Source organism: Ammospiza caudacuta, chromosome 3 (genome assembly GCF_027887145.1).
Source record: "Ammospiza caudacuta isolate bAmmCau1 chromosome 3, bAmmCau1.pri, whole genome shotgun sequence".
Taxonomy (NCBI): domain Eukaryota; kingdom Metazoa; phylum Chordata; class Aves; order Passeriformes; family Passerellidae; genus Ammospiza; species Ammospiza caudacuta.
The window spans coordinates 69626327-69770505 of record NC_080595.1 but is presented as its reverse complement, the minus strand read 5'-3'; positions in this window follow the sequence as shown (position 1 = coordinate 69770505).

Here is a 144179-nt window from a genome sequence, read left to right as displayed (position 1 = left end):
GGGTAACTGTGAATGGAGTGAGTAGGAAGAGACTGCAGAAGGAAACCCAGAGCATCTGAGGTAAAAACAGTGTTTTTGACAATACACAGAAGTTGAAGTATAGTTATTATACTCTTAATAGTTTTAAAACTCATTTTAAACCTAGGTTACACGTACTTACATACAGAGGTAAACATACCCATTTCTGGCCCTTGTGCAGGAAACTGGTGTAATAACCTTGCAATTAATTAGTCAATGGCAAAAGCTCTGAATATTTTAAGACAGGTAATGGTTCATAGGGATATTAGCAATTTTGTAAGTTTTGTTTATCCACCTCTGTAAAAAATTTTAAAAATACAAAAATCCGTTTCTGTCCCTTCTATTTCTTCTCTCTAATGCATTCAAGTTACAGTACATGAGGATTTTAAATACTAAAAACTAAGAATTTAAATGTTAAGAAGAGTTACTTTTCACTGCTTCATCATGAAACAGGATCTTGTGGAAAATCTCAGGCACAAACTGGGTATTTGGTCTTTTTAAATCACTTTGATACTACTTTGCTGTACTGAACTCCATTTAACAAAAGATATTTTCCAATATGAGGTTGCAAATTCCCCAAATTTATTTTAAATTTTGGTTCATTTTGATTTCCCCCGGCACAATCTCTGCCTTGTGTGGGCTCATTTTCTTCAGTCAGGCACAAGTCTTCATCCAGTAGCTGCTCTTGGCCAATGTTTGGCCCCATCTTGCTCTTTCTGGTGAAGATACACATGATGAGAGCTGTGTTGCTGCACTAAACTCACTATAATTCTACCATTCTTCAGATCCATTTGTGGATGTTGAATAGGTCCAAAAAAAGAAATTACAGTTGTGAAATTACAGTTTGTCAGGAGACAAACTTGACATTTCCTGTCACCTTCTTAAAGCTGCGTTTACCCAGAGACATTAGACCACTTTGATATATTCATTATGCAGCCTTGCCATTTCCTTCAGTAATCTTTCATGGTCACTGTCAACATCAAATGTTGCATAGAGGTCAACAAAGATGAGAAATTATATTAATCCATCACTGCTATTAGTATCTTGAGATCTGGGTTCTGGTTTGCATCCAGATTGTGTTGAGGCTTGGACACTTGCTACAGCCTGGTTGTTTCTTCCCCCAATAGTCTGTCATTGCTATAAGAACATCACAGAAAACATCAGTAAAGTTCTGCCCCTTGTGCTGGGACTGCTGTCGCCAAGACTCGAGGATCAATAGAAGTGACCATGGCTGGCTTCTGGTTTCTTTCTATTCATTAGCTTCAGCTTGAGAGGCATGGCAGAACTGTCTGTGAAAAGAGAGGAGGGACTTCAGTGAGAAGCAGAAAATAGGAACCTGCATCAGAAAATGGCCAGTCATAAAGCTCTACTTCATGACATCTCAAGGATGTAGTAAAATGAAAATCTGTCCACTGGGCAGCAGGTCAATACACAAAAAATATGGCTTTGATTTGTGAGCTGTGTCATTAGCTGTAGATATAGCACCACATAGAATCCAGCTTCCATGTTCTAATAAAAGCTCTGTGAGAAGAGCATTTCTAATAAAGGTCTTCACTTCAGGGTATCAAAGAAATGATGGCCAGGAAAAAGATTATGCCAAAATTTTGGACACAACAACTAGTAGTATTAGGACTAAATTAGCTATTCTATTGCTTAAAAAACCTGAAGATACTTGGAAATTTTATAGCTGAGTTTAAAATTCTTTCTGGAATTTTACTCAGGAAATTGTACTCAATGCAAAGAAATAAGATTTTCTTTTTCTTTAGAAAAAAATATGAGGACAGAGGAGAAGATATATAAAGGTATCAGCTGAAAAATATGCTTAATGAAGCATGTTAATGTAAAATATAAGAAAAAATTTTAAGTTTTTAAAATGTAGCTGTTAGTCATATGTGTAAAGGTAAAGGCAGTTTAGGAAAATGCTCTGTAACTGTTGAAGTTCATTTTGTTACCTTGAAAAAGCAGGAATGTAAATTTATAACACTCCCTTCTTGTTTGCATGGTTTATTAACTCTTGATCAATATGGGGCCATGATGCCCCCATGTTAAAGAAAAGTCTTCATAATCCTTCAAGAAAAATATCTTCTAGCTAAGAAATATTTCAAAATATAGAAATCTTTTACCTTCCAGCAGCATCGTAAATATTTTTCCATCTAAGACTCAGGGACCTATTAGGACAATGCATCACATACTTCATGAATTTTAAGACACACAGCTTTTAGATGGAAATGTAGAAATACATCTGGACTTCCAAGTTCACTTTAAAGTTCAGAGGGCCAGCCAGGTGTCAGGAAATATGATTCACAGCTATGGCCATGTTGAGACAGACAGCAGAGAGTACAGAAGTTTTGGGGACAGCCAACATAGCCACACAGGGATCTCATGCAGAACACCTTTATGAAGATTGTTACTGTTTAGATACTTGAAGACTGTGGCTGATAAATATTTAATCCAAAGAACACTTCAAGTCATATCATTTTCTCCCATATGAAGCTTTACCCTAATTTTACTTAAGTCTGAGACTGTAATGAAATTTAGTCAGGGACTGACTTCCTAGATGTCCTGCACAGAAACCATGTGTGTTTGTCCAGAAGCAACTTGAGTAATTAGGTTATTATTCAGATTACTTTAACTCCCCATCTGAGACAAGATTCTGAGATGGCTGTTTCCCCCCTCTACAATTTTATTGACCTTTTTTAAAGAGGAAGGGAGGTTATTCTTTAAAGAATCATATTTCTTTAAAGCTGTGATCCAAACTGATAAAAGATGACTGCCAAATCATGTCACAGATATAAAGGAGATTATTTTTTTGCCATAACGTGAAAATAGTAGGCAAAAGTAGGAATAGAAACACTTAAATTATATATATTAATATAATCCATTAGAAAGCAAAGTGGACACTCAGAAATTTCCACTATGTGAACTGCTGAATATAAGGGCTTTTTTCGCTATCTAGGGAATTATTTTTCCTGTATTCAACTTCAAATGAAGTGTTTGAAAGTATAAAAGGACAGACGAAACACATGATCCCCAGGATTAAGCAATTTTAGACCCGTCTTCTACAATATTACCCCACAAAATTATAATGACTAGTGAAAGTAGCACTAGACACATGTCATAGGCAGATTTACATCACCTATCTAGAGGTTAGCCTCTCATCATGAGCCCCAATATAAAATTTCCTTATCAGTGAAGGAGGTTTAACCTCATAGCTGGCACAGCTAATGTACATGTGTGAATATTCATGGCATCTCTCCTGGCAGTCAGGAACTTATGCTTTAGTTGTGTTTAAGAGCATAGACATGATTTCATTTAAAAATGAAAAAAAATATGCACAGACATATTTTACTTCAAACCACAGGATTTCATCATTTAGCTCCAAACAGCAAATAGCAGAAAAGTGACTTTTCAAAGATCTTTTCAACTGGCAAAGTTTTCCAATACTCCGTTTTTAACTAATGTATGTTTCTTGTTTTCTGCTATATTTTTAATTTGCAGGATTTTATTTCCAGGGTAAAAAAAATTTGGATGTTAAAATAAGGATTAAGCACACTGATGTGAAAATTGAAGCTTAAAAGTACATCTAAATCTTTTTCTGTTTTTCCATTTTACTGGGAAACTTTATGAGAATGCTTAATACAAAGTAGGGAAATTTTCATTTCAAATGTATGGATTGAAGATATTTAAATAACAATACTGCCATTTAGACATTGTCTGAGTGAAAAGAATTTTCAGGCCTTTGAGGTTCATCTTTCACTAGTCAAAATGTAGCTTCTGGCAGTTTGCACGCTGCGTTGCCAGATTAAATGATAATGTTCCTTCAGGTAAGTGCTACACAGGAGAGAAAAATTAAAGCCTTGGAAAGACATTCCTGCTCCTCCTAAGGTCTTTTTATGGTAGGTTAATGACCAATAAATGTGCTAGAAAAAAGTCTCCAAATCATGGAGATGCAGGAAATGAATCTTTTGAAGACTTTTCCACAAGCTCTTACTCAGCAGCCCTGGAGATAGGTGGATATATCAGGAGTGGGTCACAGCTTCTCTAAATTCATGTCTCATTTGGGATGGGCACCACATAGCTATTGCAGTGGGCTATATTGCAGCAGCCAAAGGCATAAGCCTGCATGCCTGCAAATTGTTTGTTCTACTCTCACATCTGCTTTTCATGGGTCTGGTCATGGGGGATAGCTGATTACAAAGATGTCCACTGCTAGGAGTCACTGCTAGAACTTCTAAGCTTCAAAACCAGTCTTTTAAAAATTTCTTTCTTTTCAAGCTGAATCAGTGACTTTAGTCTTTTGCCATCCATTCAGCCAGCAAGTATGCTAGTGAAGAGATCCAGATACAGCTGGATACATGAACAGAGCTCAGGTCTCTTGGAGCACATGACACATCTGTATCCTGATGTGTTTCAATATCCTACAAGACCAAGCTCTTCTTGACAATTTCAAATACCCCACAAGAGCAGACTCTTCTTGGCAAGTCTGAATGCTGTCTGCAACCTAGCCATGGTACAAATAACTGTTTCTGGCACAAAACCCAGTCTGAAAACAGGGAAAAGACTCCACTTCTATCTCCAACTCTTGCATCTTGGCATTGACTTTTTTTTCTTTTACAGCAGAGGTACTAGGGACATGCATTCCAGGAGTGCAGGGAACAGGGGAAAAACTAGTGAAGAAAAATATGGAACAAGGCAAAACAGTTCCAAAACTTCACTGAAAGTCTATTCCTGAATTCTCTTATGGAAAAATCTAAGAATTTTTCATTACATAATGTGAGTTTTAACAGTGTTTTAACAGTCACTTTTCATCTCATGGCAGCAGTTCCTGGTGATAATATTGTCAGTGAGGAATATCACTCAGAGTACTAAAAATGTGACACCTTCACCTATGAAAACTGTACCTAAAATGTATGTAACAAATACATACAGGACATTCAACAGATTTGAACATATACAAACTTCAGGATGAACTTTTGTAGGATGAAGTTCAAAAATAAGGAAGCAAAGTGGCGAGATTAAGCATGGAACATTCAAAACCTTTTTCATTCTCCTGTAACATTTATATCACATTTAAATGTGAAGACAAAGTCTATTTTCAGGAGTCACACAGAGTTATGCCTGTCTCAGCTTGCATAGAGATGAAAGGGAAAGCAGAATTTTCCTTTCCTGAGAATGCCTGAGGGCATCAAAAAAATTCTGGATTACAAAGTTCTAAACTCTCTGCACTGGATCAATGGTATACTACTATCTTAATTTATCTAACATATATTAAGTAGTCAACTTGACAAGCTGTGCTTGCTCCAGCTAGTATAGATGGGTTGTATCTCATAACATATTTTAAATTATTAACTACAGAAAACCAGAGACATTATATAAGAGTTTAAAATCAAGAAAACAAAAACATAAAACCACCATTATTTTGCATACATTTCTAAAATAATGTTCAACACCTGCCAGTATGAAAACTTCTGATGAATTTAAATATACGTGCATATTTCCTGATTTAAAATATATTGTATAAACATTCAAACCAGGCCAGACCAGAAGTATGCTAAAATGCGTTATTTATCACTTTCCAGTTTAATCTGGTGAGACTATCATGCTTTAAAGCTTAATATGTGATGTACACTTGCTATAGGAGAAAGAACATTGAGAAGGATGACAAAAAATGCTGTTACAATTTTATATATGAACTATACTTAATGTTTGAAAGAAAGAAAAAGCCATTACTTTTGTGAATACTGGGACACTACCACGATTGGTTTTCCATTGAAATAAGAAACAGAGTTTTTCTAATGTGAAGCAAAGAAACTGCATGCTGCAATGCATAAAATGAAAGTACCTATTAAGCCAAATTAAATTGCCTGCCTGAATGGGTTGGTGCTGCTCTTTTTATACAGGACTGAAAGATATATTAGAAATCTCCCAGACAGAAAATACATGAGATTTGAATTTTTTCTTTTCAAAAGAGTGGATATTTCCTTCTACTATAAATTCATTTCTAAGGCTTTGAATTTGTTCTCAAAGACAGGTGTACAAATGTGTTTGTGGTATGCCTACCAAAAATTCTAGAAGTTAGATGCTTTATTAAATATTATCCAGTGACTTAAAATAACATGATGATGTTCTACAAGACAATATATGGTGCATGACAATCAGTTCAAAAAGTCTGGGGCTAGACACAAGCATCCATCTTTATGCTTGATGTAGGAAATGAAATGGTTTTTCTAACTGCCTCTGTATTTGTTGATCTAATAAAAAGCTTTTGATCCGATAAACCCTTGAGATGGTGAACATGAATTCAAATATTTCCTATTATTTTAATAATTTTTTACATAAGTGTTCACAGTTGGTGGCAAAACAGGTTATTATGAGTTATTGCTTACAGAAATGGGCACAGCCAGCATAGAATTTGAGCTTATTTAGCTTGTCTGAGCAGATAGAAGCATTTCAGTTTACATTCCTAGTCATTGACAATAATAACTTTGTATTAGAACCTGTTTTTCTTACCTTGATATTCTCTGTAACTGCTTAAGCAGATCTTTTGAAGCTAGTACTCCATGTTTTCACCACTTTTCTCTAATAGACTTTGGAAACCCTGCTCCTTTTATTTCTAATCAGATTTCCATACAGTTAGTCATCTAAATAAACACATATTGCTATTCATTTGACATCAAAATTTATATTTTTAAATTCTACATCATGAATTGCTATGATCACTTATATTTAGCAGTAACATGCTTCTAAATGAAGCATGTCCCATGTCCACTTATTCTTTGGTTGACCTGAAGTTTGCAGAAAAGATAATTTCTGCTTATCTCTTTTAAGGTCTTGTGTGGCCATAGCAGCTGAAATGAACAGTGCTATTTCCACAATAGATCTCCTTCATGCTAACTGGCAGTCCAAAATGTCTAGATGCTGGAGATTGAACAATAAAATTTGTTCTTAATACATACCCTTGCTGCCTGGAACTCAAAACATACAGGCATTTAAAGAGCTTCAGGATAATGGAAAGTGTTTGTGATTGATTTATGGTACATATCATAATGCATGAAATTTTTGTACTTGTGGTAGAAATGTGTTACACTTTAAATGTATTTTTCTATAGAATTATCATTGTGTTTTATAGTACCATTGATAAACATTAACTGCTCCTAGAAGCTATTTATATAGCAATTCTGAGATAGCTTTCCTGCTTGCCATACATTATTTTAGTATTTGTTTTTTTTCAGAACTGTTTGCACATGGCAATTTTATTACAAATAAAACTGCATTCATATTTCGTTGGGAATTTTTTGTTGAGCTAGTTTGGGTTTTGCATTTGTTTGGGTTTCTTTCTTTTGGGGTTATGCAGGTCCATTTTGCATTGTGTTTAATTTCCTCTTTAAAACTCTTGTTCTGTTTGCTTTTAAAAAGCTGGAAAGATGAGACAAAAACTCCCCTTCTTTTGATTTATGCAAAAATAATGTTATTATTTTTCCCTAAGTAAATTTTATTAAATATGCTGTTTTCAAAACAAACAACAAACTACAGCATTTAATAGGCTTTTTTAGATTTAGCCTGCACCTGTATGATTCTGAAATGTGTCAAAGTTTAATGGGCTGATAGTGCATAGAGGAATTTGTGTCTGTGTCTGTGTGTTTACAGCTTGAATTTGATATAATGAAGACCTCTTTTCTTTGTTAGAAACTGGATATAACCAGTCACATCTCAGAGGTCTTTTTCAGCCTAATTGATTCTGGGATTCTGGGATTCTATGGGTAAAAATGCCACCACTATCTGCAATTTTTTATGAACTAATAGTGAATTCAATTATCAATAAATTAAACAAGATCATTTAACTAAATTTTCTACCTGAAAGCAGTGCTGAGCACCTAAACTCCTTTTGAGAATACTTCTTATGGAGTTATTTTCCCAGTAATAGCCTAAAAGTTCAAACCAATCACTGGTCATCTATATTTGGTGCATGTGTATCATTTATATAAATTATTATGTTGACTGTTAATATATATGTGCATAAGTAAAGTGGTGTATTCTATATGTACACACATACAAGAACACACACAGTATAGAGACGAATCATGTTTCTTACATTTGCAAATAAATGAGGTATATCTGAAATTTAAAAGTAAGAAACATTTTCCATTGTTACAAGCCTTCATTTGCCATTACAACAAATGCTTTCTACCTTTCTCTGCATAAATATAGAGGAACTCCATTGAAACAACATAAACAAAGAGTTGAGCTTTGTGATATGTCTTTAGAAATAATCTGAAATCCAGTTGAGGTATAACTACTGTATTGCTCCTAAATTTTTTCTGTACTTCTCATACTATATTTTTATTCCTTCCAGACAGATGCTATCACCTTCTGCAGACAGACTGCTTGCTCTTTGTTTAATGCAGTGCATCCATACTCACTATTACCTCTGTAGCATCAGTGAAGGAAATACCTTGGATGGCTCCAAGTGATGTACTAGGAATAATAGCTGCAGCTCATCCCCAGAACAAAGACTGCAGTTGTTATTTTATGGGGATGTTGCTCTGGATCAAAGGTACTGAACATAATCAGGTGGTTATTGACTACATCATGCACTGTAGATCATCCTGCCTCCTAAGCCAACGTATCTGTTCTGTTTCCTGATTCAAGTTGGAACCCCACGGCCCCCTACTCTGCATGGTTTAGACTTGGTTCACATGGGGCTTTGTGGAAAAAGTATTTCCTTTCAAGATGATATGAAAGTATATGATAAACTGTTGGTACTTGGGTATAGTTTCCCGGACTTCAAAAGGACCCACAGGCATTACCTTGTCCAAAAATCTGTCGTCCCTTAGTCCTGTTACCTTTAAGAACACACCTGGCTTGAAAAGAAAAGAGAGTCCCGCAATCTTTATCAGAACCAGGAAAATAAATCACAAAGAAGGCAGTGAGACTCTAGTTCAACCAGCACTCAGTGAATGTTCCCAGTCTTTAGTCTTTGGTTCCAGCTACTCATTCCTAGTTGTGTCAGTAAATGCAAAACTTGGCTGTAGGCTTTGAAAGATTTGTTGATCAGCTGTTTTTCATTTTAATGGACTGGTTTCAGGAAGTGGTAAATAGACTGACCCAAACAAGCTCTGAATTTCAGATTTCAAGTAAATACTTCTTTCACTCAACGCAGAACTTGCAAGTAGCTCATTAAGCAAGGTTCCACTCATTGGTAAAATCACAAGCTTTACAACTGCTCTTCATTTGACACAAGCAGCCTTAAATTATCTAGCCATGTTTTCCTTTTGAAAGCTGAGTATGAAAAATAGAAGGATTTATACGTGCATTCTGTTGCTATTTCTTTGTCTCATCATTAAAAAATGAAGTTGTAAATCAAATTCTGCATGGATTTCCCTTTGGGCACATTTATCCCCTACGGGTCATTACGATGTGTAGGCAGAGAGTGTTGTTGTACTTCAAAGCTATTGTTCCTGGTAGTGAAATTACAATTTTATGTCTGAATAGACCCATATTTGACTAAACATTTATCATTTATTATTTTTTTTCCACCATAAAAATATAAATGAGTTGACAGTGAAAAATATCTGTTCTTTTAAGTTAAGAATGATAAGGGTTCTTTTGGTACAGTTTCTCAAGAAAAATACACAGTGAACCCTGCACTAATATTAACATGGTGCTATTTTTATTTAAGCCTTGGTTGATTTGATCCATAAATTTCTCAAAATGTAAGAAACACCACAAATAGTCTTTAAAAATTAAGAAACACAAACTCCTGGCAGTTACTGTATGAAAACAGATCACTGAACTATATGGTTGCTTAAGGAAAAAAGACAAAACAGTGTGATACATATGACAAAGTTAGAAATACCACTCATCGAGAAAGACAGTGAAATTAATAAATTCCTGTTTCCCTCTATGGTGGTTGTCTTATTCTCTAAAGCATGACATTTGATTTCCCTCCTCTTTACATGGATAACTATGAATGCCATTATTAGTTATAAAATTATCCAGCCATTCTGAAAAATTCATCTGTAGTATTTGCCTTTCCAATTTCATTGTGACCATGCATATCAAAGGTTGAAGACACACAGGGCAAAGGGAGAAACCCTTGCTTCTGCATATTTTCCATGCCCATTTCCTCTGATGTTTCTCTGGTCTTAAGAAAAGCATGAGAAAAATAGATTCTTTCTGGACAGAATTCAATCCATCATCAGTATATATATATATATATATATCCCCTCCTTGTCTTCTTATGTCACAAAACTATGTCCAGTCTGCATGCTTTGGATGATGCAGGGGTTCTAAAATTGCTCTGGCAAATGTGTGCCTAAACAATTGAGTTCTACATTTGGTTGCCTGAAAATTGCAACATCCAAAAATTATTATGTATAAAAAGGAAATATGGATTTTTATCCAGTATATCCAGTCTATATTCAGGAAGTTTCACTTATTATAGAGAATTTGCACTGAATTATATGGTACCTACATCCTGTATTTGTCTTATTATGAGTTTTTACCCTCTTGTCATCACACCAGAAAAAAAAATGTGTAACAAGGAGCATTTGAAAGGTACTGTGGGAAGGTCATCTGTCCATGGAGGAGCAGTGCCAGATGGGGGGCATGCAATGGCAGCAGCCACTGTCACAGTTTCACCAATTCCTAACAATACGAGTATCAATAACGTTTCTGCAAGAGAAAGGACAAGGGCAGAACAGGTTGCAGAGGTTTGACTTGGTCACGTAGCACTGATGCATCCCCTGGAAAAATAATAGTATGCCACTTACCCAAAGTGATGTTACTTCAGCTGAAGGTAATTCTCCCCAGGAACCACCTATCCTACTTCAGATACTCCTTTTATATTAAAAAAAATTTCTGTGTCTCCATACTTGTTCCTCTATTTATTATATGTAAACAAAAAATCAGCAAACTGAGGGGAAATATTTTGGTGTGTAAATTAAAAGTGGTATGATAACAGTGCAGAGTTTGATTTGCTACTCAATCTGCAATATATAAATCTATATATTGGCCCTCCATGTCTCTTCTGGTGTTGGGAAATTCAGGTTCCTGAAATACATGGTTTTTAATGCATCCATTTTAATAGACCAATACTTTAAATAAATGTAGAATACCTGAAGGGAAAATCATAAATAAGCTTGAGATGAAAAATGTCAGAAGTATAGCCAACTTTTATTTTTGTTAAACTACAAATGTCTGACCTTGATGAAGTAATAATATTTGCCAAAAAATTCCAATAATGCTTCAGTTGTTCCTTGAAAACAGCTGATACTTAATCTTCAGTTGCTTAAGATATCTTGTTTTGCCTTTGACGAGAATGATTTTTCTATATATTCAACAAGTAAGGAAGAAGCAAGTTTCTGACAGCCTATTAAAAACTGCTATTCAAAAACTGTTCAATATTTTGACCTGTTTTAAAACACAAAACTAAGCTTTATGAAAGTACTTTTCCAACATCTAAAAAAAGATGAAAAATTCATCCTTACTTACCATAGCAGTAAAAAGAGTACTTGCAGTGAAGTATTTGCTTCAGTTCACTGAAATAAACAAAAACTACTTTCCAAAAAATTCAGTAAAAGAATCTCTTTTTCTCATGCTTTTCTTAAGACCAGAGAAACATCAGAGGAAATGGGCATGGAAGTATTAAGAAAACTGATGGCTTTTCATTGTTTGATAAGTTTAATCAAGGAAAAGACACATGAAGCTCTGTGTTATTTTAATGGAATAGAGTGCATATGTCAAAGTGTAATGAAAAACAAATGACATGACAGAGCTTGCTAATGTGCCATGGCATTCCAGCAGAGCAGTATTTGAGGCTGTTCAGCCAGCCCTTGCTCAGACACACAACTCCTTGAACAGATGACAACCAGTGTCCACCTGACCTTGTTTGTAGGTAGTTTAGGCAGTTTGAAACAGCACCAACGTGAGCAGCAAAAAGTAGCTTTAAAAGGTATGTTGATCAGCAAGGGTTCCTCTTGTATTTCTCTCATGTTTTAGAAAGAATTCCCAGTCACAGATGCTGCTTGGGAATAGCTCATTAAACTGATGAAAGAGATGAACTACATTAGCTCATCATACTTCAATGCTTAATTTAAGGCATTGTAATCACCAGAGAGAAAATAACACATGATATGTACTTGAATATGACCTGTATTCAATAGCGTGTGTTTAACACAACCTTCAGAAGTCTCAGAAACCTTTAGGAGAATCTTGCAACTGTCAGTTCTGCCTCTGCAATGCCTATCACAAGTTTCTGCAGACAGTTCTGTTCTTTTTTTTAAAGTGTAAGCTCTTAGTACTGTTATGGGATGAATCTCTGACAGATGGGTGTAATCCATTCATTAGATTATGGATCCCAGTTCTCCCAGGGCAGTTTCAAATTCACATGCTGCTCTTAATATTCTTTCATCTGGATGTGGACCCATGATTTACTTGACTATATGAGCCAGGGAGGTTCATGGGTGTTGTTTATTTCACCAGCATAAAAAATAATTTACATTCTAAAAAATATGTTCCTCATTCACTCATTGGAGATCATGAAGTATGAGTAACAGTAATGTTTAGGAATTCTTCTTTATACCAATTTTACCACAGGAGAAAGAATCTGATCTCCAAGGAGAGACAGTGATTTGCTTGGAAACAGCAGTCTCAGCAAGCACTTTCTCTTTTGGACTCACAAGGTGAAGAGCTCTCCAATCAACCAACTACCCATGACCTGCTCAACTGTAAGGACACAAATAATAGCACATATTTAGGAGTAAGAGAGGAGATGAGGCCAACCTATTAAAAAAAATTCAAATAAATTCCTTCTTATTTTGATGTCTTTGGTTTTTTTCCACAGATATGACAATTACTGATTGGAAATTTATGGATGAGGAAAAAAAACTAATGTAATCATTCTTTCTTAATATTGTTCAACCTGTTAAAGGAAAAGTCAGGATTCTCAAAGAAAGCAGGGTTAAAAAAAAGTGTTAAGGTCTGTAAGGGTGCATGTTTTCATTCTTCACAAAAATGCTGAGATCTGATAAATCTCAGATTGCACGCTGCTGGAGATACTATCAGTAAAACTGCATTTAGCATTTGTTGTAGTCCAGAGGCAGAAGCAGAAATTAAAACATGTCATCAAGGACAGTTAAATTTGCATGAACTAAACATTAAAGAAAAGAATGCATTCAAAGGGATTTATTTTTATGTGCCTTTCAGAAGCATGCCAGTGCACAGCAGTTTTTTTTATTAAATTGCCAAAGCCATTCTGAGGTTATTTTGCAACAGTTAAATCATAAAATTAAGACTTTAAGACTTAGTTGTTTAAGTTGTGCTAGGAAAAAAGACTCAGGAATTTTATATTAGAAAAGTATTTTTGCTTCAGAAATTGGATTGCATCAAAACCTGAATAAGCATCTGTGTTTGTATGACCAAATTCACTGGTATTTTTGGAAACTGCAGATGCGTAATAAAAAAGGTGGTAAAGCTACTTTGTAAGAAAATTAATCTCTAAATAAGTTTTGAGCCTATTTTTCCAGTAAATACTTTTAGGACTTTTTATCTATACTAGTACTATTTGATCTGATAGCACAATCAACAGGAAACCATGTGACAATATCTGTGAAAGAGATAATTTTCCATATTCACTTCTGAAAGCATTCCAAAGCCTTCTTTTGCATTAGCTAAATATTATTAATTAAATCTTTTTTTTTAATATGTCTGATTAGAGAAACTAATCACAAAATGCATATTGCATACACCTTGAGATCTAGTTTTCAGTACTGAGCCTACAAAACATTTTGTTTGAATGTTTATAGCTTCAGTTCCCAGAGAACTGCTCTCCCTAAACTGATTTCAGCAAACCAAAACACACAGGTGAACTTATTGTTTATTTAATCATAACACAACAGAGTAACTGATTTTGAAAACTGTTCCAGAATTCTCAAGGTCATTCACAAAAGCACCACACTTTATTCTCTCGTTTGGTACTAAGAAGCATATGAACAAGGTAGATTGTATCACAGTAGAAAGAGAATTTGGCAGTGAGTTATTGGAGGTGCATTTTGATTTGAATTTACTGCATTAAAATATTGGTAGATACCATAAAAGTCGTTTGTATTACTTACAAACTTACTTACTTGTATTACTTACCTGATGTCCAAGGTACTTTCCATCTGGTCTCTTCTTCCCCAGCAGATCAAGGTTCAGCCAACCCTTGTGACATCTGAGTGGGAGCAGGAGGGCTTTCATCTCCAAATTCACTTCAAGTTGCATTGAAAACTTCAGCACACAGGAGCAGTTGTTGAAAAAAACACCAGATGGGTATGAACCTTTCCTTACAGAAGGAAAAAGTAGGTAGACCTAAATCCCCAGTTTTAATGTAAGTTTTTCAACTTTTTTTCTCTTCTGACTTTCGCTCCATCTCAGAAAGTCTCAAGAGTTGATTCTGTTGACCCTGAAAATGTCATTTGACTCAGGGGTAAGAGAGACTTAGAAAATGTGATAATTTACTACAATTTGCACAGCTTGTGCACCTGGCCTGACTCTGGAAAATTTGGTAAGTTTATATATTCTCTGATGCAGATCTTCTATCATTGAGGCTTTCAGGAATGCATAAAAACACAGGGGCTATTCATGGAATTTCCTGCAGTTATTTCTTTCTGAGTTTGTAAAATCAAATACATACCTGCAGACACACAAGGAAAAATATCACCATTTCTCATGCTCTGTGTCTATTGGGAGAAGGCATCTAATAATTAAATACTAATAATTAAAGCACACATCAATTGCCTGGCTGATCAACAGTAGCATACAAGTTCTCTTGGGCAGTGTCCTGTGAACCACAGTATGAACTTCTGCTATTAGAGACAGTCAACAGCACCTTTTAGTAAAGGCACTATTTGACAACTCTAAATAAACTTTTATTTATTAAATAAAATTAGTCAATATTGAGGCTCAATAATTTATTAATGGATTAATGAATTTCAAAGGTGAAGAAAATGTTTTATATTTTAAGAAATGTAATATTTAATGTAACTTTTATTTCTAAAATATTAAAAATATTTTACTCCTAAAATATTTAATTACTTCAAATTAAAATGTAAAATTGTACAATAAATTATTTTACAACATTTTTATTTTGTAAGAATTGGGTTTTCCTTTTCTACCAGTGGATTATTTGAAGGAGTCCAATGTTATTCACTGGTGGCATGGTGAAAGCATAACCAGGCATGTAACTTTATTAATGTAGGAAAGATGATGAAATGAGAGATTCTGCACTTCATTTGTCTTCAACATATGATGAAACACTGAGTGCAGTTTTCATCATCTTCCAGGGACATCCTCAAAGAAGCTGTCAATAGTTACACTACTGTTGATCAAATTAGGCTAACAACTTTTGACAGCACTTGAAAAATAATAACATTTAATTTAAAAATTGCTTGAAATTTACCTGTGAAATGAGGTGTTTTGAATTACATTCTGGGCTTTTTGTCTTCTCAAATTAATTTGGTAAAAATGAAAGGAAAAAAATAGAAGAATGGCATTTCAAATGTTTACATGTGTGCATAAGATTTATGTACTCATGGAAATGTATGGAAAATTGTTTCTGAAAAGACAAAAGATGAGAAGATATATTGTGGATAGATTTTGGTACTAATTATCTGAGCTATTGTCCTTCACATAGATGTGAGTTACAAAAAAGAAAGTTACTTTTTGTTTTCACCTTGCTGTCAATTGATGGGCAAGGAAGGAATTGGGATGGAAGTTCAGACAGGTGTAGCTTGAAACAGAAGTTTCCTGAAAAATCAAAGGACAGTGTAGAAAGAAAACAGGGAGACAAAGCAGTAAATATATAACAGATAAAAAGAGATATAAAAGGCCAGGCCTGAGAGACAAAAAGAGAGAAATTTTTGCTAGGAACACATAAGCGATGGCCTGGGGTTTATTGCATCATGGAATTGCTGGAATAAGAACAACTCTGACAGACAAGAAACAGCAGTCAGGGAGAAGTGGAAGACAGTTGTTTCATTATTTTTCTTTCATTCACTCTCTATTTCCTCCAAATTATTGACTATCTAGCTCTTTTCACTTAAAACTTTCTTGTGACTTTCATATGCAGTTTTTAGAAACAGACACAGCTGAAGGCTCTGGAAGGCCTGTGGCCTCAGAAATACATTAGCAGTGTCCACAAGTTTCATGCTAGAATCATATAAATGTGCAGAACTGTGTATGTCTTGGAACATAAGCACACCCATATTCATGGAAGATGTAGCAATCAAAATGTATGGAAGAAGATACCTGTCTTTGAATGCAAAATATTTGTGGGTTTTGTTATGGTTGGTTTGTTTGTTTATTTTTTAAATTTGTATTGTTTTTTTCATTCTATCTTTTGAAAAGAGATATTTTTTTAATTAAGAGTATGGTCATAGTGTAATTCAAAAGATATGTTTATGGATCCAAGAATAAATGGTCCATATCCAATTTCTACCTCACTCATATGTGATTGAGAAGTCTCATGCTGTACTAATCCACTAATCTTTGAACAGGTTTTAGGACTCTCATGGTTTTACCCCAGCCAGCAGCATCACCCCATGGCTCCTTGTTTACTCCCTGTCCCAGCAGGATTAGATGAAGAGAATTGAAATGATAGGAGTCATGAGTTTGAGAATTTAAATACAATAAAATAATCATCACCAAGAACAACAATAACAAATTGGAAAGAAAATCAAAATAAGAGTGAAAGAAATACAACCCAAGAAACGCAACCAATGCAAATGAACATTTTCTCAGCAACTGATTCTTATCCAGATAGTCTCTGAGAAGTGGACTCACCCACAACACCCCCCTTCATTTTACGGCTAAACATGACCTCCTATTGTATGAAATATCTTGATGTTGAGATGGGGGCAGCCGTCCTGGCTATGTCCCCTCTCATTTCTTGTGTAGACCCAAACTACTCACTGGTGGAGTGATGTGAGGAGTGCAAAAGGCTCTGTGTAAGCACTGCTCAGCAATGACAAAAATATTCCCTGAACTATCAGAACTTTGTCCACCACAAACTCAAAAACATAGCCCCATGCTACCCACTATAAAGAAAATTTATTCTACCTCAGCCCAAACTAGCACAATTGCTATTTTTTCCCCCTAGAACTGAGTGCAGACTCAGTTTACTTGGGTAGTTTATGGCCCAGATTTTATTTCCTTTTCTCCCTTTTTAAGAGCAGAAGTCGCCAAGAGGCCAGATAAAACTGCTTGACCATCCTACTACTCAATTTATTCTATGACCAAAAAAACCGGAGAAACTTTTGGGTTCCATTTTCTTTATTTTTAGTTTTTATTTTATGGCAGCAGCAACATCTTGTGGTTTCATTCCCTAAGGAAATAAAACTCCAGGCCTTGCACTACCAGTATATCCTGCTGCCTTGCTGCCTGTGTGTATCTGGTTTTAAGACTGTTGGCAGATTTGACAGAGAAATATCAATTGAAACATTGCCTTCTGAAGATTACTTGAGCACTGCTGTCTGGGTAGAGCAGTGGATCTGCATCTTCCAGTGAGAGACAGGAGTGTGAGGGACCCAGCCACCTGGAACATCAGATGGAGAACACGAGAGTGAGGGAAGGGCTCTGTCCGTGGTGCTGATTGAACTCCTCTTGGAGCACCTTGCTCTGAAGGCGGTGGTGAAAGAGGAAAACGAAACAGACCTGCCATTTGGACACAATAACATAAGCAGATTTAAAAAAAAATTTAATGACAGACATGAGAGAGAAAGATAGTCAATTAACCAGAAGTGTTTACAGGAGACACATTTTTTCTTTATTGACATATTTCTCCATTTCCATCTGTGTATAAACAAAAGCAGAGCTATGAGAGAGGTTTTTTTCTTTTATGTATACTCACTTATTCTGAATGCACCAAATTCTTCTCAAGAAGAATTCAGAAGAGCATAAACTACCTTTTTTAAGACTGTTTCCAGAATTAACTGGAATCATTTCAAAAATTGGATGGCCCAAAAGTAGACAAGCTCAAATTTTATTTGATCATAAGAAGCACAGGAGAAGGGAAGCTGCAATATCTAGGAGCAAAGAAAAAAAAAAACCCAGCACAACAAAACCTTACAACAACAAAGAAAAACAAAACCCAAACAAACAAAAAAAGCATCACTACCAACAAAAACTTAAGGTATATTTTTTCAGACCCTTCCATATACTAAACCAATATCTTTTGAAGAGATCTTTTGGCTTCTCAGGGAATTTCAGAAGGGTTTTGAATTTCCTTAGACATAAAGAACTTGTCATAAATTTCATTGAAAGGCTGTGGAGTCTGAAAACAAGTACTCATGGTGAATTCATAAAAGCTCAGCCATTCTGTTATTTCTCAGACCTACTTTAAACTCAACACTTAGAAACTGTACTGAAATATAGAATCTTTATTTTTACATGTTTTTTTACTATTCTTCCTTGCTTTCTTACTTTCTTTTTTCTTTCTTTCTTGGATTTAATTTCCTTTCTCTTTTTTTCAAAAGAAAGGATAAAACTGACTTTTCTGTAGTTTCCATATGAACAAATTATGCAAAATGTGTCTTTAGAAAAAAGACTCTTTTTTTGAGACATATGTTAATAGATTTTAAAATTTAGCCAGATACTATGCAGTTAGAAATATACCTCCTGATATTTAGTAACTTTAATTAACTTAGAACCAATTATAGAAATGAAGACAAAATCAAAGCCATTTATTAATATCTGAAGATGCTTTGACAAGCAATGAAGCAAACAACCACATAATTTTGAGGCATAGAAATTAGGTCTTGAAGAAAGATTAGACACTGAAGGAAAATGAATGATGGCTTTGTATCTGGTGAAGGTTTTTGGATGGGTTTTTTGTTGGATTGTTTTTGTTTTGGTTTTTTTCTCCTGTATTGTTTTGTAGATCAGTCCCCTGAGAGGTCCACTAAGTAGTGCAGAATTCCACACAGCCAAGTTCAGTAACTTCAGCCTTTTTCATTTTTAGATTTCTAAATATTTAGTTGGTTCTCCATTGATACAAACATGAGCTTGCTGATATTGGACTCATTTCTCTGAGTTATTCACCTCTCATGTTAACTTGGTGGTACTCTGAAATGCCACCTACAGAAGGCTGAAGACGTATTTAGGAAAAATGCATGTTTCTTTTCTGAGGAACAACTGCCCTTATGCAGTTGTTATCTGCTACAGTGTCATTTCCTCTGACTCACTGCCACATTATTGATCACATTTTGACATAGGAAGGCCATAGCTTGAAATACAGAGACACATTTACTCTTTAATTCCAGGTTGCATAACCAAATTTTATAGTAAAAGTGAATCTTTTACATGCGGAAGCTAAGTTTGCACAAACAAAATGTGGTGAATGGCAAATCAAAAAGCTGGGTTATGTAATATATAGGTGTGAGCCCAAGAGATAAATAATGACATTAGTTAGGGGTGACATCCTTAACCAGGGGAGAAAAGGCAGAGTAATTTATCTCTGTCTGTTTTCCCTTTGTTGCCATTCTTGTAGGGCTTGTAGCTGTCTTTTATACTTCTTGTTAACTCCTTTGTGTTTTCATGACATAAAGGAAGATTTTTTATATGTGGAATAAATTTTCTTTTTATTCTTTTTTTTGCTCTAAAGCCAATTCTAGCCTGTACACCTTGCATTCCTTCAGCAACCAATAATGATCCTTTTCTGATTTGTGTATATAACCCTGGTGCTAATATAGCCCTAATATGCCTGTTTTTTCAAGGTGTAGGTTGTCACAGTATAATACAAAGTGCATAATAAACAGCTGGGGTGTTTGGAAGGTATGGGGTGTGAACAGGTACCCAGACCAAGGGTTTTCAACCATGTTTTCATTTCTGCTTTTGCTACCTTTGAAGTCCATTGATTCTTACTTTCTTAGCTGCACCATGACCTCAAGAACCTCCATAAGAGAATAACTACAGCAAGATTCTTGATCTGCAAATCATGGATCATCTGCTTCTTCAGGCTTTGAAGAGGATAGAAAATACCCTGTTGTCTCATATGGATAAGTTATTTTCAGACACACAAAAGTTGGGCATTGCCTTCTCACAGAATTTTTGAGAAAAACAAATGCCATTGCTGCACTTCATATGATGCAGAAAGAAGACAACAAGGCGCATTTCCAAAATGAGTAATACAAGCCCATTAGAAATGTAATAGCTTTCAAAATACAGGAAAACAGTCTTCCATTAATATCCTGAAAAATCTTCACCTGAAATGTCAACTTAGGAGGAAATAGAATTTTTTTTAAGGTTTAAATAATGGGATGTGAAAATAATATCCTTTTATGTCACCGACTAAATTTGGAATGCTAAAATCATGTTTGGAGGGCTCTTTTTTTCTTCTTTTTTCCCTAAATGACAGCTATAAATTGGAATAATATACCAAACTTACAAATTTAAAATAGGGAATTTAATAACAAGGATGAACATCTATCGACAGGGTTCATTAAGCTTGCTACTAGCAGAAAATAATGACTCACTTGCATATTACACAATGATTCAGGTTCTGAAGCTAAAATTTAATCTTTTAAACATTGGTTAATATTATCAGCCACAAGTCTTCTGGGACTTTTAATTGTCTGATTTAAATTAAATGCTTTTTTCCCAGCTTTTGTTATCACCCAATTAATTTTCAAAACCAATTAAGATAAAAATCACCCATAATAGTATCGTACTTATTATTAAATGTATAGTTTTGTCAATCTCATTTGCCATTTTTGACCTACCCTTAATGGCTCCTGATTAGAAGGGGCATAGACTCCAGGAGTTGTGCCTGTGAGCTATTCAAGCATTTAGGGAAGCATGTTCTCTTGAATTGGGTATTGGTTTTACTAACTGAAGAGGTAAATGAGTAGTTTACAATGAATAATTCATTTGACATGTGTAACCCATTTTTAGGCCAACATGATATCTGCAAGTAGATCCCATTTTCCTAGCAATAGTGATTGAATATGTGCAAGGAAACTCCTTTTGTGTTTTCAGATCTCTTGGAGGAAATGCACAGAGGTAAATGTAAAGATATTTACTGTTAGTTAGTTGTTTTTTTCTCTTTATTGACTGAAAGATTGTGCAAGGATATTTGGTGTCAATATTTGAAATCCCACTGTTGCAAAGGTTTTTATGTGAGTATATAATGCTCTAATGTCAAGTCCTAGTGGAGACAATGTAATTCATATTTATTTTCTGGAAATCTGCTTTTTGTAAACTCTTGTAAGACTTCATAGAATTTTAGAATGGTTTGGGTTGGAAGAGACATCAAAGATCATCAATTTCCGACACCCCTGCCATGAGCAGCATATCATGCACTAGGTCAGGTTGCTCAGAACTCCATCCAACCTACCCTTGAACATATCCAGGACTGTCTATCCACAGCTTTATTGTACAACCTGTTTCAATGCTACACCACTCTCAATGTACAGAATTTGTTCCTAATATCTAATCTAAGCCTACCCTCCTTCATTTTAAAGCCATTCCCCCTTGTCCTATCATGCCCTTGTAAAAATTCCCTCTCCAGCTCTCTTGCAGGTCCATTTTAGATACTGAAGGGTGTCTATGTCTCCCTTGAACTTTCTCTTCTCCAGGGTGAACTAACCTAACTCTCAGTCTCTCCTCATGGGAGAGGTGCTTCCACTCTCTGATCATCTTAGTGACCCTCCTCTGGACTCAGTCCAGCAGGTCCACACCCTTCTTATTTTAGAGTTGGACACAGTTCTCTGAGTGGGGTCTCATGAGAGCAAAGTAGATGGGCAGAATGTTCTCCCTCACCCTGCTGTCCCCACTGCTTTTGATGTATGCCTGGACACAGCTGGCCTTCTGGGCTGCAAGTGCACATGGCAGGGTCATGTCCAGCATGTCATTCACTAACATTCCTGAATTCTTCTACCCAGGGCTGCTTTCAATGCATTCTCTGCCAAGCAGGTGCTTCTGCTTGGGATTGTCCTGACCCAGGTGCAGGACCTTGCTCTTAGCCTTGCTGAACTAAAGGTTTGCACTGTCCCTAAAACCTGCCAAGGTCCCTCTGGATGATATCCTCTCCTCCAGCCTGTTGACTGCATCACACAGCCTGGTGTTGTGGATAAACTTGCTGAGACTTCACTCAAGCCCACTGTCCATGTCACTGACAAAGATGTTAAACAGTGCTGATCCCAAAACCGAGCCCTGAGGATAGCTGCTTGTAACTGGTCTGCAGCTGGCTATTGAGCCATTTACCCCAACCCTGTGAGTGAAACCATCCAGTCAATTCCTTATTGATCAAGTGGTCCCTCTATCAAATCCATGTCTCTGCAGTTTATAGAGAAAGATGTCATGTGGAATAGCGTCAAATGCTTTGCACAAGTCCAAACAGATGACACTAGTTACTCTTCCATCACCCACCACTACTGTAACCCCATCACATATATGTCAGACACAGTTAACCCTTAGTGAAGCCATGTTGGCTGTCACCCAATCACTTCCTTATTTTCCATGTATCTCAGTATAATTTCCTGGAGTATCTTCTTCATGATCTTGCCAGGCACAAGGTGGGACTGACTGGCCTCTATTTACCCAGGTCTTTCTGGTTCTCCTTTTTTAAAAATGGCAGTTATATTTCCCATTTCTAAGTCAGTTGGAACTTCACTGGACTGCCACAACTTCTCAAATATAACGGATAGTGGCTTAGCCACTTCCTCCACCAGTTCCCTCATGACCTACAGATGCATTTAATTGGTCCCATAGACTTGTGCACCTTCAGGATCCTTAGACAGTTTCACACCTGATCTTCTACAGCAGGTGGGAGTCCCTGCTTTTGCATCCTGTAATTTGGTCACTGTGGCCGAAGCACTTGCTGGTGAAGACCAAAACAAAAAAGTAATTGAATTTTTCAGCCTTCTCTATATCCCAGGTAACCAGGTTTCCCATTTTTCTTCCAGAGAAGGCCCATTTTTCCCTTGTCTACCTTTCATCATTAATGTACCTAGAGAAGGCTTTTTTCTTGCCCTTGAAATTCCTCATAGATTTAATTCTACCAGGGCTTTAGCCTTCCTAATATCATCCCTGAATGCTCAGACGAGCTCTCAATGTTTCTCCTTTTGAATGCTTGTAACCAGTGAACCAAAGTGAGGCTGCACATGTGGATAAAATGGAACAATTTAAAATGTGAACTAATACTGCGTAGAAATAGTCCATATTCTTTCTCCAAGCCTAATTAGCTCAATAGTTTTCGTGTATTCTAAGAGCTCTTTTCTGAATGCTCTTTCACTGCTTTTCTTTACTTAGATGGTCACATTTGTGTAGGATACAACATGACATTAAAATCAGAGTAAATAACACTTGCTAGACAACACTTGTTTTCTACATAGTTCATGTAAATACAGTTGATAAGATCTGCATTTCAGAAAATGAAACCTTTTATTTTCAAAATTCTGAAAGTCAGAATGTAGATAATTTATCATGTTTTTCCATAAATTTCTTTTCCTGATAGATGAGGACCAGATAATTTCTTTCCTCTCACTTATGTGTCTTCTTTTTCTGTAGTTGTAGTTATTTACCTCTACCTGAAAATAGAATGTACCTGAATATATGTATTTGAGAAAAGAATTTCTGTAAACCAGCAATCAGTCCTTAAGAGCGATCAGCAGCAAATCTGCATGTCCATTTTATTATATGTACCAATAATATAAATAAGTCTAAGAACTGAATGTAGCATTTATAAAGCTAGTAGTTTTTCAATAGTCAGTCTAGAAAAATGTATAGAGAACCTTATTGTTGCTGCAAACATTTGCCATGATAAATGGATATATTTTTCAAAAATGTTTGTTGTTGACCAAACCACTGACATTCAATAAGGATTTTTATTTGGATAAATGCAAAAAAAAAAAAAAAAAGCAAGTGGTAAAGCATGAATAAATATTAAACTTGAAGGATGTTGAAAGAAAATAGGAGACATAGAAACAACTGAACCATTGCAAGAACCATTTGACTGTTTATTTCATATTGTTTTCTCCACATAGAATATTTATTTTCTTCCTCTAAAATTGCCCTCTCTGAATCACAGGGTTTTCACCTTATGGCATCAGATGAAAAAAGTTAGCAACTTCCTAACTGGATCTATCTTGACTATGATCCATTTCTTCATTAAACTTAAAAATCTGCAGCCAGGGAGAATTAAACCTTAAGAACTACAGAGGGCTCATCATTCAAGTAAATGAATGTTCTGCATGAGTGTTGGAAGGAGTAAGAGTGAAAAGAGTGAGCCATCTGTTTTAGAACTGACACAGGATTTAGAAGTCTATTTCGCAGGTAGAAATCATAAGTCAGACCTGGCACTTACATTTTTCTGTGAATATTACAGGGCCTTTCTGAAATTAAACTGAGCCAAAGGCTGTGCAATCCATGCTGCCCAGAGATTAAATTAGATTAGTTAGGGAATGGGGTGAAATATCCTGGTTTATTTCCAGGAAAGCTCAGTTAATCTATTATTCAAGCAGAATATAATGTAAATTAATCATCAAGGCTAGTCCATATCCTCTATCACACCAGCTGCTTATATGCAGGGAAAGAGAGAGAGATAAAGGAAAATTGATAAAATTCTTCTAGTCTAGAGAATGAGGAAGGAAATCTTACATATCATGATTCTGGAAAGGAGACACAGAAATGTACATGGTAGTAAGATTGTATGGACCTATCCTGTGATAACTTCAGCCAAAGTTTAGGAACATTAAAAAAACCAAATCCTCAATTTACTTGCTTGAGTGTTCAGTTGCCACTGCTTTTAGATGTTTTGTTCCAGATAGAAATAAAATACCAATATACTTCAGTGGCAAAAAAGGAACATAATATTTTAAACCCTGTTGATCCATATTGTATCCATGTCTCATCTTTCACTATGAAGAATTTGTAGAGTTAGATCATTTATAGAAAGGGGTACAGTAACAGGTTGTACCCAAAATGAAAGTTTGGTCCAGCAGTTTTTCCTAAGAAGCTCAATGACTGGACTAAGCTAATATCAATAGAAGTTACTATTTATTTCATAGAAGTATGTATTATACTTCAAAGTATTAACTTCTAATATTAATCTTCTCTACAAGGAAGCTAATATATACTTCTTGAGTTCTTACAACTTATTTACTATCAGTGTAAACTGTAGGCACATCAGCCACCTTAACAAAATATTTCCAGTAGAATACACAAAATTCCTTTCCACTGAAATGAGCTCAAAGTCTCTAACTTTATCTTTTCCATAGATGGTCTGTACCACAAGCCAGACCACTGGAAATTAAACTAAAAAGGCATTAGACCAAGGTGTAAGATAAACTGTAACTTTATCTTTTCCATAGATGGTCAGTATCACAAGCCAGACCACTGGAAATTAGACTAAAAAGGCATTACACCAAGGTGTAAGAGAACCTCTAAGGCATGCTCAGGAACTAAACTGTTCAGTAAAGACAGGTGGGAGTCATATGCAGTTCATACCATTAACATTGGTAAAAATTAAAATTTATATGCAAAATATTATGCCGTGTGCTGAAAAATGTGCTGCCTGACAGCAAAAACATCTACAATGTGGCAGGAAATCTATATGCCTCATTGCCTTCAGCTTCAGAGCTGAAAGTTTTCTGTTCCTCTTTTCTTTGCCATCACACCTACTTTCACTGTATGTGGGGTATTTTCCACAATATCAAACTGGTCTCTCAGATTGTACTCCTGGTGTATTTACTGCTATTAAAGTGTATTTTTTTCACATCATAAGATAAAGATAGTTTACCTTCTCAGCTAATATGACCTTTTTGTGCAAGATATTTCATCAAGTGTCAGAACAATATTCTGCCAAAATGCTGAAAGTTCAATCTGACTCTCAGATTTCTTATTTCAGTCCCACAGCAGTCTCCACCTGGAGAATTAACGTATGTAAATTAGGACCTCTGGCCATTTTTTACTTCATGCATTAGCCTATTCCTTTTCAGAAAGACAAGATACAGAGTGGTGTAGGTGTTATCAGAATATGTTAGAACAATGCTTTGCATTTATATCTAAAAATACATTGCATTTTCATTTGTATATATGCAAACATTCAGTAAATTAGGGGAAATGCAACCAATAGAAAACAAATGCATAAGTATTTGGTGAAAGAGCTGGTGTTTAATTTAAAAGTTTTTATTAACCAAGTAATAATGGTTATAGAGTTATAATAATAACTCTATATACCTTCATTCATTGACTCCTTATTTTAAACATTGCATGATTAAAAAAATCCCAACATATTTTGCTATAGCTCATAACTCTTTATTTTTAAAACTAGACATTTTTTAATAATAAAAAGATGGGCTTTTTTTAACTTTTGTGTACAAAATTGGACTTGTTCCTGGTAGTTCTATGCTGATCCCTTCTATTTATAAAAAAAGTCAGTGAATCCACATGAATAAAAAGGAGAAAATATGCAAAAGGTTTGCAAAATTAGACCTTCTATTATTAAATTTGTGAAATTAAATAGAAAATCCTTAACTGTTAGATTTCCACAGAGGTTACTGTGTCTGCAGTGTGTAAGAGGTTTCAATCTTTTCCATTAAAATTTTTGTCCCTTTTTCTCTGTGTGAAAGTCTGAAGCAAATTTCATAGGATATTCAGCAGGGAAGACTGTATTCTTTTTCTAAACAGTGAGATAGAGTAAAAGGAGTAAAAGGAATTACTTTTCTAACACTGTAAACTCTTCCCAAAAACAAAGTCATAGTTCGATATTAAGAAATGTAGACACTATGAGAAATTCAGGTACTATTCTTCAGATAAAGGTTATTGCAAATATAAAACTAATTGTCTAAATTACTGGGCCAGAAAGGACAAGCATATGTCAGTCAAATGAAAGTGAGTTAAAGAAGTCAATCAAATTAAAAGCAGAACAGGAATTTTATAACATGAGTAACCAAAATCTTGAATCACTGCCAATATTTCTACTGATAGACTGGTATCAGACTGCTTCATCTGATTTAACCCTTGTATGTAAATGTGCCTCCAGCAGACAGGGCATGAAATCCCAAAGTCACAAGCTGCAGAACCAATTATGTGTTCTTCTGCTTCTTCATTGTATACTCTGACAGGATGAAAATTTAGTGTGAAAGAGCAATAAGTGTACTTGGACATCTTTGACCTGGTAAACAGGTACAGTCTACATGTTTTTCAATTATGAGATGGGATCTTAGCCTTATTGTCATACTTAAACATAAAGGGTCCCTTGCTGTGTATTTCTCTTTTCATTATTTGTGAATGTGTTTTTCAATGTCTATACAATTGTGAGTGGACAGAAAAAAGCCAGTGTTATCAAAACTGTCTTAGCTTTATTTTTATTCCTTTTTTTTTTTTGACATCTTTCATAGCCTATAAATCCAATACTCCTGAAAGCTTTTTTTCTATTTTTTTTCCATTCTCATACAAAAATTGATCATGATTTTCTGTGTTCAGCCTGTCATGGAGGCTTTAAGAAAAACTAATGAAGAGTTCTTGGTGCAAACAGTAAGCAGTGGCTTACGTCACTAGTTCAGATATTTTCACAGGAAATTGTCAGAATTTGTGATTCTTCTACCCGTGGATGGCAAAGGCTTTCTTCCAGCTACACTTTCTTGTTAGTTGTGTGAGGCACTCACACCCTTCTGTTTCAGTGTACTTTAATTACTACCATTCCCAAAACACACTTTCAATATTATGCAGAGCTTGTGTTAAGAAAAACAGTGAACAGATTTTATCCCAGTTCCATGTCCTGAGCTCTGAGCTGTTTTGGAAAAAGGACCCACAAGATATAAGTATTCTGTTCTGGAAGGTCTTAAACTAGAAGTGAAAGTAAACAAACTGAAATTAAACATTACTGAGATAAGGTATTGACAGTATTTTCTCCAGAAATACTAGAATTGGAGGTTTTTAGAAATTAGAACAAAAGAAGTCATGACATTGTGGACTTTACACTATAAATGTAGAGCAATTACTTGGAGATATTACCAATAAAAGGCAAGGAATTCTTCTCAAGACCTTACCCAAACAAAAAAAAAAAAATTGACCCAAACTCACCCCTGAACTCTGGTTCATTGATAATAAAGCTCATCATACAATTTACACATACATGAATTATTTGAATCCTGGCAATATTTCTGGGAAGAGGGAAATTGATTTTGTTTAATGTAATAATGACGCCATGTTTACACAGGGATTTCAAACCCTGCATATTTTACAAGCTGATAGTTTCAAGACATTAAGGCTTGAATTTGAATTCACTGACCAACATCTTCCCATTACCTTCTTATTGTGCTGCATATGGTGCATTTTGAGATGAATTACAAAATATCACAATAAGAAAGAGCACTGTACGCGACTGTTTATATGAGGAGCACAAAAACAAACCCCTCAGGTACTCTTATTAAAGTGGGGGAAGGGCATTGATATAGACAGAATGGAGCTCCATGAACTGGAATTTGACCAAGCTAAAAGGATTAGCAGTCTTCCTTGACCAGAAAGGTACCAAGGGAACTTTAACGAGGAGACGCATCTGGCAAACAGGCAGCTTGGAGGCTAAATAATACCATCCTTCATCAGCTCTTAAAATTCTACAGACCTGAAGAGTGTGGCTAGAAGAGTTTCTAGGAGTGATATTTCACTGTGCAGCAATAGAATGACTGGAGTTATGAGGCCAGGGATAAATCACATTGATGGTCTTGTTGAAACAGCCGTGCCTGGAAGGGAGGTGTAATCCCTTCCCCAGACACAAAGAAAGCAAGCTGATGCAAGAAGCAAAAACACTTGTGCTCTGGGGACACTTAAACCTGCCTGTGAATGATTATTCTTCTCATGATGGGAACATGTTTTAATTAGAAAAAAAGGGGTTTTGGGGCAGTTGATATGGAACAAATTTCTTTTAGTATTTGTATTTGTCTGCATGGACATGTGTCTTCAGTCAAGATAATCTCAGTGTTAAATTTGCATTTATAAAAATTATCTTAAATACAGTGAAATGATAATTTTCATAATTTTTTCCCAAGTCCAAGAAAATCAAACAGTTTTTTGCTCTAAATGTCAGTTACTTTTTGTTTCATCTCTCCCATTGAATTATGGTTTACTTTTACAAAAAAAAAGGAGGAAAAAAGGAAAATAAATAAAGGGTCAGGATTTAATAAACAAGAGGAAAGGAGCTTAAGCCTCATGCAAATTTTAGGTTTAAATTCACTACAGGCTTCTTTTTATTTTTCTTTTTTTTTTTTGTTTGAATATGTCTTAGATTTCTGTGAAAGGTTGCCATATGGAGATAAAAGGGCAGATGAAATAAAAAGAAATAAGAAAAAACAATAAAACTGTCATTGTTTTCTTGACCTTTCTCAAATGCATACATCATTGGGTATATGGTAAATTTAGTTAGAGCTTCGAAACTACTTTTTGTTCTGAGTGGAATGATCTCCAGCATCCACTTACCAATAGCCCTCTCTGGCAAGGTCAGGTAATAAGAGACCTCTCTCTGAACTGAAACTCTAAAGTAACCAGTGAGTCAAGACAGGGTTTGTTTACTCTTTATTTTTCACCTTCTGGCAGAGGTAACAGAGGCTAAGCCAATTTCTCTGCTATTGTTAGCTTTGTATGAAGTTCACATGATAACATGCAGAAAGAAGCCACATTGCATTTCTCAGCTGGGTGGCAGAAGAGTCAGAGGAAAGAGCAGAAAGCAAGAAAGAATCTTCCTTTCTGAACAAGGTACCCTTTCATTACCTTCATAAATATAGCAGAAGAGTACACAATTTCTGTGTGTTACAAGATGATATATATAATTAAACTAAACATGTGCCCAAGTCTTTGTGATGCTCACTGCAGTTTCTAAACTGAAATATATGCCTCTCTATCTTTTAGGAAAGAGCTACAACAGGAAGAATATGTTCTTTTCCTGTTGTTTTCCCAGAGCTGACTAATCCCAGTAATCCTTCTTTGATCAAATATTAATTTTATTCTCAGATAAAATTCTGATATTCTCAGAATTCTCAGATATTCTCTATATTCTCAGATAATCTTTCTTCCAACATTGATTTTATTAGCATTTCTGCTTCATGTAGCTTGTCTTCAAACAGAAAACATATTTACTTGCTATTGTGTATATAAGCTGCATATTTTAGTGTGTCAAATCTGATGCTAGGTGTGAATTCAGAATAATTAAATTATTGCAACATACAGAGGAGCTTTTGAGGGAAATTAGGTGAAAGAGGTGTTATTTTATTTGCAGAGCTTCAAAACCATGTTTAAGACATCTGATAGCAATATCCTTAATTGCAAATGAAATAGCACAAAACCCATGTAGCCATCATCTTTTTTATTATTTTCTGACAAATTCTAGCTACCTACCAGCCTGGTTGGGCAGAAGTCCTTGTCTTTTAATGTTTTGAATGGCTTAATTTCATAGTGTTTCTTTTTTTCCCATGAGAAAATTATTCTAAAATATGAACATTTCAAGGAGGTACATTTTGATATGCAGCTCCTACCTCTGATCTATGCTGAACATTTTCAAGTTTGGAAGTGAAATCTAGAAATTTGCCAGGGATTGCAGGAAAAAGAAGGCTGTTGGTAAGAGCATTTTTGCGCTCTGGAATTTTTTCCAAAATTCTGTTCTTAGTCTAACTCACATAATTCTTGTTGTGCTTCATTCATTGGCACTTATGAAGTCACTAAAGCACTTCAAACTTTCACACATTGACAAGGACTCTTAAGAATATGCCCATAAATTCAAATTACACTCACATACTCCATGCCTGTTGCAATATTTAGTAAGGTAGAAATTCCAAATTTTTCACTCATAATCCCTTTTGCTATTCATAGAGATTTTTCTTATTAGCACTGTCTTGCCTACTTTCTAACTGAGCCTTCCAATAGGACTAAGCGCTTCAGGGTCTGGCAGTTGCAGGAGATTGCTGTCTGGCCTTCATTTATCCTTAACATAGACAATTACATTTAATAGAAGAGCTTGAGGAAACAAATTCTTTGGCTCTGTCTGCTGCTGCTCATGTTTTTAAAGCATTGAAAAGGAGGTATAAATACCCAAGAGACAGAGCACTGAATTGAGATTTAGCGCACATTCTGTCCTGCAACAGCACCCAGCTGGCTCCTCACCTATGAGCAAGCTCTGTCTGACCATGGGTCTGTGTGCTTCCCATGGCAAAGGGGAGCTGAAGCTGGAGAGAACCAAGGTGTTTTCTCCCTGCATAGATAATTTGTAACAATAAAGTAATGGTGGCTGACCTTTCTGATTTTAGGATCACAAGTGCCTCTTGGTTGGCAATCATTAGAAGAAACCTTTAGCATGTTATATCCACCTCTCTCTGAATACAAATTCATAGCTGCCCCAAAAAAAATCAATGCAGGTGCTTTGATTGTAACATTCTCCACATTTATTTTACCCTTTTATGGAGAGAAAAGAAACACTAGGGATAAATAATGCTTCATAAATTAACTATGGATCAGAGTGTTCTGACAGGTAATTAAATAAATTACAGGTTTTTACTTTTGTAGTGCAAAGAGTCTGTGATGTGATTTCAGCTAAGGAAACCCTACCTGCATCTTTCATTATTTCCTGTATTTCTAGTTGTCATGCTGGAAGATGAAGGATGGATTGTCCATTCAAGCAAGCTTCTCCCATAGCACTTCCATACAAGTTATGAGAACTTTTTATAAATCTGTCTGCTCCTGCTCTTACACAACTCTATGATAAATTCCCCTTTGCCTTCAGTTGCACAAGGGAAGACTTTATACTTTTAGTATTTTCAGATTCTTTTTATTGCTTGTAGATGTCACAGATGCCTGCACTGCAGAATCACTCTTCTTATCAATAAACAGGTTATTTAAAACAAACTTGTGTGCTTTGGAATAGGACTTGCCACAAAGTTGTGACTTGAAACACATTCATTCTCTCTACTGCTACAAATCACAGAATTCTAGATTAATGAGCTATTTATCTGATTACTATCAAATGGTGAAAAAAAATCCTTTTCCAGGCAATGATTCACTGATTTTTCTGTGATTTCTTTATAAGGCTTAGATATGGAGTATCAAATTGATTCTGGAATATCAAACTGTCCAAATGGTCCCGGTGTAAATGAGCTACAAGTAACTACTTAGTACAAAAAGATCACACATTTTGCTCTTTGGTTGTGTGGTTAGTCCCCATTAATATTTGCAATAATTCATAATAGTAACATATAGAATCATATGACTGAAACAAAAGCCCCTGGAAAACTGTTTTCCCTTCAATTTTTCTGGTCAGTCTTTCCTCTAGTTTATTCTTTCTTAGCTATATCATGTATCAATAACTATATTTGCTATAGTTATTGTATGCTATGCAGCAGGTGGTCATACTTCTTAATTTTGATATTGAGAGTGGGTGGAAGAATTATCACATCTTTCCCCCCCAGCCTTTCCTGAGCTGCAGTGTCTAACAACCTGCTTTATCTTGCTGTAAGAAGTTGAAAACATCTCTTCAGACAGGATATGACTCACTGTAATGACCTTTGCATAAATACATAATGCAGTAGCTAAAACACAGCCTGGCATTTATTTGTTTTCTTACCTTATGTGAGAATTGAATTTGTGACTTTCCAGTTCTTTACCTCCTATATTTCCTTTTAAAAAACCCAGGCTCTTCTCTGCACTTCTGCCAACTACCAATGCACAGCTGCAAAGCCTCCCCCAGAAAATGCACAGCCTCCACTGTGGTCTCTGCTGAAATGTTATTAGTACCACTCAATCCTTTAACTTTAGAAATTAAACCTCATGTTTACAGGTCAGAGGATTGTATAGATAAAAGTATTTACTAGCAGGATATTACTGCCAAAAGGATGGACATTGTGTAAATGGCCTGTGCCAGGGAAAGAATTTGGTCAGTAAGAGTAGCAGAACTGAAATGTTTTTGTCACTGATACAAATAACGATATATTATAAAGAAGCAGGTTTATTATAAAAGCAATTTCATTCACATGTCAGGAGGCAAGATAAAGACCCTGTGATAAGGAGGCATATTCCTCTTATGTTGGAGTATGACTCAGCTGCTCTGAAGAATGAAGTTTCTATGACGTGTTCAGAGGTCAGGTACTTGACTGTAGGGTCTAATAGTCATAGTGTGACAATCGACAAATAATAAAGGTTATGTTTGCAGAACAATGACTCCGGGATTATGTGCACATATTTATTTCATTTGCATTTGAATTGGCAAGAGAAAGCCATGTCAGTCTTTGCAGAGCTGGGGAGATAAAAAAAGGGACAAACATCTATTTCCATGGCAGCCCAAGTAGTTATCCAATGAAATCAGATTCTGGATATATGAACTATCATGCCAGTCAGATCTATCAACCTTATAAGGGATTTAGCAACAAATAAGTAAACTTCAAACTCCTGCAAGACTTATTATAATGGTAGAGAGGAGGTACACAGAGGAAATCAGACTTTTACACAAAGGCTTCTGAGATCACTGTAGAAAAGGATATAGGTATTGTTTTTCAGGTTTAAAGTTCCTTCAGGAGTCATTTTCCTTAGGAGATTAAGTCTGTAAATTCAAAGAGGCAGAGTCAATGGCCAGTTATTGAAGAACCAGATCAAAATGATTAATAACAGTAAAGTCCTTGGCAATATGTGCAGAAAGCTAAAACACAACAATGCATGTGTTCTTCTTCATGTGTTTCAATTTTGACTAGCTTGATGGGTTTTATTTGATTGAGTTACCACAACAACACAGGGAAAAAGTTTTAATAATTTGTTACCTGCAGCCACATGGGTGCTGGCCCTATTTTTCATCTGTACATCTTTTAGTACTTAAGGGACTTATTCTGCACATATAACAGAAAAACCTCATTGTCTGACATTTTGATGTAGTCTCAGAACTAGCATTTTCCAGAGCCTGTATTTTGAGATGTGATATCAAATCACACAATTTTCTATATCCCATGAGTTAGAAGATACAATATCTGGAAGCACCCAGAGGTAACAGATATTTGCCAGCTGCCTCAATGCCACTAGCAAAATCCTAACAAAATCATTCTTTAATTGAAGAAATGGTGAGATTGAGCAGCATCAAACTATTATATGCAAAGACAGTGCATCCCCACCTGAATTCCTTCTTTGGGCTTTGCGACGGGAATGTCCCTCGATTCCCTTAATCCCGGAGTCAGGTCACCCTGCACTATCTCCAGTCAGGCTGCCAAACCTTACACTGCAGACATGGAAAGAGGGAGGTGCTGTGCAACTGACAGCAGATTATGAAGCCTGACTTAATACGAAGTATTTTATCACTGCAATTTCCAGAATGATGAGGGTTTCCTACAAGTGTTAAGCACATAATTACTTTCCAGAAACTAATTCAATCTTGTGTTAAGAAGACACTGACTGGTATTTTTGCTAATGGCTGTGAGTTGTTGCAAAAGAAAAGAAAAAGTGACACACCTAATTGTGCAACATTACTAAAATTTTTCATCTAGTTAACTTCAGGAAAATTCAGATCTTAATTAATAGTAAGAGAAATTACATCATTAAATAACAGAAATTATGCCTTTTTGCAGTGGTGACCAAAAACAGCTAATAAAAGCTGAACCTCACATTTATGTGAATAAAGCAAGCAGAGGCAAACAAGGAATAATATCTTGTTGAGAATCAACAGACCATCTGCAATATGATAATCCACTTACAAATATTCACCCAAGCTGTTAAAACATATATTAGCTTAGCACAGCGGAGAAGCCTTGATTTTTGGATGTCAGCAGTAAGGAAGGTGCTGAACATCACTGCAGTTAACCTTAGCTTTGTTACCTTAACTTATATAGATTCAAACAGGCCACAGCCTGTCAGTCTGCTCTAATTGGGGCCTTATTTCATTGATTTATACAGGCCATGAGTGCTTACTTATTTTGACAACTTTGGCAAGGTGGATATTAAGAAAGTGAACTTTTTATGAAATATTCTTTTTTTTTAGTTAGCTGTTACAAACATGGTAAATTTGGTATAGGTACCTCTGCCTGAATCAAAATCTAAGCAAAAAATGCAGAAAAATAAAGGAGAATGAAACATGAAAAAGAAGGTGAGCTGCTGAGATATTAGTAATTATATATACATGGAATCCTTGGAACACAGAATAATGTGTGTTGAAAAGGGTATTCAACAGTTTTGAGTTCTGAATTTGAGTTTTGAGTTTTTGAATTCTTCCAAGGATGGAGATTCTAGAATCTTTCTTGGTACATTTTCCAGTGTTGGACTTCCGATATGTGATGAGTGTTAGCCTGGGGCTTTTCCCTCCTTACACTGATATGTCTCTCATTGCAGCTTATGACTTTTGTCTCCTTTTCAACTTCTCCTTACTTCTGAGCAGCTGGCTCCAACTTATTCATATCATAGTTATATGAGGCAGCTGAGGAGCAACAAGACCTTTTCTTAGCACACACTTTTTCAGGCTGAACAACCCTGATTCTCAGCCGGCTATTACCTGTCTAGTGCTCTAAACTCAAATCACTTTTTTTGGCCTTCCACAAGACATATTTCAGTATAGTATTTCACACGTGTAAAAACAGGATTTTATGTGTAGCTTATGTGGAATCAAAGTAGTATTGAAACTTAATCACCTAAAGAAACATGTTCAAACTCATTCAGCTTATTTCCAAATAGACACAAATGCAAATACACATATACACATACACATACAGTATTATTATTTACACACAGTATTGCAAAGATATTTTTGTACTGAAGCTCCTCTTCCTGCTGAGTTGCAGCACCAGGTGCAGCTGTTGCTACCAGTCCACCACACTATGCTCTTGGCAATCAAGAATATTTTGTGTAAGGTTCCATCCAAGGAGATATTTAGGTGAATATTTACTTGTCTTTCTATTTACTTGACTTTCTTATGCGCAGTGTCTTGAAAAAAAAAAATTTGCACTTGCATTAGTTTGTTGTAAATCAAAATCCTTGCAGTTGTTGGACAGTTCTGTGTCAGTTGTCACTTCCAAAATATCTGAGTTTGGAGCTGGAACTCAAACTTTTGATTCCAGTCCTTTTTTAAAATTAAGGTTTCATTGTTTATGTAAGTATTCTAGACTCAGTTTCATGGCAAGCAAAAGCAAAAACACATGTTGTCTTAGATTTAGAAACTAAAATATTTTTATTCAGAGATGCCAACATATTTTAGTTTTGGCAAATGTAAATAATATTCTCAAGAGGGTTATTTTTTATTCTGTAGAATGTAGATTCAACATTTGCCTAAAATAGATCAATGTAATATTAGTTATTTAATATTTTAGCTTGTTCAAATAATTTTTTTGAAAACAAATACTAAAATATTAAAACATAACATTTAAATATCTGGAACTGGAATAGGAGAAAATAATCTAATGTTTTCATGAAAGCATAGAAATGCTGTTTAGAAGGAATCACCTAATTGTTTAGTCCAGGCTCTCACTCAAAACAAGACTATCATCAACAACTGTCTGGCTCAGCTTTTGTTTTTGTAGCCCAGGCCAAAAAACCTTCAGGAAAAGGGAGGCAACCAGTTCCAGCACTGCAGCACCCTTCTGGGTATGGTTGAGGCCACAAACAGTGCCTTGATAGCCCTTGTTGGAATTCTCTTTAATTTCTCCTTATCCAACTCATGATCTGGGAAATTCAGGTCTGCACTTGGTGTTCCTTATGCAGCTCAGCAGTGTAGCTGAGTACACTCTACCAACAAGAGACTCCCAGGAGCCATCTGCAGGAGTGGCTCGTGTTCCCCACAGCACCAAGTCCTTTTCAGCATGCCTGATAATTAAACTCTTGATCTCCCAGTCTCTAATAGAAAAACCAACATCTTCTTTGGAAGTTAACAGTAAATTTTAAGGGTTTTTAAGTCATTGTCTATCTATTAACTTCAGTACATCATTTTACAGGGGGGGTTTTGTTTGTTTGCAGTTTACTTAATAGGATTTTTGTGGTGGTTCTTTGGGGGTTTTTTTTATGCCACTGAATACCTTATTGGTATAAGAAACCATATAGAGTTTTCTCCCTTTCTTTTTTTACATTTCATTGGAAGTCATATTTGAATAGCTTTTAACATGCTTAATCTAGCCATGGTGACTACCATGAGTGAAGCATATTTCAGTGGTCTGTGGCTGCCAGGAACTGACTTCTTACACCATCAGAAGTGAGAAAAGTCATAACACCTAAACTGAGCAGCACAGCTGAACAGAACAGATTTTAGATATCAAAATAATTTTCTCCATTGCAGTCCTGTGTAGTCGAGCCTTGATCTTTAGCATTATTAGTTTTGTGACTGATAAGTTAGATGCTCACACGTTTCAGTCAAAAATGGATCATGAGTGCTTATGAATGAGAGTTGCTTATTTACAGATATGGATAATGAATCCCAAATTTATCCCACCTTGGTAAAGATCTCACTAGTGAGGAACAGAAAAGTGAAATTCAAACTGTATTCATTTCCAGTTTTTGCTCATTGTGCTTATAATGATCATGTGCACTGGAGAAGCTGCCTGTGAGATTTTTTTTGTGAAGAATTAGTGCAGAGAGTATTTTCCTGGGAATTTTCCTGCAGCAAATTCCATTTAAGAGTCTTTTGAATTGGTTCATTTTCTTCATTTTTCCAACTTTTAAAAATCAAGAATATATGAAATGATAAAATGTGGAAACTATTATTTCTTCAAAATAAAAATAATTCCAATTTAGAAGCTATAGAAATCTCTTTTTAGATCCTGATTTTTGGCTTTAAAATACATAAAATGAAAGAAGACATGCAGTAAAACATTGCATTTTCTTTTCAGTTTGGGCAAGAAATGCATGATGACGTTGATCTCAGTGAAGGACCTGAATTCAGTTCAGGATTATCCCTTAAATTTAAGTGCCTAAATGGAAGTGGAAATGAGCAATGAGTGTGTAAGGTCCCTGCATGATCTACAGAGATCTAGTCAGACCTGTTCATGGAGCTTGTTCATCTAATAACAGTAAAGATACCTGGGCCAGATTTCACTTGCACAAGCACTGGTTTCTACTACAGTGTAAGTTACTTAAAATTTCTATGACTGCTATTCAGGGCCGGTAGTCATAGCACAGATCCTGTGTAAAATCTTTACACTTTGGGAGAGGACGCTGGAAACCAAGATGTTCCCATGGCGTCTAAGGCACAGAAAAGCTTAGATACTTATTTTAACAACAGTATTGATCCTTACTCATGTGTTCCTTCCAACTTGGGGCATTCCATGATGCATTTGGTTAGTTAAATTCCACTCACGTCATTGACAATGGGTGTAAGTCAAGGTTCTCTGATGTTTAATGCTGTTTCAATTATGAGTACCCAGGAAGCTGTAGAAATCCCATAGTGTCTTCTCTTATCTGCCACTTGCATCTCCAAATATCTCAAACAAAAATGGTTAACTCCGTAGAAGAAATGTCAATTTCAAGCTCTCTCTTGCTCTGTAGAAACCTATAACTATATGTATATTTCTTGGTAAAGAGTTGAATATATTTCTTTTAAATATTTATGCTTTAATCCATCATTCATCTTCAGGGTTTGCATTAAACCAGCGGGGACAGAGTATGTAGACAGTATTTTATCTAGGTGAATTGCTACATGAAAACATTAGTTAGCATGAAAAATTAGTGAAGAAGTACAATTTAAATCATACTAATACTTTTTGTTTAATTACCCACTTGCTCCTCCTAGTAGATACTACACTTTAAAAAAACCCTAAATTAATTTGCTAATTAAAATCACATATTTTAAGCAAGTCAAATTCTTAAAAGTTTAATGACTTCATTTTTCTCACATTGCACATTGTGAGAATCAGACAGAGGGAGAGTTTAGGAGGGAGCCAACTTATGTGCAGCATTTTCCAAAAGAGACATTGAATTTTCTTCTGATACTACTTTTTATATTTTGCTAATTGCTTTGGAATGGCTTTTTGTTCAAGGTAAACAACCAATGAGAACTTCTTTTAATCTAAAGCAGTTTTCTTCCTCCTGAAAATGAATTTAAACAGCAAAGTTGTAAAGGATGCAGGGTGGCAGGTTTTAATGTTTTTGAGTACCTTCACTTCTCCACATAATAGCGTGCCTAACAATTCTGTGCTTCATTCTTTAATAATAAGTGGAAAAGGGTGGGCCTTAGGAGTTCTGTGATTGCAGATGAAATCTAAAAAAAGCAGACAAAACAGAAAAGTAGACACCTATGGAAGCCTATTAAATTTTAATGTGACAATGATCAAACAGAATTTCAATTATCTCTAACCAGACACTTTTGGTTTGCAAGACCACATGTAGAGGCAAAAAAAATCTGAATATGTTTACAGTGGGGTAAAAGGAGGTAGAACTAAATTATTTGGATTGTAGTTCTGCTACAAGATGAATAGGTCATCTGGAGGTTGACTATCAAAAACAAACACAGGTTGGTAATATGAGCATTCAATATTATTGGACAATAGTTAAATTAGCTGAACTTTGCACCTAGATATTCTAGGCTTGTGTGATAATAGGAATGAAAAATCTGGACCTTGTATTTTAATATTGGTCCCAGCTCTACCACACAGACTCCAGCTTTGCAAGCTACAGCTAGCATAGACAGCTAAATAATTTATTATAATTCCAGCTTCCTAGCTTAGTTTTTCATTAGAAGCTGAGACCAGTAATATTTTTTAAGTTTTTTGTTTTCTAATGTATTGTGCAAAGCTGGAAGTGAGTTTAGCATACACAGCACATATTAATGCAACTTAAGATAGATAACTAATATAAATTACTTTATTTTCAAGAAAGTAACATCCTAAAGACTGTGCAAACAAAAGTGTTTATGAAGTTAAAGAGCATCATAGCATGTCATATAGCATCTGCAATAACTTTCTCTGATTTTTTGTGGTGGGGGCTGGAACTTGAATATTTGAGCCTTTGTTAAGGAGTTTTATATGGGACAAAATAAAAAGGACTTTTCAAGACTAAAAAATCTCTCTTCTCTGGGTGTAATGACCACTTCTAACCTGCCCAGTGACTCTAAGCCTCTCTATTTATGCAATAATAGTAATTTTACACCTTTCTATGTCACATAATTAAAGCTTCAGAACATAATGGTAAATAGGATAAAGTTAAGAGTCCTGCTTTAAACCCCTCAAAGGGATAGATGTCACAGCGTATTGCACTGTGATGATTGACTGGTGTGGCAAGCTTTTGGTACTGAAGGACTGAAGGACTGCAGAGGTGACTTCTGTGAGAAGAGGCTGAGCCCTTTCCCATGGCCCCACAGCCAGTTCCACTCAGCTCTAAAGATGAGAACATCCTGGAGGCCTCTCTGATGTAACATACTTAAGAAAAGGTGTAAGATGCTGTGCAAAAGCAAGAGGAGTGATGAAAAATTGATAGAAACAGCCTTTTGTGGATACCAAGGTCAGCAAAGAAGGAGATGGAGGAGGTGCCAGAGCAGAGATTCCCCTGCAGCCCATGCTGAAGGCCGTGGTGAAATGGATTGCTGCGCTGCAGCCCATGGAACATTGCAGGGCAGCAGATATCCACCTGCAGTCCCCGGCGGCCTCCATGCCAGAGCAGGTGGACATGCCCTCAAAGAAGCTGCAGCCCACAGACAGCCCTTGCAGGAGCAAAGTATTCTTTTGATTTTTCTTCCTTGTTTTACACCTTGTAATAATACCTAAGCTACCTCAAAAGCTATAAAAGCACCAGTAAAACACCTTTATCTTGTTTTTCAACTTCAGGTGTACTTTCCACTATCTTACTCTATTTTGTATTATTAAACTGGTCTGTCAGGAATTAAGGACCCTTCTTTCAAACAGCTAAATTCTTTTTTCATCACCTTGGTGATGATGTTTTGCACATATAATCTTTCATGTCTTGTCCTTTATATCACACTCTACTGGAGCCATATAATCTGTGAGTCTGGATTTTTTACTAACTTCAGTAGGAGCTGAATATACTCCTCATATTCAACACAGAAATGTACAATAAGGAATAGTAACAGTAAATTTAAAACAGAGAAAATAGTAACAGTAAATTTTTGAAATTTGATCATCACAAAATAAAAACTGAATTTTCAGGCATTACTTAAAGAGTTATATTTTTGTATTGTTATCGTCCTATTCTTTATATATCATTCAGATATTGAACAAAATGTCATGTTATTTTTAACAGAAAACAAAAATTGAATGCCCAGGTAATGAGATTCACAGCATATCTCTGTTTTTGCACATTCAAAAGAATTTTGCTGTCACAGAAAAGTGATGAACATGTGTATCAATACCCTTATATGTGTGTGTATTAACAGATGCATGGTATAAATTTTTTTAATATTTTCTTTTAAATAGATAACAAGTGAAATGACATTTTTATGTATTACATTAGTAAAACAATAGTCAAGGTCAGATAATTTCTCTGGATCATTCTTAAAAGAACAATCACTGCCTATTATTAACTTGAATCTGGCTTACCATGAATTTTCTATAGCTCCATCTTTGTAGAATTTTTTTGCAATTCTTAATGTTAAGATCAATGTTAGTGATAGTAGGATCTGTACTTTTTGGTGCAAAAGCTGTGCAAAGAGCAGATTCCTATTCATAAACATCACTGAGTTCTTCTAATAGTCTTTTCTATTTATGTTTTCATAGTAGGCATTTTCTTTCTTCATTTGAATTGTAGTAGCAGAGTACCTTGTTCTTACTCCTTAGAAGCAAATACAGATATATGTCTAATTGGTATCTACAATGTGCTCTTACCTAAATTAAGCAGGTTATTATGAAATTACCTGTGTTCCCACTGCACTATAATATCATTTACAGACTTGCTGACTTCTCAAGACACAGAGAGCTCATCCAGAAATGATGAAGGAGGCTTATGGTATGATTTCCCATTAGTAATCAAAATTATTGATGTTTACTGTATTATAGCATGACACACATAATAAATATAATCAGTCCAAGAAACATTTTTGCCATGAAAATATTACTTTATGATAGAATCTTTGTTTCAAATGCAAATGTTCAGATGCTAATCAGTATTTTTCTCCATAAACTATGTTAAACACTAATTTTTGCATAGAATGTAATTTTTAAAATATGCATATTTGAGAGCATAAAAGCCCTTCTGTGTTTGAGTAATCCAACAGATGAAAAGTGAGTTTCACACTGGCCCTTGTTATCAGAGCAATGATTTACAGAATTGGAACAGCTCATGATATCCCAAATACTTGATGGAGTTTATGTAGAAGGAGTAAAAATGCTTCATATCCTGTCGTATACTTACTGGTTTCAGCTTGAGTCACCCAAAGTCTGTATTAAAATGACATGCTTTGCCAAGAAAATGTCTGATTAAAACATTGCAAAGATTTGAAACAGCAATACTATAAGTTGTTTACTTCCATAAACACAGACTAATGTGATTTCTAGTTTAACTCAGAAGACACTAAGCAACCAGATAAATAGCAGTCTATAATGATAATCTTGCATAGAGTAATTTTAAAATGTAATGATGTACAGGTAGTCAGGATCTTGCTTTTCCTTTTCATTTAAAGAAGCAACATTAGAAAAACCTCTTAGTCAAGTATTTCAGTGATTAGAAATTAAATTGTAAATAAGTGAATGTAATTGCAAAATGTATCTTTCATTGCAAAAATGTTGGGGTTCTTGTTGCAGTGCAAAGCTGAAAGAGCTTCAGAGGTACTCAAAGAAATTTGCACCTGCTAAAATGAGCTCTTCTGAAGTAACAGGTGCTCCACAGGTTGTTCCAGGGATGCTGTATTTCAACAGAACCATCTTAAAATGATGGAAGTGTGATGGGATCACCCCGATGTCAGCCACTAGGGATAAACATCATCTGGTGAAAAGCACCATATTTCATGAACTCTGCGTTTTCCTTGAATGACTTTACTTCAAATAATCATGAAATATCACTCTTGGTCTATAGTAGCATATGAGGTCAAGGTGGTTTTCAAGCAAGGACTACATGTCCAAGAATCTAATAGATACATTAACTTTCACCTTTCCAGTTGTTTTATTTGTTGATTCTGCACAGGTTGACTCTGATCTATCTCTGGGTCAACTTGAGTTGTTTTAATCTGTTGACACTGCTGTCCAGTACAATTAGAACTGGTGGACAAGTCCATTCTAAAACCGCTTTTGAAAACAATCAAGTAATTCATTGGATAAACATCTATCCCTACACCTCTATGTGTCTATCTCAGTGAACAGCAGTCTTTTAGAAAATTTTATAACATACACAGGTGTCACAGGAGGACATGATACACACTGACACCAAAATTCCTCAGTTTTTCATTATATTTCTTAAGGAAATAAGAACTTACTGCACTTTCATGTAAATTTAGCTCTTGTTCTTTCTCACCCTAATAAGTAATCTTTCCAGTGAATGGAATGAAAAATCTAGAAACCTGCAACACAACAAATAAACAGCTTTTTCTTCTCAAGTACATTGTTCTTAGGAATGACAGACTATGGGAGAAATTATATCCATTGATTTACAGAATGGGGACTCATCAAGTGATCTTAAAACCCTCAATCCTGCAAAGGCATTCACACTGTTTAGTAAATGTATATAATGCCTTTTAAAATGCGAAATTCATCTATTATGCACACTAGAGATAATTGTAAAGCTCCAGAGACTTCAATGAAATAGAAGTAAATTCCTCTGTGAAACTTTTACACAGGTATGTACATCTTTGCAGATCTTCATCTTCTCCCTTAACATTTTCAACTAAATATTTAAGTGCTTTGTTTTTGTACAAATAAGTATTTCTAGCTGAATTTATATTTTGGGGTTTAGTAGAACATACAGATTATGATAGTCTAATGTGGCAGAAGAGAAAATTTTTATAGTTTGCTTCAGTTGCAATAGTAGCATTTATGTAGGAATTTTTGCTGCAATCATGCTGAAAATATCCCACTGGATATAATTTGAGAACTCGCTGTATATCTATAATCATGATTTTCAGAACATTTTCTATAAAGCATCTTAGAAAATTTTCCCCCCTCTAATCCTGCCATGCTTTACCCCATGGACATTTTCTCATTCTTTTCTTCAGTAGTCCATAAAATTATGACAGTAGCTCTAATTTTTTGCAATTAAATTCTTATTTGGGTCCATTAAAGTTTAATATATTCTAGAAATAAAAAATAAAGGAAAAAAACCCTAATTTGTGTAAAATGTGAAGTGTCATAAAAGAGACTTGTACTGGTAGGGGTTCAGGAATGTATTTTTTACTTCTGCAAACTTAACTCTTATGGTGTGTTAGAAAATACTTTCTCACTTTACCCATAAAGGCAGGCAGAAGCAGTCTTGGAAATGGCAAATCATTCCTTATTTCTAAGAGCTACAGAAGCCATGTCTGCTTTCAGATATGCAGACGCTATGTGTATCTTGTAAAATCAGTGACTGTGCAAGTCAAATATGCAAGTATGACATAGGTTTTGAGTCAGGGCTTGGTTTCATTTTATGCCTTTTTATGTATTGAGTAGACAAAAGGCAATTTATAGAGCAAGAAATTAAATATCAGCAATGCAGTAAGTCGTTGGTTAGAAAAACCACTGAATGAGAACATTATCCCTGCAGTACCAACAGAACTGTGTCCAGCAGAGGATTGCAAATTGGAGTAAAAATGTAAATGCATGTAAAACACACAAGTTCATTTTAACTGAGGTCAGAAATGGGTTCTGAATGGAGTTAAAGAGAAAATGCACTTCAAACACCTAATATCTGAAATAAAAATTAATTGTATTACAGAACCAAGAAAGGCAAACTTATTAAGCCTTACAGGCACAACAAGCCTCTTTTGATTTATTCAGAATTGCAGGACAGTCAGCTTGTTGGTGATAAAGATAAACACTCATTGCTCACAACAGAAGTACCCATCCAAGAGAATATTTTTGAGTACAACTCTTACATTGCCAGGATGGAAATGATGAATGAAAGTAAAATTTAGTTCAAAACACGGTAATTCTCTAGTATTTTGCCTAAAGAAGTTTAGATGAATTCTAAAACTGCCCATGTGACATAAAATTAATGACTAGAAGGATAGAGGTGAAGACTTTTTAGCTTGTTCAAATACCATTTTTTTAAATTAATATGGAAAAAACTATAAAGACACACAGCACAAAAATACTAAGTCCTACAGAATCTGGATCAGATTCTCTTTCTCAGTAGTGTTGTTTGGCAAACACAATTCTGTCTTACAGCTGCCAGGGCTTTGCAATTAAACCAAGTGCTTTACAGAAGGAGAGGCATTCATCTTAGGCTGTCCTCTGCATCCAGTGCAAGGCTTAGAAAGGGCTGGTGCAGCCTCCACAACTCACAGTTTTTATGGCTTTTAGAGTCTTGTCATAAGTTCTTGCAGTGCTTCCACCTCTCTGGCCAAGTTGTTACAAAAGACACAGATAGTACATATGGCCACTGCTGCCACCTCTTGGATATTCACACACTGGGAAGACGAGATCTACAGGCTAGCTTACAATATGTGGAGTATTGGGATCTAGATGGGGTTGGTTTTGACTGGCTTTCAGGTTTGTTTGGTTGGTTGCTTTTGTATTGTTATACAGGCAGTAACTTTGTCGTTTCCTTGGTAGACAAGATGTATGATTTCAACAGTTTGCAGTCAGACTGCTTTCTTCATTCTGGTAGCTTTCAGGTAGCCTTTTTCCACCATTCCTTCACACAAAATTTTTATGGATTCAATTTATAAAATCAAGACTGTTCTTATAAAATATTTCTGAACAGAATGTTGCATTTCCTATCCTGTTCTAGATGTCTTCAAGGTTTTTGATCTTGTCTCCAATTTCATTTCATTCCAGTGACAGCCTGAAACAAAACTGTATGGGGAAGAACCACATGGTTCTTTGCAACTCCTTTGTTCATTTAGACACTCATCACACAGCGTCAAGGTGCAGGATTGTCAGCCTTCTTCTGGTTCTGGGGCTGATATTTCCTGGAAATTCTCCTGGTTCTATCACTGTAAACAGAGCCCTTGTCTAGCAGTAACTTTAATTGACAAGGCAAAGTTGAAGACGAAAATGTCAAAGAAAATGGGTAAAAACTAAAAGTTATTTCTGCCATGGAATTTTTGTACGTTTGCTGCACTCTGATGGCAATTGTAACAGTCAGAATTTTCTTTAACCTATTTTATGTACAATCAGGCCTTAATAAGCTGAAAGAAAGGAGAAAAGTGCTCAATGTCTGACAGAAATTCTTCCATGAAGCACATGAACCAAGATGAACACTATCTAATTATCAGCTCACAAAAAACTGTTGTTTGCTGTCTCATGTAATTAATGAGGCAGTCTATTAAAAAGGGGGAAGAGCAATTTATGTAGCACTCAAAATTTTCAGGACTCTGGACCACTATGTTTGAAAGCAAGGTCTGTAGAAGAGGCATACTGATTTCTTTATGAATAGGTGAACAATGGTATTTATAAATGTTGAGAGGTTTGTTTTGTACATTGCATGTTTTCTCTTTGTGCCAATTGTTACTAGAACAAGTTAAAGCATTAATCCTGAGTCATTTCTATTTATAGTCTTCCCAATAGCATCTTGGTTCAATGTGTTTTTGCTCAGCTGATCTATGCACCTTAACATTGCCAGGATTGACCTCATCTTTGTTCATAGTATATAGGTTGTCAGGCATGTTCACGAGCTGAAACATACTTGAAATAAAGGTGAATCTGTTTTTTACAGCTTTCTTGAATTAGATGCAGCAGCATTGGAAGAATGAATAACCCAGTGCAGGAATGAAACCTGAGAGCACACAAAGTCTCACTGACTTCACTCATGGCAACAAGGAAGGATAAACAGCAGTTAAAAGTTGCCACCCATGGTAAGAGCTTCAGATGTAGAATTGCAGCTGTATGATGGCAGATGTTAATCAGCCAATTCTTCATTAAATTTGCAATGAGATTTTGTGATATTCAGGCATTTTTGGAAGGGAATAAACAGCAGCCATGGACAGAAATGTACTTCTGTGCATTCGTTTTCCTCTAAGTAGAATTTTATGGGGTTTTTTCATGATCCCAAGCACATTACCATCATAGATGCTGCTACTACTTTGGCATTTTTTATTTCTTCCCCACACTGGCTGTACACTGATTCTATTAATAAGTTTAAGAAAACAAATTAACCACCTGTTAAGAGGTGAATGTTGAGGAAGACATGAGACACCACTAAGGTTTGGGAACACATGCAGGGGTAGGGAGGAAACAGTTGCCATGAACTTTTGAAGAAGATAAACTACTGAACTTTTTGGGCAGTAGTGAGTGGCCTCTTGGCAACACTGAATGCTGACTCACCTCAGAATGATAAAATTGGTTATGCTTTTACAGAAACTCATACCTCTGGGTAATATCAGTATCAGGAATTTTGTAGGGAAGAAGCAGAGATTACAGATGTGTGTGAGTAATCTACATATTTGTCATCAGGTGGTAAAGAACAGTCAAGAAACCAAAGTTACAGTTAGTTCTGCTTATGGAGGTAAGCTATCCCTTACTGGCTGTGGACAGAATAATAAAATACTTCTCTACAGATTTTTACTGTGCTTGAGTTTAACTCGGGGGTGAGGTCCCACAGTCACTGGGATCAGTGGCAAAAATTAACAGTCAATTACTTCAGCAGCTGAGTTTTCAGCTGATGTATTAAATAAAATGGAGTGGATTTAAATTCAACAAATCTCTCTTTCTACTCTTGTCTCTTGGGGCAGCACAGTCAGTCCTGGCTAAATTCAGAGAACCATTGATTAGATCAAATCAATGTACATGGGAAAAGGAAGAAAGAAAAGGAGCACAAGTATAATCTGGGGAACTGAGAAGTTGATACTATTTTTAAATCGTATTAAAAAAAATGTAAGGCATATGTAAATTTGAGATAACACACCTCCCTTGTACCAATGCCTCAAAGGAATTTACTTCAGTAATTCATATCTAATTCCATAATTATTAAGCTGGATAATGTATTTTCAATATTTAATACAACAAATGCTTAGGTGTTTTCAAAATAACCTTTAATTTCCACCATCAAAACTAAAAGCCTTGATAAAAATCTCTTTATATGTTTCCTATTCTGTTTAGTGATAACTGAATCAGGTTTTCTTTTTTCCTTTCAGTGTTTCAGTACTTTTGGACACCTGTCAGCCAACCAGAATTAAAAACAGAGGCTGATTAAATGGCTCTCTATGGTGCTGTTCAGGCAGCTTCATTAGTGTTCCAGCTTACGGCCACTGAGTGAGCCCCACTGCTGAAACTCCTGACAGTCCGTGGAAGCCGATTTGAAGGCACAGGATGTGGGGTACGCAATTTCGCACAGTTGCAAAGTTTTGATTGCATGAATTATGCATGAAGTCCATTACAGTCAGTGCTCACTGGTGGTAACAGCACTCCAAAGGTGTAAAACAGCTTTTTCTTTAAAACAAGTAAAACCCAACCAACAAAATACAAGCCACATAAAGGAGGAAAATACAGAACAAGAAAAACAAAAAAATCCCCAAACATTCTTTATTTGTCTATCCAATCACTAAATAGTATGAAAAACAGTTGAGAGCCTTCCAGCTCATTTTGCTGGTGTTCAGGTGTGTTGAGAACTAAGGTGTCAGGAAGAGGAAAGGTGGAGGAGAAATAAAACTTCAAGACTATGGCTGCAGATTATTGCCCACATAAAGAATTTCTCCAGCATGAACACAGCAAGCATCTCTGAAAGCTCTCAATGTCATTTTGCCAAAGATGCTCCTATTTCCACTAGTTGTCTGCTCTGTCAAATGTAATGTTTTATTAAAGCTTTGGGGCTTTTTTTTCCTTCCTTTTCCTTCTTTCTGAGTGCATTTTCAGGAGAGAGGAAAGTAGTTTTAAAAAGCAAAAAGATAAGAGACAGAGCAAAACTAGCTCCAATTTCCAGTATTCTCACTTTACTCAGATGACTTACTACTTCCTTGTTATTTTTTTCATTTTGTACTGAAAGGAAAATCTCCATTTTAGTAAAGATTTGCTGTTGGTTGTTACAAAAACACTCTTCCATGTAGTTGTATATAAATCCTTTAATCCTTCCTCTCCTACCACTTGAACAAAATAATTTATCTATGTCAGAGTGTTCAGTAGTGTAGCAGAAACCATGTACCAACACTTACACAGATGCTCCCATTGACATCAGTGGGAAAATTTTACCCAGGCAAACCAAAGAAGAATAGAACCCATAAGTGCCAATGCAGAAAATAAGCCAAACTGATAAGCTTGCACTGATCAGGCAGTGCAATCTCTTTCAGCTTCACACAGAGAGGATGTGTGTTTCCTCTTCCTCTAACACTGGCCAGAATAAGTAAAGCTGCACATGTCATACCATGGATCGTACTTACACTTGCTTCTACTGTAAGTTAAGGCAACTTCCTCTTTCAAGGATTCTTAGTACTCATTCCACATGCCTAACATGCCCTTTCTGTCTGAGGCTAGATGTAGAGCACTGCTCATGACTATTCATTGCAATGTCTTGGCAAGACATTCACAGCCTTAATGTGTCAAAAAACAAATGTTCATGGGGTAATACTTGTACCTTAAAGTACTTATGTTAAGAAAAAGACCTTGGCAAATTAGTGTAGGGCAAACTGCCTAACCCCTCAAACATTTTTTTCTGGATTCTTGAAAACACAGAGTATTGGCTCTCTCAGTATGTTCGAAACTTCTTTTCATGTGCCATGTGAGACCAAGTTTCACACCATTTCAGTTAAGAGTTCTTCTTTAGTGTAATCCTCGCACATAATTTCAGTTATGGGACTTCTGAATTAATTCAGCTGTGGATTTTTGGGGGGACGGATATTCATCTCTGTTGCAATTGCTTTCCACAGGTGACTCTGAGAAGCCACGTACTTCTCAGACCAATAGCAGACTTTTGCACCATCACATTATCTGACAATATTAAACTGATCTATATCAGATGTAGGCACACAATCACACTTCTTAGCCAGAATACATGACACAGACTACCCATCAGAGTATTTTCTCCCCCTGATTTTGTACATACTTTACATCACACGCACTTGTTAGAAAACCCTCAAATATTCTTTGAAGAAAGCTGAAAAAGAAATACAAGCCTGTGTCACTCTGCAATAGAATGTCTGCAGCATTTCTGAACCCATGCTATGTTGTCATCTTATTATAAAGGTCCCATACCGTCTCAGCAATTTCTCATGGGCACCTCCTCACAGCACGGCCTCTAACTCCTCCACAGTACAACCAAGAAACTCCAATGCCCTCCTCACCCAGCTAACCCACTCTTTTCTAGCACTCATCCTTATCAGACACAGCTGTGGCCTGTTAAGGGCAGGCCTGGTCCTAATCTTTGGTAATTAGTACAGCTGCAACTCTTCAGGGGTGAGATTACCTTCTGCACTATCTTTATTTTCTTACATTCTATCCCCCCACAATGCTAAGAGACCTACATTAATATTTGCCATTTATTGTAATATTGAACCATGGTCTGAGCAGACCCATAAGCAGCAACCTATGTACCAAAATTTGCAAAAGTTGTGCCAAGAAAAGCTTTCTCTCTAGGAAAACCCAACCTTTCTGTATTTTTTCATACTAGGAATGAAATTCCATCATTCTTACCTGTGATGTTTTTCCTGTCTATTCAACAGTAAACCTATCTACATACTTTTGTCCACTTTTATATCAGAGTAAATTTCTGTAAGAAATTAGACACAACCATAAACAAACGGGCTGTGTCTGAAGCAGCAGCTTCTCCTTAACTACAAGGTATAATTTGGAGCAGGTAATGACAGAATTACCAAAGCCAGGCCCTGTTTCTGCAGTGAGTATGCACGTCTGGAGGATAACAGCATAGTTTATGTCATGACACTCCTCCTCCACCTCACCACGCTTCTGTAAAGTAAATCTGCAATTGTCATTCAAAATACAGTAGACTGGACTATCATGAGATAAGTCACAACTAACCTGTTCAATATGACTGCATTTTACAAGCAGGCATATTCCTCCTGGATATCTGACCAGAATCAGCTGTTCACTTCCTGGGGACGATATTGATCTCTCTTTGCTTTCCTACTCTTTCCTCCCCTCTACTCTTTTACTATTTACATGGCCACGTTCTATTTTAAACCCTTCAGGGCAATAATCTCTATCAAAACTTGTCTCTGTTGCAAACACACTTACAGGCAAGCAGAGTGCATGATATCTGATATCTCTGCCTTAGGTTTGCACAGCAAGCTTTTGTAGCAGGAGGGCTACAGGGCAGGGGGGCTTCTGTGAGGAGCTGGAGAAGTTTCCCCCTTGTCCAACAGAACTAATTCTAATCAGCTCCAAGATGGATCCACTGCAGGACAAGACCAAGCCCATCAGTGACAGTGGTAGTGCCTTTGGAATAAAAGATTTCAGAAGTGTATAGGGGAAATGAATCTGGCCTACAGAATCTGCAGCCAGAGAAGAAACGGTACTTGCTGTAAGTTTGGTTTCTAATATATTTGATATATAACCATGAAATCTGCAATTCCTCACCCTCTCTGATAGTAAGGATCTGCCCTCCTCAGAAGACCAGATTGACAAGGGACTTTGACACCCAATGACCTGGAGAACTGAGACATAAATCTTCCCCTATTCCTTAGAGATGCAAGGCATCCATACCTTTACCTGGATCATGCTGACTTGGACCATGCTGTGCCATCTAACAGGTTGCATTGTAAAGTTCTCGGTGTTTGGTTTTTTTTGCAATGTGTAGAAACACTCATAAGAATGAGATCACTGACCTAAGACTGCAGGCAGTTAATATTTTCAGTAAAAAATAGGTGTAAATATAAAGGATGCTGTAAGGATAAGAGAAAGGATAAGACAGTAAAAGGGTATGATTCAGAGAATCAAACCAATGTGTTCAATAAATTAATCTTATGAAACAGAAAATCTGTAATTGTTGCAAGGTAGACCTTAATTCAGGGAAATAGGAACAATTCTGGTGAGCACAAAACAAAGACATGACCATTTCATGGAATTATGAAGAGGCAGATATATTTTTTTCTCCATATCTTGTTTTGAAGTAGGGATGAAAATATATTTTTTTTATTTCAGGGAGGTTTAATGTCCATTTCTAGATGAGAACACTTCTTTTATGTGCTTTCTCTAAGTATTTCTAACTATATAAATTATATAAATGTAATATTAAAGATTTTATTTAATTATTTATATATATTTATATATTATAAAAATATATTTATTTATTTATTTATTTATTTATTTATTTATATAAAGAGTTTATTTTTGTTTAAGTGTGAGGAAATCAATGCTACTTTTCCATTGCCAGGAGTCACAGTCCTAGCAACCTGCTATGACTTTCATGGGACTCTATTTAATCAATGGCACTTCACCAGGACTCCCAAGTCCTTGCCTCAGAGATACTTACCCAGTCAGTCAGTAAGAGTAATTTACCCACACTGTACTCTTTGCTCCATTCCTGGTGGAAGACTGATGAATTTAATAAGGTTCCTGTTAGACCTTGCCTTCAGTCTGTCTATGTTTCTGAACAGCAGACCTGCCTTCAAAAATACAGATTGGTCTTTCAACCTTGGTCTTTTAACTTTACAAAAGAGAGCACTTTTTTACCTCCTCCAGGTCCCTGGTAAAGATGTTAAACAAGACTACCAGGTTCCAGGAAAGAATTCTAGTGAATTATACTTGTAACTTGAAGCCAGGGAGATTTACTACCTACCCCCTGAGTCATGCAATCCAGGACATTTCTACTCATTTTGAAATAATTTATGATATCATGTCCAAACCTGTGACAAGGTTGTTAGAGAACACTGGAAAACCTCACTAAAGTCCCTTTTCCTATCTGTGTCTAAGGGAAAATCAACATTCCCTTTCCTCTCTAGATCCAGTAGTTTTATCCCACAAAGTAACTGTAAGACTCAACCTGCTATATGTCAGTCCACATTAGGTTTTCAAGTCTGTTCCTTCATGTGTTCCAAAATCGCTTCCAAAAAGAGTTGCTCTGTAATTTTCACAGCTACTGAAGTGAGGCTGAAAAACTCATAGTTACTTCAATTTTCCTCAGACTGCTTGAAGATGATTAAAATGTTTGTCTCCTACTGCTGTTCTTCTAGTACACTTGTGTGCAACACACCTAATCCTATGAATTAGTGTGAATCAAACTCTCTTTAAAAAATCCATTACTCCAACTTTCACATTGGTTGGTTGGTTCTCTCCTTCTGCAACCTTGCCTCCAAACAGAGAGGCCCAGGAGACCTTGTTGGTGAAAATCAATGAAGGCATTGAGTACCTCATCCTCATCTGGTATTCAATGTCACTTCATCACTCACCTCCTTCAGCAGTGAGTCAACGTTTTCATTGCTGGTTTATTTGCTGTCAGTGCAGTCATAAAAGCTCTTCTTTTTACCATGGCCATCCCTTGCCAATTTTAAGTCTACTCAAACTTTTACTTTTCCATCAGCATTCCTGCATGACCAGGCAATGTTTCAGTATTCCTCCATTATGCCCTATCCTTGTTTCTGCTTGCTGTTAATACTTTTTTTTTGTTTGGTTTGGATTTTTTTGTTTTGGTTAATCATCAGTATGCCTGTTTGTTCATGGTAAGTCCACTTGTTTTCCAGAACACATCATTCCTGTGCTTGGAGGAGGTTTGTTCTCTTCTCAAAGATCAGAGAGTACTTCTGAGCTTTTCTGCCCTTCAGAGCTGCATCTCACAGGATCTTTTCTACCACTTCTGAGTAAGTCAAAGTCTGTTCCAGGGAAGTTCAGGGTCTGTACTCTTCTTGCCTTCCTCACTTCCCTCAGGATTTTGAACTTCCCTGTGTCATATGTATTATGTTGCCTCAAATAAAGAGCAGAGCACTATATGCAGGACTTGCTGTAAAACACTCAGATGTATCCTTATTTTGCAAAAATGTTAGTCCAAGATTAGTAAAGTAGGTGAAAAATGGAAACCATTAACTTTGGCATAAGGAAATTTTTGTCACTTGGATTCTTTTACCCAGAGTAGCTGAATCAAGTATTCAAGGACCATTGTATAAGACTAAGGTGTTGAAAAGATGACACAATTGTGAAATCACAGCATGTTCCCTTCTTCATAATGTTCTTTTAATCATTGCTCACATCTTGTGGTTAAATGTCATCTTGTCTGTTAATCTAAAATTTATTAAGAATATTCAGGTCCTCCAATCATCTTTTCTTATGAAGATTATTGAACTTAACCTTAGAGGATGTTCTTCCCTGGGAAACATGGATCACAGATACATAATAGCATCAACAAATTATATATGAAAGGTGCATATGAGATCATTGGGAGTGTCAATATTGACTTTTCTCCAGGCTGTAATGGATGAGTCATACCTGAGCTAATGATTTTTCATTGTAATTCTAACCACCACATAAGTAAGAGGTGGAAAAATTAAAATGCTAGACAGATGTAACCTTTACAGATAAAATATATGTATTATTAACTTCATTACATGCAGTTTTCTTCAAAGGTCTTTGAAAGCTGCTAATAATGTTGAAAGAAGTGATGGATAACAACCCATAACATTTTCTCACTGAATTTTCTCAAAAGGATAGAAAAAATCCCATAGGATTAATTCAAACTGCTAACAAGTATTAGTTTTTTTCTGCCTCAGCTGCTTTTCCTTTTCTACAGGAAATATCTGTATCTTCTCAGCAGCATAATTTTTAATTTGTTGGATGCCTTTTATTGATCAATAGCTATTTATTGGGGGGGGGGGGTGTTTGTATTTTTACAGAATGGTTTCTTTCAATCACTATTACTTTTCCCTCACTACAAAGTCATGACATTCCTTGAAATAACATATAATATTTCTTTTTCTATCTGTAACCCAGAAATTTATCATTTTCAGCCAGATTTTTTTGGCTACATGGAGCTCTATTAACTCTGATAGGGTTCTACAGAGACCCGGCAATCCATCTATCAGCTATCTATCTATCAGCTCCTGAAGTAAAGATTCTTTCAGTTTCTTTCCATTTCTAACTAACCTTAATTCAGTTTTCTTCTGCTGGAAACCAGGAATGAAAACTTCTTTTTTTTCTCTGCTTTTTTCCATAGTTCTTATTGTAAAGTTGGACCTCTAACTCAAAACATATATGTGCTGTGTGTTTACACATATGCTTTTTTTACCCAACAGCCTTTTATCTTGCTTCGATATTTAATTTACTTAATTTACTTCAATATTTTGTCTAGTTAATTTCCCAAATTTATTGCTTTTTGGCACGGTCCAAGTTCCTAAGGAGGATAAATTTACCAAAGTAAAAATTACTGATAAAACCACAAGTATGTGAGTGAAACATTAATGACATAATACAGTCTTTCTGGAAAGCATTAAAAAATTACTTCAATTAAATTTTAAATTTTAATCTCACAAGCAAAAGTTTTCCAGCATCTAGGGTAGGCATCTGCATGTCATCTCAACTTCTAGACTTCTGTTAAAGGCAATGGAACTCTAACATGAAAAGTCTGAAGGACTCTATAGGGCAATTCAGTTGTACCACAATAAATTCAGCCAGATTTGGATATGCTTCTGCCAATGGGAAGCAAATGTCTCTAACAGCAAACACTTAGAACATTTCCTGCTATTAATTAGACTTAACCTTGAACAATTGATGGGACGGTCTAGCTATTAAAATGATACAGATTCCATTATAGTAGACAATTTGTAGTTTAAAACACAGGACACTTAACTGGCATGAATACATGACAGTCTCTTCCAGGTGACCTCAGTGCCTAGAATCTGCCTAGGCAGGTTTAATTAACTAGTATGAGTGGAGCACTAGGAGCTGCTTGTCAGAATATGATCTTTGAATGTATTGGCAAATTCTCTAGTGGTTATAATCCAGTCCTAGATGTCTCCTCCATGCACAGTTACTTCCATAGAGGCACTTCAATTTGTGTGTCTTACACCTGAGGAGCTTCAGTTCTCCTTTATGTTTAAGTCTGTGTAACATTCTATGACATAAGTAGACAAGGAATGACAGTTGATCCAGACTTTCTCTTTGATGTCTTATGAAAAATGTAATGTGCAGGTACACTCCTTTTCATGGACAGCTATGATCAGATGGTTGGTTGCTTGATCAGGTAATTATGTATGTAAAAGTCCTATATGCTTAAAAAATTCTTAAATCTGTGACATTATGATAATTTATTCTTGGAAACTTCACTGATGGACTGCTCTACTTCCAAATAACTATGAATTTTTTACTTCCCATACATTTACATCCCAGCTGTTAAATGACAGAATTAGATATTCACTACTGACCTGTTATCTTTCATTGGTGAAATATGGTACCCATATCCTACCAAACTAATCAGACAAATCTTGTTTATCTTCTGAATCAATTTCCAGCCTGTCTCTCTCTTCCCCTTTTGCTCTAGTGAGAAAACACAAAAAAATATACAGGTCCACAAGAACAAGTTTTGCTTTTCAATAAACACTGCTATAGTATTTTGATCAGCTCTTCAAACCTTCTGAAACTTAGCAAACAAATCTTAGTTGAACCCATAAAGTTTTAGCTATGTTTAAGACTCCTGGATTGTAAAAGCTGCACATTATTAATCACCCTGAAATTCAGCAATAAGGAGGTAGTGAACCATTCTTATCCTCAGTTATGAACAGTGTTTATGTGCTGTCTAATTATGAGACATAATAACATTACTATGTAAATCAAAAGTCCATAATACTAATGAAAAATCCCAAAACTTATGAATAATAATTAGAAATTCAATTAATAATAGAATGTACCTATTAATATTATTCACATTTATATGTGTAATAATTTAAAAGCTTTAGAGCTTATATATATATTGTAGCTGTAGTGAATGACAAACATTAGGCTAACAAACACAGCCATTCAAAAAGCTATATGGTCTCCAGGGAATTTTGATATTTTATTTATTTTCTTTATCATTTGTACAATTCAGAAATAAAATATTTTAATTTTGATTGCCTCATGACCAAAGGCAATTTGATTGTTTAAAATTTATTTTAACATGCAATAGAAAAAAACCAATGCTAATGCACAGAAGACATATGGATATCAGATTTTAGTTCTACACATCTACTTAAACTGCAACTCTATCTATTAAAATAGTCATCTTGAATTTAACATGAGAAAATCTTACTTTCAATTAAGCCTAAACATATTTATAATCATTTCTAATTAGTCCTGTTCTTCTAAATATCATCTGCAATTATAAAGAAACCTACCCATGGAGATTCATTAAATCTTGAAATTTTTGAACCTCAGCTTCAATGATCTTCATATAAGTGGCCTCCCACCATCTGACATAATTTTCTGCCCTGTTCCTTGAGTTTACTTGGCACACAAAACTGAAAGGATTATTTCAACCATTTCTCCATCTTTTCTCAACTCTTGTTAGATGCACACATGAACTACTTGCTCAATCTCTAAATTACACTGGAAAGAGATGGGGGGGTGGGGGGGAAGGACCATACAACCCTTACATCTACCACACTTCTTTGTGTAGAAAGGCTAATTTTTGCAAGTGATTTTTTTTTTTTTTTAGATAGTTGTGTGTGTTCATGTCCAATGACATTTCTGGAGCAGCAGAGAGGCATCCAAGTGAAGGTGGAGGCGCACTTTTAGAGGTGCCATGGTTCAAGCCCTTGTGCAAATACATATTCTAGGAAGCCCTGATCTTTCCTGGTCTTTTACTACAAACCTCTGCTGGACTTCTGTATGTCAGAAGGCAGCTGGAGCAGGCCCTGTGTATGTGGGAGGACAATCTGGAAGCCAAGGGTGACTCTAGCTCAGTCTCTGCCCTCACCACTGGCATCATCTCATATTGTCTGAACACAGACAGATTTGGTTGCTGCTAAGAGGGTTTGTTATCAGCTTGCAACACAGTAATGAATCAGTTCCAGGGTACATCCAGGAGACATGGCCAAATGCATGGCTTGAAAACGAGCTTCTAATTAGGTCTGAGGTCATTCTGGGAAAACAAGGTCAGAAAAAGGGATGAAGACAGGTACACCTAAAGCAAAAAATATCAGTCCCACTGCTCGTGACACAAGAACAGTGTTAGTAACTAGAAAGTAGTTGTATTTTCTGCCCCTGTTTGCAACATTTTTAGCCCACCCGTCCCTCCCATTGCCCATCCATCTTGCTGTACTCTGATCCTTTTCTCACCACATGGCTACCAAGAAATTACAGATAGTCTTTCAAAGGCCTTCCTAGACTCAGTGTACAAAATGCACTGATCTCTCCTGGTACACAGAGACATTATTCTAATTTAAAAAGGCAATTTGATTGGTAATGCAAACCTGTCCTTGGTAAAGTTATGTCAGTTCTTGCTATCTCCTTATCCTCCTTATATTCAGAAGGAGATCCCCTCAGTGTCATTGATTTATGGAACGTAAAGTATAACATTTGCTAAAAAAAAACCAAAAAATTATCTGACTTGTTCTTATAAAGACACTTCGGGTTCTTTCTGAGATAAAATGACAATACCTCACTCCACAAAATGTGACTTTTCCTAAGAGATCCTTGAAAGTTTTGTTCTGGTCACAGATTTGAAATGAGTTGAAGAACATAAAGAGCTGGTGACATTAATGAAAGATTTTTTTTAAAAATAAATTAGAACTCATTCATCCGATCTAAAAACAATAAGCTTTCCTCTCTGGGGCAATGAGTGTGGATGATGTTATCCAGTAACTATGAACATCTAGAACCTTTTAACTCTTCCCTCCCTCATATACTTGTAAGTATTTTCCATAGGCATTTTCACGTATAGTTAGGGAAAGGAGGTGATCACCGCTGGACTGGTGTACAGTGCTGTTGTCCTAAACAGTCCCAGTACAGTTAAACACTGAGTGCCTGGCTATGTAGCAGGACAAAGAGATTAAGAGTCTGAATTTGGAGAGCCATAGAAAAGGGGCAGAATAATTAAAAAGAAAAAAAGAAAAAAAGAAAAAAGGAAAAAAGAGGTTCTCCTTCACAGAGTGACCTTGTTTTAATGCTCTCCACGCCATTCACCTCCATAGCTGATCAGCCAATTCCATTTATCATTATAATTAGGCAGCATCTTGCCAGTTCAATCAGGCTCAATTACTTAGGCCTCATTAGTGACTGACATACTATAACAAGTGCATCTTTGAATGAGCAAGGTCAGATAAAGAAAGTACAGTATACAGCCAGCAAACACATTTATAGACCATGACAATACAATGCTTTGGATGGTGAATAACTTTTAAGAAGGCGTGAAGATAATGAAGCTAAAAGTAACCTTGCTTAGCTTGCATTATTGCAGCTCCTACGAGTTCCTTTCAACTCCGCATCTGAACAGTAGTGATAAGAGGCAAGTCTTCCAATGGCTCTGGAAAAACTTTGAGGCTGTTACAAAATTTAAGTTTCAGGTTCTGGAGAATGGCAGCTTGTCTGATGCTTCAGAGCAGCATAAGAACTTAAAAAATATGCAGTGGAAGAAACTGGACATTGAGTGTCCAGTGCTACAAATCTTTCTGTATTAGTAACAGCTTGTACAGCTAGTAACAGGTTCTGCTTGTAAATTATGGTGGAATGTAAAAGGAATTGACTGGCTTCTTCATAAATTAATGTTCTAGACTTTAAAATAATGATTAGAGTGTGTTTACTAGAGAAGATATTATTGCTTTTTATAAATATCTTGAGAAGTAACCTTCAGAGATTAAATTTATCTTAAGTTAAATATACAATTTTTGACACACACACATATACACATATAATATTAAAGGCAAGTCATTAAAGGGAAAAAGGTACATTCATTAACTACAAATTAAAGTTTCTTCACACAATAAAGTGGTAGTCCTCAACTATTTCTCAGTATGAATGGTGGAGATATACATCCACATTACTTAAAGATGATGTCTGAGATGTTTAAAGAATTTTTCTGTCACTTGGATCTCATGGATGAGGGAACATAAGTTATGAGTCTATTGGTGTGTCCCATCCATACATGGTTTTGGTTATGACCAAAGCCCTTACTTCTAATGGAGGTGATGGAATCCCACCCGTTGCTATTCCATAATTAGGCACAAATGGAGATGTAGTTTTACATGGCAAGAGGTTCCTTTTTATCTAACTTGCTTCATTGCAAAAGTCTATTGTTTGAAAATTTGGTCATGCTCATTCTTTAGCACACAGTGATAATCCTATTTTTTTTTTTTTTTTCCCACTCCAGAGCACATAAATAGAGTTCACTTTATTATTGTTCTATTCACAGTCATGATACTTGGAGATGCAATTCACCTCTCATTTTCCTCAGAAGATAGTAGTCTGAAACCAGATACAAATGATGATCATTATTGTGCCCATGCTTATTTTTATTCTGAATTTTTTTCTTAGAATTTTTTTATCTTACATTGGGCAATCACAAAGGTACCAAAAAGGATCCACCACTTTTCTGGGATATCCTTTTACACTCTTTTAAATTCTGGTAAACTTTGTTTCAAATATTACCTATATCTTATGTTACTTTTTTCATATTTTGCAATAGTGTATCTAGTTCTCCTCCAGTCATAATATTTAAAAGGCATATGAAAGATGCCCCAAGTCCACACAGAAAATTCTGTAATATAATATACATAAGAAAAATGAAGTAATGCCTCCAGTGAAGTGATGAGTATGCACCCAAAAGTACAGGAGTTGATTATCCTGACAGATATATTCTGAGTCATTATTATCTGGTTCCCTTTTATTCTTCTACACATACTTGAGTACCTTATACCCAGAGGTATTTAATTTCATAAATTGGCAGTGTGTTATGTGAAGTGTTTCTTTCATTTATTCTTATCTAATCTCTTAGTTATTTATTTATTTTCCTAGGAAACTACTAATTATAATAGCCAGATATTAAAAATAGAAATGACAACTTTCCACTCTTACTTTCCTCCCTACTGGAAGACAAATAAGTTGAACCATTTTGTATGTTTCTGAAAACTTCACTGAGTAAAATTGAATCAAAGATGAGAATTTTGTAAGTGAGTGAAAAGTGGCTCAGACTGTGATTATTCTCATCTTTTGCAGCAGTGAAGTCTCCAGCCTTGGCTAGGATCTTAAACAATTTCTTTAGATATTCATGAGAGAAAGAGACTAGAGGATGATCTCACACCTCCAGACAGTGTTAGTGCATTTGTCCTTTAACAGGTTTTGATCAAAGAGAAAATATGACATATGCATACACATGTATGAGACATATACATATGTGCTATTCTGCATAATATTCTGGACCAATAGGTTGTTTCTGCAATGAATGCTGGAACAGGCTTTACAAATCATGACAGTTTACATTCCCTACACAAAGTTTGCCACCTTTTTGAAAAGAAATGCTGCTATTTACATGAACAGTAGAGAAACCCAACCAAAATATTTAGAAAGTGAAGTATTCCATTACGTTTTCTACCATTGGAGAGAGAATAAGAAAGCAATTTGTGACAAATGTTAGATGTGTCATTAAAGAAACTCGTGGGAAATGTTCAGTTCAATGGTACTGAAGTGAATAGATAGAAGTTAACTCAATGGGGATATAAAAAAATTATCACAGAAAAGGAGGGGAATTACGAAGGCAAGGTTTTGGTGGTATAGAAGCACAGTAACTCATAACAGCTCTCATGGATCCATGCAAACCGTTTTTGTGGATCCTTTTGTAAAGCGAGTTCTGATTTGCGCAAAGAAAAAAAAAAATAAAGTGTGGTCAGCAGCTGAAGGGAGGTGATTGTACCCCTCTACTCCTTTCTCATGAGACCCCACCTGGACTGCAGTGTCCAGCTCTGGGGTGCAGCACAGGAAACACAGGGACCTGATGGACCAAAGGGAGCCCAAAGATGTCCAGAGGGCTGTAGCACCTCTCTTACAGAGACAGGATCAGTGACCTGAAGCTGTTCAGCCTGGAGAAGAGAGGACTCCTAGGAGAACTTATTGCAGTCTTTCAGCATGTAAAAGGAGCTTGTTAGGGAAAAAAAAAATACTTTACCAAGGCCTGCAGTGACAGGACAAGGGACAGTATTTTTAAACTGAAAGAGGGTGGGTTTAGACATTGAAACAAGTTATTCAGAGGAGCCATGCATGTCACATCACAAGAAGAATAGGTTGGATGGGGATTTGAGGAACCTGATATAATAAAAGATGACCCAGCTCATGACAAAGGCATTGGACTATAAGACATGTAAAGCTCCCTTCTAACCCACACCTTTCTATGATTCTAAGATTCCTTGCTCACTGCAACCTCTTCCAAGCAAGGTGTATGAGTTTGGTATCTATGTGTTGTTTCACTGTTTTACAAAGGGCTGTCTGTACCATGTGTTGTCATTAACTCACTAAAAAGTACTCAGGAACTTGGCAAAGGATGTATCATAATTATTACTTGCTTTACACTTTTTCTCAAATATCCTTGAGTGTCTTTCATGAAAACAGGGAAAACATTGATAGAAGTTAAGGACATTCTCATAAACTGATACTGCAAATTTTTTTGCCAATCTATGAACAAGTGAATGGAAAAGTGAGATTGCAATAACCCTGGAGCAGAGCAGAGCAGCAGCTGAAAACAAATGAGCTCAATGTATGTTTCAAATTGTGAAAATGTTGTTAGATTATATATAGAAAGACCAACATTTAAAAGTGACAAATATGGCCCCCTTCTTATCCATTGCGCATTGCCACTTTAGGGATGAAGCTAACTTGCTTTTTTCAAATGTGGATTACTTGCAGGATTCACAGCTTTCTGAAAATCTGGCAGTGTCATTTACAGGGATTAACATGCTCATGTCTCTAAACCTTTCCAGATATTGTAGGAGGCATCAAGAATTTATATTTGGAAAGTTTCTGTACACCCTTTATTGTCTCAAGTTGCTCAGGTAAAATAGAGGTCAAATGTACAGGCTCTGAACTGTTGCTATCAATGATTATATTCATCTGGTGTAAATGAGATAGGTACCTGGAAACAGGGCATTTGATACACCCTGAATTTTATGAAAAAAAGATAATAGGTGAATACTAGTGAATTGCTTTATGCAAATAATTCACAATTCTTTAGAAAAGTGATGTTTTCTTCTTGCAACAGCAGTCCTGGTTTGCAAAGCAATAAATAGTTCAGGAAAGTTGGGGGAGGGATGAAATTTATCTACCATTATTTGCATTGTGCTTTTCTTACCTATCAAGGCCCACTCACAGTTATATTTTACATCATTCTTACCACACCTGCCTGGGTCTCTTTATTTTATAATTGCTCACCAAGGCTATTGATTTCCTTCCCCTGTACACTGCATGCTATGCACATACCAGATAAAATTTGAGATTTTAAATGAAGTGAATTTAGTAGTTTTATCTCAATCCTTAGCCAACAGCAGATAAAAACATATGCAACACTGCTCAGTTGACACAATTTCTTTCATCTGTGCTGAGGAAACGCACTGGAATACATCCAACACTGACAGTAAATTGATTTGCACCCTTGAGATGCTGGCTACTCCTGTCAGAATTGAGTTTGTTGACAGATGGCAGGCAGCGTGGAGAAACTTTCAGTGGAATTGCTTATATGTTACCCAGAAATTGATAAAAAATCAAATAAGGGTATGGTGGTGGAAGAAAAGCTGAATAACTGGATATATTGCACCCTCAGATTTCTTCACTTTCTGATGAAGTTTCTCGTTGTCCAAATGGAATAATATTCCAACATGTTTTTGAATTATTTATTGGTTTTCTATTCTAAAGTGTGGCTCTGGAATTTTTTTAAATGCAGAAACTAAAAACATGTCTGACATACAGATATTAGATTATACATTTGTCTGAAAGAGAGTACTGTGTATACCTGAACAATTTAAGGTTTTAAAATTTGGAAATATTACTGTAAGAATATTCTTATATCTAAGATAACATCTAAACAATAGACACTGAACTTTCTACTTCTGATTTGAAAATTAAGTCCCAGATTTTGTGCAAAATCTTTCAGAGCAACTAGACATAATTTATTTTACCTACTTTCTAATCAGAGTCTGAAGACCAATGTCCTAAATTTTTTCATTATTTATGACATAGCTACCATGTTTCATGCTCACACACAGATTACATAATTCAAGAATTAGTCTTAAATGTGTAAAGGGCAAAATTATGACAAAACAGTCTGTCCTACCTAATTTTTCCTGTTAAAAATAAAAGAAAATTTATCAGACCATTTCCATGTAGTTCTACTGACATAAAATTAAATTCTGACACCCCTTATTAAGGTTATTTTAGATTTCAACTAGAGAAACTGCTTATTAAAATCAAGGTGTTAAATGACAAGCAAATGTGACAATTGTGAGGGGCTATGAAATATTCTGCCAAAGCCTGGGAGAAATGGCATGAATTGTCAGTTGACTTTATTTTACCTATATTGATGGCTAATAGTGATATTAAAAGAAGTATCCATACGTCACTAACTTGTCCTCCAGATAAATTTTGTGGTTTTAAAATGGTTGAACCAAGCCTGGACACTTCAAGAGGGGAACAGCTAGCTACCTAAGAAAATGTGTTGGCAAGAGGCAAATAAGGGACAAAGGAGAATAAGAAAAAAAGAAAGGAGGATAAGAATGAAGGAGCAAAGGAATAATGAGATATGACAGCTGTGAGAGAGGCTTGTCCATCCTCTTAACTGTAATAGTGTTGACAAAAATTCATATATTCAAATCATGGGCTTGTTAAGCAGTAAGTTCTGGGGACAGATGGAACAGAAGGGCAAGGCAGAAACCTTTGAATTAAAGACCACAAAATGCATATGTATGTATAACATGTATATACACAAACATGTATATACACATATATATGAAAACATACTCTGATGAACAAATGAACTAGTGTCAACCCCCTTTTTTTCTTTTGTTTTTTTTTTTTTTTTTTTAATGTAGATGGAAATCATAGAAGGGAATAGGTTGGCAAGACCAGCCCCTCTGCCTCCTGGGCAGTTCTCCTGACAGCTAGCTGCCTGAGGAGTAGCCTGCCAGTCTTTCCAGGACATCTGATTTCCCAGCTGTTCACCTGGTGAGCTGCTGGCCTCCCAGGCTCTCCAACTGGCTGCTCCACAAGCTCTCCAGCTGGGCTGTGGGTTACCTGATGTCACAGAAATCAAGCTCTCTTGCTGGAGTCTGCCCTGGCTGGGGTCTGCAAGGAGATTTGTTTTGGAAACTAAAATGGTCCCAATGTTTTGGCAGCCTGGACAACATCTACATTTCACTCCTTTCAAAAGAGTACCTATCAAAACTGCAGTGTCACAATGAGAATGCTAATTTTGTGGTTTCTGCCTGCTGATTTTCCCTTGAAAATAGCTAAATTTTGTTCCAAATCAGGATGAAGAAAAAAAGAAAAGTAACCTGGATTTCTTGTCCAAAAGTAATATCATTTCCCTTACCATGTCAATGGTAAAAAGACATCCTAAATTAAGAGAATGGAGAAAATAAGCATATTGAGAAAATGCTTCACTAAAACTGTTCCATTTTTATTCTGAACAGATTTAATTCCAGGGGACACCTTACAAAATAAAAAAAAAAATTAAATGAATTTTTAGCAAAACATAAAATCATAGTCTCCTTATGTGAAATTAGCACAAAGTAGCCCTAAAAATCACATATCTATAAGAAAGAGGTATAAAACTGTCCTTGCAGATCATCTTTTAGGCCTTTACTTGGGGATACAACAAGGAAAGATGTTTTTTAAGATGTATCTCTTAGTGTTTCATGTCATTTGCTGTTTTAGATCAATGTCAGTCTACCTGGGAGTCACACTGGGCACCTCTTCTGCTGCCCAAACAATTCAGAACCTGCTTGGAGGGCATGAGATCACTAAATGCTGAATTAGGTCATACTTTCTCCAGAACATTAAGTTTTGTATACACGGGTTCGTCAGAGGGATAGTTCATATTGATTTCTGACTGGAAAAGGGCAGCTGCATTTGAAGAAAAACACTACTGAAATTTTTAAGTGTAACTCTACCAACATAAGCACAAATTAATGTGCTATTTTCTTACACTTCTTAATTTCTTTTTTCTCACTGTTTAACTAGAAACTGAGGGGAAGAAATTTCCAGTTCCAAGTGATTTCAATACCTGGTATTCCAAAACAACAAAAGTGGGTTGGGAACTACTAATGTTTGTCAGTCTGCATATTTAAACATATTCATTGGGGCCATTTTTGTTTCATATCATTATCAGTGATCTGGACAAAGGGAACAAGTGCACCCTAAGTTGGTTTGGAGATGGCACCAAGTTGGTTGGGAACATTGATCTGCAGAAGAGCAGAAAGGCTCTGCAGAGGGATCTGGACAGGCTGGATGGGCTGAGGCCACAATGCTCAGCAAGGCCAAGTGCCAGGTCCTGCACTTGGGTTACAACAACCCCAAGCACTCCTACAGACTGGGGGAAGAGTGGCTGGAAAACTGCCCAGAGGAAGAGGACCTGGGAGTGCTGGTCAGCAGCTGGCTGGGTATGTCTGCCCGGGTAGCCAGGAAGGACAACGGCATCCTGACCTGAATCAAAATTCCTGCTGACAGCAGGGCCAGGGAAGTGATTATCCCCCTGTACTGGGCTCCACACCTCTAATCCTGTGTGCACTTCTGGGGCCCTCACTACAGGAGAGACATTGAGGTGCTGCTGCAACAAGTCCAGAGAAGGGAAACAGAGCTGGTGAAGGGCTTGGGGCACAAGTCTTAAAAAGAATCACAGAGTGAGCTGGGGTGGTTTAGTCTGGAGGAAAGGAGGCTGAGGGGATAAATTCTCACTCTCTACAAGTACCTGACAACTGTATGTATGTTCCCTCATCTTTCAGAAACAACAGAAAGGCAGTCAGGGCTTCCTTGCAAAGAATAACAGATGTCTATATATGGCTAGGCAACAGAATTCTGCTAAAACACTATTTATCAAAATTGTTATACATTTTCCTCTTGCTTGCTATTCTATCTGAATCCTTAAAACAGTATGTTTGTGCAGCTCAGATCACAAACATATTCTTGCAAAACTGTGCTTCCTCTTTTAAGACCATGGTATGATATGTTATGATCCTATGCCCTAAAATTTATCTACATCTAAAATTTATCTATTAAACTGAAAATTTCCATATGATCTCACAAATCAATAAGTGTAAAAGGGATCATTGATGAGACATAAAGAAGGGATGGAAATCATCATAATGACTACAACTGAATTTATCCTTCACTGTGGGAAGGACTTTTCCCAGTTATGTTTTGACTTTTGTATTTCTCTGCCCTCATTAAAGAGAGCTGTTTCGCAAAATAAAATTATGCATTCAGCTTAACTACTACTGATATGAATGTATTCTGTTTGGGTTTTTTGAATTGATATAGTTTATACAGACACTAAAGCCAAAAAGCAAGGCATGAAATCGTTGGTATTAAAGGAAGACTGCATAGTGAAAAGTTGTGATATGTATTTACAGTTGGTACGTTTCAGCAACATCAAGTCAGCATTGATCACAAAACAGTTGATTCATCTACTCAGATTTTGGAACTCATTGAGAATAGTGAGCCAAGCTCCAGCAGCTTTGAGATAGGAAACCCAGCTTGATGGAAAGCTTCAACCACCTCAGAACTAGTTTATTAATGGGCTAATAAGGGGAGTATCAGTTTGTACTGTGCTGTGTGTTTCAGAATGCTAGAAAAGGCACTTACTTTCATGGAAGGAGAAAGGCTGTCCTTGCAAATAAAGCACAGTGTTTTCATCCTTCACTACAATGCAGCTCCCTACAGAAAGGGCTGGAGTGCCTTGTGCGAGCACAAACAGATGTTCCACAGCAGCACAGTGCAGGTGAGTGAATATCTGTGATGACAGCTTTCTGTGAAACACAGTTCCCTTAAGATTGTGTGTGTACACACACAAACATACACATGTATATATATATGTGAAAATATTTAAAATAGCTGAATTTATAGCTTGAGAAATGTTTTATACAACTCTTGACTGTGTCGTTTTCCTAAATAAAATGTAGTTTGTTATCTACAAGGACAGAAAAGGGTTTGCACTTAGCCAACACAGACACCAGGATGTAGAAATTGTGGCTTTAGGAGGTGAGTTGTTGAGGTAACCATGAATGGGTACCCTGGAAAGAGTTCTTCACAGAAAATTGTCTCAGACTTCTCTTCTGATTAAGAATAGCTTTTCTCATTTTCTTCATGAATATATATATATGCATGCTTCATTTTAATAACATGCCTCTGTGAGTACTAGTCTTTTATTTATTACAACTGAGTATTCCAGTCCTGAGCTGAAAAACTAACAGGCAGAGAAACAATTTACTCTGTAACAATTTGCATTTAAATTCATTTACAACAAATACCCTTTGTGTAAGCAAGAGGTTTCTATAACTGCTGACATTCAATTGTACAAAACCACACAGCAAGTAGCTGCCTCATGATATCCAAGCTGAATTGTAGGTGGTGGCTATGAATATTCATCAATTCCTCTCCCTATTTGAAATACCATTTCAAAGGGTATAAAGTAGCTGCAGTATCTACCCAAGTCCCAGGAAGCTGATAAGAGCGAGAACTTTGCTGCACTGGGAAACATGATATCAATATTAAAATCAGTGCAATATATGGCACAATATTATATCCCTTTAATTGCACAGTGAGGAAAAAGATTTTTCATTCAAGACAATAAGTGTTTTGGATACTAACACTGAACCACCTTCAGGTATTCCAATTTAACTTTCCTTTTTTCTCTCACCAGTTGCATATTATTTCCTTAACGTTTTAAAAAGTAGGGTAATTAAAATGTTTTTTTAATATCCAATATTTTGACCAACAGGAGAATTTCCATTTCATTTATTGTTCCTATGGCTTCTCTTGTGATTGAATGAGTGTGTGTGTGTATGTGTCTATTTTTCCTCCTATCTAACATCTAACAGTACATTGTTTTTAATCACAGAGCACAGAGAGGAAAGAGAAGCTGTGGAATTGATTTTGTGGGAGGAAGAAGAAAACCTGAAGGAACAACCAAGGAACAAATGAAAACATAATGAGACTACAGAAAACATGGCTGTGTTTGGAGGTTCTGTGGGAGAAAAGAGTGGCTTATGTAGATTGATTCTGTGTGATGGACTGTGGAGGGTTCTGAGGAAAGTAAGATTCTAAAGGAATGCTGGATGAAAGTCAGAAAGAAAGCATGGAACAGACAAGGACAGAAAACTAAAAGAAAATTTTAAAAAAGGGCTGGGAGAAAGCCAATACAACCTTGATGAATGGGAGGAACCTCATTGCATGGTTTTGGCTGTGGGGAACATTACTCAGAGGTCAAGAATTACTTTGGAAGTTAGAGCTATATTAAAAAATTATCCAGCTTAAAAACAAAGGACTTTCACAAAAATTTAAAGCAAGAAAATTTACAGTATTTTACTTCGCTCCTCTGGCAGTCATTGAATTTTGTGAGAATTAACTAATTAGAGCAAATCTCTGTTAATACAGAGAACTGTCAATCCATATGGTTTTTTATCATGTAGAAGGCAAATTCATCATCTTTCAAACTGGTTATATGATATTTTGAAGACACAGAATTCTATATGAGCAGTGATAGGTTTACAGCAGTAGATTCATCATGGTGCTGAATGTCCATACATGCTCTTAAAGAGTACTCTGTTTCTGCCTCTGGTTTCCATGAAGGGGGAAAATTTGCAAGCAGAGCCTCAGGGATAGAAGCAGGATATTTTCCACAGACAACACTCTTCAGCTGTGTCTGGGCGTGGTGCTAGTATGACACCTGTCCCCACTTCTAGGCAGATTCAGAGGAATTTTCTCTAATGGGCTTCACCTCCCTGAGGTCACTCAGTGCAAAATCAAGAGAGTCTGATCTGGGATCATGGTAGGACCCTAATTCCTGAGCAACCACCCATCGGGACTTGAAGCCCAGATTAAAGACACACTAAAGACATGGCTCATGAGGTGCCATGTAACTTTCTGAGTGAATAAGCACTTATGTCTTTTATCTGGGCTGCATGTCCTAATAAGCGGTCACTCAGGAAACAGGGTCGTACTGTGATCCCAGAGGAGAGAGGCCCAGGTGCTCGGAAGGTGGTTTGGCTGTGTGTCACACTATACAGTCTGTCTAAGTTACCCATTACAGTTTTTTGAGAGCTGTTTGATCTTTTTACATAGATCAAGTTTTTATTCTCTCAAAAGCCTGCACCACTGGGATGAGGTACTTAAGGTACTAAGAACCTGTCTGACAGAAAGCCACACCTGAGAAAATACACCTTAAAATCTGCATTAAATTATTTTTCTGTATTGAAAGATATGTGATCCACAGGTTACTGATCCACAGGTTTCAGCTTGGGTTGGTTAATTTTCTTCACAGTAGTTAGTAGGGGGCTGTTTTAGGATTTGTGCTGAAAACAGCATAAGCATGGTTTTGCTATTGCTGGGCAGTGCTTACACTGAGTCAAGTTCATTTCTGCTTCACATCCCACCCCACCAGCAAGGGGGCTCGGGGTACTTAAGAAGCTGGGAAGGACATTCCATACCATACGGCATCATGCTCAGGATGCAAAGAAGAAGGAAGAGGTGGAGCTTTGGAGCAATGTCTTCCCAAACAGCCATGAAGCTCAGTGGAGCCCTGCTCTCCTGGGGATGGCTGAACACCTGCCTGCCTGTACAAAGTGGTGAATGAATTTCTCCTTTTGTTTTGCTTGGGAGTGTGGCTTTTGCTCTAAGTATTAAACTGTTTCAACCCATGAGTGTTGTCACTCTTCCGGTTCTCTCCTCCATCCTACCCAGAAGTTGAGTGAACAGCTGTGGAGGGCTTTTTTTTTGTCAGCTGGTGTTAAACCACAGCACTGTCAGATCTGGAGAGAAATAAAAATTATTGGGTGTTAGGCCAACATAATTTTACTTATACTGCAGTATTATCAGAGGTTAGAAATATACCAAGTAAGGAAAGAGGATACACCCCTTTTTCTAACTTACATATTGCTTAACTTTAACCTCTCCTCCTTTACAGCAGCACAGCCCAGCCCAAACTACTGTCTAGAAATGGTCATTATTAGGTCAACATGCTAACAGTCTCAGTGACTGTGGAACTAATTATTGCTGCTCCAGACATTGCTAGGCAGAGCCATTCAAGGGCCCAACTGGACCAGGCTGCTGTCACATATGGAAAAAGTATCGAGCATTGAGAAGCTCAATACCTTAAAAACCAGTCACATTCTTTATGTGTCATTCCATGAGGAATATGTAAGATTAGTATAAAAAAAATCTGTACTATCACATGTCAAGTGTTCTTCAAGAAACTCTAAATAAGGCTGTATGAGAAGAATGCACGTTTGCAGATGCTGAAAAATACTATAGTTCACAGTCTATCTCACCTTAACCTGCTTGCAGTCTCCTAAGACAGGAAATACACATTTAGACAAAACAAATATGTTTGTTACAGGTTTGCAGATGTAAACAGAAATTATACAGCACTAGTTGCCATAAGAAGCTATGGTCTCAGCTCATGCACCAGGCCATTGAGCTTCCATTGGGGAAGTTTCTATCAATATAAGGAAGGAATCTTCCAAGTTTGAGAGATGGAGCATTTGAGACAGCACAAAGATGTTTATCTGAAAACATGAAGGGAAAGGGTATCGGTATCATTGACCAACCAAAGAGAGAAACAACTTTGAAATTGATAAATAAGCCTACTTATAGATTAGGATTAAATTTTAGTAAATGATAGTGTGATTAGATGACGTGTTAAATAGTCCACAAAGGGCATGAATATAATAAAACTAGAGGACTTTGTGGGAACAGAGAATTAACAAGACAAAGACTGGATGAAAGATACAATTACATATTACAAAGGATACAATTACATATGCATACAGTTACCAAGAATAGGTACAATTACATTCACTGCAAAAAAGCACATTTTCATTTTCACTTTGACATATTTTTTCATATTTAAACAAATTGAATACAAATATATATACCTATATGCATATAAAAATATAAAAACCCATAAAATATAATATGTAAGGCACAGCCAGATGTATGTAGAGGCATTACTTTTTTTTAAAAATGAATGCCAGTCTTGTACTTGGTGACTTATAAACAGTTACCCTAGATCTTGGCAAAAGCCATGCATATGAGGATAGACCTCAGCTGCAATTTCCATAGCACCTCATAAGTCCATATTTCCTAGAAATTGAATTCTTCTAAACATTGTCATACATTCTAAAAAGATTTTTTTCCTTACCCTGCACATAAAAATCTTCAAAAGGTAGTTAGTGCCTGAAATGCTTACATTTAATTGGGAATGTTTTTAATGCTACAGTTTTCACAGGGTCCCAATTATATATTCTCACTGCATTTCTATGCTGTTGGGCTTTTCTAATTCCTTACATGTACACTTCATACTACACTGAACACTAAGCAGAATTGCACTAGAAAAATCATAGCTTTAGGTCCATTGATGTGGCTTGTTGGGATTCTTTCCTTGACAATTTGATTCCTGTGCATTATTTGTTAATGAAAAAAAATTTTAAAAGCTTTACATATGACTGCTGGAGATGCCTCTGCAAAATGTGTTTGGTTAGAGAATGGAAAGTGAAAAGAGTCTGGAGAAACTGTATGGAAGACCAAAACCCTAATTCTTGAAGTTTTTGGCTATGAAGGATAACATGGCCTAACATGGTATAGGAAATATAATTTTAAAGAACTGTATACCTAGTAATTTCTGTTTGATGACCTTTTTTTTAAATTATTCACTCTATATTAAACAATATTAGCTTAAATTTCTTTTGATGATGTACCCCAAGGAACAAATATTCCAAAGTGAGTATTAAAATATACAGTCTGCATATGAAAATGTAGCAAGGCATTTTTGTCCTATTTTTACATGACAGCAAGCTACAGATTTTAACATGAAAATCAGAAGTGAAGCAGGATTGCATGTAGGCATTGGGCCAAAACAGAACTGTGAAAATTTAAACTCTTGTGTAGGCTGCAAGATTACTTTCTTGTCTTGATGGTGTGATTTTCGGACTTGATGTTTCTGCTCACTTTAACCACAATCTTTATTTCAAGAGACAATAAATTTATTAAGATAGTGTTTTCTCTAACATTCTTATTGTTTTAAAAGATTTATTGTGTTAATAGAATGCCACACAGAGATATTGATTTGCTGAAAGTTCAGATTTACCTTTGCCCTTTTATGATTTTGTCATGTTTTGTTTTAACATTCTCTTCCCTTCTGCTCTGGGAAATATTTTTTCAGGTCAACTGTCAGTCACATGTAGGTCATCACCAGAAAATAGAAACAAAACTTCAAACACAATGAGCACAATGGTTTTGGCTAGAAACCTGAAAAGCTATTAAATTTTCAAATATTACCTGGGAGTAATTTCATTTTGCATTGTGAGATCTTTGCATAAAAATTAGTGTTCTAGTGACTATTTATTTACTTAATATCTAAAATTCCATTTAAATTAATTATTAAGAAAGAGCAGTGATTAAGGGATGTGAGTAAATGCACAGTGTTACAATCCTTATTTATCCTTTCTATTACAATGATGAAGTCTGCATCTGTTAGTTCTATGTATAAACTTACTCATTTAACTGAATTTGCAGATAAAGCCCTAAGTCAAAAGCTGAGTCACAGACCCAAAAATTAGTGTCTCTTTTGGAGATACAGCTTAAACAAAATTAGCACACAAAACCATTATTTAAGTGCAGCATAAATTTACAACAAGCTCAGTAATTGCTAAAACATTAAATGGAAAAAAAAAATTCACATTCAGTACTTTATTATATAAACCAGTTGCATGACTTAGGGTGTGTGAAACAGAAGCAGAAACTGTTAGCAGAAATTCCTGCTAGTAAAGATAAAGTACAGAATTCATCACAGTCACACATGGATTACCAGCAGGTAGTGCCTATGGCCATGTAGATTTACTTTTTTTGTCTGACAGCAAGGAAACATAATCTGGCTTTGAGGTGATCTTTTGACTGCTTCTAACATCTCCAGATCTGAAGTTTGACCTGTGCCCCACGCCCCATCATCATCTTTTATGAGAGCCAGAATCCCCAGGTCTGCAGGAAAAAAAAAAAAAAAAAAAAAAAAGAAACAAAAAAGGCCTTTTGGTGTTCTTGGACATGGCAGCATTAGGCACCAAACTGTTTCTTTATTTCATTGCTGATAAGCTTAACTGATGCACAGTAGGGCAGGACTCTGTGCAAAGTAAAGACAACATTGTTTCTGCACCTCAGTAATGCGTACAAAGGGTTTCAAGGCAAATAGCAGAAACCTGTATTCATTCATTCCTGCACAGCAGAATGTGAGTATTCATGGTAGGTGCAGACATGTTTTAATATATGATTGAAGAGAAACCCCACAGGCAAAGAATATTCCCAGCTATCTGAGTGCAGAGATCCTAGAGTGATAGGTGCAACAAAAGGTGTTATGAGTGATAAACAGAACAAGCCAGGACTCTTATAGAGAAAATAATTACAAAATGTTCATGAGTAGTTATTTCCTACTATGGTGCCCAGTTGTAGTGTAGGCACTTAAGGGTATTCATTATTTATTGAATATCTTCAGAATCCAGGAACCTTCACTGACTGGCAGGCTTTTTCTGATTGCCTGGGAGGGCTTACCCTCTCGGTTCTTGCAGTCAACCTCCTTAATTTAGGAAATGTGCAATGACATGCCCATGCTTCCAAAAGCATATATTTATTTAGTAGCTATCAAGAAAAACCTATGGGACAGGTTTTCACCTTTCCTTCTCCTTGAGAAGTTCAGATTGATAAACTGACTAACATTGATAAACAGGTCTAATAGAACAACGCCTAAATGATAATATAGGGGCTAATTAAGAACAAAAGCAAAACATAAGGAGACAGAGACAATATCTTTCAGTAAAGTCTTCAGAAAAAAAAAAAAAAAAACAAAAAAACAACAAAAACCCAAAAACCTTTTTCTGCAAGAGAAATGAGCTATATCAGATATCCATTTCATGACACAGAGAACTCAGTGTCTACCTGTGAAGTCATGAATGGAAGGCATCGACCAGTTAAACAAAGAAAACTAGAATCAATGCAGGCTATGATGATGAATACCTTTAGAAAACTTTACTGTGAAGTTCAATTCAACAAAGACATCCTGTCAAGAGCCTCTGTATTGACAAGGTCTGTTGCGGTGTAAGATTGAGTAAAAATACATTCAGATATTTTAAAACCTCACTTTTAGAACTTCCCACTTCTCCTAGCAGAGAATGTCAGTTTCCTGCAGATGCCCTGAGGATGTTGGCTTAGCTTTCATTACACCCAAGAACTTTGTTGAGCAGAGCCACACCTACTCACTTCTGTACCCACTGCTGTATGCAAACACCCCACATGGTCAATGAAGATATAAACAGAAGGGAAGAGATACAAGCCTCCACCTTAATCTATAGATGTGGCAGGAGGAGGAGAGAGCAGCGTGCAACCAATTCATCTGGAATGTGGCTGCTGTCCAGTTCCTTTGGCATGGTCTACAGTTTGCTATGGGATGGATTTTTGTCAAAGATGGAATTTTTCAGTCTTACCTGATGTGACTTATAAGTTATGCCGTGGCTCCAGTCCTGCTATCTCTGCCAGCAGGCTTCTCATGGTGCAACTCAGGAGACTTCCCACTGCAATTCTACAAAATCAGCATCTGGTAGAGGTTTTATCTGAGACACAGAGTCGTGGTGCTGCTTGGGAACAGAAGCAGTTCACATAAAGTGATAGATGAGAAAATATTTCTTCCTACAACTGTGAGAGTGAAAGCATTAAGAAATAATTTCAGGTTAACTCCAAAAGCCATTTTGTCTGCTTAGTAAGAAACTTTACATCACCTAAGATAGTCCAATACTTTTTAGCTCAGAAAAATGAGAATTTACTTAAATAAATTTTGTGCTTTTAAAACACTATTACTTGTGTTACTCTACAGATGTGCTTGATTGATACCCTTGGCCCCATGAAGATAAGCTCTAGCACACCCACAAAATAGTGCTCGGCTGGACTACAAAACATATAATTTTGCACTTAACTCTAGTATTACATGCTTACTCCGATATGAAGCAGCTGGAAGACTTACACCTCAGAATTAAGGGAAAGAGATGAGGGTATTCCAATATGAAACAAAACAAGATTATCAAGCTCTTTTTTCACTTATGATTACTGATTCACTGGAGTTTTAGTACTGTCATCCATGATGGATACAGTTAATTTTTGCTGTTTTGTATTTATATTGCAGGTTGTCATTTCTGTCATTAATCATAAACATAATTGTAATAGAGACAGAAATGTCTTTTCCCAGACATTTAATTCTGAAATACAATTATCCAGACTTCCTACTGTTAATGGCATAGAATTCTAATTACTTCAAAATGAAGCCATTATTCATAAACTTCAGGCTTGTAACACACATGTTTACAGTAGATGGAAAATACTATAGAATTCATCATTGTGGAGCTCTTATTTGCCACAGGCTTATTTAACTACTGCCTTTGTCCCATCCCATTAAGGAATGATAAAGTACTCAACTCCCTGTTTACATAGCAGAAGTCCTCCTTCACAGACAATGGGCATTCAAATTTTCTGCCTGTAAATAAAGTACAGCTGTGTTTTTCTGTTGTAGGAAGTCACTTGAAGTTGGAAATGGCCATAATTTAATTAGCAGTCACTATTTGAGAATCAGATCAGTCTAACAGGGGTTAATGTATAATGAAAATGGAAAATATATTGGGCAACGCAAACTTAGATTAATGATGTTAAAAGAGAAAAATGTTGCATTGAGTAATTTTCCCAAATTTTCAAATATAAATTGTAAGAGAAGTCTTGATACATGGTTTGTTTTCATAAAACAATGCTCAAATTTTGAGAGCAAATACCATTATTAGCATATAATGAGGTAAAGAAGATGCAGAAGGTACAAGAATATACTGAAAACATGGAAGATGCCTCAAATATAAATTTGTTTGGGCTATAAAGTTGAGAAGTAAATGGTTATTCAAGTGGAATGAAAATTTTTAAAAATTTATTAAAAAGAAAGACACCCATCTCAGACACATTCTATAAAACAATAGAGAACAGAGAAAACACTGAAGACTTCAGCTTTTATGTGACTGGGATGGACAGGTCACCAATGCCCTTGCAGTGGTTCCACAAGACCTGGTAAGAAGAGAGGAACAAGGTAAGAGAGGTAGATACTTCCAGGGAATGGCTGAACCCATTTTAACAAAGTTAACTAAGGCAGAAGGGAAAAATCACTTTCTAAAGTGTCTAAGTAACTGTTAACAAAGTTCAGCTATGTTGACCAGACACTTAAGTTTAAAATGCCAAGATGACCCTTATATTCTTTGACAATGTGGATTACAAACCACCCATAGCTACTTATGTACCAGAACATCTCAATTAATGCCAGACATGTGAGCTGGCTCCCAAAGACCCTCGCAGCTGTGAATCATTTCTTCCACTGTTCCACAGCAGAAGAAGGCAGTGATCTTAGAAGACACATTCAGTTCTCAAAATTTGAAAATAAAATGTTGATTTTTGTTAAGTGTACTATATTCCTGTTTATATTACCTTATTTCCCCTTCTATCTTCACATTCTTATCATTCTAAAAGATCACTATTTCAACTGAATAGTAACATAAATTATTAAAAGCTGTTGAGTACTCACACACTGACATAAATAAGGAACAATTTCTAAATAACAAGTAAAAGGCAGTGAAGGTAGATATGGGATCTTAATTTTGTACCTTATTTTCATGCTTCCCATGTATATTCCGTAAAACTTGAAAGGCTGCTAATCAATAAATTGTGAGGGATTTATTGTTCCCCTACATTTGTGTTTGTTTTTCATTTTCCTGTCTAACCAGGAGTTTCAGTGCTGCACATAGTGACAGGCATTCATACAACATTGCAAAGGAAGCTGAGAACTATGATTAGATCAGCCTCCACCTTCCCTGAAATTCAGTGCAGTTTGATTTGGGGGATTTAGATCTATTATGTTAATCTCAATTTTTATTTGATTCCCATCACTGACAGCTTGAAAAATAATGGATTGAGATTAAAATAGAGGAAAAATGTCTTAATATAGTGTACTACTGTTGTAGTATACCATGTAATCCCACAGCTATACCCTATTACAACAAGGAAGCACCATCTTTTTCCCAAAATTACTGATATGGAAAAACCTAGCATATTTAAAAGTAGAGGTTCAAAGCAATTCATAGACTTTGGAGAGCAAAACCTCCTTCTGAATGAGCTCTATCTACAACATTTTTCTGACATATTGCCACGGTAGATTATATGTCCTTTTTAAGCTTTGATTGTAAAATAGGAGACTTCTAAAAACACAGCAACATTTAGAGAGATGGCATGTCACTGAGATGATTGCTCTAAGTGGTTTTATATTAAAGGTTTGAGTAGCTGTGCACAATACATCAACTTTAGGGAAGCTCATATAAATGGTACAGATGAAAAAATACAAAATGGAAAGGAGAAGAAATCACTTTAAAAGTTTATGTTTGGACTAAGCACATACAGTTTGGCATACACTTGGGCTATGTTTGAACTTCAGGTCATTTTATCTTAGCTATCTATTGGGTTTGGCTGGGATGGAGTTAATTTTCCCATAACAGCCCTTACAGCACTGTGCCTTTTATTTGTAGCTAGAATGGTATTGATAACACATCTGGCAGCCACCCAAGGTCAACCCACCACAATGTAAAAAGCTATTTGGAAAGGCACTTAACTTTTTATTTCCTCACCTACATTTTTCAATAATTCTTTTGTTCATAGCTCAGACTTTCAAGCCAAGTTAGTAGCAGACAGGAGCATCTATGGATTTTGGTTTGGTTTTTTTTTTTTTCTCTAAAGACTTGTATAGTCAGAGCTCAGAAATGTAGCATAGCTTTCATTAAAAATATGAAACAATCACGAGTTATTCATAAATGTATTTAAGTTAGCTCCTTACTTGAATATTTAAATATGTTTATAAAGTAGGCCTGTAGCAAATGAAGCTCAAAAGGGAAACCTTCTCACTCACTACAGCTACCTGAAAGGAGCTACCAGATGAGAATTGGTCTCTTTTCCTAAGTAACAAGATTGAGGGAAAATTGGCTGCGAGGTGTGCTAGAGAATGTTTAGATTGAATATTTAGAAAAAATTTTTTCATGCAAAGAGGCGCCAAGAACTGGAGCAGGCTGCCCAGGGAAGTAGTGAAGTCACCATTTCTGAAAATATTTCCAAGATGCTTCAGTGTGGCACAGTTTAGTGGCAGAGTTCACAGTGCTGGGTTGACAGTTCGACTTGAGCATCATAAATGTCTTTTGCACCCTGAATGATTCCATAAGGATTATATCATTACCAGGACCTGAAATAGGTAGCATGTCTCCACTGTCCCCATTGTAGGCACTATGTCTTAAAATTTCCACTCATGAGACCTAATACCTTGGACATATTTAAAAGGCCAGTAAATGTAGTATTTAGGTACATAATTCAGTGAAGAACTTGGCAGTTCTGAGTTTATGTTTGGATTTAATTATCCTAAAGATTTTTTCCCAACCTAAAAGATTTTATGATTCTTCTCTAGTGACCAGCTCAAAAAATCTCTGCTTTTCCTTCAAAAGAAATTAACTTTTAAAACACTGTGTTCCATATTGTCTCTGGAAGTGCACAGTCAAAGTATTTTTAATCTTTACCTTTTTAATCTTTACCTATTTTTAATCTTTATAGTTTTAGTTAGAAAAGAGACTCAGTGCTTCAAAGCTGTTGCATGAAAGCCAAATAAAATTTCATCCTTTGTAAATGATTTATAGCTTTCATTTAAATCTTTAGGACAGATTTTTGGGGTTTTGACAACATTTTGAACCTGATTTGTCATTCATCTGCACAAATTTTAATAAATCCTAGTAGGATTCCTTCATTATTTTATCTCTGTCAACATTTTTATTTAATCCAATTTTACAGCACTCCCTACCTTCAACATGCAGAAGTCCTTGCTACAATAGTCAAACCCCCAAAAACAGCTTGCCACAAATTGCTTTCTGAATTTTATTTATTACTGTTATAACCAAAATGATGATCTGGAAATGTGATTGATGAATTGAAATTTAAACTTAAAATTGAAATAAAACATTTCATACCACCTCAAATGGAATTATTTGATTTTAGATTCTTGAAATAATTTTCAAATTAGTGAATAAATAAACAATAAACAATAATAATAACAACAGTCAATCTATTGCACATAACCACCTAGTGTGGACATAACTAGGGTGTCCAAAAGCCATGCATAGTTTTGGCTGTATTTCAAACCCTTTTGGAGCTTACAAACATAGCACCTATTGTTTTATAAAGACATAGGTAGTCACAGGCGTGGCCCTGGAACTTGAACTTCTCTCTGACAGTTTAAATGACATAACAGCCATGCTACAAATTCATTTCTCAGAGTCTGGCTGTCTATTTTATTGAATATTTCAGCAGCCTGCGCTGAGTGAACTGGAAAATCAGTAGAGATTGATAGCCCTCTCCCTCCCCTCAGAACAAAGCCTGGCACAAGCAAGAGCTGAGAGATGTGTTGGAAGTCTGCTGCTGGGTGAAAGGAAATTTCTTCTTTAGAGAATTCTCTTTCTGAGTCTTTCCCACACAAAATTACTCAGGAAATAATTCCGACCTCATTAAAAATTTTAGGGCTACAGCAATTGCATTGCTGGATAAGAACATTTTCTCCAAAAGTGTTCCCAATGACATTATTGCACTCTGCACAGTTGTTATTTACTTGACTAGACTTTTTCCTTTTTTATATGCAGCTTTCACTTAGGAGATTTATGATACTGTGTGTCGTTTTATCTCGTATTATAAGTAGCTGATACTCTTTACACATATAATTGATTTTATTAATAATTCTTATTTCTTCATTTTCAGTAAACAATAGCTGAATAGGAAGTTTCCAATGGTTATGGCTTTGTTGGTTTGGGGTTGGGTTTTTCCGTCAATCTATCTGAAGGAACTTAAGAAGCATCTTAACAAAAATCCTGGCAGCCTCATGATCAAGTGACTTGAAAAACTGAGCATAGCTTTAATTCTGCTCCTCTTAATATTTGTCGGATTTCTTAAATACAACATAAGAAAAGAGGAAATTCTTACTACTGCCTTTTATATTCCTGAGCATGGATGTTTCATCAAATTTTCCATATTGTTCCTATCCTCAAATTTAATGGAAAACAACTTCCATTTTCATGAGTTTGTGTATTTTGCTGCCTCTTTATTAAGCATTGCCTCTTGAAAAAGAATGCAATCTCTGTCTGTATAAGGTCAAGATCATTTCCTTTACTCCATTGGAGTTTTGTCACTTCATCCCAGTTGGAGAACAGTCCTCAGATTTGTAAGCTGAATTGAACATTACTTATGTGTTCGCACAAACTTTCTGATCTTTTCTACTCTAAAAAAAAACACAAGGTAATTTAAAAGATCCAAACATACTGTCCACTTGGAGACACAAGCAAGTGCCTCTACTTTAGTTTTTTCAAGACAAAAATATTTCTGAACTTTTGCAAAAATTTGATGTATAAGCAATGTTATCCATGTGGATAGGCTCATACATACAGAAACATACATGAGCAAATACATGGACATTTTTGAAGCATTTATATTCTTCCTAGAATAAAAATGCTTCAGGGAACTTTAATGCTCCTAACATGAATATGAAGCTTAGATATTAAAATTCATGAGGACCTGTCAACTGAACTGATGCAAGCTCTATTTGCCAGAAATACATGATGACATTGCAAGCTGGCAAAGATGAAGGCAGCTCAAGAAAGCTCTTCTTGGTGCTATTTCATCCCCCTGAATGTCAAACAAGCTGTCTTTCACCAGTCTGGAGCTACATACAGAGTGCAATTCTATGCTGTTTGCTGAAGGTGTTCTCCTGAGCGCAGGGGATGTGCCTCTTTCCCTGCTTCCCAGACACCATACGGCCTAGGTTTTGGAATGACAGTAGACTGCCAACCAAATTCTGTATTTACTCAAACATACGTTGTCTTCTCCTCCAGATGACTTGTAATGAAATTTAACAGGCGTCATCCATATGTTCACATTCATATTCCACACAATACTTGCACGGAATATCAGCAGGTCCCTTTCAGAAAGCTCTAAATGGCATCCCTAACAAGGGAGGCACTATGCAATACAAAAGTTACCTGACAGAGTCATCATCATCCTGCCAACAGGACTTTGTTAGTCAATATAAGGATTTGATGCAAGGAGCTACTAAAATATATTTATCATGGTGAGCAATTTAAATTGTGGACCATTTAGAGTTAATAACTTACTACGAAAGTTTATTCAAAAGTAGTTTAAAGTCTTCATCTTTGTTTCTAAGAAATTCTCACAAAAATCAATAGATTGTTTTTCTCTGCTACAGCAAATGTTGAGGATAACATGATACATTACGTGCAAACATCTGGAATATCTGAATTCACAGATGGTAATGATATTGGACAAGAAAACCTGGAGTATTTTTAATATGTTTCATTAAGTTAAAGTATTACTTCTCTCATCTAGAGATTTTACTGTTTTGTTTTCATGCAGTGAACCATACTGAAATTACTTTTTCAAAGTCCTCAAGTTATTTCAAAATTTTCTGGGTAATGTTTTTCATTGAATACTAAGTAGATACTTGAGTGAACCACTCTCTGAACAAGTCATTCTGAGGCACAAATAAGAACCATATATTTTCCCTCTTTTTGTCTCTTCTAAGCATTCAGTTACAATGATAATTTCACATACCTTGTCTAATTGCATCAGCAGCCTGGGGTAGTAGCTTTTCCTTTCCCTTATAGTCAGTGATCACAGGTAAATTTTATGGCCAGTGGAATACAGTTTTAGAGAACCTCACCATGCTGAGAAAGTCATCGAAATATTTAATAAAACTTCATGCCCTCTCAATGCAGGTGAAAATTCTGAATATGAAAGGCATATTTTTAAAGGTCCATAATAATGGAACAACCAAGGAATGAATATCTGATAAGATGAATGTCTGGGACTGAGGTCATGAGTCCCCTTCTTTGTCATCTGGAAAAATGGTTAGTCATATTAGATAATTTTCAGTGTTTCTAGTTCCCTTTTGACATGAATCTACATCTCAGAAAAATAATGGTCACTGAATTTGTCCACATTATATGTGAAAAGTTTAAAATTCCTTTTGAAAAAAATTATTTCTGACCTATAAAAAGGAGCAGTGGAAAATGAGTTTTACTAGGCAAAGTTAAGTCTCTTATTCCCCAGCATGTCAGTTATCATTCACATTTATGGAATAAGAGAGGAGACTGATATTCTCAGACTATTCTTATTCTTACTGCTTTAAACTTCAGCATCTATAACTCTGTTTTTGAAATGTATACATCCCAGTTCACAACAAAAATAGCATAGGTGAGCAAAAGTCCTTTTCTTGGAGCAAATTTTCATGTGGCACTGTCTGGCAATATCAATGACTTTTCATAAGAGAATCATCTTTCAGGTTGGGCTGTGGGTGAGGTACACCATATTTGCACGTGAAAACAATTAACAGCTAAAAGGATTGATTTGCCCTTACCATAAGGATGTAAATAAATAAATAGATAAATTGAGTAAATAAATAAATAGATAAGGTCAGTATTGCAAAAAATTACTTTAGTTTGTATTCTGTGGCATTTGCAGATGTAGGGAGGACTGAGATGCCCTGGACAGAGGTGCCATATAAAGACAGTAGTGGCATTGAAGAGTTTGCAGTTTGTATTGCAGACCACGAGAAATGACCAGCAAAGACTGATGGAAAGAACGAGCTGGGGAGACAAATGGAGTGGCACTTCACTACTGTTACTCATACACTGCTTTTTCTCCTCTAGATCATTTGGATAAACACAGATACACCAATGTGACACCACTCCCATGAAAACATTTAGTTTATCTGTTTCCAGTTCCTGTGTTCGGAGTTCTAATCTTCTGCCATTAGCTATATTTTCTACCTACAAATGTCAAATACCACAAGAGGTCACCAATTGTAGCAATGTTCCCCTGTGCATATGTTATCCGATGCAGGTACTCAGAAATTGAAAAATATTTTCTTGCAAAATCTGCTAAGTTAGACTATTTCTCTATTCAAATCTGTCTCATTGCTTACTGAGATAGTCATTTGGCTGTGAACTTCTTTTGTCCCTACTACCACATACACTTTTGTCCAAGAATCAAGCTCTCAAACTACCTTTTTTCTTTTTTTTTTTTCTTTTTTTCTTTTTTCTTTTCATTTTTCTTTTTTTTTCTTCTAACACAAGAGGAAGCATAGCAATACAAAAATCCAATAATATGGTTGTGTTTCTAGCCAAAAGATGTAGTCTACTTATTAGATTTCCCTTCTAAATAGAAAGAGATACATAAACAAAGGCTGCTCTGCAGAGCAATTCAGTGCAGAAAACTAAAATGAAAGTGGTGGCTTCTCCAACATTTATGTGTCTTAACTTCCAGTATGTAAATATACACTTATTCCCAGAAAAAAAAATTGGCTCTTATTCCAGTGCTCTGTATTAGAAAACAAGTAATTAACAAAAGGAGAAAGTGTGAGAAGTAGAACAGGAAGAGCATAGTCTGAATAATCACAGGTTACTGTGTTGTTCTGATATATTCACACTAAAATTATAAAAGGCCATATATGTCTGTAAATTTAGTTATGTGTACATACAGATATGTATTTGATTCAGTGATACAAGGTAATATATTTTGTGTTTTCAAAATAAATTCACAACAATTTTGGAACATCAGTATTTATCTGCATGGGTCTTTGATACAATAATACCTGAGAGCTACATGAACAACCCTGGGACCTTGTGTCCAGCTTTTAACTGTTTGAAAATTAAGTTTCACAGTTTCATTTAAAATTTTAACAGACAGGGAAACTTTGTCTAGAGCAGCAGAACTCATGGTTAGTATTTTACAGATGAATAAAGAAACAGCAGAAGGTGTTCTCTTTCAGGTCAATTTCTTTCAAAGAAGTATTTCTGCCCCAGTAGTTTTTTTTTATGAAATCAACTGACATGGCATCTTGAAAACATGCAAGCTCTGCAGATTTACCTGGATTATTTAGCTTCTTTATGTTTCACTCTTAAAAGGGGTTTTCAAGCAGAGAACAATATTATCCAGAAGTTGCAAGCAATTTGCTTCTCTGTCTTCCTTATGACCTATAAAGTCACCCAGACCTCCTTTCATGAAGGAGTAGCCTTTCCATGTCATGTTACTGAAACTCATCACTCTGCAGAGAAAAGTCTTGATTGTCACTTTATACCTGTGCTACTGTCATGGTTTAGCCAGAGCTGTGAATAAGCCCCACACAGTTGCTCACTAATTCCCCTCATGGTGGGATGTGGGGAGAGTCAGAAAAGTGAGAAAACATATAGGTTGAGGCAAAGACAGTTTAATAGAGAAAGCAAAACCTCACACATGATCAAAGCAACACAAGACTTTCATTCACTATTTCCCGTGGAACAGGCAGGTGTCCAACCATGCCCAGGAAAGCAGGGCTCCATCACACATAATGGTGACTTGGGAAAGCAAAAGCCATAATTCTGAACATCCAGTCCTTTTTCCTTATTTCCCCAGCTGTATATGCTGAGCATGACACCCTGTGCTATGGAATATCCCTGAGGTCAGCTGTTGTGGCTGTGCCCTCTCCCAGCTCCATGTGCATCCCCCCACCTTTCTGGAAGGAGGAATGGGGTTAAAGGCAGAAAGGCCTTGAATCTATAGAAGTACTGTTCAGCAGTAGTGAAAACATCCCTGATGTTTCCAGCACAAATCCAAAACATAGCCCCATACCAGACACCATAAACAGTGTTTAAAAAATTAGTTCCACCCCAACCAAAACGAGCACAGCAACCAAATTCGTCAGCTATTAACTGTGTTTCTCTATAAGTTAGGCAGTTTGGAAATAGGCTTCAGAGCATGTAATTATATGAAAATATATGTTCCCCTTGCAAAATTCATCTTGCCATGGGAACTGTGATTCAGCAGGCAAGTCTGGCTGCACGTGCCATGACTTGGCTGCCTATGACCCACAGTCTGCTGAGTGTCTGGGCCCTAATCTTCCACTACTGAATTCTCCAGTGATCAGGACATGCTAGGATCTTGGGGAGAGGAAGCTTTGATCTGCAGGTTTTGGTGGTTTGAGAACACAATCACTACAATTTCTTGAGACTGATTGCAACATGCTGGCAGACAGCTCCCATTTATAAACATCTTGGCTTGGGAAACATGGGGACTGTGAGGCTTCCTTGTTAACTCCATCTTGCAAAGCCAGTGTGAGGATACTTAAATAGCAGAATTTTATACTTTGTGTTCAAATTACTTGGAGGGAAAGTATTTAGAATAATAATTTCTACTTAAGTGATGGGAGCCTTAAGTTCTCTTTATTTTGAATAGTTTTCAACTGTCCATATGCAAGACCTCATGTGCAGGATGATGCAGAACTTCATAGGTCCTTCAGCTCATCCTAGTTGTCTAAATATTTTCTTCTTCATGTAAGAAACCTGTGCAATCTGCTTTACATTGTCAAGAACTGATAAATTATATAGATAATAATCTACATATGACTGTAGATTTCAACATTTGACAGCCCTGGTCTGTTAATTACCATTGTTTGCTTCAGGTTTGTAATAAATAACTGTTGAATGAATTTTTGGCAAGCATGTTAACCATTTAAATAATTATTGTATCATGTAATTCTTTTTATTGCATCCCTAGAATTCACTGCTATTGCTGGTTATTAAAATGTCAATCCCTCTTCTTTTGTAATGAAAAATATCTCTCAGTTAAAATGGAGCAATTATTTTTCTACTGAAATCTGATGTTATAAAAACAATTATTTATCACATACTGGTTTAGAGAAGAAAATGCATAATAGCAGAAACTCTTGAAAAGAGAGACATTTTTATAGGAAGAACAAAAGAGATGTCACAATTCAAAATTGCTTGAATTTTGGTAGAAATAGTCTTCCTTATAAAGCAAAATCTAAAGCTGTGTATTTGGATATGGAAGTTTACAGCTTTGCTTACCAGTCCCTTTAAATTACCCATATTTTTTGTGTGATAACATTCAGGAAAAAATTATCTCAAATCACTATCATAGACACAATCTTAACCTCAATTAAACTAACTTGCTTTACTTTCATGGAAAACTAATTCAGTAGTGAGAGGATTTTTGTAAGTGAGAGGATTTTTGTAAGTAATTGTGACTAATGTTGCTGTCCCTTTAAGGCTCCTCCAAAGAAGTAGAAGTCCATTATTAGTTTTAACCACTTTTCACTTATAGCAAAATGTATGCTCAATTTAAATACATTCTCCAACAAATTCCTTACCTTTATCTATGCTGAGCATGGATCTGGTAGTTATATTGTTTTCATACAGTAATATATTGTTATAAAACATATTTGATGGCTAGATTGTCTTTTTTGGTCATTAATGAAAACTTAATCCCAAAAGTTTAAACATAATCATAGAAGTATTTGAATTTTGCTATGTGTAAATAGAATGAATGCTTTCCAAGCAAAAATATCATCATCAGAAAAATCTTGTTTTTGTCTGCTAAAACATTTGACAAAAATTCAGAAACTTAGATAATTCTTCCATCAATAATTTCTCTCTTTGCCTGATCAGAAAACTCCAGAATCAAGAAGAGGCATAGGAAAAAGGAGTATAGGAGATGGCATATCAAAGATACGGATATTTGAAAATTCTATATTGTCTTCCAGCTCCCTCACAGTGAAATGGGAAATCACAATTATAGTAACTTCAATGTTCTTAGTAGGTCTTAATATGCTTTAGGTGAACCCAGAAAAGAGTGAGGTGTTAGAATGGTACAAAAAGACAGCTCATTTCAGACATAATAAAACAGAGACTGGGTGCAGGCATCAAGCAATCAGAAGGTAATACCAGCAGCAATTCACATTGAGGGGAGAGTGATTCCATGGCATTATGACCACAATGAAAGAAAATTGTGTAAAGAATGGTTATCAACATATTGAGTTTAAGTACAGAAAGAGCAGCAGTAATGAGGCTAAGAGATGTGCAGAGGTGTTTGTCTCAGTTTATTCTTCTGAGCCTTTTCTTCTTTATAATGAACTCTTCGCTAGTAATTAGAATAAAATACCATCATAGAAATTGCAAATAATGGTTCATGTATTCTTAAGTAAAGATATAATAAAACTTCCAGCATGAAATCTTCAGAAAACTCTAATCCAGGCCAAGAAGGTGAAGGTGAAGAGGTACTGAGAGCTAAGATATCTACCTGTAGCTAAAATCCAGTTTTCCAGAGCTTTATCATATAACAAGAACTCCATAAAAGTAGGCCAGCAATGAGATTAGTTAAAAACAAGTTATTTTAAACAGCATTCAAATTTTCTAAAGGCCTTTATATGGGCATCTAAACATAGTCAGAGTTTTCTGATGTCCTCAGTAATGTAGATTTTGTGCTATCATCAAAATCCACATAGGATCTCCATTTTTTAAAAAATGGCTCTTTTTGCTGTCTAAAACGTGGCAAAAATAGTAAGAACCTGCAAATGTAGCCTGAAGAGTATCTTTGTTGAATTTTGCAGTAAATCAAATATTCTAATAGCAGACACTAGCAATGCCTTGACCTTGCATTACTGAAGTCAATAATCATTTCACCACTGGATTCATAAGTGTTCATTGTGTTCACAGAACAGTGAAGTGTAGGGGAACTGGCAATTAAATGCAGAGAAACTAATTAAAAATAATCAAATGGGACAAAATTAGAAAGGAGTCAGATGATGCTAGAATAAAACGAGATGCCACACACAAATCCAGTCTGTCATTCTCTTCTGCAGGAAGAGCAAACATCCAGCTACTGCATTAAAATGTATAGTAGGACATAAGCATGCTCAAGAAAATAAAATAGTAAAAGGGAAGTTAGCCATCTGCTTGCTATTAAGCAGGATAGAACAGGCTTTCAAACAGCATAGAATTATGGATCAGCCTCTTGTTTCCTACTCCTGTCCCTCCTATAAAATTCTTTTATATAAAAACATCACAAAGTGAGATACTTTCCTACACAAGCAGCAAGCAAAAAGTGTGCGCCACAATGGAAATTATGGGTAAAAAAAAAAAAAAGGAGAAATTTAAATATAAAATAAAAAAAAATCTTACTAAAATTCCTAGAGAGAGATTTGGTCCCAGACTAGACACCATGTAAGAGTAAGTCATGGCCTGGAGACATCCAGCCAGCACTAAGACAGTCTACACAATAGTCATAATTGGAATATGGGTATATGAAAAGATAAGAGAGAAATGTGAGGCTAGTATTTAATTTCAGAGACTTCAGAGCAAAATCTCCATGAGCATGTATGTCAAAATCTTCTCCTTCAACAAATAAAATGTCCAAAGTGACAAAGTAGATAGTGATTCCTGCCCACACAATCAGTTTACTACAGACTGATCTACAATCTGGATATTTCTGAAGTCTGTGACTAGTAAAAAAAAAATCTTTCTTCTTCCTGGGAAAAGGAGAATAGCAGCTTGTATTTACGCCATAAACATATTCTTTGGAATAGCAAGTGTAAAATTTTTTACATTTTCAGGTGTAAAAGATTAAATACAGCCTCTTCTGGCAAACATGATTCTTAGCTCTAGGAAGTTTTATTGTAAAACTGGGAATAAAAGTGCAAGCTGGGAGAAGAGGGGAACTAAACCTTTCAATTGTACTGTTTCCTCAGATGCTTTCTACTAATATCTGTAAATAAGACAGGTATAAATTATTCTGAACTTTTTATCATAGCACAAACATGTACTGCTGGAGCACATTTACACAGTTTGGGCTTTACCAGCCAAAAGCATCAGGAAGGCCAGTGGAAGGACTCCAAAGCTACTTGTCTGAAACATTTTCTAATGCCATCTTAGCAGATCTTGTTAATATGTACATAAAGCCAGGTGCAAAATAAGGGTTTTTTTTAGAGCATCTAACAATCAGAACAACAAAATTCTATCATCCCATTTTTACAATCAGGAAAGGGCAAGTTTGTTTCTCTTTTGTTTCTTTTTCTCTTTTGGCTGCTTTTTTAGTAGTCACTATACTAGGGTTGGGGAAGAAGAAAGAGCAAACACAGAGAGGAGGAAGAGGATGGCAGATTAAGCTAAAGTGGCAGGGATGTCTGCAGAGAACTGTAATACACTTCCAGGATTCGTCATCTTGGTAAGATACTTAGATGGGAACTTGAGGACATTTTTCCATGTGCCAGGGGAAGTTTATGTTGTACATTAGGAAGAAGTTCTTCACAGAAAGGGTGACTGGGCATTGGAATGGACTGCCCAGGGAGGTGGTTGAGTCACTGTCCCTGGAGGTGTTTAAGGAAAGGCTGGATGCGGCACATAGAGCCATGGTCTAGTCAACATGGTGGTGTCAGGTTATTACCGCGCCTGAGTGGGCGTGGCAGGTGAGAGAGAGACGGTGAATCTTGTTTCTTGGATCAGAAGGCTTGATTTATTAATATATGATATATAATACATTATTACTATACTAATAGAATATAGAGAGAGGTTTGCAGAGCTGCTAGCTAAGCTAAGAAGAGATAGAAAAGAATCCACAACAAAGCTGTGGCCAAGGACTCAGTCCCCTGGCTTACACTGGTGATTGGCCCTTAATTATAAACATAGAAAATGAGCCAATCAAGGTGTTCCTGTTGCATTCCCCAGCAGCTGATAATAATTGTTTACCTTCTCTTCGGGGGCCTCTGGCCTCCCGAAGACACAGAAATCCGAAAGAAAGGATTTCTGTGGAGAAATGTCTGCGACATCAGGTCGTATTTTGGACTCAATGATCTCAAAGGTCTTTTCCAGCCTAATTGATTTTGTGATTCTTTGATTCTGTGCTTCACTGTGTACTTTTGATCTCTGTATTCAGATCCATCACCCAGGAGAAGTTCTGTTGTGCTTACTAAAAAAAACTCCATAAGTAACTCTAAATGAATACCTAACTGCTCTGTAAGCTACGCTGGAGACTCGACTCTCTGTCTGTGATAATTTCACAAGTGACAGAGTTTTAGCACAGACAATTTCCAAACATATTTAGATATTAGGATATCCAGCACTGCATTTCTTTATTGCTACATAAGTCTGTACAGCTACCATTTTTTGTTAGTGAGAACCCCCCCGGTAAAATATACAGGCTCCTCTCTCATGCATACTAGTTTAAGTAGTTTCTGGGTGCACACTTTCTATATTTCTAATAATGACAGACAGAAACTTGAATTTCAGATCTCAATGGTATGTTCAGTAGAAGTAGCAATTAGGAAAAAGGGAACAGATCTCCTGTGAAATAACTGAGAGACTGCGAACATGGGATCCCTATGGTTTTCTTTTTACTGTCACTTTTCCAATCTGAACTGCAGTTTAATGAGACCAGGTTTAATTTTCAGACATGAAATCTGAATCAGCTAACTGATAAAGGAGTCTATGTCATATATTTTCAGCGTCCCATTTGGGAAGCCAATCAATCAATTGTCATTACATTTCACACATTACAAAGATATTGAAATCATTCTTTAGTCTTATAAACTTATTGCAGCAGCATCTAGGGATGTCTCTTGTACTAAACAGCATTTTTTCTGGTCTGGGTCTTGATCACATGTTTGTCTCAGGCTTATTTGAGAACTCAGCATTTTTCATAAGCCTTCAAAATGAAAATCAATAAATGTGAAAAAGAGAGTTAGATTCATATCTGTTATGTCATTTAAAACTTATGATGGTGAGCAACATTTTCTAGCTAAACAGATGGGAAAACGATGATATTTTTCATGATACATCTCTTGCTAAATTTTCAAAATTTTTTTAGGCTGCAGTCAAAGCTCTTCTATTTAAGAAGTAAAGTACCCTTCTGAAGTCCTCCTTAATATTTTGTATTGTAGCTGTTTTATGTGTAGCTAAATATGACACAAATGTGGTCCTCATGATCTATAAGAGAAAGAAGAGTTGAATGATTTTTGCTACTCAAAAGATTTTTGGATTATGTCTTTCACAAAGTCCAGTAAAGAAAAGGGTTATAGTCAAAACAAAACAAAAATGATTTTGTTTTTCAAAATGGGACAGTCATCTGCTCTGGATTTCTCCTTCTGTGAAATTCTGTGTGCACATGGGCAGGAATGCCCTTAAGATGATCTACAGGCTGTGTGAGGATAGCCTTGGTTATAAATTGGAACTGCTCCTGTCTCACAGCTGTGTGCTGTGATTGGTGTCTGCCAACAGCTCTCCACAAAGTCAATCTTGCAGCCTGTAGCTGACAATTTAATTTCTGCTAAGAAGATCACAGAGACTTCTGGGAGGGATCACAGTGGGGTTATCTGGTCCGGCCTCCTTGGAGATGATGATACTGACATGCTAATACCCTGATATGGGAACAGGCAAGGAGATGCACCTTCTTGATATTTTTTTGCTTCCATTTAAATTCATAGATAAAATTTCAGAGAAAGTCAAGCTACAAGATGAACAACAAAGGCAGGTTTTTGAACTTCCACAAAGTTTCAGAGCACAAATCACCCCTCTCCTGAGCTCTTTGTCTCAGTATCTCAACAAATTTTGTTATTAATTCTAAGAAATTTGTAAGTATGCTTAAATTTGCCCTTTAGCACCGAATGGTCTACATTTATAACATCAAGCTTTCTAACCCTGCAGCAGATTGAGGTCACACACAAAGTGCTTATGGATAATGGTCTCTGGCCTGCACCCATTCCCTACTGTTTTCCAGGAGAAGCTGGTGCAAGTGCTAATAGATCATGGCAAGAATGTGCCATAGATCCCCCTAAAAATTTAACAGTATGGAAGGTGATTACCTGTGGCTAAAAGCATTCCCTGCACTATTTCTTTTGCTATTACAGACACAGGCTGTATCAAATATCAGGTTTGCCTACAGACCATGCTGTTAAATCAATGAGAGTATTAAAATCTGACTTTCTGAATGAACATCACATGCTGCATGTATGTAGGCATTAAGTACAGCTGGGAGGCATATGCATGCCAAAGGATTCGCTACTCTGTGACTCCTTGACCTGCTCTCTTTTTCTTACATTTGAGTCTTGGCAATTATAGATCTAGGGCATCTTTGCAAAGTCAGGGTTTTGCTGTTTCAATTTTTCCTTCAAACTCAACAAATTGTATCTTACATGATTTCCTACATCACTCCTCACATTCTTCTAATGATAGCAAGGTTTTCTCCTCACTATTAGCTCTGCTCCGTGGCTTAAACTATCGCAGGCCAAACCTTTGTTCAGATGTGCTTCTCTTTCCCTGCTAGGGAAGGAGCTGTTTCGAATTTTAGGGCAAACACACACAAACATGCACACACCCAAGGACTTATTGGGAGTTCAATAATCACATAGTGACTGTGTTGTGCATGTTTCTATCACACTGTAAATTATTCAGAGATGCACGGAAACAAGATTACCATAAGGATTATTAAAAATAATTAATTATTTAATTAATTATTCATTCAAACTAATAAAAAATTAAGAAATTTGTTTCTGGATGTGACACAAATGCCTTAAGATACTTTAAATAAATTCAGCAAGGTAAGGAATGAGGTGTGATAGGAAAATGGCCATTAATAGTAATGTGTTTGCTTTTCACACTTCAAGAGAATGTCACAGTACTTTTGCTTCCATACCAATACCTTTTTTGCTCTCCACAGAACAGGCACGCACAGCTAAAAAGACAACTCATTCAGAGTGAGCCTGAGCTTGAACATTGAAATACAATGCAAGAATTGAAGAAATTACTTATGTGGTTCTCCATCCCATTACACTGTAGACATTTTCACATTACTTTGTAATAGCCTTGATTCGCCAACGCTGTTTATTACTTTGAAGGGGAATGCCCACATTTGACAAACCTCTTCTGTTTGAAAGAAAGGGAGTGAAAGATAGCTGGCATACAGTAGCTGCAGTGTCTGTACTATGCCTTGGCATTTTCATTGCTGCTACCATTAGATCTAAGTCATTGACACTGAATGTAAAAACAATCTTTCCTCAAGAAGTAAGCCTGTAGAAAGCCTTTTGCAAAATTGTTCTGTTGTAGGGAAAATAAAATAAAGAAAAGATGGAAGAATTACAAGATGTTTGTGCAAGAGCCAAACTGATGGGCAAATCTCTAGGAAGCTTTGTAGTTTCTAAGTATTTAAATGTCAATAAGGAATTAATCTAAAAATCATTGTTGACCCCTTGTGCTGCAGCAAGTCAGCTGGAATGAAACAGAAGTCAAATAGAATTGGAATCAGTTAGAAATATATTTAATTTTTGCTGTATTTGCCCTTCCCCTGCCAAGTGAAAGCAATGAGTTCATCCAATGCAAAGCATATTACCAGAAGTGTAAAAAGAAAATTTTTACAGACTTTAAGAAGGTTCACAGTGGAATTTAAATTGGAATGACAATACTTTATGTACTATCTGTGGCGCACCAAGAATGAATGCCACACAAGAGTGATTTTTCAGGCTGGGAGTTGTAATTAATCCTTAGAAGAAATTAAAAGTTCATTATCCCCTCTTCCAACAGCACATAATACAGAGGCATCAGCATTTCATTGTAGCTGGATCAGTTGATTTGGAAACCATAAAACTCTTTTGTACGGAAACACAAAGCAAAATGTTCTCTTTCAATGATTATTTTATAGCAGGCAATAACAAAGATAAACTAGTGCTTCCCCTTACAACACCCTGATTTTAGTCATTCATTACTTTGCCAAACTTCAATTGATTAGGTGTAATTTTCCAAGCCATGTATCTTCCAATGTTCTTTTTGTGCTGTTTTTGTTTTTAGTTCTCTTTCTGGATGATTGAATGATGTGCATTTTTTACTAAAAGCAAAGAGCTCATTTTGGTTTAAATTATAATTTAAATGGCTTCAGCATTTAAAAAAATATTGAAGAAACATAACCTTATTTTATTTGTATAGGAATTTTTTTTCCTTTGTATAATCCATCACGATTACAAATGAACAAATTGTACATTTATGCACTGTCTTGTATTCACCCAGAACTTTTAGACTCTCCTGTGCAACAACTCCCCCAAAGTCTGACATTTTAAGTTAGCTTATGTTTTTCAAAATATTTCACATTGCACTTTCTAAGTAGAATCTCTATGCTTCCCATTTTCTGATGGCAGGAGTTAATAGTCACAAAATTTGTTCAGCCTGATGTAATTCCTACATGTTCTGGAGAGTCATGATCCAGATGTTTCCAAAAGAGAGTACAAAATAAGTGGTACCTTGTTCTGTGCCACTTCTGCTTAGGCCTCTGCATAGAATCAATACTGATCGATCTTACTGTACTGTTGTGAAAACACATTCTTTAATGTATAAGAAAGATCCAGATATTTTGTATTCTAATGAAACCACAATTAGTCCTTTTGGGGATAAATTAATAACTCTATATTGGATATATTTGAATCATGAATGACTTCATGCTACATAAATAAAAAGTATTGATTTCACTCAATTGATTCAGGTTCTTATTAAAAAGCAGCATCAGTGTAAAACACTTTTGTAACATATGTGCAGAAGAAAATGTATTAACATTTTGAAAGACAAGTGCAAGCTTACCATCTTCTAACTTTTGAGTGGTTAACTTTGCAGACTTAACAAACATCATGCTTATTTATATCTTGACAGCGATACACGAGAGTGATTCTCCAGATGTCAAACAGAACTGCCTGAGTAAAGATGAATGGAGCTATTAGTATTGAATTCAGTAGGACTGAGTGTAAAAAAAGAACGAATTTATTGGACTCCTCTGCAAGAGCAAACAAAAAGGATCAGTGAGGCTTGGAAAGAAGACACCACACAGAGTAAGTGGAAATGTCTATTGTATTAGAGACAGATGACAAAAAACCCCCAAACAAATAAGCAAGCAAGTTATATACTACCTCTATATGCTGCAAATAAGCTCATACCAAAGGTTTTTCCAGACTATACAGCAAGCCATCATTTCCACTTCTTTTATGGATCATCAAGAATTCGTTCCTACCTTTAGAGATAAGGGAGAAATAAAGTTTTCAGAGACAATAACCCTCAAAATAGAAGAAGCAGATCCATGACACCTTTGCAGTCCAGCTCTGTATTGTGGGCCCTCTCCAATCTTTTCAGTGCAGCAGCCAATCCTTTTTGTTGCAGTCTAATGGTTTTGACAGTTTATGTATGGAAAACAGGAAAACTACATTGGCGTATCTAAGCACTAAGCCCGTATTCTTAAATTTTCAATAGACCTTTTAAGCTTTAAGTTATGATTGATTAATATTACTGCCTTCTGACATTCAGAGTTAGTTTATGACTTAAAGAAAGAAAAAAAAAAAAAACAAAAGGACATACACACAAACAAAACCATATAAGCAAACAAAGAAATCCTCTATTCCTTTCTTTTAACCCCCTCCCCTTTTTCTTTCTACTTTTCCTGCAGGTGCCATAGTCAACCTGAAATTTGTCAGCCTAAGTCAGTCCTGCAGAGTTGGCACAACCCCACCAGTACTCAGGAGGCTGCCAGATGCAGATTCCATGGGCAATTGCACCTGTAGTTCTTAATTGTCCTTAGAGTTGGTTACGCATCTATAATGTCTTTAAGGAGTTTGCAAGGTGAATTTAACAACTTTAGGTAAGCACCACAGCCCTTGCAATACAAAATTAGTGAAGATGATGAAGCAGATCGCTTTTCTCAGTTGTAAGCTGTGACCTACAGACCTGTGGGAGCTCAACTTCCAAAATTTTTTTCATTCACAAAAAAGTGAAAGTCAAATTTCAGTTGCTGGTTGCTGACAGACTCACGCAAAGAGCAATAGGCAGAGTACCTGGAAATCACAGCTTCTACTCTGCCTGAGTTTCCAGCACATGATTTCACCAAACTGCAGTGATTCTTTTTCCTTACATGTGACTGAATGATCTTTTGTTCTGATGTCACACATAACTCCTGGAGAAGTTCCTTATTTACTGTTCTACCAGCTTGCTCCATGGTGAAAGAATCCCATATATCAGAAGAAATAAAATACAAAAAATAAGTAAGAGCTTTTCTAGAAACAGTTTATGAAAGGGAAAAGAAATGTTGTGAAATGCTTAAAGCTTTCTCTTTTTCCAATGTTCATTTGGTATTCTCAAGAAAGGGGCAAATATTTCCTTGGTCATTTATGTGACCCAAATTTACAACCATGTGGAAACAGTCATAACTGACAGGTTTTATAGTGGCAGATGTGTGGATATAGTATGTGTTGTTGGCAGCTGAGTATCAGGTCATTTGAAGATGAGAAACCACAACAGCAGAGTAAGAATGTTTATTTTTGGAGACATCTGATAAAAGAAAATAAGAAAATGAGGAGAGGAGAGGAGAGGAGAGGAGAGGAGAGGAGAGGAGAGGAGAGGAGAGGAGAGGAGAGGAGAGGAGAGGAGAGGAGAGGAGAGGAGAGGAGAGGAGAGGAGAGGAGAGGAGAGGAGAGGAGAGGAGAGGAGAGGAGAGGAGAGGAGAGGAGAGGAGAGGAGAGGAGAGGAGAGGAGAGGAGAGGAGAGGAGAGGAGAGGAGAGGAGAGGAGAGGAGAGGAGAGGAGAGGAGAGGAGAGGAGAGGAGAGGAGAGGAGAGGAGAGGAGAGGAGAGGAGAGGAGAGGAGAGGAGAGGAGAGGAGAGGAGAGGAGAGGAGAGGAGAGGAGAGGAGAGAAAAAGGAAACTGTCCCAAGACCAGTTAAACTCCTCAGGAAGATCATCTAAGTGCACACAGCTCATGCCTGCTTCCATGCATATTCTTAAGTTTGCAATAGAAGTGCCTGAGTATATTTGTAATATGCTTACACATTTGCACTTACACATGACAGACAATCAATGGATCCTGTGTGACAACATAACTGAATATTTCTTCTTCTGTTATCTCACTGCAGCACGTTTTGAGGGAAGACACTTGGCTATTAATTTCCCTAACAGCAAATGGACTACCAAATAGCTGCAAAATGTAATGAGTTTAGATACAGAACAACTAGACAATTTCTCAGCCAAACTGACCATAATCCATTAGGAATTTATAGCAAAAGGCTACCAATAATCTGACAGTGTTTCCTACACCCTTCAGTGGTCCTGACAGAACTTGCCAAGTTTGTATTGTGGGAGAAAAAGTTCCTTGATGGACATGGTGTACACTTAACATGTAGCTCTTAAAAAACTTTTTAAAGGGGCCACGAAGTGAGTGGGAAAATTCTGTTTTGGGCTTTTAGTTTTTTAGTGCAAATAGTATCAATTGAAATATGTAACAGACATAAAAAGACATTCTTTTAAAGAGCACCAGAAGAGAAAACCTAAATTAAAATATTGTTTACATAGTTAAGCATTGGGAAATAAATGAGAAAAATTATTATTCTACAATCAAAATAAGCTTTTAAACATCTAATGGCCACAATAACCAGGCTCAGCCATAGATAAATTTTAATTCTGAAATATAGTGGAATCACTTCTTCCTCTGGACTGGTATCAATGTAATTTTAACTATATTGATTTTTAATTGGTTTACTTTTATTTATTTTTCTTGAAATCATCATGGATTTATAATCTCTGTAGAATTAAAGTACTCTTATGATAGAAAACTTTTTAAATTTGTTTGTAGCACTTACAGAGATTTTCTACTTAAAGGAAGTTTACTAAACAAGCAAGATTCCTCAGATTATCAGATTTGCACCTAATGAAAATCTTGCAGCAAAAATATCCTATCACCATGTAATTAAAGACAGTATGATAATGCATTTGCACAAAGGAGAGTTTGGATGCAAATTAGGTTCAAACATTTTTAATCTTGATGTTATTTAATTATTGACTGCTTATCATTATGAGCTCAAAATGAGCTTTTATGTTTATATTTTTACTGTTGTGTATGACATTTATGTGAGTGATTAGCACTGTAATGATTGGTGGATCACAGCCCTTGAACATGAAGTCCATTGAGGACTAGCAGCACAGAGGGTGGCAACTGACTTTATCCATCCTCCATTTTTCCACTGGGACTTAAGATGTAATCACTTCAGAAGTGACAAGTATTACTGGAGCATTCTTTGCTATTATTATTGAGGTTGGCTGCCTGGCATCGTACTTTGTAAGGAAGACATCTCTCACTCCCTGGGAATAACCTTAAAGCCAACCAGGCACATTATAGGAAATTAGGGGGTGATGTCATGCATTAACTGGGGATACAAATGTGTAATACTGTGTTGAACACTATGAGAGAGATGGTCAATATGACAGAAATTCATTTCTTCTGTCTTGGGTTGGTGGATTTTTTTCTGTATCACTACATTGATTTGGGATAATAGGGCGATGCTGGTGGAAGCAGAGTGGAGTAACACAATGGCCATAATTGCTTCCAAACACTCATAGGTAATTACAGGGCAACTGAAGAAATCAGCAATCAAAAAATTTGTTAAGAGTCAGTCGAACCTCGGAAAGATTATAATCTACAGTGAGGAGCTTTTAAATTAGATATTCCCCGAGAATGTAGAGAAGAGGGGGGTTGTAAAACAAGTGATAGTGAAGACTGAACAAACATTAGTCTATGTAAAAAAATTAATAGATATTTGCTAAATAACTGGATGGCAGTGTGGATGTGTTTGTTTTTTAGCACACAGAGTACGATTCTGGTTTGGAAGTAACAGGTTGCATGGTAATAGCCATCTCTCTCTCTGGAGAAGTACAATGCCAAGTGGTAAATGCACAGACTCTCATGACCTACTTCAAGAGAATCACTTCATTCTGTGCAGATCCCGCTCATGGCATAAAGCTCAGATAACAATAACCGAAGTTGAGGAACTTAGAAAAGAACTGTATCTGACCCACCAACTTTGACACCAGCATCAGAAAGACCTCTTTTAGCATGGGCCGGATTTGACCTAACAAGCTAGAGGTGAATGCTGTACATCCCATTACCAATCTCCAGAGATCCAGTACATCTTTTATATCTTTTATTGGAAGTTAATGGCCCTGTAGGACACTGCTAACAGATTTATAAAACCACCAGGAATTCTTTATTTAGGCTTCTAAAGTACTCTAGCTTGAACTTCTGGCCTCCTAATTTTGATTTTCTCACTTTGTGTGACTTTCAAAGGTGTGTCTTAATATGAAAAGATTCAAGAACATTTCTAGATGAAGTTTTAACCCATTCCGTACTTTCTGTAACAACCCCTCTTTGAAATACCTTTTAGCAGTGGAAAATTTCAAGAAACTTCACTGTCACCCCATTTCAATTCCCCCTTTGAAATTCTTTCTCCTGCTGTGGTAAGTTTAGTAATGAGCATCAAATTTTATTTGAGATCACAGGCTTTATATAAGCCTATGGTAAATTGATCTTTCTCTTTTTACCTCCTTATTGTAACACCATAAGCTTCTGGAAAACAATCTGTGTTGTCATGAAATACTACTATTTACTGAAGCTAAAAGGATACCTGATTCTTTTACGTGAATTCTTCTGAATATCTCTTGACTTGTCTGACTTGAACTCTGGTTTCTTTGGTCAATGCAGTCATCTATTGTCCCAGGAAGCCCTTGCAATCTATTGATACTCACCACAAAGTAGCAAACTTGCCTTTCATTTTAGTATAAAATGTATTGGGCTTTTATGATAGCTTCCAAAATGCTTCGACTCCACTTGTGAAGATTCTTAACTATAAGAATGGGTGAAAAGGGAGAGTCACTGCATACTAGAGATGCAAGACGGAAAAGATAAGGGAGTATGGAATCAGGGTTTCTCCTTACCTTTCTTCTACCCTTTTTTCACTGGCAAAATCATTGAGCAAGATTATCTGCCCTGGATAAAAGCTGAAAACAAAACTAGAATTTCTAAACAGTGAAAAGTGAAAAGTGAAATGGAAAAATCATTCTCTTGCAAGCATCCCACTAAACTCCTCTGCCAATGCCTTCACCTTCCTCTTTGGGAAAAGAGTCCCCCTCTATCATGGCATCATCATTGCAGGAATTAGAAAAGGAAGATGACCTTTCTTTTCACTTCATAGCTTTCTTCGTGCCTGTTTTACAGAGAGGATAAAAGTCCGTGTAATGAAAATTCATTCTTCAATATAGGTGGTCACATTATAATTTGTTTGTTCAGTCCCTGCTGTTAATCTGTGATAAAGATGCACACACAGCCCTCATTGCTCCCTTCTCTGATCTGAGAAAGGTACATCTGCTCCTGTCAGACAGAGAGCTCCTGTTCACTGAATGTCTCTGGCTTACTCTGTATTTCTAAGGAGTTGATTTTTCCATGGTCCTACTCCCTTACAGCAAAGGAAAACCATAATGAGTAGGTATAATATTTTTTAGGCCCTGACCCTTTCAAAAACTGCCTTTTAGGACTTTCTGGAAGATTTATCTACTTGTTTATTTTTCCACAGTGTTTGTAAGCTCTAGTTTTGCAAAATGTTATTATACAATTTTTCTGAGTAAAAGCTGACAAGCTCCTGTGACCTCATTCATGAAAAGGATCTAAATAGAGAAAAATACACTATAAACAGGAACTCAGCATATATATAATAAAATAATAAAGTACTGTTAAAATACCCTTGGATATATTTCCTGGAATTATTTTGGTTTCTGGAATCTCCTAAGATACATCATCATCATCATCATCATCATCATCATCATCATCTCAAATCCTCTCATATTATACATTGACTTCCCTGTAATATCATCAGTATTAATTCACAGTAATAGCCCAGAATACAGTTGCAGATCTTCAAAATAAGTAATATCCTAGTTTACACACAAAAGCATATTTCTTAAGATTAAATTTTAGATAACAGTTTATATTGCTAAATTTTCACTAAAAATCTACCTGATTATTCAAATCAATTCCAGATGCTCTTTCCAACACTGTTGCTACAACTGTGATATCAATGTATCAAATTTTCCCAGTAACAGCTCTGCATGCCAGGAAGCTGCATTCATTTCTTGGCAAGTAAAATCTTATGGGTGCATATTTACAAATTACAGAATTAAAAGTGTAATGGAGGAGATAAAATTTAGGACTGAGTTTTCAAATGAGATCTCATTAAAACCAGGATAAATGTCCCCCAATAAAATGTGAATGTGAAGTAGAGGGTATATTCCTAAAAAGATTATAGAAGTAAAGCTTTCAACAAGGAGAAAACATTATATGTGTGTGCATATGTTCAGGATGCCACTTGGAATTTTTTTCTCAGTGTGCCCTATTTTTCCTTACTATTCTCTTTGTAGACAATAAAAAGTGAACATGTGATATTGACAAATTAGTGACAACTTTTAAAACCTCTTAGTCTGCTTTGGCTCACTCCTCTAAACTGGAGTAGGAAATAGAATGACAGTGCCCATAATGACATTTAATGAAAGCAACATTTTTCTTCCTGTTTGGTGCTTGAGAGATAATATATGGGTCAAATTGAAAAGAAATAGGCACAAGTTAAATTATTCACGGTATTCACTGAGGAGTGACTAACCTACTATTTATATTCTTTCTGAATATATCATTATGTCTCAGGCTCAATTTGCAAAGTTCTATTTGAAGTCAATGGACTCCAGAGTATACATTTTGTTCATCTAAAAAGTCTGATAACTAAAATTATTGGGTTATTACGTAGATTGGGGAATAACCGAAGTAGATTTAACTACTATCAGAGTTAAGTTGCAAGAAAATGTATTTATATAACATGTTACTATTCAACAGATGTACACAAAACATTTAGACATATCTACATTCAACAAGTGGTGGAAGGCTTGTTGCATTGATGAATTCTCTCTAATGAATATATAGAAAATGGACAGTAAGGGACCAGATTTCAAAATTAAGATATACTTAACCCGTTTCATTATTTTAAATACAATTTCTGGAGAGGAAACAAGCAAACAAAACATACATTTAATTGTTTCCATTTTTATGCCTTTGTAGCCATACAAATAGGATATGAATACTGCTGATATAAAAGATTTGGAAAGGTTTCTTCTTTGCAACTGAACTAAATTAAATGTTTTGCAAATTCTGCACTTACTTTTATTCAATAGAGAGTGTTTCCTGAGTTTAAAAAATGTCAATTTTACAATTTAAATATTTACTTTAAGTATTTTGATATTTGAAAATTATTTGGAAATAGAACACATTGCAATGATAGCTTTGACTTCATTATCAATTACATTAATATTTAGCTTGGATGCAACAGGAATGTTTTTGTGTGTTGCTGAAGTACAATATGAAGTGTTTGCCACTTCGAAAATCACTGTGAAAATTTGGTATTCAAGATGAAATATATTTCCTAAGGATTCTTCTCTTTGCTTCTCAGTATTCCTCTTTCTGAATAAAATCTAACTAAAATGAGAACAATATTTAAAATTAAATACACCAAAAGGGCATAAACTAATTTTAGAACAAAATCTTAGAAGAGGGACATATAATACAGAGATTACTTAAAGATATTGGTTAACATCTGATGTCTCTTTTACTTAATCTGGAGTAGGGATTAAAGGGATTTTATGAGGAAAGTACAGTATCAGAGCCTCTCCTTTAAAATGTGCCTTAAACTGAGATAATTGGAAATCTTCAAGCACCCTAAACAGAGCTAAATCGGATACATAACATGAGGGGCATCATTCCCCACCTCCTGGATCAGTCATTCCCATTTCTGCACTGCTCACTCTAGAGGACCAGATCTAAACATGCTTTGTCTCAAATATTCTGAGTATTGCTACAGGAACAGAGATCAGAGGAGAGGGTCCATGGATGTGGGGCTGTGCTGTTCTAGCAAGCTTCCTGCTCCTCATTAAAACTTGTGCTCAAGGCCATCCTGCCTCTCTCAACTCACTTCCTGGAGAAGAGTTGGATGTGCCTGCATGAACAAAACGGCATGAAAAATCCAGTTTGCATAAGAGATGTGCACCAGGTGAATGATGAAAGGGAGCAGACTGGGAGCCCTCTCTCTTTTCGCTGGTTCTCTTACTTCTCTCTTTCTCTTTCTTTGTCTCCCAACTCCAGCTCCAGAGGGTCCATGAGGTGGGATCAATGCAGAATCTAAGAACTGGTGGTATTCTTTTTTTTTTTTTTCTTCCTTTTCTTTGCCTGGGCAAAACACAGCTATCATATTTTACCCCACAATTTTGTTTTGTGAAGGTGTCTTAAGGCTTGTGAGCCAGCACCTTTTGATGAGTTTGTTGTGGGAGCTGAGAACTTAATGAATTGCACTGTACCATATTAAGGGCCTGGTAGCCAACACTTTTTCAGTCTATATAGTGAGCTGGTTGCTGGATTTATGTTGCGACTGTATAATAAAAACACAAGCATTCTGACACATGGTCCAGTGTCTTTGCTCAGCCTGATGAGAATTTACAATGAACATCACAACCCTGCTGACTGGTGGTGACACTCATTACTGCAGTCCATGAGCTCTGGACATTGAGGGTGAGGCCAAGAAGTGAGTCAAACCTCCAGAGGCACAGGCTAGGATCCAGTAGTTCATCTTGCCTTTTGATCCTGTCTGATGTCTCCAAATCAGAGGGAAAAAAAGAATGTGTTGTTAAAACAAAAAGTCTCAGGCAGTGTCTGACAGCGTGTATTTCTGATCACACAACCAGAGGAAACATTCAGTACCAATAATCTTTTGGAAAGTATAATCACATAACATCAGTGTGGGCTGTGGCGTTAGGAAAATAAATTGGGGTGTCTTTTAGTGAGAAAGTCCCATACAAAAACACATACTCTTTTGTACAGTCATTTTTATATTTGCTTCATTTTTATCTTAAAAACAAGTTATGCTGCATATGAAGGTATTGGGAAAGATAACATTCTTTAAATAATGCAGTCAATGAATAAGTCCTTCCTTTATCTGATTACATCTCTTCTAATCTTATGTAAATACATTAGCTGCTCAATTATGATGAGGTAGAAATGTTCCACCCTCTGGTACTTTTTAAATCTAAATATTAAATTTCTGAATTATCCTATCCTAATGCATTTTGCAATAATTGTTCTTAAAATTACAGTTGACTTCCTAAATAACAGCTGGTTCTAATCTTATTGTAAGAACTGGTTTGCAAGGGAGACTATATAGTCCTTAGTCCTTCATTAGCACTGGTCAGTTCTCTGCATGCTGCAGGAATACCAAATGTAGCTGAGGCTTCCCAGGGGGTTCACCTCTCCCTAATTCATGTCCAAACCTTGACCGCCTGTCTATAGTTTCTGTAGCTGGTAATAGATACTTCTTCCTCAAAAAAGGAATGGATGATCATATTTTTTAATTCATACTTAATTCCTGATTAAGTTTCCCTGCTATTCCATTTTGTCTAAAAACCTACCATAGATATAAACCTCAGCTGGAAGAGAATTATCCAAATTTTCTTGACAAACTCAGCTGTTTTCAGCACAAAAATGATATATGTGAATCACAAGTTACATACTTATATTTTAAGGCCGCAGAGGTGCAAAAAGACCTTTTTTTTCTGATTCTACAGAATATAGCACTATGTGTTCAGGTGTTTGAGTATTATTGCTGAGTAATAAATATTAATATTGTCTTGGCATTGCTTAAGTGTTCTAGCATTCTTTCAGAAGGCTCTGCTTGTTGCTGTGTGTGCATACATACCAAGGAAGAAAAAAAGAGGAAGAGAGAGAATAATAATGCAAGTGCTATTAGGAAAATAAAAATAATGATAATAAAAACATCTTGTCTGGTAAAATTAATAATTAGAAGCTAAAACATAGTAGTACCTGGTTTGAGTGTCTGGAAGCTAGTTTTCAGCAGAAATGTTTCATGTCAGTTCCTATTTCAGCTGCAGTATAGAGCTGTTCTCTTTAGCTCTGTTCTCCATTAAAGATTACAACTAAATTCCCATAAAGGAGGCAGCTCTTTAAAGGTGGACTATTCACTTATTTATACCTATTCTTTTTGCCATTTTTCCTTGCTTGTGCTTCATATTGAAAAAATAGACTCAGGCTAAGAAACACACAAACAGACCAAGAGAATTGGACAGAATGAAATAGTAGGCAGTTTTACTGTAAAGCAGAGAGCAGAAAGATATCATTTTTTCTGCCTCCTCTGTTCCTTTGAAATGGTTCTCCAAAATGGCTTTCCTGAAGTCATTTTTTTCTTTAGAGCTATAACTGTGGGTATTCTGTCAGATTCCCCTTTCTTTTATACAGGTTTATAGTTCTCTATAAGCAGAATGCTAAAAGCAAGTACAGTAAAATGTCAGGGCTGCAGTCATTCCATAGCTACGGCAAGTTGCCAGGTTATTTACACATAACTCTGAGTATTTGCTAACATGGAAAAATTCGTCCTTCCATGCCATTAAAAAAAGGAGTAGTTGCAATACAGAGATAACAATGGATGAAAATAATATAATTCAGTGATTATGTTTTATCTAAATTAGAGATGCTAATGAATTTTTCAGAATATGGTTTTTGGAATACTTTCTATATATGTTCATAATATAACATTAAAATACCATAATTCAGTTGTGTTTTCTCTTCCAGATAACAAATGAAAGATTATCTCTTTACATTAGAATACCCTAAAACAGGGTATTATCTGAATTGATGAAAAAGGTTTTATGAACCTGAGCTTTACAGAATATATCCTCTAAAAACATCACTTGTCTGAGACACCAGATAAACATCACATATCCTTTCCCAGCCAGTATGGGAGCACAGATCTGTCTAGTTCAGAAATAGAGACTTCTTAGCTCAGGTGGGGGCCAGCAGTCACACAGCTCTGACTCATTGTCATCTTTATGTGATAGTTCAACAATGCTTAAAAATTGGTGATTCATATCATGTGGACAATAATTACTTGTAAAATATTCTGCTCAGATCAAAATGACTAAAGTCATAAGACTAGATATATTGAGATGTAGATCAGCAAAACTGATTAACTGGAAACTCCATTCAGAAGAAAAATAAAGTAGTTCTGTTTCAAGCAAATAACCAATATTCCAAGATCTTCTGATAGCATTATAATAAATGGTTAAAAGCTCAACATTTCTCTCCCTGTCTGAACAGGTAGAAAATTAATCCAAGTGCCTCTCTGAAAATGTCTTGTTCCCAGTGCATAAAATACAACATGGAGATTGTAGGCACAAATATCTCATTAAGTATAGAATAAATATCTTGGAAATTCTTGAATGAAATCAGAGGTTAAAAGCCATTATAAAAATGATGCTATTGTAGTAATGTAATTGTACTTTTCTAATGTCATAGTCACATCACAAACTGCACAATAAGCTAATATTTCATTGTACAAGCACCACACCAAACAGTGTTGAGCCATGATTACCTCAGTTCTGCCACAGCACAGGCAGACCTGTGTTTAAGCAATCTTTCTCTCAACACATTTTCTCTTATTTATGCTCCCTAGTAATACCTACCTGAGAATGCAGTAATTACCTTAACGTTTGAGGAATTTTTGAGGGAATATGGTGATATACCAGTGTATACCTGACAACCACGCTCAAAATGTATTCAAGCACTGGCCTGTGTAATTAGAAAGAAGAAAGACAAAAGGATAGCCAGTTTTTAGAAATGGCTTCATTTGAGCCGGAGCTCGCACAGCAGTGCTGCTGCTCTGGTGAGGAGAGGGTCGCGCAGGCAGGCAGCTGGCAGGAGCTGTAGGTATCACAGCCCCAGCCAGAAGGTTTGACTTCAAGTGCTAGGTCTGGTGCTTGCCCCTCCTCAGTTCACATGCTCAATCCTCCTCCTGCAGCTAAGGCTCTCCAGTCAGAGCTTTCCAACCCTGGAGCTTAAATTTAGTTCCCAAGTCATCTTTAGGCTTTTATATGATTAACAAAAGTGCTGAAGTCTGAGAGTTGCTGCTATAATCAGGTCAATTCCTGCTTCCTGATGCTGCTAAATCACAGTAAACATCCCTTTTGCCAAAACTTTTTTGCTGACAGCAAGTGATGGGAAGAAGGAATACGCTTATTTATATTCCACCTTCTCCCCTTACATGTACATAATGCACTTAATCATAAGCAGCACTCCATTATTTCTCTGCTAATCCTTCTCTGGGAGCTACACAGGGCAGACCCACAGGCAGCTAGATGCCTCTGAGATGGACAATATGGCCTTGTGCTCGGATGGCAATTTTTTATTCCTCTTATGTTACATCACCTTTCACTGCTTCAGCTAATGCATGTTGACAAAGCACGAGGGTCTGTGTCTATTGCTTGTCTTCGTTATCCATTCAGAGGCTCAACCTGTCCTCTCAGACAGGCATAACTGCAGGAATTCAGCTGCACTGTAACACTATAACTCTTACTTGTAGAATTTGCTTCTTGATCAGTAAAGTATATCATTAAATCCATGTACACATCCTCCAGAATAATTTTGACTTCATTTCTCTTAAAAATATGTTCTATTTTCTTGTGCAAATTGTTCAATAAAAAGTGCAAGTATCATTAAACAAATAAAATCAGCAGCATGTTATTTTAAGTAGATCAACTCTCTTTAGAAAAATAATCTTTAGAAAAGTTTGTCATTATGTTAAACAATTCTATGTGAGAGACTGTAATGAAAATATGAAAGCTCATCTGTGCAAAAAATTCCTGCAATGTTTAAGTTTTATCAAAACCTGTTAGGCATTCAAATAGCTCCCTCAGCACTTGTCAAGAAAACAAATATTATATTTTGCAATTGTAATTTCTATAATAAGAATGAAAATAAAAAGGAGAAAAGCATATTGACATCTTTGCAATGAATAAGATCCTGTTCTCTCTTTTTCCTGGCAATTTGAGAAAATACAATATTTAACTTAGAGACTTGGAAGAAAATTGCTTCTTGCAAGTTCAAAAAATTAACAAGATTCCAACTGCTGCCATTTCAATAGTGTTTCTTTAGTTCTATATATCTAAGAGAATAGAGCAAGGAAAATTCCTGTTTTTCCTTTTATGTATTAAATTTTCAGATCAAGATATGAGCTTGGATACTTTCCAGTATAAGCAGAAAAAAAAAAAAAAAAAAAGAAAAAAAGGAGGAGATACAAAATTTTTAAAATATCAGTTCTTCACAAGAACAGATATTACTGGCAATTCTATTAATCACACCATCACACCTTATTTGATTCACTCGTGTCTAATTCAAGCTGAGGGGAATGGGATACATCTCAACAGCCTCATTTGGGAACACTGATGCTGTCAAGGTCGACGCTACCAGAATGTTTTCCTTACCTAATGGAAATCAACATTTATTTTCTTTTTCAAATGGCATTTAGTACTGATGAATGGAGCCTACATATCATTCTGGAGATGCAAGGTTTGATTTAAAGCCTGTGTGGGGCCTTTTTATCAGGCTTGGTGCGCTTTGCTAGGATCACGCCCCAGGTCTTTCGGTCACCCCTGGTCAAAGAGAATATGGCAGGGGGTTTTCCCTACAGACACTCCCCCGAGGGAGGGGAAGCTGTGTTCTGCCTTTGGGCTGACCTTGACAATTGATATGCTCTTTTCAGGGGCAAAGCAAAAATGCACAGGACACTCATTGTTCCTTGGAAACCCCCAGTTTCAAGCTGAATAATAGATCTCAGATGTGTACATTCAAAAGAGTTGCCCATATCTCCCTTACTCTGAACAGAGTTTTTTTCAGAACAAGGCAAAATGTATTAGTTGGTTAGCTTGAGTTATTCTTAAACAAAAACAGGAAAATTAAGTCTACCTTTGTGTATCTTTTTGACTCTTTTTTTGTTGCTTCTCTAACCTCCTGATGTATTCCACAACATTTCTCGTTATCCACAACAATAATGTTTAATGTCAGGTTTTGTTACATTTGTTCTCACTATTGTCCAGTAGTACAAAAAAAAAAAAATTTCTTCTTAGTATCTTTTGTATCTCTGAGAAAATTCATGTCAGACATTGAAAATATCTGTATCTCTACCAAACAAATAATGTAATTTTCTTCTGTTCCAAAACATCATAACAGCTTTGTATCCACTGGATAAAAGCGCAGTTAAGGAAATTGAATATATCTTCAAGCAACCAACAGAGAAATTTGCAACTTGGTCTGATAATATAGGGACTGATAATCTCTAAATTAAAGGTTTACATCTAAGTTTCTAAATGGGTAAGATGTGGGGCAGGAAGGGATCCAGGGTTTGAGTTATTGACAAATCTGCTCCACTGTCCCAGAGAGGGGACATCACAGAGTGGTTGATCCGGCGGGATCAACCAGCAGGATTCCCACTTCATTGCTGGGAATGCAGTGCAGCACCATGGGGTCTTTTCTCACCACACCTCTTTGATACAATGCAAGAGGGAGGAAAAGTACATTGTAGTGACAGCATTTTGGGGTGTTCTTTTAGCCTGAAATATTATGAAATACAGTAGCAGTTGGACATGACACAGAAAAAGCATAATCTGAGACAAAGCAGGTACAGCTAGAACTTTGTTAAACAATCCAACTTCTTTTTCAGACTGATGAGCTTTCCACCATATACCAACCTTAAAAGGTAAAATATAACTATTTAAAATAGAAGCAGTAATAGCATATCCATGCACAACAGAAATTTCAGGACTTGCGCATGTATAACCATGAATAAGAAAAAAATATCAGCTGGGATTTTCCATGATTGTATTTTACACCTAAAATAGCTCTGAAAATATCTGCACATAATACCTCATGAATAAAATAAAATTTAAGATGTTAGCACCTACATCCTCACCAAAAAGTAATTCTAATTCTTTTTACATTGTTTGAATAGGACCTTGATCAACTTGGTCTGTTGCTATGTCCCTGCCCACAGCAGGGGGGCCAGAACCAGATGATCATTATGGTCCCTTTCAACAAAAAATATGTAATTCTATGTGTATCTGTGATTCTACGAATCTGTGATAATTTTACAGAGCACATTTGTTATGGTTCTCCTCCACGTTTGTTTTATGATTTATTTCACTTTTCTTTTTCTTAAATCCTGGACAATTTCGACCAACACCATAATTACCAGTGATGTTTAACAAAAATTTTTTTCTGACAATGTAGATCACTCTGGAAATCCCATCTGTTTTTCCTCATGTACAGCCAATGTAGTCACTCCATGGAATATTGAGCCACATGCCATGGCTCCTGTTTTTTGAGTCTTCCCTGCTGACCATGACCACTACTGAGAAAATGTGGGGGGATAGAATGTAAGAAAATAAAGATAGTGCAGAAGACAATCTCACACCTGATGAGTTGCAGCTGTACTAATCACCAAAGATTAGGAGCAGGCCTGTCCTCAATAGGCTGCAGCTTGTGTCTAATAAGGATGAGTGCTATAAAAGAATGGGTTAGCTAGATGGAGAGGGAGCTGGAGTTTGTTGGTTCAATTGTGATGAAGAAGGAGCCAGTGCTGTGAGGATCTGCCCATGAGAGATCACCTAGAAGGTATGGAACTTTTGCAATAAGATGACAACTTTGCAACAAGAAAAGAAATGAGAGAATAGAAAAATGTAGCAGTGAATATATGGACTCCTTCTTGTGGGATGTCATGGTTTAGGAGCCCATTCTTCTATGTGTGACTTATGTTGGGGAAACCATTCCTAAAACACAAGCCATTCCCCTGCCCTCTCTGATGAGGGACAAAAGGCAGATGTCATGGGTTGAGATAAGAACAATTTACTGGAAACAGTAATAGCAAAAATGCCAAAAGCAAGAACAAAGATAGGATTATTTACATATAAAATGCTCACGAAGCCCAGGACAATGGAAAAACAATGATAGACAGACTCTTAGTCTGCTGCATTTTCCTAGCACAGGAAAAGAATGCCTTTTCTTCCAGGAGGTGAGAGGGAGGGAGTCCCTTTTTCTCATCTTTGGCAATGAACAAAGACTGGGGTCTTGGCCATGTCAACACAGTTCCAGGCCCTGCCCCTGCATGATTACTGCAAATAAAAATTAACCCTTTTCTTGGCCAATATATTTCTATGAATATACCATACATATGGACAGCCAACAACAGCTTTAGAGGTTCAACTAATTTTTTAATCAGTGAAGGGAATGAAGGCAATGGGAGAAGAGCTACATCAAACTGCTGGGACATTCAGTGAACTTTGACAAGCGGAGCCCACAAAAAAGCCCCAGCCTTAGTTTGTAAGCTGATTGCTATTCACTCAGCAGGGGCACTCGTTGCAGCAGTCACAGCCCTGTGAACAATGTGGTACATTAGAGCTAAATTATGCACCAACACCCTGATTTATAACTAAGAACTGTACTAAATTAAGTAGAAATTCTAAATTAAGGAGGAAATTAGAAATTAAAAGGCAAGGCTAATTTATTAGCAAATCATTTGCTAACCACCAATATTATGGAAATAGATCTAAAAATAAAGCCCCAATGGAAAAATATATAACTAATGTGCAGGATTTTTGAAATGCAAGAACTCTTGGAAAGTTTAAGGACTCCCTAGGGCAGATGTGCTTCCCCACCCCCAAATACTGGATAATAACTTAAACTTTTACAACTAAGATTTTGACAGAGCTGAATGTTAAGATCTTTGGAAACTAATGCAAAATCCTAATAAATCTTGGAATACTGAGGAAATTCCAGAGTAGTTGAAGTAAGCTAATTTTCTTCCAGTATTTTAAAAGGCTACATAGTGACTCAAGTAATTATAATCCTGTCATCATAGCATCATTTATAGGCATAAGGATGGAAAAATTGGTATGAAGCTTAATTAATTTAAAACTAAAATAGGATAATAATTTAATTTATATCAATCAGATCTTGTCAAAATAACATAATATAGGGGTGGGTTTTTTTAGATTTCTAAAGAGACTGATAAAAGCACTAGTTTTAATTTAATATGCTGCAGCAACTATGTAATTTTACTTGGTACCCAAAATTAATATAATTTAAAAGTAATGGAGCATAGATTAAATAGTAAATGAAATAAAATCAGGCCAGCACATCTCTAAAAATAAATGTAAAGGATAGAAAGTTTATAACTTTTATACAAAGATTGATTCTCAATTCTAATTTTTTTTTGGTTTTTAGCCATCTGAGAGAAACTATACCATTGTTTGTGGTCAAGCTGGCAAACAATAATGTTTGTATGTAAATAATAAAATCGAGCCACTGATATTGAAGAACAGAGGTTTTGTAATAAATTACTGTTTAAGCATCTGTATCAATAAAAAAAGCTAGGTCATATAATTAGGAATAAGATTGCTAGCTCTCCTTAAAGGTTTCTGAGAAATTTCAGTGTTTCTCAACAACAGACAAAATTTAAAGAGTAAAATATAAATGACTGATTCAGTGCCTGAACATACAATCAGAATCATTAACCAGAGAAATTAAGTTATACAATTTCTATTTCTGACATCATGTCTTTTCTTTTGGCTACCTTCAGATTTGATATTGATAACTAAAGATGTGTGTTCATAAACTGGAGTTTTAGAGAAAAATCATAGAAAAGCCAGAAAACTGCAAACAAGTAATGATTATTTCATTTTTCAAATATTAATTTAGCAGTTGGTTGTATTATTGTCTGTAGATATATACACACATGGAGGCCAGGAAATGACTGTCTACTTCTTTTCCTGCTTACCATACCTGTTATATAAACATCTCATGTCCACAATTTGAAACAAGAGAAATCTATATTGGTTCCAAAAGACATTTCTTCTAAAATAGTAAGAACTTTGAGTGTTGGAAGCATGGCATGAAACAATTAATGTTTTCATGAAAGATTTCTTTTGTGTTCAGACCATTTTTTTAAATAAAATCTATTATGTATTTCAGAGATTAATTTAGGAAACTTCTGTGATCTCGGTGATATTGATGAAATCATGTTCCAGGAGCTTAATGTTTCACTGTTAAAATCTATTAAATTAAATTTTATAAAATCTGAGGAAGATGGCTTTAACTTCTGGGTATGAAAACACTTCACTAGCCCTAACATTCTTTCTTACAGTAGATAGTATTTTCTAAGAGCAAGCCCATTTTTCTAGAGAGAAATGGAGATGTGATTTAACCATCTGGAAAAAGTACATTGCACTCATATGATCTACACAGCCTTTCTTCTGTTTTCTGTGGCCAATTCTAGGGTTATTTAGCTCTCATTTGTGTAATGGGTACTCTTAATAAACTTTCCATTTTCAAGGAATAGTTATACTTTTCCAGTCCAGTTATTCTAATTTAGCTCTCTTTTATTCTTTTTTTTTTCCTGAGACTTTCTCTTGTATTTAGAATTGTTCAAAACATAGTGAAGACAACAAGCTCTCAGAAATTGAAAGCTGCAATACTGCAGCTTTCTGCAATACTGCAATACAGGAAACAAGATCACAGCTATTAGATTGTGACATCAATTGTGTTTAGTAGTCTAGATAAAAGTAGCCAATAACAAGGAAAAGGCATGCTCTATAACACAATTCATTAAAATTACAGCCAATTACAGGACATAATCATGCATAACATATAAACAAAACCATGGTGCAGTTGTGTGCAACTCTGGAAATACTATCCAGCCAATCAACACATACAGGTGGCTGGATAGCCACAGTGAAGGTAGTGTTGCTGAATATGGTCACAGACTAGAGAATCTCTCACTTACTGCCTGGCCTGATGCCTCTGTGCTTGTTCACTCTTCAGAGGAAAGCTCTGAGAGGATCTCTGGGACAGACATACAAAGACTCTTGCACTGAACAGGGATTCTGTCAGCTTCAGAAGGAAAGCTGTGGTGGAGCAGCAGATTGCAGAACAGGACGCTTGCAGAAGGAGTTAACGTATAAAGGACTTTCATACAGGTGAATAACAGCATCTTTCTTCGACAGGGGTATATCACTGGGGTAGAAAGAGGGCTGTATTGGCAGGCAGGCTGCTGCATCTTAAAGAAAAGATAGTTTGGGTGCTCTTCCAGGCCAAAAAATTTTATATGGGGCAGAAAAAGTGTGGTCATGGGATTAAGGAAAAATGAAGTGCCTGAAAAAACACACTGAGGAAATGTGCTATACAGGTCACCTACAATAATCTGCAGAGAAGTCCTGAGTAATTTATGGCAAGATTTTCTAAACCAGAGGCATACTTGAACACATTTGTAGAGTTACTCACATTTTGTGGAGATAACAAGACCAGAGAGATCAAGGTGATGTGTAAACTGTATGTGTTTTCTTTCATTTCCATTTTATCTGTACTTTTGTTTTACTGGAGTAGCTCATTCCCCCAAAGTGAAAAATTAAGCTTACTGTAGTGTTTATGCTATCTATAAAGTCAGGTTAGACAAAAAGTGACCCCTTAGAAGATGACCTTTCTTGGGCTGTTATGTCAAAAAAGAAAATTATATACACTAGGAATAGAATAACTAAAAACATACTTGTCATTTTGATATGTTTCTTAGAAATAAGAATCACAAAGTTCACTAGGAGTTGATAAAAATTGCTGGCACGCCAGAAAATGATTTGTTCATATGTACTTGTTGGAAACAGGAAGGTGGCTTGCTAAATATGATCTTTGCAATCACAGAGTGAGCTACAGCTTTAAGGTTTTGGGTCTACAGTTTAACATGCTACAAGAGTGGAAATGAAGCTTAGGTTGGCAGCACTGCAAATCAGAGTAAAAGTGGTATGTTGGATGAGTTTTTATTTTCTGGGGAATAAATCTATATTGGTTCATAGATCCACAAATACAAATCTGTTCTTCAAGAACAGATCTCTTCCTTTTTAAAGTAACAGGTCTACAAAAATACCCTGAGCATTAGAAAAGCACTTTAAACTCCAGTGTCCAAGTCATCTAAGAAGTTATCAAAATGCCTTTAGCGTTTTCTAGTAGCAAATGGGAGAGCTCATTTGAACAGTGATTCAGCTTTGAACAAGGGGTCAAGCTCAGCCACAAGATGTGAAATCAATTTGTAATAAATTTCCTTGAGAAATGGGCAATTTACTAAAGGGCACAAAACACCAACTTGTTAAGAAAAGCATTTTAAATATCCAGGGAAGGATCAATCCTCCCATTCTGTGGGAGATGACATGTAGTACAAGGACACTAGGAAAAAGAAGAGCGTGCAGCCAATATTTTGAAGCAATTTGGCTGTTCTGAGTGTAAGGGATGAGGATGTAAAGCTGGAAAAAAAATGGACAAGATTATGCATTTTTCAAGGTGTCTGGCATTGTATGTCTTTTTCCTCTGTGAAGGCTGGCTGCCAGTCTGGTCTACAGGTGGTCAATTAAATTAGAGGACAGACTATTTAACAACACTGCTACTACTTAGAGTTCCTTCCCCACATTTCCTGCTGTAGGGACCACATAATCCATGACTTTCAGTAGTGGAATTGTTAATTGTCTAAATACATTACTGTGTAAGGTGTCCCCTTCTATGTCTTCATGAGAGGACCTTAAAACACAGGATGTTGTTACTGACTTAACAAGGCATAATTTATGGTCACCAGTCATCTGCCTCTTCAAAATGCAAGGGAAAATCTTCTAAAGGAGTAGGAAGCAATGCTGCTACAGATGCAAAAGGATTATATAATATTTGTTTATAATTCTTTAAAATGCTTCATATTAAACTGAACTTTCCAAACAAATCAAGATGAGACTTGAGATAAAAATCAGTTCCAATGTTTTCAGTGGGTCTGTTTAATATTTTAGTCATTTTGATTATGCAGTTTCTAATTTAAGATTAAGTGCTGTGTAGTCTGATGTATATTTATTAGAAGCAAGATTGCTTCTCAAATAGACTTTACAAAATTAACTATACAAACCAATATAAATGCCACATGGTTCAAAGTCAATGTTCTACGTAGGAGAATTCTGTATTTTCTCTACTGGAAAATGACCATGCTCTTACTGCATCATTCACAAGTTTTGGTTTATATCTTGATTACCATTACACTTACTTTTCCTTTAAGTGTGGGTTATAAGGCTATATTTTTTCATAGAATGAGAAGGTTTTAATTTTAAATTAAGTGTTTGCTAAATTCTGAGGCTGAATGCAACAGGCCATTCACTTGTCCATCTCCCACTTTTCTTCCTACAAAATTCTATTTCAAAAAAGGACAGAAAATTACCTATCTTTATTATTTGTTTCAAGAATTGTAATTGTAATTCAGGAAAGTCTTTAATATTCCCCCTAATAATAATGAAGAGTATTGCTCTTTAATCATTGTTGGATGGATTACAATCAGCATGTCTAGGAAAAGTTCATGTTTATCTCCTAGTAAACTAGCAAGAAACAATTATTCAGCTTGTCCATTTTTAATAAATAAACATTTATTTATTTAACAAGGAATGCTGTGAGAACTCAGAAGCTCACAAGAAACATTCTCAGATGACAAACAGATCAATAGTGCTACACCCTAAATTGCTTGGAGGTATCAGGGAGATGAAAGAAATTAAGCAAAGAGGTAATTAATAAGAATTTTCACTGGTTCGATTGCATTTAATTCTCTTATCCTGTGTAGAGAGGATTTAAAGAATTTATTCCCTTCTACATACAGAGAATATAAATATTTTCATATTTCTTGTACTCGTGTATTAAATTTATTCTCACTGTTCCCCTTATACTTTTTTGTAGAGGCACGGGGCAAGACCTAGCATAAATTCCAGTTATATTATATTGATTCCTCTCCACACAACAGTTTTGTACAGACAAATAGAATTAGTCCAATCTAATGTAATGTAATAGAAAGTTTATTTCTAAAGTCAAATGGCTTCTTTTACCAGTTATGACAAAGAATCAGAAATAAAACCTCTAGCAGTTACTCATACACTGAGATTTTACTGTCTTATTTTGTAAATCTTGGATCATTTACTTCTTATTTAACTCCTTTAACTTTACAGTGTTGAGAAAAAAATTCAAAAGACATTTTTAGATGTCTGTACCTAAGACTTTGCACCTGATTTTTTAAGGTTTTTAAATCTGTTGGAATTTTTTTTAATTTTTAATTCTTTTTTGTGGTATTTTTGGGGAATATGTAATAGATGAGTAGACAGAAATTCAAAAAATAGAGTCAAGAAGCAAGACTGTAGTTTGAGTGTATGTCTGAAGTTTGGTCCAAGAGTACTTGACAAGATTCTGTCCCCTGAGAAATGTCCTTCTATGTATTTCAGCAGAGATATTCTAAAGAGAACACCGTGAGGACCAGCAGAAGGTATGTCCTTGCTATAGCACTGGGACATACATGAAACTGATACAATCACCAATTTGCTGATAATCCCCACTTTCTCATTCATTTAATTAATAAGCTTCTCTGTACCCACGCTCTGCTGGTGTATTGTTTAACAGTTAGCAGGTATTGACCCTAAGTTAATCTGTGTTTTGAAATATTGTGAGTGAACATCTTGCATAAGTCACAGAATAATTGAGGTTTGAGTTTTTCTGGTCCAAGTCTCCCTGCCCAGGTATGGTCAGCTTGGCAAAGTTGCCCAGGAATATGTTCTGTAAGTTTAAACTTAAGTTTTGAGTATCAATATGATTACAAACTTTATGGTGTCTCTGGAGAACCTGCTCGAGCAGTTAAACACACTCATAGCAAAGAAGTGGTTTTTGTGTTCTGGTGACCTTTCCTGTTTGGCTTTTGTTGCTGTTGTTATTTGGGCCCAATGCCCAACCCTGTCAGTGGCAAGAAGCCACTGGCTTCTACCAAGTGTCTGGCTCCCTCTTCATTCCCTTGCATCAGGGATCTACCTGCTTCCCCCTACGCCTTTTTTTCTCCAGGCTGAACAGTCCCAGCTGTCTCAGCCTCTCTTCACATGAAAGATGTTCCAGTTCTTTAAGAAGAGGTGAGGGAGAAAGATGACATCTCAATATTAGCAGTAGAACATCTGGATGCTGTATTTGTTTATTTGTTTTAAAAGATTGATTGAAAAGTCTTTTTCTTTCCAGTATTATGGATTGGAGAAGCCAAATGAAGCTCAAATTTGCTGTTTGTGCCTGCTGCTCTACTTTCTGTATTCTAGGCAACATTTTTCCACTGCCCATGTTTATGTTCCTAGCAAGCGATTAAACGTTTTCAACAAAATATAAAGAGTGTATTTGTGTGCGCATTTTTTTAGTAGATCTCAACCACTTTAGCTGCGTTTTTGGCAAACTTCATTCACTTCATCTTCTTGGCATTTCATTATATTTTGTGTGATCACAAAATCAACTCTCCAGCAACAAAGCAAAATACGACTCTTTGAAATAAATGTTGTCATTAACAAGCCATGCCAGGCGCAGTGACAGATTTGCAGCTGTAATGAATAACATTTCCCGCAAAGTTCTCCTGTCTGACAGAAAAGCTGTGACATTACTGCAGGCAACAGTGTTGGAAACTAAAAGATTGATTGATGCAAGTAGATAATTGAAACCTCAGCACTGTCACATGAATGCCAACCTAACAACCGAGCTACCACTCTACAACAACATTTATCATACAACAGCCTCTCCATGATTAGCACACAAGCAGAGAAAACATGGAATATTTCTTCATGACCATGACTTACTGCTAATTTATCCTAACTAACTGATTAATTAAGTCTTGATCTCTAAAACAAAAGTCAGTTCAGTTACTTCTGGCATCTCAAGTTCCCAAATTCAGCTTAGAGCTGCTGGCAAAAGCCAGGAATATTTGTAGAAATGAGGTGAGGAGCACTCTACCTTTGAGATGGTAAGCAATAACATCATTGTCACATCTGAGCTTCTGAAGTCAGATGCAATAATGCATATTTACTCTTGCCTAAATAAGTCAGTGACTCTCAGAGGTTCTGCGATTCTAAAAGTTATGACTAATTAGTCCTTATGCAAAAATGTTTCATGCAAGGCATCTCAATGATTGTATGATGGTATTATTATTTATTTGAATGGATTTCAGAACACCCTCAAGTATTCCACCATAACCATAGTTATTTTAGATTCCAAAATATTTATTTTTAGATAGTTTGCATTTTTTTGGTCATAAACTCACAACAGGCATTTGCTCATTTAAGATAATTTTTCCTCTTTCACAGCTACAGTTAAAGAACGTTTTTATTTTACGGCTTTCTCTCAAGAAAACTTATAAACCAAGTAATATCTAACATATACCATCCTTGGAATAACAGGTGTACAATGGATCTATATGAAGCCACTGGATCTAGAAAAATCACACTGATTTGCAAAATTAAACAGTAATTTACAAGTCCACCTATGCTTAACAAGTCACTGATGAAAAATACAAGGGCATTTAGAAAAAGACCACTGAGTATGTGGCATTAGCAAATTGTGACACAGCAACAGATCTGATTTTGCAAATGTCACTGGTAGAGCTACCATGTAAAGAGGACAGAAACTATACCTGTAAATCAGAAATAAATTTAAAAGAAACAGCATTAAAAAGTATAAAAAATTCTTTTTTTTTATACTTTCATAGCAAATATTTTAATTAATACTAAGAAATAAAAACCTAAAAATGTCAACCTGTTATAGTTTTATATCAGGAAATATGTATAATTCCGCTAATAAAATGTGGCCTGAAATAATACTCCAAATAAGTAATATAGTTTTTGCCCTCCTACTGATGTTAAATGTAATATATTTTTCCCTTTGCCAGGATTCTATAATTTATTTACAATAATTTATGTAATCAACATACATGTCTGACAAGAACAGTCCATGGGATGGGTTGTCAGCCTCTACTGAGAATCTGGCCTGTCTCTTTCTGTTTTCCTTTTACTGAGTGTCTCTCTAGACATATCTTTCCTCACGTCCCCCTCGGGCTTCTTTCAATCTCCTTAAGATGTTTTTTTCTTTCACTTCCCTCCATGAGCTTTGTTTCAAGTGTTCCAACAATCTGTTGACCGATTCCCACAGATCTTAAGCATTCATCACATTCTAAAAAGCAGCTTTGGTTGACTTCACCAAGGACAGCACAATTTTGCCTGTGGTTATTCACATTTCCTTACATCCTGTTTCCATTTTATTTCATTGACTGGAAATTTCATTCCATTTTTTTCTGCTCTGGCCTGGTTTCCTTCATTTCTACAATACTTTGTTGCTGTCTTTATCCTTTTTTGTTTTGTTGTCTCTCTTCTTTCCTTCTGACAAAGTAACAGAAGAGTACTGAAATAGGAAGCAGTGTTTTGTTTGGGTGGAACCTCACTAAAAAAGTGAGATAAATACTGTCTGGGCTTAGGAAAGAATAAAGAGTCAGAGAAATTTCTTTCAATGAAATTTCTTACTTCCTAACTTTAAAAGCAGTTAAGCCATTGAAATGCTCAATAAAATGTTCCGTTTCCTTGTTTATTTTTAGGACTTTTTAATTTTTATGCTTCTTTTGGCTCATTATTGTTCATTACAAGCAGGGAGTTACATTGCTGTTCTCTTTGACTTTAGATTTCATTTAATTGAGTATATTTTACTTCATACTCAGCTGAAAACCCCTCTAAATTTAATACTGAGTTTAATATTGGGAAACTAAATTTAAACATGTTAAATTATTAAAAAAAAACCACAAACAAACTTCCTTTTCTGATCAAGTATTAATTTAGCTATTTTATAATCTGATCAATTTATCTGAAGTTCCTATATGTCAGAAAACTCTCAGAAATTTGTTATATGAGCAAGATATGTAAATTAATTCAGATTAAACTTAATAAATGGGTTGAGGTGCTGTTGCAAGGCTCAGTCTCAGCTGGCTTTGATGCTTCCCTAGACAGAGCTCCAGACTCCCTGTCCGGTCCTATTCTACAGCTGCAAGTTTGCAGGTGGAGCAGGAGCTGCTCTCCGGGGGCCACCAGCTCCCAGCCTTGACCATGTGGGAGTGCCCATTTTCCAACCTGATAAGCACAGACTTATCTCCTTCACCGTGGCTGGGTGTTCGGATTCTTGACGCTGCAGGGTCTCAGAGGACATCAATCTGCTACTCTTCCCCCTTATCTCTGATAAAGAAGATCAGTGTGCTGACCTCCTCCCACAGTTTCCTTACCTGCTGGCAGAGGTCCCTCACCAGCAGTACTCAGTCACACAAATCTGCTGGGAAGGTAAATTGGACAGCAGCAGCTGAGGCAAACCAGGACATGCTACATCTTTTTCTCAGGAGAGTTAAAAAAACTTGCCTTGAACTCTCCTCTCCCCTATAAAGACTCATTAATTGGACTCACCGGATGTGCTGTGGAATATCCTGTCTCTGAGTGTACTTTAATTTTGCCATTTCTATGCAAAAAAGTCTACAAATGGCAACAATATGTGAAAGTAAGAACGTGATTAGTAGTTCATATTTTTAAATAGGAGACTGCAAGTACAAGAATAGAATTCTACATGATTGCAATGAGATAATATGCACGCTGTATTTATAAATAAAGAATTGAATACAGAGTGGAATAGTCATTAGAAAAGCTCAATTCATGTTGTGTTCCTATAAAAGAGGCAAAGTATGAAAAGGTGGGAGTAGGAATTTCTTCTCTTTGCCTTCCTGCAAAGAGGCTGTCTTAACATCAGTCTTTGTATTTTCCTTTCACTTCAAGTGACTACCCAAATCTTCCACCATCTGCTCACGGTCAGCCCTCAAACTGGCAAAAAGCAGACATCTTTCCTAGAACTAAACCATAAAATGCCAAATGCCATATGACACATACAGCTCCTTTTTTTAGAAAAAAAAAAATAAATCTCCTATATACCAAACAAAGTAATACAATAAATAGATAGATAGATAAATAAATAAATAAACTACTCTGAGAGAAATTAACTCTTAATACCATTAAAGTAATGAGGCATAAGGTCAAAGGAAAGGAAACGAGATTTTAAATTAGTATTTTCACTGTGGTGATGGAACCACTGCTGAGACCCCTAATCCATTCATGCTGACAGACCCATTATCTGCAATTATTCTTTATTCAAGTGTAAACCACCATTATGCATGGAGCTGTTGCTACTGCAATAAAATTTTTTTAAAGCCCTGTACTCTAAGTAGCAAACTGCAGGGGCCTAATGTAAAAAAATATCCTTCCATTTTCAATCATAACTTGAGTTTATTGTGTCCTTTTCAGTAAATGAAAATAAAATACTTAAAGTCTCTGCTTGAATCTCAAACTTGCACCAGGGCTTAGGTTCAAATTTTATCTACCTCCATCATCTGTATCTCCATTCATGTATGTATTCATGTGTCTTCTGAAATGTGTGGCCTCATGTGAGGCTCATCATTAAAAAGCAGTAAACAAAGATGGGTGTTGTGTTCTGCACTAGGCACAATGCTTTTGAGAGTTTTCTTTTGAGAGGAGCTGGTCCTGTCAGCTTCCATCTTTCTCGAACAATTGCAGGTTGTTCCCCGGAATGAAAGTAGCGCTTCTTCAAATTTTCAGTAATCTTATTCCTTTCCAGTCTTGACCCTAAAAGGATTATCTAAAAATAGAGTGAAATAAAGAGGAATATTTTGCAAACCTAGGACAGATTGAAGAAATTTGCTGTCAAAGAAATCATTGGCTCAAGTATGTAAGGCTATTGCCAAGAATAAAAAAATATATTAAATTACAAATAAAAGGGGAAAAAAAGAGACATTCTTGTTATTAAAAAAAAAAAAAAAGCCTATGCTATGCCATTGTTCACATCACGATGTCTTCCAACATCTGGTCACACCATAAAACATGATTTAGCTAGACTGGATAAACTAATACGCTTATGCAAGCTTTCTAATTTCTGACTTCATTCCTGGGAAACAAATAAAATAAGAAAATTAAGCATTAGAGAATATAGAAATGTAGAATTGTTACCAGGGCTAAATAGATATGGACAGAATTATTGAAGATTAATAAAAAGCATATTTGCTTGAAGGTGTAAAGTACACATAAAGAGAGAAATGTAAACTATGTCAGAAAAAATTCTCATACATAGCTGGTACAGTTTTTGATCTCATGATGAGTATTCTGCCCCGTATTCTGATCTGTCACAGCATTATTATTGCATTTCTAAATCTGAGCCCAAATCCTCTAATAACCTATTAAATATAGACTTCCTTCCTAACACCAGAGAGGTCCTGTCTGAGCACAACTAGTTCATATCATGGCCATTGTGCAGAGACATATTGCATCAAAACTAATATATGGGAAGAAGGATTATAGGCAACCCTGGAAAAGTAATAAGCTGAAGAAATAACACTCTCTTTTCAAAACTCCAGCTTTATCATACGAAGTTCTTAACTATACAATCTGAAGATATAGCCTTTGCCTGATTTTTATCTCATTGAGTCTGCTTCAACCCTAAGGAGGCCAAGAGTGAGATCATCTCCTAATCTTCATTTCTTTTGCCCAGTGGCAGCATCCACAGTAAAGACCCACTTCAGTCACAGAAAGGCACCAAGGTACCTCTGTAAGGAAGACAGAAGTCACACATGTGCATATTAGCTTGTCCCTCGAGTTTATTTGGTGGAAAAATGATGTGGTCTTCATGTAAATGCTGTCTCTAAAGATCTTGACTTACTTATGTTGAGAAGTCTGGTCTGAGCAGCTTAATCATATGCAGGCACATTTTCACCTACCCAGCAGAAACCCCATCCAAGTGTGCAAGGCATTCAATTCACTCAGTCACATCCAAATACATTGGAGTCACTAAGGATTTTCAATTAAATAAGCAAGAATAATTTAACAAGCAAAGCCATATACTCTTTTCTAATTATATATTTAAAGAAAAAAAACTGTGTTTTTGTTGAACTGAACTGCTTCTAAAAAGCTCTGTTAAGAACTGAAGCTAATCATATAAGATTTCAACCTTGATTTAAAACTACGTTTAGCAGAATTAAAGTAAAGTAAATGTACGAGTTTGTGCTGTAAAGCATCATGCAGCCTGAACAGGCTGAATCTACAATTGCTCTGCCAAAAACATGCTGTGAAACTAAGAGACCAGAAGGATAAAACAAAAGGAATTAGGTATCTTCCTATTTTTATACTTCTCAGACATTCTTTTCTTGAATATATAGCCCTGAGCATGACAGAGACATTTGAACTTTAATGTACATCTTAAAATTATTAATGGCACCTAGTTAAACTTCTTCATCACACAAGGGTAATGGACAGTGGAAATAGGCAGGGTATTCTTATGGTATTCAGTATGATGGTTTTAAAATATCTATAAACACTGTGTTAAGCATGATTTCTGTTTAATTGTTGTAGGTCTGAATCTGTCACACCCATCTCCCAAGCACATTTGCTGCTGAGCAAATTGCTTGTAGTCTTCTCATTCAAAAAAAGAAAAGCCATTGTTATAGTAGCCACACTGACATGAGATATAATTTTAAAGGGAAGTAACTTGTACAGGTGGTACAGTTTGAATTCTTCAGTTTCATTTTTTTCTTACTTTTTCAGCTGATAAAAGCATTTCTGGGTGTGTTAAACGTAAACTGTTCAATAAAGGAATATGAAATTCAATTCCTTTGGGTATAAAATGATATAATTTCACAATTCTTTAAGCGATATGTAAAAGGTCAAACAAGCATGAAAATTGTAAAATTATCCAAAATAGGAATGATGGCCAAATGTAAAAACAGTAAAAAAGATAAAAGATGGGTAATTTATACAATTGATGTGAAATCGTTAGATTTACCAAGTAATTCATACATGCAGCTCTGTGAAAATCCAGAATAATCATTCTGTGAACTTAAAAAATTCTTAAGACTTCTTCATTCTGTGCCTTGCACCTTTCCCTTCCTATATTGAATGGGCAGTACAGAAATATACTTTTACACTCAGGATTTCTACTGTGGAAAAACAATCTAATATTTGAGAATATTAACTTCTTACAGGATTGTTTCTGGTAAAAGTGCTGCACTCTGGCCCTTGTGGGAGCCATGGTCAAGATTTGGACCCTACAAGGTGTGGCTTCACCCAAGAAGTGCTGGTGATTTTTGCTAGGAGACATTCCAGTGAGAGCCTGATGAAGTCATCAAAGTAGTGTTTGTAACACACAGAATGTAGAGTAAACAGAACAAAACTAAAGCAATGACAAGTTTGATGACAAATAATTATGTAGCTTTCATATTTATTTTTCTTAGAGTCTTTTCTATCTCCCATCATCTCTTTCATTCACTGTCACCGGTTGGGTATTTCCCTATCAATCAAAATCTCGGTATTGGCTTTGGTTTAGTGGTTTTCATTTTTTTTTCTTGTAGTTTGGTTTGCTCTTCTATCTCAAGAAATAGTCATATTTAACCATGTCATCTGCTGTTAGATTTGTCTCAAATATATTGTAGGACAGAAGAAAACAGAAACTCATATTTCAAGGACTTAATATTTTAGAGATTTTATTCTCACAGTGTAAACTGGGAATATTATGTTCTTAGGGAGCTGATTGCTCAGTATAGTAATTTATTACTTGCACACCTACGATTTATTTTGCCTTTTTATATCCACTGCACTTTTATTACCAGTCATTCTCAGAAAACAGCTTTTTCAAAGTTGCTTTAAAGAAGCAGGTTGTTTCCTGAAGTACAGTCAGTTGCAGAAGCGAACCTGGCCAAGATATTTTCCAATATTACCAATCTGAAGTATACACAATTCCAAACCAAAGTAGAGGTTACTGCAGATGATATTTGTATTATAAATGGTGTGATTAGTCTGTGACAAGAGGGGAGTGAGCCGAGTGATGCCCTAGGTGATGTTTTGGTGCAGAGTTAAAAAAATTTAGTATCTGGCCTTCCCTGTGCAAAGGTTTCATTGCCTTGAAGCACTTGGGCTCTGGATGCCTTCAAGAACAGCTCTCCCAGCAGCCACTGCTATACTCCCAAATTCTGCTGGGGCTGCCAAACTTCAGCTTTGCCTTCAGCTGTTTTTCACCTCATTCATGTGCCATGCTGTAGCACAAAGCTCTGGAAGAGCACCAGCATGCTCTGAGCATCCTTCTAAGCTCTTCTTGCTCAGCCCATCTACAAGGCTGCTTGGAGTTTGCACAGCCTCTGCTGCTGTATCAGGGGAGTGGGCCTAGGGTAAACAATTCTCCCTCTTACTTGGTAAGATGACAAAACTTCTGAAATTGAACATTTTTCCACATCAATGACCCAGACTGTCTGACAGCAAGAGAAAAGGGGGAGCAACTGTCTGCCAGTAACCTAAAAGAGCTGTTCCTAAACAGCTGAAAAAAGTATATTTTCGAAACATGGAAAAGCAACATGAAATATTTTTATTTTTCAAACATTATATACAGAAAAACTATTTTACATCACTGTGAAAACTCAAGGGGTTCCTCTGATAATAACTTTTCTGATAACCTTCATACATTGCTTGCTCATCCAACTTACCATAAATACATATTTTGTCTATGTAGCTTATAGAGAGGTAACTAAAAACTACAAATCTTGTAGAGCATAAAAAAGAGAGCATGATTAAGTGAGCCAAATACTGCTTGGCAAGTATTTGACTGACTCATCCTGTAGCTGGAATCTGATAGCTTCTTTGAAGGAACACAGTCAATCAATTTCCTTGGCACCCTGCTTCATTCCTTTTCTCAACTTTTGTCTCAGTTTTTTCAGAAGTTGCAAGACAATTGCTTAATGCCCAGAACAAAAAGGGGAGAAAAAATCTTTTAAATTTTTTTCATTCCTTTTTCCCCCATATGGAACAAGGAAGTCCTACAGGTAACCTTTTGAACCAATAGAAACAGATACATAAAGTCAATTCACCGAGAGAAAATTACTCTCTCCTCTTAGAAAGTATGGAAGTCCTACTACATCATCTTCAACAGCACACCCTGGAACATCTTTTGTTTTATGAGAGTACTATCTCACAAGCATTTACTTTCTGAAATTCTCCATTAACCTGGCTCTCTCTCCCTTGCTGCAGCTCATGCAGCAATTGCTATCTAATACTGAATAATTTTTCCAGTTACACATTTTCCCATTTGAAGTTATGTTCTGCTATAATCTGTGTTAGTTTCTGCAAGACACTGCTGTGCTAAATTGCAGCTGTGACACAGTCCCTTTCTTGCTACATGAAGGTCAAGAACAGACTCATTTGTTTTTTCTAAATGACTCTACTTAATTGCTCTTCCTTTCCTCATTGATTCTGTGGGGGGTTTCAATTACATCCTCTTATTATGGATAAATGCAGAGGGTGACACAGCCCAGCTTTGCAGGTATCCTCTGGATTAGTGGGTCCTCACCAGTCTACCTGGGACATAGTTTTCTGTGGTATCGTTCAGATTCATTAGTCCATCTTAATATAAAGAGAATTCATCCTTACAATTCAGTTTCTTATGTTCTCTAATTCCTTTTCACCTTTTTTTAAACTGTCCTTGGAAGAGAAAGAATGCATGGCAGAGAGGCAAACGTGCTATTTCTTAGATGATCATTGAAAACCTAGTGAAACAATGAGAGCAGAAACATGGATCAAGGCTCTGTTCTCATAAATTTTAGGGTATTTTAAACAAAACACATTTCAGACTTCATAATAGGATAGGTTTTTCTAATAAATAGAAACAAAATATTTACAGTAAGATCAGGGCTTTTGAGGCATTTTGAGTTTTTGAGGTATTTTTTTCAGTCATCTCCCTGCAAATTCATTTACTTGTCTGATGAAACAAACCAGGAAGTTGATACTCAGGACTGCAGTTAATAATGGATACTCACTGCAGAGTCTTGGATTAGGAAAAGATCTGCAGTAAAGCTCTCAAGTAATGTGGACGTCAGATTCTCAACAGCAGCGGTTTTGCTGTCAGATCTTTTGGATTATACCACCCAGCTTACTAATTTAGTCACAGATTTTCTGTGCTGCAGTCTAATAACACAATTAACCTTAACTGTTAAAAACAGAGGAGCTATGTGAACAAAGCTCACTGCATTGTTTCCATCGTACTTTAAAATGTACATATCAGCATCTGATGAAAACTAGAACTAAAATGGTGGAGCTAGAAAGTAAGGAATTGCAGTGTAGTTCCGTCTTTATGGTCCAGGCTGTTGTTCCTCCTTGTGCAGAGATCTGTAAGAGTTTTATTTGTAAAATAAAATTAGACCGAAAATGTCTAATAGTCGAATGGGAAAGTAACATTATCTCAAGCTTTACGAGTAAAGGAGACCAGAGGACAAAATGGAGCATTTGAACACAGAATTGTGCTGTAAGGAAAGAGCAAATGCTAAAAAGCACTTTATATCTTTCATGAACTATCCAATCCAAAATCAAAACCCTTGCAGCGCTTTAATTTTAAAATGCTGTATTATTTTCTAGATAGTAGTGCTCATTTACATTTGGCAGAAACACAAGAAGGAAAAATTGAAAACAGAGATGTACAAGAAAGGTGGTTGGTGGTCCTTTTCAGCTGAAGAGTGAGTTTAAGGTCCTACAACAATCAACTGTTCAACCATGTGAAAACTCTTTCATGTGGTAAAATCCTTATAAATGCTAATCCTAATCATAAAATCAGACAGTAGGAGTGACTGTCCCACAGGGAACTTTAAACACAGCTTTTAATAAATGCTATATCCAAATTGCTAAAACCATAAGTCATTGTAGTGTCCCCACTGGTCTGACTTAAATAAATGGTCAACATCATGAATATTTCAACAGAGATTTATTTCTAAATCTTGCTCACTTTCTCTCTCCAGAGACTGACAAACAAAACAATTTTAGTGCAGAAATATTTTTGTGAGTAAATAAAGGAGTAAAGCCTAAGCATTTGTAGCTGCTCTGTAGTAAAGGTAGAATTTCTTAAGGGTAAAGGATTAATACAAAAGCCCCAAAGATGAAGTCATACAAGGATTTGAAAAGGAGAGGATGGCCATTTTCACTGCCTGGTACTGAGACCAGCTCTGCCCATGCCTGGTCCAATCTCTAGGTATTCTCTTTTGATTGTTCTGCAACTAACTTATGGACGTGTTTTAAAGGCTGTGAAAACTATTTGAAAACTTTCTTACAGGTGAAGTCCCAAAGGATGTTTACATTTTGAAGGGATCCCCTTCAAGCTATAAAGAAAATTTGTGTAATAGATTGGCTCAAATGCCTTGAAATTAGAAACTGTCACAAGGCAAACATTGAAATTATATACTTTTTATAATATAGAACTAGTATGTACCTTTTAAAAATTTATTGGAACATTTTAAAATAAATCTATTTAAAGCTATTCCTTTTTATATGAAATATTGTTTATTTGTCTTTAAACAGCAGTTAAGAAGTGCACCTAAAACTTCATGTGCAAACCTATGAAGTAGATAAACTTTATGGCCTGAAGATCAATTGCCCTGATGCCAGCCCCTCTTCTCAGCCCAACAGGCCCCTGGCACTGCCTCTGTTAACCCTCGCCTACCAGATTTGTGCCACTGTACATTTTTTGTTTATTATTTACCTCCTTACTTATTATTCCCTTTACAATTAATTTGTTTTCCTTGACTAGATACCCATAAGGAGCCAGAGTAGCTCACCTTCCACATACCCTTACAGGAACCTCAGCAACTCATCTCCAGGGTAACTTGTGAGTTCTCAGATGGAGAACAGCCCAACAGCAGAGCCTTCTCCTCCAGGTCCCCTCTTTTTCTTTGGTTAGGCAGAGCTTTGATCATGAGAAAACCTCCTTAGATAGTTTTGATATTTGACCCTTGACACCAGTAATAACTACTGCACCAAAAGATATACGATCCCTTAGGCATGCTCACCAATTTCACTATCTGCTCTTCCTGCCACTCTCTGATTGCTCTGCCTGCAAGTAGAATCCTGAATGTTTGAAGCCACATAAAAAGGCTAAGTAAATGCCTCTGAAACCTGGCCAAGAAGCTCTCACAGTGGGGTCTGGACAGGGAAAGAATTTTCAGTTCATCAGCAAAGACAATAGGATCACTAGTTAAGAACATAATTATTGTTATAATTAAAATATAATTATTACCTTTTTTACTTTTAATTTACATTTTTTAATAATTATACTAGATTTTTAAATTGGCTGTTATGCAACAGAACCTAAGAAGATTAGCGTAGTTATCTAAAGAAGCCTACAGATCCTGTTTTGTTTCAGCTTTTCAACAAGGATAAATTTCAACTGTTTATAAGTGGTGGCATTCGCTCTTCTTGTGAAGTACCATTTCATTAATAAAGGCTAGTATTTCAGGTTCAGACTTGTCAGAAATTCTGAAGACAAAGCTCAGCTCTATCACAGCAGTTACTGTTGAATTGGGCAACCCTCTGAGATGGCTTTTAATGAAATCTGTAGATGACACTACAGACTTGTAGGATTCCTCATAGCTGCCAATTTTCAAGATTAAAGGAACTTCATTTTAATGTTAAGGGGGTATTACAAAGGCGTGATTTTTACTCAGTGCTTCAAGTTAAAACAGCAGTCCTCATTTATCACTAATTACAGATTATTCTGTTAATATTTTATGGCACTTAACAGAAGAATGATGCAGATACTGAATTTTTTTTAAGTGTAGTTATATTCATCTGTCATGTTATACTTTGATACTGATTTTGTAAGCACTTTAAAAAATCTAGCTTGGCTATCATCTTTCTCTTCTGTCTTCTGCACAACTGTTTTTTCTGTGTTTGTTTGCTTTTTCTGAAACTGAGCACATGCTTCAAGCTATTGCCACAAAAGACAAAGGAATTGCAAATCATAATATACTTTGTTAGCACTGTACATCAAAACCATTTTAACTGCTGTTGAGATTCCAAGTTAGGCTATTAAATCTTAAAATTGTTGCATACATTTTATATTATCTTGTCCTGCTTTGCTGTGTCTTATGGGTTTTTTTTCTGTTTGGTTTGCTGGTTTGGTGTGAGCTTTTTGTATAAGTTCTTGCTTCTCAAGTTAAAGAATATTTGAGAGATCAGGAGCCTTGCAGATTGCCTTTATTTCTCAGGTTATTGTCACAAAGGCTTCAAAGTTACTGTGGATATCTGGAACTGTAAATCTTGGCTGTTCTTGCAGAGTGCTTGTTATCTTTCAAAATAACCTTCAAAGTCATGATAGGATTATGTTTTAAGCATCCTTATAAATTCTCATCAAGGTGTTTTATAGTTTCATTAGGAAACCCAATAATATGTCAATAAGTAGCACATACATGTTATGAGGGTGTTAGCATTGCTAAGTCTTAAAATCACAAAACCTTTAAGAAGTTCAGCATTCTCCAGATTTTTTCAGTTAAATTAGAACAGAGAGAGCAACTATTCTCTTCCTTTCTGTCAAGGATTGCCAGATCCAGTAGACTGACAGAGATGAGGTTGCTACAGCTCCATATCCCCAGGCCAAGACAGTATTGAGGCTGAACATGTATTCCCAAGACGCTGACACACACATACAGGAATATACACAGGAGCAGCCAGCCTCACACAAAATGAAACATTCAGTGCTACCACAAACACAGACATCATCAATGGCTTCATCCCTTTCTCCTCTCTGGTCAAAACCAGTGCAAAGCAAGTAGTAAGAAGTACCTACATTGTCTTATCCATTGACACACACAGGCAAACAGATTTCTCCAGCTGCTAGCCCAGACTCATGACCTTAACAGTAGCTGACCACCAGATCCCATGGTCTCTCCACTATCCAGCATGGGCCTTCTGGACATGCTGTTGCTGTCACACAGACGCTCTGCTTTCTACAGTATCTGGGCCAGATATAGAGCTGTTGGCTCTATATAGAGCTGAGTATTTGGCTCCCAAATCTCTTAGCTAACTCACAGGACAGCCTGTCAGTGGTCACACATTCTGTCTGGCACCCCATGGTTCCATGAACCTGAATCCAGAGCATTCACAGTTCCTCATAAGCTGGAAACCTCTCCACTGGCCACACTCAGACCCCCTTACACAGACACACACACACACACACATATGCATGAAAAGTCCCTCATCCAGGAAAACTGATAGAAATTAAGTTCAACGAGAAGCCAGGACCAACTGCAGGCACCAGGCACAGGGCCCAGCTGTTCTCTTATTCTTTTACTAATTTTTTAAGGATATTTAATTTTTTCTTTGTTATAGGCCATTGATCAATCTATATAGGATGATCAGTTTTCTAGGTCAGCTTTAGAGTGGCCAGTTTCGACATGGTTTCTATCACAGTCTCACCTCTAGTTTTGCTTTCTATTGGGACAGGACATCTCTCTTTTAGACAGTGAGAGGCTTCTGAACAAAAGGACGCACCGTTGCTGTCTTTCTTTCAGGACTTGTTATGTTAATCATGGATGCACTTTGCAAACTCGTGGTAGCACCTCTAATCTTTGTGAGGGAAGTTGAAGGAGCTACTAAATCTTAATAATTGGGCTAGAACATGTGAGAAATTACAGTGACATCTGCACTAGTATCTGGCATGCCTGTAACATAAATTGTTTTACCACAGTGAGTCAGGCTACAAGTCAGTTGTGGTCGGTCGCGGTCTGAACATTGCACTCAAAAGACTTCTGGACTCTAATTTTATAGATTCCACCATATACAAAGAAGTATATAACTTTGTTGTCTGTTTACACCAACAACTCTCTGTTACATCCTGTTCTCTCTATTTTGCCTCATTTTTTCCTTCTCAGTCAACTCTGATCCCTCCATTCCTCGGCTTTGTAATCTGCCTAAAAATACCATAATTATTGTACAATCCCCAAATGCTTTCCCCCAAATGAGCCTGTATGAGCAGCAGTGACACACCCACACACACCTCTTCCCCACTCTGTTGGTGATCTCAGGACAGCCTCTCCTAGTGGCTCACAATGATGGCTGCCATTCCAGTTTCATGGGGTTGATGTTGTCCTGGGATGCCCTGGAGGGCCAAGGCATGGGCTTGTGTCTCTGACTGGGTTATTGAGGTTTCCCTGCTTGGCTGTGCTGCTCCTTCCTGTCTGGAGAGACTGGATCAAGTGTCACTCATAGCTTCCAGAAAAGCAAGAAAACAACATAGGAAACTGCAGAGAAAGAGCTTCATTTCAGTCCCTGGGAACATGGTGGTGCAAATAACTCTGGAAACTATAATACATGAAGAATAAGGAAGTGATCAGGAGTAGCTGACTTGGATGTATAAATGGGAAAATTTGCTTAGCCTACTTGACCACCTTCTACAATGATGGGAAGAGCTTGGTGTATTAAGAGAGAGCAGTGGCTCTTCCATCTGTTTCAGTAAGGCTTCCAACACTATTTCCCATAACATCCTCACAGACAAACTAATTAACCTAATGAAATCTAGATGGTAAAGTATGATAGACTGGACTGATGTCTCACTGGTGGACAGTGGGCCCAGAAGGTGGTGATCAGAGACAAAAGTGGTGTACACAGGTCTGTGTCTAATCTTGTTTAAACTCTTCATTAATGATTTGAATTGGACTCAATGACCTTGGAGGTCTTTTCCATCTTTAATGATTCTATGATATAGATTAGGGGCACCTCATAATGACAGCAAGCTTTCCTGTGTTAAAAAAATGGGAGGTGTGACTGATATGCCACAGGCTGCAAAATTGGGCAGACAGGAGCCTCATGAAGTTCATCAAAAGAAAATATAAAGTCCTCATCTGAGAAGCAAAAAATCCCACGCTCCAGCACATATTTAGAGCTCCCCAGATGGAAAGCCACCAAAAAATACCTTGGCGTCATGGAGGACACCAAGTCAAACATGTACCAACAATAAAGCCTCATGTCAAAGAAGGCCCAAATCATCTTGGGCTGCATTGGGCAAAATGTTACCAGCAGGTCGAGAGAAGGGGTTCCTTAATTTCTACTGAGCACTGATGGCTCCACACTCGAAGTGCTGAATCCAGTTCTGGACTTCCCTGTACAAGAAAGATATGGACATACTAAAGTGAGTCTAGCAAAGAGCCACAAAGATGATTAAGTGGCTGGAATGTCTCTTATAGAAGACACTAAGCGAGCTGGGACTGATCAACACGGATATGTGCAGATTCAGAGGGGGTTTATCAATCTGTTGCTGGGAGGGAAGGAAGAAGAGTAGCCAGACTATTCTCTGTAGTGTCTGTTGGCAGTGCAAAACGAAATGGGCACAGACTGCATCTGCACACAAGAGAATACTTTTTATTGTGAGGATGGTCAAACACTGGAACTGGTTTCTCAGAGTATATTAAGGATTCTCTCTCCATCAAGACATTCAAAACCCAGCTGGAAACGGTCATAGACAAACTTGTCTAGTTAGAGATTGAACTAGGTCTCAAGTCCCTTTCAACCTGAATGATTCTGTGATTTTGTGGGATGAGTCTTTATTCACAGAATCTAACACTTTTAAATTAAAATGTCCAAGTTTTTAATGGAGAAAAGTGCTATACTTCTCAAAATTCTATTTACATTATCCAGGGAACACACAATCTTAAATATCATGATACATTCAAAATGCAGGCACATTTACAGTACTACTGAGATGTTCCAAATTGGTGTATTTTTGACTTTCAGATTTCTTGGAATCTACATTATCTGTGTGGATTTGGAGCTGTATAGTTGTACAGCTTTTAGGGAAAGAGTATATGGTTGAAGTGAAAAATAAGAAAAGGTGGCAGAATACTTTGGAGAATTGTAAATTTACCTGACATCTGTCCAGAATCACCAAAGCAGGAAAAAAAAGGAAAGCAGGCACACAAAGGATTGAAGAATAAAAATTCTTACTTATTTGCCTCATGCTAGAAACATCCAAAAATACTCCAAGTTGCTACTCTTGATTTTAAAAAATCTGAAAGTATTACAGCTTTCATTATATTATTAGTTAATTTCAACTGATTTATAAGGCAACTTTTTTCTTTTGTAATCAGTCTGATTCAGTGTGAACTCTGTGCCATATTCTGCTTGGTGAAGTCAAGATGAATACATGACCACAATATATTAGCTGAAATGTTTCAGCCTAATGGACGTATAATCCATGAACCAAATATCTTTGAGATATCATGATCTTAGAAGAGTTAGATATTAATGGCACCAAGGGAGCTATTATGATCTAGTTTGCTAAAAAGAGCATTCAGATTAATCAGATTCAGGGCCATTGTACTGTAGAGAGCGACTTATACTTGTGCTAATATGACAGTTGAACTCCCTTCATATAAAGTTGACTTGAAATGCTGTGGAGGTGTATTAAAGGAGACTTCAGATATATAAGCCCAGTGAGTATGGTTGCATACTTGCTATTTTTTAGTTAAAATCACATTTGACTGGAGGATAAAATCTGAGCATGAGACATTATAATTCAATTACTATTTTGAATTCTTTTATTCCTTTACTTACTGTTTTAAGCCACGGTTTGGGAAGTACTTAATTTTTTTTCAGCAAGGTTACGTTTTATAGAAAACACTACAGATTAAAAAACCATATAATGCATTTAATAACTGATTTGCAAACAAAGACATGTCTTTTATAAAACTCCTTGCATTACATCAACAAGAGACTGATTTCTGCAAAAGGGCTATAAAACCCTGCAATTATAATCAGGTTAAGAATGATGTTCCCATTTAATTACAAATCTTCATTAGAGTCTTCTATGCTAAGTTCTCTTTAATATTAAGATTAAATAATGAGCTCCATAAAAGCTATCCAGTTTGCCTGACCTTTATATAACACTGGGTTAGATATCAGCATACTGTGAAAGTGCCTTTTATGGGTCTGTTAGTTCAATCTGTGTATCAACTGTATTTGAATTCCATTAATGCATCTGCTGCTGGAATGCAATCTAATAAAATAAAAGATGAGCAGAGAATGGTAAGAACCCGATTTCTCAGTCTTTTGACCAAGAAAAGTATCCTAGGGGAAGGCCACTAAGTAAATTAGGGAATTTTCAGACATATACCTGTGTCTAGTCGGAGATGCTTGAATTTTACACAGAATATGGAGGTAATGCAGAGAAGTATAATCCATCTATAACAATCCCCTTTAAAATTAAAGACTATTTTTAATCTTCTTAAACTCATTGGTTTAATTTTAAGATTCATAAATTTATACATTTTATGAAACCAAAAATATTAATACAGTAATTTCTCTACTGGGGAAAAAAAAGGTAACTGACTTTTTATGAGCATTCATAAAGTAAGGGGTAAAAAAACCCATTGGGAAAAGTCATGCTCGAGTTGTGATGATTTTCACAACCATTTCAATGACAAAGTTTAATTTGCAAAAATGAATTTCAAGGTCATAGGCAGGTAAATTCTGGCAACAAAGTTTAAAACCAGTTCACATGAGATCTGCCTGAAAATTGGCAATGTTTCCTAACACAAATATAATTAGCATTGAATAGCAAATGCAATTGCAATGTTAACTTCAAAATGTAGTGCAATAATTTAACATAATATCAAATTGTTCATTTCAAATGGGACTTCCAACTACTCTGGGGATTAAGATTGTTCCTGCTCATTTTCTCATGATTCTTTGGTCTTGGCTTCTTTCTTCATCAAAAAGAAACAGTGATTAAGTATACTTAGTAATTCCAGCCAGCAAATAGGAAGGGCAGCACAAGTCACCGAGCTGCATTTCCCATTAAGTATCACTCAAGTATGCTCAAAACTGCAACAGTTCTGTTTTCCCTGTTCATTTTCAGCAGAACTTAAAATATTTAGTTTAAATGTGTTCAGTGTTTTCAACAACAACAACATCAACAACAAAAAAGTATTCTTTTTCCCTGACAACTGTAATAATAATTTTTAAAAAGCAAATAAGCTCATTTGGTTAACACAGATATTTTAGCCACAGCAGTATAAACTTGACATTAAAAGACTAGGATTCATGAAGCTCTACTGCAGAAATTTTTTCTTATTACAGAAGACTGAAAATGGCCCAAAACATAAACTGCCAAATGAGGACTTGTAAAAAGATAGATCTGGCATAAGAAAACATAAAAATGTTTTCCCACCCATTTAATATTGTTTCAAAAACACCAAAATATGAAAAATTAAATTTTTTCATGATGACAACCTGTGCCAGACCCTTACTGAGGCACAGAATACTCACTATAGCTAAACCTTTTCTTTCAAAGCATATTTGTGGTTGTAAAAGTTTGCAGTGCCTATTGCAATTTTAGCCTGTAGTTCTCCAGATTTATGGTCAGATTTTATGTCTTAGTAGAAGAGGGATCTGGAAATCTGATCCTGCTATAAAATTCAGGAAAAGAAAAAAGATTGTGTAAATAGATCTCTTACTTGTCTGAATAGTAATGCTGTAAATGAGTTAACTTCTGACATTTTTGCTTACCTTTGAGTCAGTCCTATTACAAACAATTCTCTCCCATATTCCCTCAGTCGCAATCTTCTTCATTAAAAATTTCAAATTTGTCTTGTATAATATTATACCAGGGCATGTATAATTTGACCTCTTCTGTTGACAATTGTGAGGTTCCTTTCAGATCTTTTAATATATTTATATCACTGAAACCTCTGGGACTAATCAAACCAATAAAATAGCTCACTGTGGAAAGGATGTCAAGCTGAAGATTCTGAGGGAATTCTGGGACTGGGTGACATTTTGAAGAATCAGCTGTTCTGAACGTTCAACTTGAGACAAACCTGCCTCTGTAACTTGTTTTCATCCCCATAGACTGAAAAACCAGAGCAGGAGCTTCTAAACATCTATCATTAGCTGACATGACTACTTGTTCTAAATGATTAAGTGATTCTCTCCAACCCCTTTTCTCTTAAGCCAAGTGACATCTTCTCCACTGAAGGCGCTGACTCCAAGGACTTTCATTTAGTTCTCCCCGAATCCTTCACACCTGTCTGTGTTCTGGCCAGGAAAGGGTTAATTTTTGCAGCAGCCAGGGAGAAGCATGGCCAGAACCTGGAGATTATGGTGTACCACCTGAGGTCATGTCTGAACCTCTCCTCAAAAGAGAGGGGAAGCAGGGAGAGATGCCTTCCTTTCAGGTGACAGTCTTCAAGCCATCTCTTTTCACAAGTGAAGGTGACAATGAATAAGACCTCCTGTGAATCACAATATTAGCATAACATCTTATTAGATGACTGAAAGCACAAAGAGATCCTTGAAACTCCAAAGGGGTCAGCATTCTCTTTGTTTTTGAATTGATGAAGTAGGTGCCTTACCGTGACAAAAACATGGGGTGAGCTTTGAGCACAAGCTGAAGTAGATACCTAGATGATCTGGGAAAAGTTAAATGCTATGATGTTGAAACTCCTTTATGTTTTCAAGATTGCAAATAAGATGCAACAGAGTCTTTATAATTAGTAATCACAGAGGCACCAGAATCAAGTACAAAATCTGAAGAATGACTATTTGTTTTAAAACAACCTTGCTTAATCATCCTGTGATCGCTCAAAGAATGATGAGACCTTTTAGAAAATCATTAGCAGTGCTGTCTTGGCCAGCACCTTAATTAGACTTTCTATGAACTTGGGAATTTCAGTAAAGGTGACATTTGCATCAGAGAATTTTCCCTTTTGTTTTTCAATGTACGATCATTTAAGAGAATACAGATCATTTATGCTGGCATTAAGAGCTTTTCGCTCTTCTCCAGGTTCCAGGTATCATTCATGCAAATTAATTCATACAGCCATTAAAAAGCCTATTAATCTCTTTAATATCCAAGAGCCTACTGACTTAATCATTTTTACCTTTTGTTATGTTAGAAGAACTTGCCAGTTTTCTTGCTATTAACCTACAAATTTCACAGTTTCATCAAGTTAAAGCCAGTTCTTCCAGTGAGAAAGTCAATGGTGACACAGGTAAGTTAAATGATTTCCTTCTTAAGCATTGATCTTTACTTTGAGGTCTGCTTAAGTTATGACATTCTTTTTTCCTTCTTGCTGTGAATGACATTTCCATTTCTGTCACTGCAATTCTAATATAGGATCTTCATATAAAATAAAAGCCTTATATAAAAGGAGTGTATTTTTTAAAAAATATTTTCAGATAATTGCATAGAATTGAAAGAGATTTCTTTCTTCATGTGTTTTGCTGAAAATAAATTATTTTGATGAGAATGATCAGGATGAAAATAATTTTTAAAATATCCATTATGCATAGAAAATATCCAGAAAGAAAAAACAGACACAGAAAACATCAAAAAGAAGAATTTCAAAGATCATTGTAATCATAGATTTCATCTCTGCCTTGACTTTATCTATTGCTTTAATTTGTATGTGAACAACACAGTTCCTATGAATAGGTTATCAGTGTCTCTGTAAACAAGATCTTATTTATTTAATGCTTAAACACAGATTCAGGGATGTTTCTTTAGGTATGGTGTTTTAAAAATATTGGTTCAAGTAAAACACTGCTCTGTCATGGTAGGTGACTGGTTACATCTTCTGAGATATTTTGGAGCCATTCTGATCATGAGTTCCTAACACTGATAAAGTTTTGTTTGGCACAGAGAAAAGCACTACCTGAAACATATGAATAAAGGTATAATGGGTCATACCTTCATTAACAAGTGACATACTGCTTCAATATAATATAATATGAGCTTGAAGTAACTACTTTTATTGTCACAGGAAGACTCATTTAAAACACCATCCCCTGCCTTTTTGTAGGTTTTGACAAATGAAGATTGCTTCTCAAAAATGTCTATATAAAAAGTATACAAAATAAATCTAATATTATGATAAACTTCTTGTCAGTGGCCTATAATGCAGAATGCCTTTTTAGTTTTTAGGGCTGCTTAACAAAGCTATTGAAGCCCTGTGGTTTCCAGGAAGAGGTTAGTTCAATATATCCAGACATACCAGTTTAACAGAGGAATTATGAGTGATTCATATAAGTACAGAGCATCCCACTCAATTCAAATTTCAGGGAAGCATGGGGAAGATAAAGTTTTTAATGAGGTTTACCCTGAAGTAATGAAGTTACGGTATCTAAAACAGACTAAGAATTAATATTTGGGTTTATATATTGCTTTCACAGGTATGATACTCCCATATGAATGGAGTGATGGCATTTTTTTCAGCTACATTAGCATCACTAATGGTACAAGGCAGACCACAGTGGAGCATCAGCCTCCAAAAATAGCACCCCAGGTAATTTTGCATAGATTATCTTCTTCTTTTCTTTTTTTATGCCTTTGTTTTGTTTGGGGTTTTGGGGGGGGGGGGGGCTTTTTGGAGAACAGAGGCTTAAGAGTCTTTCATAATTCTATTATTGCTGTGTTTGGACGTTTATCCTCAAAATCTTCCTCCTTGCCCGTATTCTTTACCTACCCTATCCCCTCCCAGGAGGTTTAACCACACATCCTCAAACATTTGGCAGCTTGAAGAATGGAGATACAGAAGCATAGCAATTTGCCAAGGGACCAATAAAATACCTGTGGTGGAGCAAAGAATCATATCCAGGTCTCCTTGGAGCCAGATTATTGAGATAAATATTGAACTGGACATACTCTCTACACATTATCCATTTTCCATAGAGAAGTCTCAAGCAACTTATTTTCAGCGCAAGAATGATTCTAAAAATAATAACCAAAATTATTAAGCACCAGCAGTCTCATTAGGATGCCTAATAATAGTACAAATAAGACAAAATGGATACATGCACATATCTATATGTCCATACATATATATATACACACATGCGTATACACACAGAGGAAGAAAAAGAAGATATGTTTATTCAAAGTAAAAAAGTGTTAAATAAAGAGGTAACTACTGCTTTAGAGATATTAATGCAAATAAAAGTACACATAAAATAACATTTAGCTCCATAACATGAGGCCAAGAAATATTAAGAAATTCCATGTATGTTGATTTAAATCTGAATGTAACTTGAAAAAGAATGTTTGGGAATTGTTTTGTTTTGTGTGTTTATTGACTAATGAATTCATTTATTCATGTGAGCAAAATCCAATAGCATAAAAATTTTATTTGAATTCTGAAAGCAAGAGTATATCATGCTTTCAACAGGCAATTGTTTTCTCACCTTCCAACTACTATCAAAAGTTTTATAACATATGATGTGAATGTGGCAAAGACAAACATTTTGATTTACAGTATTTCCAGTGTTGTTATCCTGTTCAGAATAATAAAAGGGATTGCTCAAAGACACAAAAAAAAAAAAAAAAGGCAATAAGTCAGGAAAGACAATAAATAAATAGAGGTAGAATGGTGAATTTCTATATGTTGTAAAAGTCTTTCATGAAATGCTGCCTAAACCAGTCTGATTAAATAAATGGTAATGTATTTTAAACTTTTTCCAAATGACCCTAATATTGTCATCATGATCTGAGTCCTCCATGTTTCTTTAATAAAAGCCTAAAAAACTGATTCTGATTCCCTTGAAACCAATAAAAAGAAGATAGATTATTTCTTTGACCTATAGATCTAGATCAGGGTCTTAAAAATAACAGTGATTCCAACCCACTGTGCTTGATTGTTTACCATTGGTTATTTCTGCATATATTCACACACCCATTCTCATGTTTCATAACCCATTGAAATAGCTGTGCAAAGATATATATCCCTTTGAAAAATTAGGGGTGAGTGTGAACATTTTGGTTGTCACCATGGCACTAACATTAAGCCCTTAAGACACACAGTAAAACAAAAGGAAAGTCGAACTTTCTCATCAGCTTTTTTTCCTGGAACAATTCAAGAGAGAAAAATGTCACCACAGTTAATAGTGTAAAGCCTCTGTGTGGCCTGAAGCAAAAGCACCTGTCAAAACCACAGCCACGAAAAGAAAGGGTCACCAGAAGGACAACTGCTGTATGTATAGAGTTGAACAGCATATCTCTGAAAATCAAGTTTGATTATGCTTTATTTCTACTATTATACAAACAAATGAAAGTTTGTCTTTTTTTTAAATAGGGAGCTAAAGAATATCACAAAGGATATGAAGTCAGTGGGACTTGAAGTGAAAATCACTACACAGTAGGCAAGCTATATTGCTGAATGCCAAATCGCAGTATTGAATTTGTGACTAAACTTGAGTTAAACCAGAGAAAATATGCTTGTGGAATTTTAAACTCTTATGGCAAGGAATTAGATTGTTTTCCTACATTTAAATGCCAGCCTACCTAATGGATTTACTGTCTTCTATTGTGAAATTAGAAAAACCAAGGACACAGAGTGCTTTCAGCAATAAGAAAAAAATATAGAACAAAAAAAGATGCCCTTTATAAAAATTACAAATTCCACTTTGACTTGTTGGGAATAAAGCAATTTACTACATGGAAAATGTTGGTTTATCATAGCACTGGAAAGAAACGACAAAATTTTTGTTTCCTTCCCTCAGCCAGGACTCAGCTCTCTCTTGAACTGGACGAACAGTCTCATCCTATCCCCCTCTCTGATTGATCAGGATTAGTATGACATATACATCTATAACTACAGAGAGATGAAGAACTGAAAAAGGAAGCAATTGTGTCAACTAAGTACTTTTTTTGCTTTGCTTTCATCTTTCAGGAAAATTTTTAAGATCAATTTACAAGGTGGGTCAGTCAGAAGCCAACTGCTGTGACAATATCTTTGAAAGACTCACAGGACCTGACTGGGTAAGAACTGGTGTGAACTTTTTTTGCCTCTGGGTTTCAAAACCATAAATTGGGAAAAGTTTCACTAGCACTTAGTCCAAACATTCATCTAGCTTTGAGGTATTGAAATATCTTCAGTTATTGTTCTTAAATAAATTTATTTTATGGTAAATACTATTTCATGTAGAAGAAATCATTAACTGGACTAGTTCAATACAAGATAAACAGAAGGAAAAATAAAATAAAATGTAAGAAAGTTGTGTGACATCAAGGGTTTACACATAAAACAAACTCTATAGAGAATGTTTTCAGTAAAGACTAAATCTGCTTTGCTGTGTGAGGCCATTTAACCCAGGGCCTCAAATCACTCTTAAGAGCAGCTGCTCCACCTCTCTGGGGGCCTGGCTATCACACCCACTGCCAGTTCTGCTGCTGTATCACCGTGAGGTCCAGCCACTGGAACAGAGCTGGGCTGGGAGAAGTCTTCCAGCTGGGCTGCTGGGCTTTCCCATCACTCAGGAGCTGGGATTCAGCCCCAGCCCTGCTCCTGAGCTGCACACCACAGGCACCCTTGGGTGATTGCTCAGGACCCTGAGCCACCGATGGCACTTCCCCAGCCTGACCTTGGACTGGGCACCATGAACTCGTCTCATGATCCAGGCTCCTGGGTGGTCCCAGCCGGTGTCTGCCACCCTGCCCTGCTCTCCTGTCCTGTTCCCCCAGCTCAGGCCACCACTGACCTGCTGACCTTGTAAGCCAAACCTTTCTGTGACACGGAGCCTTGTGCCCGTGATACAAAACAAACTAGGCTGTCTCAGAATTGTTATTTTTTTCTTGGAGTTTTTGTGCAATCTTAATGATAACAGGTTTTTTTATTAATAATATCTGATTGCATTATATTCACAACCTGCAATTTCTCTCTTTCA